At 40.1% G+C, this 144,179-nt stretch overlaps 2 protein-coding genes across 4 annotated transcripts; both read right to left on the minus strand.

Moving 5' to 3' along the window:
- Nucleotides 1–8,244: 8,244 nt before the first annotated feature.
- Nucleotides 8,245–38,412, minus strand: slc9a5 (solute carrier family 9 member A5). The gene is made up of 17 exons (XM_088938984.1): nt 37,952–38,412; nt 31,980–32,282; nt 31,696–31,859; nt 26,490–26,568; nt 25,750–25,927; nt 24,284–24,504; nt 23,669–23,871; nt 23,069–23,158; nt 22,099–22,169; nt 21,687–21,816; nt 18,419–18,507; nt 17,947–18,073; nt 17,456–17,632; nt 16,486–16,558; nt 16,192–16,311; nt 15,520–16,046; nt 8,245–9,001 (listed from the first exon to the last, which is right to left on the minus strand). Exons 1-16 carry the CDS (start codon nt 38,271–38,273, stop codon nt 15,520–15,522), a joined length of 2,874 nt encoding a protein of 957 aa, XP_088795110.1. The 5' UTR covers nt 38,274–38,412; the 3' UTR covers nt 8,245–9,001.
- Nucleotides 38,413–40,225: 1,813 nt separating this feature from the next.
- Nucleotides 40,226–85,287, minus strand: fhod1 (formin homology 2 domain containing 1). Of its 3 annotated transcripts, XM_088938741.1 has the most exons (26): nt 84,957–85,287; nt 81,914–82,020; nt 80,693–80,757; nt 71,470–71,537; nt 69,501–69,606; nt 69,027–69,121; nt 68,342–68,453; nt 63,391–63,485; nt 62,759–62,902; nt 61,434–61,831; nt 55,782–55,889; nt 54,119–54,208; nt 53,549–53,572; nt 52,517–52,570; nt 50,974–51,143; nt 49,695–49,796; nt 47,297–48,201; nt 46,779–46,934; nt 45,577–45,759; nt 43,976–44,095; nt 43,609–43,770; nt 43,217–43,407; nt 42,736–42,928; nt 42,251–42,410; nt 41,762–41,938; nt 40,226–40,738 (listed from the first exon to the last, which is right to left on the minus strand). In XM_088938741.1, the coding sequence occupies exons 1-26, from the start codon at nt 85,119–85,121 to the stop codon at nt 40,659–40,661; spliced, it is 4,230 nt and encodes a 1,409-aa protein (XP_088794867.1). In that variant the 5' UTR covers nt 85,122–85,287; the 3' UTR covers nt 40,226–40,658. The 3 variants fall into 3 exon arrangements, with proteins under 3 accessions (XP_088794867.1, XP_088794869.1, XP_088794868.1); XM_088938743.1 differs by lacking the exon at nt 55,782–55,889; XM_088938742.1 differs by lacking the exons at nt 52,517–52,570; nt 53,549–53,572.
- Nucleotides 85,288–144,179: the final 58,892 nt, after the last annotated feature.

Raw genomic sequence — 144,179 nt, forward strand, 5'->3', positions numbered from 1 at the left:
CCTGAAAAATACTAACCTTACACTCATGTTAATTAAGTCTATACATAAGATAAATGGACTTTTAGAGCTCGGGTTCAGACAGAACAATTAATTTCATAAAAGATAAAGGGATCCTCTGGTTAATTATATAACAGGACCTGGCATTCAAGAGAAACGTACACAAGAGGCTTCTGATGGCAGGAGGCAACTTCAACAATGTTACAACTGCAGTGCTTGGAGGTACAGTACAGCCTTTAAATAAGTATTAAAAATAATTATAATTAATATGTTCAAATAAAGAAACAGAGGCTACGAAAATAAGCTTTACATCTCAAAAACTCCTGCCTTATTTTCAACTGATGTGTTGTTGAGGATAAAAGCAGAAGCACAGAAGGACACAAGAGAAAGCAGTCAATGTTTCCTTGCTTCACTCATGAAAGCAGGGAATATCCAGAACACCAGGTTTCTCTTAACAGTGACTAAATCACAACCTCACAACAGAGGAAAAGAACAAACTGAAAAGAAGGTTACATATAAAAATAGCTTTTTTAGAGCTTAGCAAAGAGTTAGGAAATCATCTTCATATATCTTCCGATTCTCTTTATTGACAGCACATGGATTATCCAAAGTGCCAACTGTAGCATTAAACAAGACATTGCCAAATGAATGAAGCATCATTCTCATACACCTTTTCATGCGTTCTCCTGTTAGGAATAGACAGCAGCAGGAGTTGAAGAGAGTTAACACATAATCAGAGAAGCAAAGACCATTTAATGTTACAGTATGTACTACCATGTCACCTTCATGTTCCTGAACTCCCTCCCAGCAAAAGGAAAGGTACAACTTGTATCTACTGGCAGATCCTCCACAATCACTGCAATGAACTTTATTCACACTCCTTTTCCAATATCAAGAATTAGAAATTTGGTCGCACAAGTAACACTGCTTTAGTCATTGCTGTTGATCTAAATGTGAAAACTATTGCTTGACAGTTTAAACAGTTATATACTCAGGTCTTGGGTATCCTAACATCCTTACCTACATTAATAAGACAAAAGACTACTGGCATGAGTTAGAAGAGAATTAGCACCTACAGATGTTTATTTAAAATGCTTTCTGGAAAAACTTACTTCTTTATGGTTCTATAAAAAAAATACAGATATTTTGTTAAATGTAATATAGCTCTGCAACAATGTTATAATTCATACCAATGAATATCAAAAAGCCAAAAGCCATACTTTCTGAATGCCTATTTCTTACATGATGTGAAATTCAGTAACTAATGGGGGGAAGTCTGGCTCACACTGCTATTTCCAGACATTTAAAACATTTCTTGGCACAGCTCCCCCAATTATCCTCTCAGAAACTGGCACAGGAGGATATCGCTCAAAGGTTTTTTCCAATGCTCTCCAAAGTGCCTTGGATAGAATGTTCACTCAGCGTCTGCAGTAAAAAGAAAGCCACTCCCAAACGGATATGCAGTTTTTGTATTTCTTTCCTGCTGTAATGAGAGGCTTGAAGCGTTCAGAGATGGAATCAGGAGTATAGATGTCTAAACCATCATCAAGACACTTCTCCTCACAGCTGCTCTCTGGGGGAATCTTTTCATTCCCACAATAAATATACAGTGGGAAAGAGCACCTGCTCTCTGACACCAGCTATTCCCTGTTATTAACTCTTCCACAATAATAACCCAAAGATAAAAATCAACTTGCACTGTTCCAGTTCTTTAATACACAAGGAAGAATTCTTTTATATTTTGCAGTACCCTATATATACTTTAATTCAGGTGTTCAGAGAACATTTTGAAGCATTATTTTGGTGATCAAACTAGACGTTCCAACACAATACAAAGTGTATCCACCAAGAATTTATTACTGTTTAATAGTACTCAAAAGTTACATATTCATGCTGCTCATTTAAAGATAAACAAAGAAGAATACAGAGGAGAGATTATAATTAAATATGTGATGACATTTGAGTGAGGAAGTGTTGCTCTGCTAATACTAAAAATTACCAGTCTCTGGTTTGCTATCTCACCCATACCCAAATAGAGCTCTCTAATGTGGAGCCGGTGGCAGCTCTAATCTTCAACTAAGAATGTGAGCTGGCTTTCCACTCCAGGGAGCAATTCCCACTGTTTTGTGGGCACAGCAGCATGCACATGGGTGAGCACCCCCTCTCAATCTAGACTGAGCAGGCTACAGCAAAGGCCAGGGCATTACTACAGAATAAACAGCCGTGCTTTCAACCATTAGAGTGCCAGAAAAGCTACCGTTAAAAAGACCAAACAAATTAAAATGCTTCGCAAAGTATCTCAAAATAAATTACTAATGATAGACACACAGTTTCCAAGACTGAAAAAGACTTTTCAGTGAAGGTTTCTAAAATTGTGTCCGAGTAATGGGAGAGGTGAGCAGCTGGTACACTCTAAGGTCACTCTCCTTCTTGTCTCAGGCAGTGAACAGAAACTGAAGGCATGCCTTCCCCAAGCAGAGCCTGGGGCTGTCACCACCCTCCCCTCTCTCAAAAAGTAAAAATACAGAACCGTAAATTAAAAGAAAATGAAGAAAAAAACAGACATGAGAATGTAACACAACAGGCATATCAGTAGGGAGTCGCATTTAATCAGAATGAGGGCAGCACTTTCCCTTGAGGTACAGTAGATATTGGAAATTACAGACCAGCTCAGGTTAATCAAGAGCTGGTAACTGAGCCTTGTTGAATTATACCAACAGCACATGCAAACAAACTAAATAATGTTCCTATGTTTTTTTGGAGTTATAATTGGATCATTCTGTCATGCTTTTCAAACCCATATCAGGTCCCCCTTTTCCCCGTTACAAAATGTTTTCTGCTTCTCTGTCAGACTCTCAGACCTACAGTATACGTCTGTGAGAGCCTGACACTTTGCATAGCCAAGCCACATTTCTGATTCAGTTGTGCCAAGAAACAGCATCCTAAGGGAAACAAGATAAGTACTTCTAATGACAGAAACTTTGGCCCTGGTTTCGTAAAGCGTTTTCAAACAACAAGTGCTGCCAGACACAATATGTGTGCAATATGACACCAAGATTGTCAATGGTGAGCAAGACTTAGATTGTTTCCATATGATATCTGCTAGTTCTTACTGTGTTTGAACGTAGTCAAATTAATTTACAGAGACTTGAACAGCACCCTTGTAGCCAATGCAATCATTAGTATAACAAGCTTTTAAACAAAGAAATGATCACTGTAAAGAAAACCCTTCTGTCAGACATGAGATGTTTGATCTAAATTATATAAAAAATAACAGAAGGACAAAGATGCAGGAATACAGAGAGCTAGTCTTAACAAGGCACGCTTAACATTTTGCTTAATTCTCTCCTAACTGTTATGATAAAGTATAAAAAAATTAAGCACAGTACTTCAGAACATAAGAACATACTGTAAAAGGGTTCCAAGCAAGAGAAGGCCATTTGGTAGTTAGTAGGTAATTCTTTCAGACTGAGGTGATGTTCCAAAGTATTTTTCCAAATATTTAAATTAGGTTCCTCATGAACTAAACAAGCCCAGCGGCATGAGAAAAATCTGGGCTGTTGAGTTTTACTATTTTGCTGCGACTGTGAGTGGAGTCCAGGATGGCTGGTAGCGGGGCTTAATCTCAGCAGCGTGAAGACCTGGAACATTGCTGCTGAAGGGAGAGTCCTGGCAGGACTGCTGCAGCCTCCCCAAGCAAGGCCTGTGCCCCCCAGCACGAGCGCCTCGTCACCGCTTGGCTAATTAGAGAAACCATTTACATGGGGAAAAAACACACTGCAGACCACATACCAGTTTAAAAACATGTAATAACAGAAACTATGCTAGCTTATACTGTACGACCATACCTCTTTCTAAACACAGCGTTCATGCAGATCTGCAGAAGAGGCATTCTGAGCTCTGCTGGGACAAGCTGCACTGTGCATTCGGCCCATTCAGGGCACACAGTGACAAGGTGTGAAATTTACAGCACAGCTCAGAGACTTGGAGGCACAATATTGACACACACTGATGTCATTACATCAATCTGCTACTCATATTTCCAAGACAAAGAGGCAGTGAAAATAGAAACTAGATCACTGATCACTGGCAATCTGCAAATGCAGCTTCACTCTGGACTACCTCAGCACAAGACTGTCTAGACCATTTTGTAATACAAATCATTTTAAAATACATGTAATAATTCCTACAGTGCCTTAAGTTCCATTGCAATTTACAGCAGAATATCAACACTACCCCTTACAGTGAAATGCACCTGATTACATCTTGAAATAAGAAACATTCAAGACCACAGTGAAATTTAGCCAGAAGACCAAGGTTCATGGCCCATGGCATAATCTGACCAAGCAGTTGGGAACTTGAGTTAACAGCTCCTCTGAAAGAGAACATCCCTAGTCACCACAGAGCACCACCTTCTGGTCAACCAACATCACTTACTGCTGCAACCTGGTTTTCTATCAAAATACTGATCAGACACATTGCAGCACAGCTTCTGCAATCTGTAAAGGTCAGGCTACACGGTGGCAACTGTGCTGTCAATTTGTAATTGCCAATAACTTCTTATAACAGCTCCACAAACTTAGAATCAACAGTTGCATCTGTGCACCTCAGGTCACGCATGACCTCTGTGCCTGCCTGGGGAGAATAAGGAAGTACAGGCTTCAACACCAAAGCAAAAAAAACGTCACAGAAATAACAACAGGAGGTTTAGACATTTAAATTTGAAATGGTTCTAATATAAAAACTTGGCAATCGAGAAGTCAAAAGAAAGTAGGTTGCATGTAGACTTATATTGTTTAAAATGTGCAGTACTACTGAAAATCAACCATTACACACATTAGACTATACACTCTGTTTTGAATACTCTAATTTCATAGCAGATCATCACATAAATTAACTTTTCAACAGCACTGCTTCTAAGTTAACCCAAAAGTTTTTTCAGATTAAAAGATTAAATTTGGTTATTTTGATGGACTTTGAGCAGTGAAGAAATTGAAGATACGTCCTGAACTAGGTAGAGTGTAGTTAGACAAAAGCAATGACAACAATATTGTGACCGAACAGACTGTAAATCTCTCGGTGACCACCTTCTGTTGTACGTGTTGTACAGTACCGACAGACAACATAAAAAAACTCTCTCCTGAACTATCAGAACTTTGAAACTTAGTAGTATTTTTGGTTTCAAAAGAAATAATGGCAATAATGGAGCTGGAGCCTATCTCAATGAGGCGAGATGCACCCCGGACAGAACATCAGTCTACCGCAGGGCATACAGACATGCGCACTCACATTAGGGTGAATTTTCCCAGATACCAGTTGACCCACAGGCATGACTTTGGACTGCGAGAAGAAAACAGAGCACCTGGAGAAAAGAGTACTAACTAGAATTTCACAAATCTTGCTAAACGTGGCTGCATTTTCAATCCTATTTTGAAGAGGATTTTTTAAACCTGGCTCTGGAGCATCAACTTGGGAATGAATGAGACTTGGAAACGTGGCAGCGACACACCCGCTGAGGAAGTAATCCATCATTTAGCACCTTGCAAGCTCTGCAGCGACAGGCAGGAGAGTTACTGCCCAATGGAGAAGCAATGCAACTCCCACATGCTTCACCGCAAACCAGCCAGCAGCTGCCCAATCGGTCGCTGTGCAGGACCTTCAGAGAGCCCATTTTCACCCCAGCTGACTACCTAATCACTAAAGGTTACTGAACCCTTAACTAATGTTTTACTCGTTTGCTTCAATCAAGGAAATGCCCTGCACTCTTACCAGGGTGTCAATTATGAATGCACACATTGTGAACTAGTAAATAGCAAACAAATAGTGCACTATATAACCCAAAATAACAAATTGCATATCTGCCTTTTATTAGAATTGTGCAGAGGGTATTTCCATGTCAAAGATCTTACCATTAAGTCCTTCTAAGCCTCAACTTAATGTCCATGTCCCACAAGAGGTATCACTGTGGTTATTGGCAATACCTTCACACTGAAGGCTTTTTAATCAATTGAATAGTAAAGAAGGTAGACAGTAACAAAGCTGCATATGGAATTCTGAGAACATTTAAGCAACTGTGAAATACAGTAACACCTCTTGTAATATTGAAAGTTAAAGACTGAAAATCAGTGTTTAAATAATAAGCCTTCCACCATTAAGAAAATAGTCTACAGGTGACCTACATTGGCGTTTATATTGAAATATTTTATTTTTGTAAGGGGACAAAAACGGTGGCACATCCATATTCCGTTTCAAAATCACTTAAACAATTATTAGATGACAGCCCTGCGGGCCCCCTCAAACACACAAAAGGTTTGCGTATTGAGCAAATCATCGCTGAGCTTAAAAATCAGTCGTGTCACACCTCAAAGGTCCTCCACTACACAAGACACAGTACAAACACAATCCCACATTATATTAGCAAAATCAGAATCTAGAGGCGGGACTCCCTTGCATTTCGGTTGCTTTGAAATGGAATACGCTTGCTCTAAATCATTTTCTGATTAAGCAATTATGACATAAAAAATAACAGAAGTAAGAAACGGAACGCAATTATTAAATAAAAGGCCAAAAACCAACTGCACAAGTGTACCGCCGCACCGCAGAGGAAAGGGTAGGCACCTGGCCTCCCGTCACTTATCGATTCCCAATCTATTTAATCTGCAAGGAGTCATTCCGATCCGTAATTAGGATATCCAATATTTTCGCTCATGTATTACACAGTTCAAAAAACTAAAAATGATGCAGTTTTAATAATTTTTTTGGCCAACTGGAAACACCAAACGATAAAACACCTTTTTCAAAGTCCGTGCACTCGACGGAGAAACTATAAAATGACTCCGAAAGATAAGTTATCTGAACTGTCCTAAAGACAAACGACTAGTCTTGAGCTTCATTACATTCACAGGGACTAGCCTACCTGTCCTGCTCTACACAGATGGCGCACTTTTACGAATTCAGATGGCGGCGCCTGCTAACGACTCCAGAACACACCTCTTCTCTTTCTTGATTGGTTGGACGCCGGACTCGGGTTCCCAAACCATTGGACCAACCGGCCGTTAATCATATCAGTCAAGGCGCTTGGCGCGGTGCGTGTGGTTATTGATAAAAATTTCAGTCATTTTCAGTCATTTTCTGTAGTCCTTTTAACTACTGGCACTTTTTAAAATTATACTCGGTAAATTTATTTTGCTTTCCATCTGCACTCTGAGTCTCAGATTATCGGATCGTTATATATACCGTTAAATCTGAGCTAACGGCACTTTGTGAATTTCTGTTGAGAAGGTGCCGAGTGTGAAAAATGAACAAGTGGTCTTCAGCTACACTTTAAATAAATACTGAATTGTTACCTTGCAAAGCGATGCTTTAAGGACTTAAAGTGACATTTAGCAGTTTATCTGGTCAACTCCTCAAGTCCACAGATAGACAGAAGCCAGTACATCCGAGGTCTTTTGTTGGAGATTAAAGAGATTCTTTCAGTATGTCACGGTAAAACAATCCCTTAAGACCAGTAATGTATTTGGTTGCTGTACTCTGAACTGATTCCAGATCAGCATTATCTGCTGCTATGCAGGGTCAAATGCATTTAGTATTTATGCAAAATAACATGTTAAAGGGTCTCATCTTGATTTCAGATGTACTAGAATGTCTTGAAGATAAAGATTTTGTTTTGACCAAGGGAAGACAGATAGAAAGAGACTATTTCATAAACTAAACTCAAGTATACTATTTCTGTGATATCCAGTACACAATATAAAAGTTGCTCTTAAGCAATTCAACTGATTTTGCATGAATGTTTGTAGATTTTACAACCTGATCAAATTAGATTGCCCCTCAGCTGTTTTTTAACATGGAGGCCATGACGGTTGGAGACCATTTGGTTAAGATGAGCTGTTAGTCTGTGCTTTAACACTTGGGCACCCTCATATGATGGAAACTGGGTGTGGAGCTTTTGATCATTGCAATGGCTCAGAAATGATATCTTTAGACACTCCTGCTGTTTTAGATTAATGATTCATATTTTACATGGTTATTTGGTATGTTTGTTATAATTGACTAACTTGCATTTCTCCTGTAGCAGGTTTAGTTAAAACAGTCTAAAACATTTGTTGGGTGAAATAAAACCATTGTTGAGTCACGTTTGTGGGCCTCCATCTTGATTCTTGATTCAGGTTAGTAAACTGTAATGGTAGAGTGTCCTGCTTTAAAGGTTCCTGAAAAAACTCCTTGCTAAACAAAAAAGTCAACCATGTATTTAATGTTGTTTTATTTTCAACAAAATAATTTTGAATTCATACCTTTCACAGACAAAATATTATATTTCAAACATTGTAAACAAAACTTTAAAGGGGGAAAATTGGAACTAAGGAAGTGTTTAAATATATGAAAAGACTTTAAATATATGAATATATTTAAATATATGAAAAGACTTACAATAAACAGAAATCACATTATTAAAAAAATACACAACCAGTTACTGATCAAGACCACTTTGAATATCTGAGAATATTTTATCATTTAACTGTTATTTACTTACTGTACCAGCCAAGTTGATTCAATAGTTTATTGCAGAAATTGTGCAAATTACTTGCAAATCAATCAAAACAAGTCAAATGATTAAAAAACAAATGATTAAAATAGATGACATGCATTTTTCTAACCAGATTATTTATGTCTATTTTTAAAGATATAAAAACGTTGGTAGTTACTGAACATTTCAGCTACTTCAAAAAAGTAACTCCCAATGATTAAAAAATACATTCACAGATGCTAACACCACACTTTGGAGAAGACAACCACCTTCCTTGCCTACAAATTTAGACCCATTGCTTCTGCCATGAAACGTTTCTAATGATTTCATAAGCAGCTGCTCGGGGGTTATACTGGCTTGCATTACAGAAGGTAGGTTACTTTGTAGGAAATGGCACATTTGCACATAAATGTTGAGTGTGTCCCCTAGAGATGAAGAGAAAGAGCCCTGTCTGCGCCTGCTGGTCTTTTAGCCCATCTAAGGGAAAGCAAAAGAGATGAAGAGGTGTATTATATCACAGATCCTCAATGGGTTTAATCTGCTGCAGCATGTTTAATTTAAATTAAATAGATCGTACTTACCAATTAGTATGAAGCTACTTCTGAATTACATTTTAACCTCAGAAACAAGGTATACTATTATATGATCATTGCATTTGTTTTTAAGCATCGGTTGTATCTATTGTGGTTCTCAGTTATCAAATGCAAAAAAATTGCAATGCCTTGGAATATTCCAGTTTATCCAGTACATATTTAAACTCTTGATTATAGTGAACATGCCTATTTACTTGTCATTTTAAAAAAGGCACATGAATATCTGTGTGTATTATGGCTAACAGTTTATTTGATGTTGTACTGGGTTTTAAGCTGGAACCTGAGTTGTCAACTTTAAAAAGAACTGATGCCATTACATTTCTGGCTGGTGCAGCTTTTTGATGGGAGCAAGGTAAAAGCATTAAAAGTATAATCTTGTAAATAAAATTGCAAACATTGGTTAGAAGGTCAACATGATTAGGCACTGAAACAATTGAAAAGGCACCTTTTTACAAAATGGTGTTTATTTTTAAAAATAAATAAATGGTGGCTTAAATGTTCTTGCAGGAATTGATATTGACTTTAGTGCAAGATGTACCAGAATGGTGGTCTAAGTTAAGGAAATGCATAGCTGCAGCCATTAATTTATTTTTTAAGTGATTGAATATTTTACTTTTTATTTATCTGTCTCACACAGATGACGCAAATGAGTTTTTTTCTAAATTGTGAAGATTAATTAAGCTGCTAATGTGTTTTTCTTATCTCATGCATATATGTTTCTTATTTGTAAACAGGTTCATATTGTGTTAAATGTATTGTGTAGTCTTGTACCTGCCTGCAATGTAAATTTCCCATCTGGAACACTAAAGGAAGTCAATCATTCATAAGTCAGTTGTCATAAACAGGGAATTTTCATTAAATTGCACTGAAGCTGTAAGTACTTTATCTTTTTTAAAACCAACAAACTCAGCAGCACATCTTATACTTATTGTAATAATTAAAACATGTTGAACTATAACTTTTGTAAATTTTCTTTAGACAGTCCTATATGAGAATAGAGTAGACTCTTCATAAAATTCCATAGCTTTCTACTGTACAATTACATGTATGGCAAATTCATTAAACTTTTCTGAAGTAAGAAAAGAGCATGCTAATTGTATCATTACAGAACCACAGAACAATATATTGTTTATGTAGAATGACTTTGGTTTTTAGAATTATTTTTACTGGATATTAAAGGATACTAAAATCCAGCTTTAGAGCATAAAAACAGGTTCAAGACTATACTGAAAAAATCTGAAACTAGAAAAGTTGTCATTACAATGTACATCTACAGTGTACAATCTTGAAATAAATGCATAAAAATCCCCATTGAATAATAGGAGTACTCCATTAAAGCAAATGTTTCTATTGGCTGCTCCGAAGATGTAGACACCTGAATACGTTTGAGTAACGCTTTTGGGAAAACTACCCCTGAAACAACAGTCTACGGATTGCTTTTGCAGGTAGATAAAAAAAAAACTTCTTGGGTTTAAAGTGCTCTATTCAAGTACATACTGTCACGTAGCACCAGGCAACAGAAGGTAGGATCCAGTGCGTGGTTATTCTGGTAAATGTGGTTCGGTGCCAAATTGAGGGACAAAGACGTGGTCTTGGACGAAAGCTAGGAGGTCAAAAGCCAGGAAGGTTCTGAGAGGGCAAGGTACAAAAGCGGGAGGCGAGGTCGTAGTCGAGGACGTGAGCGAAGAGTCGAAATGCCGGGAGAGTATTAATCTTTAGGGGAAAAAGGCTGGGAATGTACAAGTACTGAGCTCAGGGCGGAAACCTCAATAGTGAGCTAGGAAAAGGAGACATTTGAGGGTTTAAGTAGTGATGTGTTAATTGGTGCGTGGGCGTTTAGGGAGAGTAGAGCTCGTGGAAATGCGGGAGCGCTTGCATGCCTACGTGCGATACGTGACAGTACCCCCCCTTCAGTGGCGGCTCCATACACAGTAGCTAGAGGAGGAGAGCGATGGAAGTCCGCAATGAGGGCCTTGTCAAGGATGTCTTTGGGGGAGACCCAGGATCTCTCTTCAGGTCCATATCCCTCCCAGTTGACCAGATATTGCCGTGAACCCCTATGCCAGCGAGAATCTAGAAGCTTGTTGACAGTAAAGGTAGTGGATCCAGCGATGGAGCGGGGTGGGGGTGGGCAAGGTTGCGATCTGGAGAGGAGTGACCTGTGGTAGGGTTTGAGAAGCGAGACGTGAAATGTAGGGTGGATCCGAAGGGTGGGGGGGAGAGTGAGGTGGTAAGTGACCAGAGTAATTTGTGAAATGACCCTGAAGGGGCCAATAAATTGGGGACCCAGCTTGCGAGAGGGTTGGCGGAGAGGGATGTTCTGGGTGGAGAGCCAGACAAATTGCCTTCTCCGAAGTCTGGGAAAAGGTTTTCTGTGCCGATCCACAAAGTTCTTATAGCGGTGAGTGGCTTTCAGGAGGGCAAGCCAGGCCATCTTCCAGAGCTTCTTGAGGGAAGAAATGTATCGTTGGACAGAGGGTAAGTTGGAGTTATGAGCGTATTTGGCCCATGGGAGTAGCGAGGTCCAGTCATCCTGGGTGGCCAAGACGTATGGCCGCAAGTACGTGATAAGGTCCTGGTTCAGTCTTTCGGTCTGGCCGTTGGCTTCGGGATTGGTAGGCAGAGGTGAGTGAGACAGTAGTGCCAAGGGCCCAGCAAAAGGCCTTCCAGAAGCGGGACACAAATTACGGGTCTCTGTCAGACACAATGTCCTCAGGAATGCCATGGAGCCTAAAGACCTGCTGGACAAACAGATCGGCCATTTCCTGAGTAGAAGGCAAGGAGGGACAGGGAACAAAATGGGCAGATTTAGAAAATCTGTCAACAATGACCATGATCACGGTGTTGCCCTAGCTCCTAGGAAGGTCTGTGAGAAAGTCCAAAGAGGTGTGAGACCATGGCCATCTGGGTACCGGGAGGGGTTGGAGGGGGCCAGCCTTCTGATGACAGGTTGTCTTGATCCAAGCACAAGTGGGGCAAGCTCGAACGTACTCTGAGACATCCGCCCTGGGACCACCAGAAGTCCCCAGAGATTAATTCCAGAGTGCGTCTGATGCCAGGATGGCCCGTGAAGTGGGAGTCATGTCTCCATAATAGGACATCAGAGCAGACCCGATCAGTCCCGAAAAGTTTGTCCGTAGGGCACGTAGGGGGTACGGGGTGGTCCTTGAGTGTGTGTCGGACGAGGTGCTCAATGTCAGATTGGACGGCAGCGATGATCTGGTGAGAGGGAATGATGGGTTTGGGGGGGTGCTTGAGCTCCTGCGGGTCATGGAGACAAAAGAGGGTGTCGGCCTTGACATTCTGTGAACCAGGAATGTAGGTGATGAAGAAGCAGAAACGGGTGAAAAACAGGGACCACCTGGCCTGGCATGATTTAGGCATTGTGCTGACTGGATATAGGACAGGTTCTAGTGATCCGTGAGAATGGTAAATAGATGTTGGGCTCCCTCCAGCCAATGCCTCAACTCCTCAAGAGCGAGCTTGATGGCAAGAAGCTCTCTGTCTCCAACATTGTAGTTAGTCTCTGCTGGCAAGAGTCTCCTTGAGAAGAAGGCAAAGGGGTGGAGGGTACTCCTGTCCCTCCCCATGGCGTTGGGAAAGAACAGCCCCAACCCCATGAGCTGAGGCATCAACTTTCAGGCAAAGAGGGGTCTGGGTGACGGAAAAAAGGGGCCGTGTTGAAAAGGCGTTTCAGGCTCAGGAAAGCACGGTCTGCCTTGTCCGTCCATTTGCCCAGAGTGGGACCCTTATGAGTGAGGGCAGAGATAGGAGCGGCGACCGAGCAGAAGTCCTTTATGAAACGGCGGAAGAAAGTGGAGAACCCCAGAAAGCGTTGGACCTGCTTCAAGTTCCGGGGGGTTGGCCAGTCCCCTATGGCAGCCATCTTAGAGGAGTCCATCTCAATACCAAGATGGGAGATGATATAACCCAAGAATTGAATTGTTTAAACTTGGAAAGTGCATTTCTCCAGCTTGGCATTGAGTTTGTTGCTGATGAGGCGAGTTAGAATCTCCCTGACATGAATGACGTATTCCTGTGGGCTACTGGAATAAATTAAAATATAATCCAAATAGACAAGTGCGTATTTGTGTATAATGTCCCGGAAAATGTCATTCATAAAATTCTGAAAGATCGCCGGAGCGTTAGCAAGATCAAAGTGCATGACCTGGTATTCATAATGGCTGTAACTGGTGATAAAAGCCATCTTCAATTCATCCCCCTCGCGGATGCGGACGAGGTTATATGAGCACCGAAGGTCGAGTTTGGAAAAAATTGTTGTGCCCCGGAGGGACTCCAAAGCCGCAAGAATGAGAGGCAGGGGGTAGCAATTCTTGACCGTGACTTAGTTGACACCACAGTAATCAACGCACAATCTTAAAGAGCCATCCTTCTTGGCGACAAAAAAAAACTGGCACAGGCAGACGAGGAGGAAGGATGGATAAAGCCTGACTTCAGGGAGTCCTGGATGTACATTTCCAAAGCCTTGGATTCATCTAACGAGAGGGGATAAACACCCTCTAGGTGGTAAAGCACCAGGGAGTAAATCGATGGCACAATCGTAAGGACGATGGGGGGGAGAGAAAGGGCCCTACGTTTACTAAAAGCAATGTGAAGGTCGGCGTAAGGGGGGGGGGGGAGGTGACGTGAAAGTTCTGGGCAACAGAAAGTTTCATGGGGAGCTGACAACAGTGGGTTAGGCAGCAGGATCCCCAGGCTGTGAGTTCACTCTGGGTACAGGAAAGGCAGGGATTGTGTAACTGTAACCAGGGGTAACCGAGTATAAGTGGGAGTGACAGAGACTGGAAGAGGAGAAGCTGAATCACTTCCAGATGATTGGCTCCAATGCGTAGAGAGAGGGGATCGTCTGCCTTTCCGCAAATCCTGGGGAGAGAGAGGAGCCGTCAATTGACTGGATGCGGATGGGGAGACAGGCAGCAGGGGAATCTTCAGGGAGGTGGCGAGTCCGGAGTCTAGAAAGTTCCCTGCGGCACCTGAGTGAACGAAAGCCAGAAGAGGCTCCAGAGTCCCGCCCCAGGAAAGGGTCGCAGGGATGGAGAGCCCGGAAGCACAAGGTTTGAGTGAGAGGTTACTGACCTTAGCAGGGGGGTGGGCGGTGCGAGGGGATCGTACTGGACAGGAAACTCTGAGATGGTCGGAAGTCCCGCAATAGAGACAGCGCCCCTCAGAGAGTCAGCGGTTCCGTTTTTCAGGAGTAAGACTAGAGGGGGAAGTAGGTGGAGAAGCCGATAAGGGGACAGGAGAAGTTCGGCTGGAGGCAGGGCAGAGTGGGAGAAGTTCGGTCCTACGTTGTTGTAGGTGAACGTCGATCTCCGTGACCAATGAGACAAAGCTCACCAGTGTTGGCTTGTGGAAGGGGAGTAGAGCCAGGTGGTCTTTCAGCTCCTCGTACAGTCCCCTACAAAATTGGTGAATGAGAGCTTCCTGATTCCAAGCAATCTGGGAGGCCAGGACCCGAAAGTCCGTCACATATTCCTTGTGGGTCGTGCACCTTGCAATAATGCTGAAAGGCGAGAGGCGGCGAAGTATGGAGACTGGACCTGTCCAAAGGTGGCGGTCAGCAGAGACTGGAAATGAGTAAGGTCCGCCGCTTCAGGAGCATTCCTGGCGAGAAGGCCTGCAGCCCATTCCAGTGCCCGGCCAGAGAGGTAGGCGACCATAAAGGCGATCCTTTCCCGGTCGGTGGGAAAACAGTCCGGACGGAGCTTATAGGCCATCCAGCACTGAGTCGGGTAAGCCTGGCACATATTTAGATTGCCGTCGAACCTGTCCGGGGTGGGAGGTGGCAGGGGACTGGGAGAGGAAGCAGAAACTGGAGGCGGCATGGTGGTGGGTGGGAGACGAGAGCCTGGGGAGCGGATCCGGAGACAAAGTTAACCAGTTGCTGAACGGTTGCATTTAGCTGATCCAGTGCTGGGGAATTCTGGGCCAGCAGCGCCGAAGGGTTGTTAGAGCTCTCAGGGTCCATCTTGGCTCACTATTCTTTCATGTAGCACAAGGCAACAGAAGGTAAAGTAGGACCCGGTGCATGGCTATTCTGGTAAATGTGGTTCGGTGCCAAATCGAGGGACAAAGACGTGGTCTTGGACGAAAGCTAGGAGGTCAAAAGCCAGGAAGGTTCCGAGAGAGCAAGGTACAAAAGCGGGAGGCAAGGTCATAGTCAAAGACGAGAGCTTGGGGTCAAAAGCCAGGAAGGTTCCGAGGAGGCGAAGTACCAAAACGGTAGGCGAAGTCGTAGGCGAGGATGTGAGTGAAGAGTCGAAATGCCGGGAAAGTAAGTTAGTAATGTTTTTAGGGGAAAAAGACTGGGAAAGTACAAGTACTGAGCTCAGGGAGGAAACCTCAATAGTGAGCTAGGAAAAGGAGACGTGTGTTACATGCCTACAGCTGGGTGGGCTTTCTGCTGCGTGGCTCGCTGGCTGAGGGGGGGACCGACACCAGGCTCTTCAGCAGGGAGATACGGGAGGGCCACCTGCCCGTCGCACAGCTTGGGGGGGACACAGGCTTGGGTGCTCTCCCCGTTGACATGAGGGGCTGCATCTCCTGCTGCTGCAGGGGCTGACTGCTGTCCTCCTCTCCACTTTGCCCCACTGCCCAGTCTGGGAACTGGAAGAGGAAGCCCTGGCCAAGGGCCCCGCGGGCTGAGGGGGAGCCCCGCTGCTCCTGTCTGCAACGGGGTGCCCGACAGTGGCTCTGAGACTCCGCTGCTACTGGGGGAGAAGCCAGGCTTTCCAGAGAGGAGATGCTCTGGTTCCAGGCCTGCTGCAAATCAATGGGCACGATCTTGGTGGTCTCCAGAGAAACGCACACGGGAAGGCTGCCCTGGTCTCCCTTCCAAGGCAGCTGTCTCTCAGCGCAGGTAGGGGATGGCGGTATGGTGAAGGGACTATGACACACATCCTGGCCACCTGGAGGAAGAACAGGCAAGGGCTGAATTAAAAGAGGAAAAAAAAGATAAAGAAGGCAGAGAAAGGTACTTAGAGGAACCACACAGACATTTTTTTAACACTTAAATATGTAATCACTGGAGGATCCACATCAATGACCATTTACCTGATGACTTTATCTCCTGCAGAACCTCGTCTGCGGTGCGGGCCACAAAGGTGATGCCCTCATCCTCCTTCTCAGTTTCAGATTTGTCATCTTCAGAGTCTACTGTCACAACAACAGGAACTGCAAGCGACAGAAAGTTCTATCTACAGTTCATGTTAATCTGTTTCTGTTTGCAAAGCAAGAAATACTGGAAACAGTTTAAATTATTAAAAGCTGTTTCCATTTGTTAAGTGACAAGTTGCACTACTGGTGCTGCTAAATTCCTGCCCTAACCTGACGATGGTGCTGTCTCACCTGTGTCCTGCCAGCTCACATTTCTTCTTGGTTTACCATTTGGAACCAGCTCACCCACATCAGCGCACTTGGGCTGTAAGCAAAGCACAGATACAGTAATATAACACCACTCTTCTGACGAATGAGGAAGATGCTATTGGTAGAAAAAATTCAGAAACACATTTAGAATTGTAATATCCTCTCTAGTTTGGTAAATGTAATCTTTTGTTAAGAGTTAACTAAGTAAACCCTGAGTTTTCTTTAAAAAAAACATTTTCACCAGCTTTATGTCTGAGACTGTGAGGCAGTGAGACAAAGAGGCGGCGAGGGAGAGAGGGAGTGAGGAATAGAGGTGGCGAGGGAGAGAGGGAGTGAGGAATAGAGGCGGCGAGGGAGAGAGGGAGTGAGGAATAGAGGCGGCGAGGGAGAGAGGGAGTGAGGAATAGAGGCGGCGAGGGAGAGAGGGAGTGAGGAATAGAGGCGGCGGGGGAGAGAGGGAGTGAGGAATAGAGGCTGCGGGGGAGAGAGGGAGTGAGGAATAGAGGCGGCAAGGGAGAGAGGGAGTGAGGAATAGAGGTGGCGAGGGAGAGAGGGAGTGAGGAATAGAGGCGGCGAGGGAGAGAGAGAGTGAGGAATAGAGGCTGCAGGGGAGAGAGAGAGTGAGGAATAGAGGCGGCGAGGGAGAGAGGGAGTGAGGAATAGAGGTGGCGAGGGAGAGAGGGAGTGAAGAATAGAGGCGGCGAGGGAGAGAGAGAGTGAAGAATAGAGGCTGCGGGAGAGAGAGGGAGTGAGGAATAGAGGCGGCGAGGGAGAGAGGGAGTGAGGAATAGAGGCGGCGAGGGAGAGAGGGAGTGAGGAATAGAGGCGGTGGGGGAGAGAAGGAGTGAGGAATAGAGGCGGCGAGGGAGAGAGGGAGTGAGAAATAGAGGTGGTGAAGGAGAGAGGGAGTGAGGAATAGAGGCTGTGAGGGAAAGAGGAATAGAGGCTGTGCCTTTTTCTGGGCGTGGTGCTCCTTCTTGTACCGGGACTTGGCCTTGCCCTGGTAGGAGTGGTGCTTGGTGGACTTGAAGGACTCCAGGCGGCGGCGCATGTTCCTCTGGAACACCTCGTGATCCTGCCGCTCCTGCTCACCCGCACTCATGAAGTGACGGCTGTAGTTCGCCTGGTACTGGGAAACACACACCACATCACACATCAGAGCAGCTATAGACACCAGATCCCACAGGTCCCACAGGATAGCCTCATTATGCAGCTTACGACATCACCTCCCCCACCTCTGAATTGCTTTCTAGAAAAATGAAATCCTGCTTGGCTGGAGGTACTGTACTGTTACTGTAGTACAGTTTCTTGCTTGGCCTGCTTTTATCAGAATGAAAGTTTGTTTGTCCAGCGTTTTTTGTGTCCAGCATTCTGAATGAGTGAAACTGAGCTTTCGGGCGTGGTGTGCTGAGGAACCTGCGTGGGCTGTGGCGGCCGCATTACCCTCCGGCGAGGCTTGTACAGGTTGCCAGTCAGGACATGATGCATCACAGTGTCCTCTCGGTCTCGCACGCTCCTCACTGTGTCGATCACCTGCAGGTCCAGGCACACACCACTGCCATTCTCACGCCTGGGGTGAACACAAGCCCACATGATGCTTTAACACCTTTCTTGCCCAGGAATCCCTCTGAGACAGGAGGAGGTCCTAAAGCACTGTTAATAACTGCACAATAGACTAAGAAATGCATTACAGCCTTAAAATCTTTTCTTTTTCAAGGAAAATTCATCTTTCAATTAATATTTTCAAGAACAGCTACTATAAATGACCCATTCAATATACTTACTAATATCATAAATACTAATATATCACATACTAACAGTTTATACTAATATCATAAGCTCATAAAGCCACCGGCTCCTATTTAAGGAAGCAGTGGCCTGTGCGAAGTGTCCTGGCCTTGAGACGGCAGCTCACAGCAGGTTAGTGACGGAGTTCTCGGAGAAGGAGGTTCTGCTGGGCATGGACGGCAGGACCAGCTTGGCAGATGAGAGAACGTGACCCCCCTGGAAAAAATAGCAGAACTGAACATTAACAAAGCGTCCCACCCAAACTCAGCGAGTGTCGGAGTCTGAGGTACAACTGCGTTTTTTTCATGGAGGTCCTTAACACTGAAAAGACATTTGACAAAAAATCTGTCATAAATCCAATTTATGACATGCAACTGAGAGCTACAGTACAGTATGTGCAGTTTTCTATAAACAAACTCATTAAAACTACTATTGTACATTTATCCATTTTACTGAAAACTACAATTTCCTCTCCAGTTTTAAGTGTGAAAGTTCAAATTAAATTGGCAGTTAATCCTTTATTTATAGAAACATTTTTTACCATTCTTTCATTTGAGAACAATGTAACACCTTGCCATTTCCTTTGTTGAGTTGATGGGTGGCCTCAGGGACTGGTTGGTTTGGAAGATTGAGTCCCTGTACTAATATTAGCTGTCCAGCTCAGCACCAGGAAGTTCTGTGGTGTGGCTCAAGGGCAGAGGAAATTTCACTTTTTCTAGGATTTAGAAACACAACTCTCCTGCATCACAGTGTATGGCAGCAGGATTAAAAACTATCAAATAGAAAAATAAAGAGCTTAGAAGTAGTCAAAACTTTAATTGTGTTCTAGCACCATTCTCTCCATTGTTCAAAGACCAGAAAAATATTCTACTAGGACATCACTAAAGCACAGATTCTTTTTATTAGAAAATAAAAAGCTCAAATGAAACAGTTATCACTAGTATGAATTTGACTAAAAATTACTTAAAGCAAACTGCATATTTTTTCCTCCGGGATTAAGTCTTTATCTTTTTATCTTAAACTTTGATATTGTAATGGCAACCTATTCCTGCCCTGGAGCTAATTAATTCTCTGGGGAATTCTCACCCCTCTGAAATTTGGCATTTTTGTAAGCATCTTTAAAATGTTTCACTAAATCTAATAAGGAGGGAATGGCATCTGTAATTGCCTTAGAAATTGAGTGGGCACAAAGGGTCAAGGAACATGTTTGAAAAAAAGAGCAGTGGAGATTTTTTATGAAGTTATAAAGGGCTTAAAATCTCTAGGTCTACTACTTTAAACCTTGTTTTGTGCAGTGTGTTGCTAATGATTTGGGATGGATGTGGCTGGAAACTGTTTTCTAATCCATTTGAGATTCCTCGTGCCTGGACCTCAGAAGAGCCTCCAGTCAGTGAACAGCCACTGCCAGCTAGGAAAACCCTGTGCTTTGGCTCAGAAGAACATGACGTTTTCAAACAACATGAGGGCATTTGACCAATCCATCTTTTTGGGGTTTGCTTGTAGCTGTTAGATTCCAGTATCTCATTCAGGAATGTCTTGAAAGAAGTCAGCCTTTTAACTTATCCAACACAGCCAAGTATCTTGTCCATACTCCTACAACTCTATGTGTAAAAATGCTCCTGGACTCATTTTAATATCCTTCCTCTTAGGTTGCATTTGTGTGTATTTTTGTATCACATTGATCAAAATTGTATACTACAACATATAAAGTATGTTGTTGTAGTGTTTTGAACAATTTTAATGCAACAATGATTTAAACCCAATGCTTTTACTTACAGATGCTGACATTTTGTTAGCTGCCTTTGCTATTTGTTCCCCACATTATCTAGATAATGGAAATGATGTATCAATGTAAGTCTTTTCATAGACAACTTCATCCAGCCTGTGTCCCATCTTACATTTAGTTTGTTTTCCTAATCTGAATGTGAGAATTCCTGTCCAAGATTTACAGCTTAGAAAAGTATCCATCATTCTCTTACTTGTTGTATTCCAGATAGTTTTCCTTTGTGAGTGTTTTTCATATATGCCTTTCTACTGTATCTGCCTTCACAGAGCAAACAAGCTTTGCATAAGATCTGCAGTCAGAAAGCCCATCAGGCACTTCTGTTTGAGGAGTATTTACATGAAAAAGGCTGGCAGAAGACGGCTAATTATCCCAAAGCAGACATCAACATTTCAGCATCTGTGTAATCTATGCCATATTCTGAATGCACTGCTGTATGCAATTACACCCTGCCTGCTCCAGTAATGACAGTTATCTACAGGGGTGCAATCCAGGTGCAAAGGAAGGGTGGATGAGCTACTCTCCAGAGCTGATAATAACAGCCTGCTGCACAACCCAGGAAAACATATAACAGAGCATGGAATAAATCAGAAGACAAGTTTATCTTTTCAAATTGTTCTGTTCTTCTTATTCTTTTGTATTATAATCACTTATACTGTCACATTGTCATTTATTTATACCATAAAAGTGGCATAAGTCCAAATTGAACTTAGCTTTTTTTTAATCAGCCAATGCAAATATGCGATGTTCAATGTGATGCTACAGTAAAAAGTACTATATATAAAGCTGTGAATAACAGGAGCATTAGCTACTGCATCTCTTGACAGTATCCAGTGCTGCCATGCTGAAACCAGTAGGGTGAACAGTCTTAGATTCTGAAACACACAATCTCTCCTTGTGCAGTGCAATGGCTTACTTAGACAATAACTTGGTCGATTTCACCACCACATGGAAAGAAGCAGAATTACATCTTGTAAAGAAACATAAGAATGGTCACAAATGACCCCATCTAGCCTAGTTAATTGGCAAGTAGCTAACTGATCAATTATCTATGGATCTTATCCAGCTGTTTGTTTGACAGAAGCTAGGACAACATGGCCTGTTCTTATTTTTAAATGCACTTCATTTTAGTTTCCTCTTGTGTCCTGTGGGTCATATTTCACTGTTTATTCTGGGTTGACTTTGTCAATGCATTTCAAGATATGTATACAGTACATGAATTTTGTCCCATTTTACTGGAGAGATTCACTTTCTTTAGCCTGTCAGCTTTGGACATTGCTTTAAGCTTGGGGATGTATCAGGTTACTTTGCACTGGACTGATTTCAGAGTTGTGTTCTTTTAACATGGTGACTCCAGTTTTGCATAACATTCTAAATTGGGTCTTATTAGTGCATTATACAAATTTAACATATTTAACATTAATTTAAATCCTGCATTTGTAACTAGACATTCTGATAGTATGTTTGTAATTTCAGGGACTCAGCAGGTTTTTAGTAATGTGCACCTACCAAATCCACCTTCAGTTTAAGGTCATAAGCAATCTGACAACTTAATGTTTAGGGTGCTATATTAATCCTAAAACACTTCATACATAAAAACAGAAATTCTTACTTGGTCAACAAAGCTGATGGCATCTCTGACGTTCAGTTTCTGATACATATCCCAGATATCATCTTTGATGCGATAGGCAGATTTCCGCATGAGCACCTGGCTCAGGTACTGCTTGTCAAAGTGCTCCCACCTAGATTGAGAATTTGAGGGTAAAAAGAATCAGAAAACAATTTTAAAAATCTGTAAATGTATAATATATTTTGTAGTATTTCACAGACACATACAATTTACCCCTCTCCCAAGAATGAAATTCATTATGCTGTCTTCCTTTTGTACATCCACTTCTCCTGCTAAAAGTTATAGTATAAATTAATTTGATAGAATATTTAAGAAGCTGCCCAGGTGAAGAATGATCAGATCAGTGGGATGCAGTCCACAGTTCCCAGGTGTGTCATCTGTTAGGCAGACTCACTTGTCTCTCCAGTGGTGGTAACCATGGAGACCAGAGATGTCTTCCACAGCTGCCAGAATGTGGTCAAAGGCCTGGAGAGCGAGCAAGCAGAAAGTCTGGTTAACACACTGTCACCACAGGAACATATTTTGGATCTCATTAAAGTATCATGTTCCTTCCTGAAACAAAAGTGATCTTTACATCATTTTCAAAAAGGTTATAGTGTGTAATAAAGTTATACACTGGGATTCCAATCTTCATAGTTTCATATTTTTTTCCCTATTGCCTTTGGAAGAGTGACCATGGCAACAGTCAATTCCAATCTCTGGAGCAGCTGACACAGCACTGCAGGGACTCAGGGAAAAAGCCAAACCCAGAGGGCCAAGCTGAGAGTGGACTGCACAGGAGCCCCTCCAGCAGGCAGGAGAGCAGGTCAGGCTCACCCACTGGGTATCCCTCGCAGCCAAGAATGACAGTCTTCCACCAGCCTGAAGCTGACTAACAAAGCCAACAGGGGATCTGCATACTCTGGGGACGGTTGAGCAGGTGTTGTCTTGGCAGATAAAAGGTTGTGCAGAGTGCAGTCCACTCTCAGATATCACTGAGATCCTTCTCGAAACCACTCTCTGTAACATCACGCCTCTGCAAGTGGGGAGGGACTGTGGTTCTTAGAGTACAGGTGGGTTTGCCTGATGAGTTGATGAAAGATACAATCTTTTCATCTATTCTAGTTGGCGGTTTCTGTTAGAGGAGATGTGAAGGGCAGACAACAAAGAAAAGCACTTGTTTCTCAGGGCATCAAAACAATCCATGTGTCTTTGATGTCAATTTGATTCAACTTGAAAGAACTTGAAACCTGTAGAGGGGATCCAACTAAACCTCAAACAGTTAAATTGTCAGCTACAATATAATCTATAAAAATTATGATCAGAAAAAAAAATCATTTTCATTTTCATTCATTGGCATCTGCTCTGTGGCACAGGTCACCCACCCTGTCGTGAATCTCCTCATTCAGAGTGGGTTTGTGTTGGCTGCTGCGCTTCACTTTCAGCCACTTCACAAGGGGCTTAATGGTCAGGCCCTGGGAAGACAGATCAAAACAACTGCCATTAAAAAACGGATACTTAGATTGAGGAATTGTGGCTTTTAATGTAGAGATGGGTCTTCCCACTATTGGAGTGGTCTCTAGTGCTGAATTGCACTGAGCACCTGGGCAGCACCCCATGGATACAAATGCCTTGGCCTCTGTTTTGACACAGCAGGCTGTGCAATTACAGATCCCATCACTCCTGGCATTCAACACAATAACAGGCTCTTTGTCACTGTGCTGCTGAGAAGCAGCTATAAAAATGGGGTTTAAAAATGTTTTCCTGCAGAATTGCAGGCTTTCTTCATTAAAGACAGCTGAACATTGCCAGACATTCTGCTCTTTGCGGATATTTGATGTTAAAGTCTGTTCTGCTGCTACTACTGGAAAAGGTTTTGTATTTTAACACATTTTAATATGTTACAATACAGAGAATATAAAATTTAGGACAGGACAGTTTTTTGAAAGAGTGCTGTTTTGCTTGTAGAAAAATAGAACACTTACCTGAATAATCACTGTGAAGAAAACTACAATAATGGTTGTTGCCACAAAGTAGTCCTTTGCCTTCACCTTGGTTTCATTGAGTAAAATCACCAGCGCAAAAGCCACTGCACCTCTGAGGCCACCATATGACATCACCACCTGATCGATCTTATCTAGGGGGCAGAGTCTGAACTGATTCAACACCCAGGTCTGAAAAACAACACCTCGGAAGACACACATACGCAAGATTAACAAATGGCAGATGGCTTCCCTCTCAAACTCAAACAATATACGTCACCATTGTTCCTTTGATTCTTGACAGCTAGTTACTAACACCAGTGGCTCTTTGAGTCAACACTGCACTTTGTCTCAGCATGATGGAACAGTACCACTCATTATTTTAATCTTTTGTTAAAACTATCTTAAAATGTGTATTAATTTCATAGTGTCTTATTAAACAGGTCTTCAATATATCCAGTTGTATTTCCCCCTACAAGCATAGTTCATGCAAAAACCAAATCAAGAACTTTATTTCAGGAGTCCTGGGTGGATCTGTGTACACAAACATTACTCTGCTCCTGGGGTAGAAATGTAACCAGCAGCAGGTAGAGTGTGGGCAGGGAGAATGCTGTTCACCTATGGCTCTCAGGACAAAGATGAAGAACAGTGTGGAGAGCACCAGGCCAGTGTCCCACGCCCACATGGAGCTGTCCACAGCCGAGATGCCAAGGAAGATGAAGATGATGGTCTCCGCGATGCTGGCCAGAGTCTTCATGGTGTACTTGACCGTGGTGCGGGACTTCTGCGAAATGTTGGCTTCCACATATTTCTTGCAGCATATCCCACAGAATGTCATCCTGCAAAATTTACAGAGTACCTCAGCAGCAGCATGCAACAGGGTGGGAATGTCTGGGAAAAGCTCATTTGCAGCTGCCTTGTCAGAATTAACCAAGAGGACTCACTCACCCTGTAACGGCATTTTTAAAATGGATAGAAAAAAATAATTGGATTTTTTGTATTCATTTCCTTCTATTAAAAACTCTTAATATTTTAATCCACCGTGAACAGTTTTTTCCAGACTGAAGAGCTATTTTATCTAAAATTAAGCACCAGGTGATTTAGTTCAATTTATACAATTGCTAAACTCCTGATGATCAGAAGAGAGCACTATAGACAACACCAGTCTCATTTGCTCCAGCTGCACTACCCAAACAAAAATATTTAACAATATCCTTTCTAAGAACTGGAATTACCATTTCTGGTATGTTAAAGAACAAAAGCAATATTCAATATTGGCACACCATAAATAAGATGGACAGAACTACGAGGTAGTTACATTAATAATGATAGGAACGTGTGTACAGTTCTATACAAAACAGTTTCTATCCTTGTTTCAGCTGTGTGCATAATGAGAGGCAAGTCCAGTGGAATAAGGAGGATCAATCAGGATGCAGAGAGAAGGGGGAGAGTGTACCAGGCAGGCGGAATGACACACAGCCCTGCGGAGGTGGCTGTGTGGATTTTTAATGGCTGATTTATTCTCACCAGACAACTGTAAAAAATGCAGTAAATCTTTAATGACATTTCTTATCTTAATTTTAGACATATCTTTAAGACAAATTGCCAGTTTCAGGGTAAATTAATGGAATATGAATATTCTTATTTATAAACAGTTTTTTAAAGAAAAAAATATTTTCTTTATGTTCTAACAAGCCAGTATATCTGCTATATCTAATGTGTTTGGCAATGATTCCCAAAACATACAGACGCCTTCTGTATTATTGATAGAATTTACTATATCCTGCTGACAATGTAATATGATCTTTACACCCTCAGTGCTAAACCGAGATGCTATAAATGGTTTTAATGAGTCATGTTTGAAAATCTGCATGTTATGCTGACTCAAGACAGCAACGCCTACTGCTGAAAAGGCTCTAATATAGGAATTCTCCCTCAAATAAGTTGAATAATGTGCACTTGTTTGTTCTTTATTCTGTCCAGTGCTCCCAGAGGTTCAAGTGGATGCAGGATAGAGTCCAGAATGTTAAAATCCATTGTTCCTCAGACTGACAGAGCCATGACCCTCTGGGTCGGACACTCACGCCAGTATAGAGGACAGGGAGACCATCTCGGCCGTTAGGTAGGCCAGGTACACCAGCAGGAAGACAAACAGAGGCTCGATGATGCGCACTCGCTTGGTGAAGCGTGTGATGAGCGCCAGCACAAAGGCAAAGATCAGACCGATCACAGTACCTCCGAGGCTCACCACAAAGAAGGAGGCTGGATGTGAAGAAAGAGAGAGGGATGTGGATTGTATTTCCTCAGGCATTTATAGCAGCAGGTCAACAAACAGGACACCTGAAGATACTGGATAAAAACTAATCACTTTTATTTTATTTTTGAATAGTTTGATTTCAATTGCAGGCATAACAAAAATTTTCAACTCTGCTACACATCAAAGCTACTCAAACAGGGTCACAGATAACACTGTCTTGTACCATTTAGCTTTAAATAAATTACAATTTAAATAATAAACAATTCCTAACAAATTCTGTGAGTATGGAAGCCCTAGTGGGCATGAAATCACATGCTTGTGACTGGCTTTATTGCTGATGCTTTTTATCAACCCAACACTAACTGAGCCTCACAATGAATAAAATAGCTCAGCCCTTTATCCTCTGCTCAAGGCATCTTGCCTTGTGAAAAAATGCGGCCACTCACCTCAGTTCACTTCGGAGATAAAGAGTTACAATTCGTAAGAACGTGCCACTACTTTCAATAATCTATTTGAACATTTAACAATAAAAAGTATTTTAACTCCACAACAAAGATAACTACTTACCAACTCCTTTCACATAATCCACAGGGCGCACACGATCTGTTCCCATCTCAACAAAAGAGTTGAAAACCTTGTATAGTACCTCAGGGAAAAAATACAAAAAGCTTACTATTTAGCTTTAAGCTTACATCAGAAGCTATATCCCCCTGCAACTCAGAAACTGGCAGCCCACTGAAGCTCATCAGGTGTGATACGGGTCAGTACGTGGATGAGAGACCTCCTGGAAGAGGTATCAGTGGGATCAGTAGGGAGCTCTCACCCTGCGGTCTTTGTGGGTCCAAATGAGCCAGTATAGTGAGAGGGACACTACAAAGTAAAAAAGGCGCCGTCCTTCGAATGAGATGTAAAACCGAGGTCCTGACTCTCTGTGGTTATTAAAAATTCCAGGGTGTTTCTTGAAAAGATTAGGGGTGTCACACTCATGTCCTGGCCAAATTTCCCATTGGCCCTTACCAATCATGGCCTACTAATAATCCCCATCTCTGAACTGGCTTTGTCACTCTGTTCCCCTCCACACTGAGATCTGGTGTGTGGTGAGTGTACTGATGTAGTCTGGCTGCTGTTGCATTATCCAGGAGAGGCTGCACACTGTTGGTGATGGAGGGGATCCCCATTACTTGTAAAGCACTTTGAGTGGAGTGCCTAAAAAAAGCACTATATAAGTGTAAGGAATTATTTTTTATTATTATTATTTTTTATTTTTATTTTTGAATAGTTTGATTTCAAGTACTCTTCAAATGATTAAAAACCTAAGTTTAGGTTGTGCTTTTACTCACATACAGCAATGATTTACCATCTCTATAATTGTGACAGCTGAAAAAAATATTGGAAGAGCTGGGACATTCAAAGCTTCAACATAAACCTGAGATATAAATATATAATCCTCTAGATGAAACCAATCGAGCAATGACAAGCTCGCTCAGAAAGAGGTTAAGAAATGTTACAAATTAGAAGAGACCTTTCATACCATTCTTCTAATTTAAAATGTAATATCTTTTTAATCCAAGGATCTCCTCCAGGTGTTTATAGAAGAATGGCACCGCAATCTTGGATAGCCCAATCCTGTCATAACTTTTTATGTCACCTCTTCCCAGTGTTTATAATAATAATAATAAACTTTATTTTATATAGTGCCTTTAAAGGTGGCTTCTCAAAGCGCTTTACAGGATGACAACAACAATAAATAAGAAGAATACACAAGACAAAACACAATTACAATATAAAGAGGAGACCGTGGATGGTGATACTAAGAAAAGCAGAGGGGTGAAGAATGAAACCAGTTAAGTAAAGGCTTTTCTGAAGAAGAGGGTTTTGAGTCTGGATTTGAAGGAGTTTAGAGAAGGTGACTCTCTGATATTCTTGGAGAGAGAGTTCCAGAGCTTGGGGGCATAACAGGAGAAGGCCCTGTCACCCATACAATGTAGATGGGCTTGGAGGACAGTAAGGAGAGCAGAATTAGAACAGCGAAGGTTGCGAGGTGGGGAGTAGGGCGATAATAGTTCAGACAGGTACTGAGGTGCCAAGCCATGCAGAGCCTTATAGGTGAGCATGAGGATTTTAAAGTCTACACGGAATTTGACTGGAAGCCAGTGCTCCAGGATAGGAGTAATGTGAACACTTGCACTAGACCTGGTCAGGATTCTGGCTGCTGAATTTTGGACATACTGCAGTTTGTTCAGAGTAGATTTAGATACCCCAGCGAGTAGAGCATTACAGTAGTCAATTCGAGAGAACACAAATGTGTTGATCAGCTTTTCAGCCACAGTTAGTGATAGCATAGGGCGTAGTCTAGCGATATTTCTGAGGTGAAAAAAAAGATGTTTGCATCTTTTTTATGCTGCACATGTGGGTCGAATGTTAAGCCAGAATCGAATATAACCCCAAGGTTTTTCAATTTTGATTGAAGCTCAAGTACAGAACCATCTACAGATAGGGTTACAGGACTGGCTTTACGAAGTTGATGGGGGGTGCCAATAAGCATGACTTCGGTCTTGTCGCAGTTAAGATGAAGGACGTTTTGAGTCATCCAAATTTTTGTCAGAGATGCAATTAGATAGAATAGAGACAGCCAAATCAGTGTCAGGTTTGGTATGGATGTATATTTGAGTATCGTCAGCATAAAAAATGAAAGCTGAGGCCATGTGATCTTAAAAGCTGACCAAGTGGAAACATGTAAATGCTGAAGAGCAAGGGGCCCAGTATTGAGCCCTGAGGAACACCAGACTTAACAAGACCAATTTCAGATCTGTACCCATTGAGAGAGACAAAGTGACAGCAATCAGTGAGGTAAGATTTGAACCATTTGAGAGCGGTGTCAGAAACTCCAAACACAGTCTCAAGACGAGAAAGTAAGATGTTATGGTCAACAGTGTCAAAAGCGGCACTGAGATCAAGAAGGATGAGTATAGAAAGACAACCAGAATCAGAAGCTGTTAGAAGATCGTTAGTGACTTTGACCAGGGCAGTTTCTGTGCTGTGAAGCTGACGGAAGCCAGTTTGGAGGGGTTCGAAAAGGTAGTCATGAGGTGTTTACGTAACTGAAGTGTGACAGCACGTTCTAGAATTTTAGCGAGAAGGGGTAAGTTGGAGATGGGGCGAAAATTGTTAAGATTGTTGAGAGCCATGTTAGGCTTTTTTGGCACGGGGGTAATGGCAACAGATTTGAGGACCGTTGGTACAATGCCAGTGCTCATGGATTCATGTATAATATTGAGGACAATGGGACAGAGAGAAGAGAAACAGGACTGAAATAAAGTGGTGGGAATGGGATCTAAAATAGATACTGTATGGTGGGTTTCATGCGTGTAACTAGTTTATTGAGGGATGCTGAGTCAAGAAGAGAGAAGCTGGAAAGAAGGGAATCAGAGAAGCTGGATGAGGAGGGAGGAGGTATGGAATTGATATGCGTAGTGGAGAGAATGTGATGCCGGATGTTGTCAAACTAAAGAAATCTAAGAATGTGTTGCAAAGTTGTGATGAGGCAGGTAATGTGGTGGGGCAGTTTGGCTTGAGCAGTCTGTTGATGGTGGAGAAAAGATGTCTGGGGTTGTTTTGGTGATTTTCAATGATGTGAGAGAAGTATAAGTATGTCTCTTATCCTCTTAGTTTTTACATGTGCCTCTGGCCCATGTTTTCTAGTTGATCCTGGAAAAGACCATTGTGTTGATTTTATTTGTTCATAAAAATTAATAATCTCATATTTTCTAGAGTTCTGAGCTCAGAGAGCCACCCCAGCGGTGCAGGAGTCCCAGGCCACCACAGGGGGCTCACACACTATGCAGGCAGAGCTTCAGCCACAAATCTGATTGCACTGATTGATGCATGTATAGTAGATGTGCTGTATACAGTATGCCATTGCAGCAACACCAGGAGCTAACACCAAACAAGCCAGAGCTGCCCCGCGAAACTTGAAACTTGCAATCTAGAAATTATAAAGCCATTACAGACCTCTTAATGCTATGCAGTATTTATCATTCATATTAAGACAGCTGATAATAATGAATGTTTCCATATGAAAGCTCTAGTCCTGTTGATGTATTCTGCACAATCCCACTTGGACTCTGCACAGTTTCCAAGGGGATAAATTGCATATTCCTCACAATGCTCAGCTGAGGCTCAGCTTCTAATAAGTGTAATTGCACCAATTTTATATCTTCCTGTTAATAATGGTCTGAGGTTAGTATCTAGCACTCCAGCTCCTGCCACATCAGTATGTATGAATTCACCTGCTATTCACACTGCCATTTCTCTCTGTTCTGAAGTTAAAAACGCTACATTTCTTTCCCACCTTTGGTCATCATGTTAAAGCTCATCAGCAAAAATTTAGTTTTTATTTACACAACTGCATTTGACTATTAAAGCCTGCATTAGCCAGTCACTTGCACAGATGGTGAAAATGTCTCCCCTTAGGCACTGTGAGGAAGTCTGGAAGCCTGCAGTCAGCTGCTTTCTGGGAACTGCTCCCTGTATTTCTTTTTCCCACTGAAGTAATGAAGAAAACAATTTAAAAAAGCAAAAACAATAAAAAGAGTGATACTATTTTTTTAGATTAATATGATTTTATAATATTCTGAAGTCAAACACTTGCTTAAAATCAAATCAGTAATAACAAAAAATACCACTGTCACCTAGTAACTAATACAACCTCACAACGTGTTATGTTTTAATTATCAGAATTTACACTGTCTGTTTGCTCTAATGTATAACCAACAAAAACAGATTACAGAAGATAATTGAATAAAACTGAAATGCATAAAACATTTTCAGATATTCATGCTGATCCCTCAGATCCCTGCCTCAGGACAGCCTTCCGAGGATCCTCACACAGGAAAAATCTTGCTGACTTGGACACTAGACAGGAGGTGCAGGAGAAGTCCCATCTCTATTACAGTTGAAACAAAAATCAACAAAAAAAGGAAAGACTCCGAAGTAAACATGTAAACCTGCACTAGCATCTACTAACAACCAGTAGGACAGTTGCATCTTACAAAGATCCAACTCCCTGTGGTTATTCAAACATTCTGTACTCTACAAGTGTTGCACTACACAATTATCTGAACCCCCAGACTAATTGTACACATTTGAAAGGGTAGCCCCTACTGCATTGCACCCCTCACAAGCTCTTTTATAGAAGACAGTCCAAGGTTTATTTCAAGTGGTTGGTCAGGCAACTCCAAACCAAGATGTCATCGGGACATCTGTCTGGGTTTCGACTCTATGTTGAGACTTGAAACTCAAGTTTCCAGCCTATTCAGATTGTCTTCAGATCCAGAACCAGAAACACTGTGAATTCAGGAGTACTTTTCTTCACCCATGCCACACATTTCACTTGCGGTGACTCCGACACTGTGTAACTCACGAGGACGGGATAACAAATAAAGAACTATAAGTAAACACATATGTATGCTAACAGTGTATGCATCCACCTTAAGGGGTATAGTGATATAAAAAAACTTAATTAATGGACCTTATTAATGGATAGCAAGCCATTAATTATTTTTATTTTACACCTTAGCCACAAAGGGCATTATCATTCTAAACTGAAACACTAGGCAGAACATACATTTTTTCCCCATCAACCTCAGCTGTCTGTAAACTAAACTGTATATCCAGCGTAGTTTAAATACGAAACCTTAACAATAACAACAAAATATCATGTCTTAAAGGGGGATGGATACTAAAGGTGCAGGGCACCTGCAGGATCTCTTACCACAGTGACGGCATCATTGAGCAGAGATTCCCCAAACACAATGATGAAGAGCGTCTCGTTGACATGGACCTCCTCAAACACAGCCAACACCGCCACAGGGTCCACTGCCGAGATCAGGCTCCCGAACAGCAGGAAGTCCATCAGTCCAGCATTTACATTACAATCTACAAATTTCATCAGAGGAAAAGGGATAAAACATCTAAATAAATGTTTCCTCGTCACACAGACGTACAGGGTATTGAAATGAATGAATTCTGACCAGATGCGAGTGTGACTTGACTCACCCATCAGCCCAGCTCCTTTGACACCCCAAAGGCAGAGGCCTGTGCTGAAGGAGTTCCACAGCGTGCCGATCACTGCATACATTAAGATGGTGCCGATGTTGTCAAAGAAGAGCCTGCTGGGCATGAAGTAGCCGGAGTCGAGCACGATGGGAGGCAACAGGAAGAGAAAGAACAGCTCAGGGTGAAGCTGGTACTCGGGCTTCTTCGTGGCGGCCAGCACAATGCCCCCAAGTCCCAGTCCCAGCAGGATGAGCAGGCAGCTCTCTGGTACAACGCGGGTCACACTGTGGGACAAGTGGAACACTGCAGAGACACAAGACAGGGCGCAGATGAGAGCCCATCTAGCCTGGTAGTTTAGCAGCAAAGTGAATCTGAACTTTCATCCAGCCATTTCTTATAGGAGCCCAGAGTCTGGGTCTCAACCAGCTGCTAGGAAGACTGTTTCAGATATTGGATAGTGTCTCTTATTCCCTCGGCTAAATGAATTTCTCTCGAGTCTCTGATTGTGACCATGTGTCCTTATTTCATTACTAAGTGGGAAACAGTCCCCTGGGAATCTATACCCATTTGGAATTTGTATATTTGGATCAAAAACATCCAGCTCCCTCTCCCTACACAAAAGTCCCCTGAGTCCAGGAATCATTCTTGTTGCTCTTCTTTGAACTCGAAGGCTATAACATCTTTTCTGTGATATGTTGACCATAACTGAACACAACACTTCAAAATGAGGTCTTAACTAGTGCACGGTAATGTTTGAGAATAAAGTCCCTGGATCTACATTCTACATTTTTTGCTCTACACCTGTGCATTGTTTGCTTTTTTATTTCTTCCCCACATTGTATTAAAGAGGATGTAGAAGAATCTACATAAATACCCAGATCTCATCTCTGCGTAACATTCTGCTGCTCAGAAGCACCCATGTGATCTGTTTAGTGCATGTTCCTATAGTACTAACGATATGGATTACTGTGCACTATTCAATGTTGGATTTCATTTGCCAAGTCTCTGTTCAAATGCCACACAGAAAACGAATGACTTTGATAGATTACACATTTTGTGCCTCAATTTATAGATCTTACATAATTTTAAATATATAATAATAATAAAGATAATTTTAAATATGAACGTTTTTCAAACGCAGGTCAAACATCAGCCTGACTAGCTTCTTTATCTCATTCCTTTAAAAAACAAAGCAGCTCTCGCCTCTCATATAATGAAATAAATGCAAAATTAATTTCTGTGAGGCCAAGTTTCAATTTAAAGGTTAATGGAAAAACAAAATATAAAAAATATAAAAAGCTGTTATCATGTTCTAAAGAGGCTGACGTGAGACATATTTTTGGAAACTGTTATCATCAAGTGCCCTGGCTGCCTGCAGACTGCTGCGAGCTTCCCTCAGTCACAGTCTGGGGTCACGCCAAGACAAACTCTGCTCTTTTCCTCCAGCATACAGTACATGATCTGACCACATAAAACTATGAACTAATTCCACTATTAGGGCTCCTAGTAATTCTCAAAATGCATCCGAAAATAAGACTGGGCTATGATTAATACATTACTACAATTTTGATGCACTCCCACATTAAAATAGGTTGTGAAAATATTTTTTCTTCACATTAAGAAATTTCTCAACTATTTTATCATTTTAATAAATGACTGGATTTGGGAGCAGCACACTGACTAACAGTGTCTTCTTCCATTTTGTGTGGTGTTTGCATGTTCTCCCCATGATCGTGTGATCCAGGCTCTCTACTGTAGTTTCTCCTGCCACCAAACCCCACGCAGGTTAGGTTTGACTGGCTATGCTGCTGGACTGTCCCCTGCCGGGCAGGTGGTGTGGTGGGACTGGGAGGCTCATAGCAGGAGGGGAGCTGTTCCCAGTTCTCCTGTAGAACAAAAAAAGCACAAAGGGACCCATAGCCACCTCTCGTCTGTGGCTTTTCTGATGTCATGTTCTATTTTAAATAAATATCTACTACTGCTTGTAAAGACACAGCTTTAGCAATGCTAAAAATAGATATTTCACTGCTAATTAACCAGCAAGAGTGCCAGAAATGCAAATGAGAAACTAAACTGGTAAATATTGCTCTGTGCTAAGTACACAGATGTACTACAAAAACAAAAAAAGGAGAAGTAAGTTATGCATTAAAAGAGATTATCTGCAAAATGACTGTTTTTTAATCTTACGGTTTTGGAAGAGTTCTGATTGAGTGATGGTGTTGAATGTTGGTAGTACTGTAATAATAGTATTGTACTGTTGCTGTGTTGAATTCTTGTCGTATTTGTTATACAGTATGTTAATGAGCTCTTGATGAGGGAAGACAAATTCCCTATGGGGCAAAAAAAGTTAATACAATTAATTTCAAAGGGGACAAAGTGCAGCGTCAGGTGAGAAGAGAAGGTGAGTTGACTCAGATACATACTTTCTTTAACACTTTTATTCATCTGAGAGCTGATTTCAGTGTACCTACAGGGAAGGTTGAAAGCCTTTAGACATATAATACAACAAACCCACTATGCAGTTAAGCATTATTAGTCACCTCTTCAGAAAATCTGTAAAGAAATACAGTATGTCAATTTCTGGACAGACACAGAAAATAAATTACAGCCACCAATTTATCTCAATAAGCTGAAGATTCCAGAATGATACAGACACTGTATTGATTCGAATTCCATTATTCACTACGGTACTTATAAATAGTCTTATACAGTACAGCAGAACTCTTCCACTTTCGTAACAAAGCTGAAATCCAATGCATCTTGTTCAAACACAGAAATGCCAATAATTTCTCTTTAGAAATAAATGAGAAATTAAGTTATTTTTCATTCCCAGCCAAGCTAAGGACTGGAACACATTCTCTTTGACAGACCTGGACATAAGAAGTGCATCAGATACGACATTACCGGAGCTCCTCTCCTCAGGCTGGCATCACTGCAAGCCTGCTGGCACCCAGCAGCTACCAAGAGCCCCAGCTTCACTAGAAGCCAAGAGAACCAACAAAGGTCTCACCAAACCCAGAGGCCAACTGCGTTCTGCTAGACACAGCACAGAACCCAGGCTTGAACCAGAGATATCTGTAGAACAGGGTTTAACCCTTCCTGGCTGAACCGCGTCAGAGCCAAGGCACTTTGCTCTTTTCTTCCCTAGCAGAAGGAAAAACCCTGTGATGCTAGAGCACACCGGATCCTGGTCACAGTAGTAGGCAGGTGGATGAGCCTGTGGTTCTGACCTACTCCCACCTTCACTCAGCAGGGAAACTTGTGAACAGTGAATATTTCATAACGTACTGTGCTAATTCTCATTTCAGGTTTCTGATAGAAGATAATGGCCTACAGGAAAATGTTGTAGGCACCCCTTCTGGTGGTTCAATGGAATATCATTGCATGTCAGATGCCTAAAAACATATTCAAGATAGTTTTTCTTTCATGCACCCAGTTTCTGAAAGGAACATGCCTAAGACAGCAACCCAGTTTTAAGACTTTCTGAGGAGTAGAAATACATGCTGTGAATTTTAAAATAGAAAAGCTATATAGTCCTTTCCTCAAAAGAGAACACTAATAACTTCCCTGCAGCTGAGGTTGCTGATTAGTGATTGGTTGGGTCTGGTGTCAGGTGACCTGGTCTACAGGCAGACAGTGCTGGATAACAGAAGCACCATCAAACCAAGATATAAACAATACAATCCAGTCTCTTTATGAACATCAGATTAGCCTATTTAATTAACAAGAATGGTCTTCATAGGAGGATCATCTGGAATCATTACAAAACCAAACTGAAGTTTTCTAAAGGTGAGAAAAAATATGGAGAAAAATAATTAAAGCCTTCATCAAGCATTTACATGCAAGTGCATTGTTAAAACTTTCATGTTCCCAGATGCGGCCCACAAATCAAAGATAACTGTCAAAGGCAGAGACACAACAGTGGAAAACACAAGAAGATAAAAATACAAAACTTTGAAAATATAATATACAGTACAGTGCAATTTTACAAGTGATTCTTCAGGGAACAAGTGGTTGTCATAGCATAACCACTGTGTTTCTTCCTTGTTTTCCAAAGAACAAATTCCACTCAGTAAACCAGACACCTGATCTTTATATCATTGCCTTTCAAAAGTGAGTGTTATGAAGAACTGCACAGTGTTCTGTGTGCAGTGTGCTTAGCGGAAGAGAGGGTGGAGATTTTGGAGTTCAAGAGCATCTCTATGAGCACCTTCACTGAGTAACACTGGGTTTATCCCTCTGGCCTTATGTGAAGTACTGTAACTGCACACATGATCCTACACCAAGGCCAACACACATGAAGAGACACTATGGAGGGATCCAGAAATACCAGAAGCTACAAACACCAGACTCTACAGACCATCTGCCTTTGACATGTTCTACTTTTTACATTTAGATAAGGACAGGAGTCTGTATGCTTTTCAAGCATACAGGTCTAAGGATGTTCACGACTTAATGCAGCTTCAGGCATTCAATAATTAAATTACCACAGACTCCTCAATGGTTTTCTGACAGTTTGCAGTGACCATTCTTGCCTTTAAAAACAGCCAGGATGTAGTGCTGAGCGCACATCAGACTCTTTCCCTGGAACGGCTGCTGGTTCTCCTCACTCTGCGCACTAGTAGCTTTCCTCCCACAGGCAGTGCTGCAAGCTTCTTCTTGGAAACCAAGTTAACTTTTAAGTAGTATTTCTATACCGTATATCTTTCACTTATTGATTTACTTCTGTGAGAAATCAGAAAGCTGTGCTGCAATATTTCAGCAGAATCTTGTAAATCATACTGTACTCATGTTAACTGCATACACTGTAATAGATATTTTGAACAAGATTTCTAAAACATTCTGTCTATACATAGAGCCAACATGTCTATCCAGTTCCTATGGTTACCAGTTAAGTCTAAAAAAATATTAATCCAATGCAATTCCTAGAAATAGCAACAACTCTCCAACTCCACTTGCAATGTGCTTTTCTGTCTGTTGTGTCCAAGACAGCCCAGATGACTGCTTTTAAAATTCCTCCTTTGAATGTGCTTGTTTCCGGTCTTCAGGGATCTCTCCTTTTTATACAGTTTGGGTTTACAATTGCATGTGGCTGTAAAAAGGAAGACTAAAATCTATTCCTGAAACATGAGAATATTTCACTTAAAAAAAACAAATGGAAAAAATAGTGTCCTGTAAATAACTGGCCTTCATCGACACCAAGAAAAATGCAAATCTGCTGAGACGCACCAGAGTGCAAGGTCAGAGAAATTAATATTTCAATATTCCTCAAACTGTCCTTTCATTATCGCAGAAAGAGCGGAGGAAAAATCGTGATCCTGACAAAACATCCCCATTTCCAAGATGTGAACACAAACATGCTACAGTGCATCATGTACACATCTCAATCTTCCCACTTGGCCGGAGCAGTAACGAATTGTCCCTCACGCCTCTGTGTGGAAAATAATATACAGAGCTGGACCGGATCGCTTATATTAATAATTATGAGCAACAGAAGTGGCGAACCCTGCTAGGATCAATATAGCGGAAACACCTGCGTTTTAATAAAATATTAAGACGAACAAAACTGAGGATGTTCTGAACACTCCTGTGGAAATGAACGAACGTCTTTGCCATTTCTCAGAAAAAGGGGAAAACTTAAACTTATCTAACGGTTTCAAAATTGTTTTAGGCAATTAATATTTTTTTCTACACAACATGTATTGATATTGTTTCTACTCATATTCCATTTTCCATTCGAACTTACACATTTTCTAACACAGTCACAAAGAATATGATCCGCTTATTTAATTTAATTAAGCGGCGCTCAATTACAAATTTGTCTCGATGCTAAAAACGCCTATGTAGTGCACATTTAAATGCTGCTCAGAGACTAAAGACTTTATAGGAACACGACAGAAACCTTAAAAATTATATACATATATAAAACCGTACTGGTATCCCTTTTTAAAAGAAGCAAATTGGCTACTTACGTATTTTTGCAAAACTGGCAATCATAATCCAGATAACTGTAAGGTAGGGTGCCTGGACGTAGCTCCATTCCCATTTGACAATCTCAAACTCGGTCATCGTCGCCGTGTGAGTACCGGCACCTGTGTCACAGGGTTCGACTGTCTTCCCATCTGGCAGCACTGCGGTAGCAACGGTACTGGCAGGGTCCCCAAAGGGAATGGGGGTGGACACAGGAGAAAGACCAGAAGCCGGCTCAGGAATAACCGAAGCCTCAGCCACGTAAAGGTCACCCAGAGTCTCCGTGGCTGCCGTTACAAGCAGGTACGCTGCGCAGCTCAGCATCTTAACCAGCACAGTCACTGGCAGAACACCATCCTGCCTACAGATGCCTGGTAAATGTTAAATGTTAAATGAAACGCTGTCAGCCTGGGAACTAGCTTCCTATTCCAGACCCGGTTGCAGCAGAACCTCCTGCCACAGTACCGAGGAAAACCTCTGGCGTATATTCGCACGTGACTGCCCCCCTCCGCGAAAGCGAGAACAGCTGTTTAAAGGCGCAGTGCAACGGAGTTGTGGCCCTTGGTAACACTGGCGCAACACGTTCTCGTCTCAAGGTGCGAGTGTATTCGAGGTTGTGAATAAGCTGCCCATCGTGCTGTTCGTGTTTCTTACTCTTACACTGTAAAACCATATTAAAAAATGTAAAATAAAGACTGTACACGCATACTCTATTCCAGTCTTTTACAACTAAATATGAACTAAATACAGTTGAATTTACAATCCAAAACTGTAGTTTTACTAAAAAGGACAACCTCAAAAGAGCATCATTTCCGTTGTGGGAGCCATTTCAGCTTACTGTGGGAATGAAAGAGCGAGGATTTGAGGATATGGAAAATAAGATAGTAGAAAAAGGTTGAGGACTTCTCTGATAGCTTCTGTCTACATAGAGGAGGAGTCTTTTAATCTCTGTGAAAGGATCCAGACAGGGGATGGGAGTTGCTGGTGCAGAGTGGCTGCTGTGTGTCTCCCAGGTGGGACTGCTGGTGCAGAATGGATGCTGTGTTTTGCCCAGGTGGGGCTGCTGGTGCAGAATGGCTGCTGTGTCTCCCAGGTTGGGCCGCAGTTGGGGATGGATGAGGTGTGTGCTCTCCTACATGCGCAACACTTGTGGATCCTGTAGAATGAAAAGTACTATAAAACTGTCAACACCAAATACAGTATTTTCAGTGTATCATAAAGCAATCAAGTCCCTGGTCTTGCATTGAGAAATTAAATTGCTTTCAAGGAGAAATGTTAGAAAATAGCATTCAGAAGATAAAACAATTTTTAAATTTGGTTATAGTATTTAATATATACAAAAGACATAGAAAACAAAAACAGCATATTCTGTTAATATGCCACTATGAGTAATTTGGGGATTCTCAAATACACTCATTGTGTGAACAAGTATTAAAAAAGGATGAATTTCATAATTTCGCAACTTTAGAACTACACATAAGATAAGTAAATATCATAAGCAGGTAAATAATTGCTACAAAAACTTCACATTTGCACACCTAAGACTCCCAGTGCCAAAAGTGATATCCATATTATGGATGTATTTCTTCACAATATGTGTACTACTATGATATTCAATCCATGCCATCTCAGCATTTTAAAGCTTTTTGTAACATGTAGAACTTCATGTGTCTAATGGTTTCAGACAATAAATTTAGTCCAGTAAGATTCCAGACTGACTTAATGGATGCCACATAAACTAGATCAGAATAAAGTTTACAGACAATAATTTCATGAGTGTTGGTGCTGATCACAGGAATACGTTTGGCCAGTTCTGACTTGTTAAATACCATTATGGTCCAGTGATGTGCCATTGACATTTTCCCAAAAATGTTGTGATAGTTGATATAAGTGATCTTCACCGCTGAATTGTATGTAACTGAATATTAAGATCCAACTGATAAAAATGGAAGCACAGTGCTAAACTAACCAACAACATAACATGCTGAAAAAAAGTAAAAATGGGCTGCAGATTCAAGATGGTGGGAGAATCCGATTTGAATGTGATGCAGTTTATACTGTATGTCTTCATACATCCTCCATCAAGAGAAGCTTAAGGGTTTAAAGAACTTTCAGAGACAGTTTCTATTTAGGAGTACTACGAAACTAGATGGACTGCTTAAAAGACATTCACTAAATAGCAAAATTATCAGTAACTGAACCAGGTTCCTGAGAACTACTTCTAAACAATACCAAAATTACAAAATAAAATATTCAGGAATCAAATTCAGTACACATACTTTACAAAACCATCTTTTCTTATGTTTACATCATGTTTACAAAATATTCAGCCAACTTATAACTTATACAGCAGCTTAGCATCTGAAAACGTTTTTACAATTAAAACACTTTATCCTATTTATATAGTAAAATATTAAATCTTCAAAGCCTTTTACTGTAGGTTCTGCCTTGTGATGGTTATTTATTGATAACATGTTTAGATTCAATAAGGACATGATGCTGAACAGTTTCAGTATTAAAGACACTATAGTACTTTAGGTCTTCAAGGTTTATTAAATTCACAAAGGTTATTGGTTCTTTGTCCTTCTAGCATGTTTGTTGGGTCTTTTAAGTTGCCTAATGCTCAGAACATTATAAAACATGTTCTCAAACCCTCAGCATTTCAAAGTGAGTTTGTCTTTTCTCCTTTGACCCTGTGCTCTGCTGGTCTCACAGATCCTCGGTGGGCTGGCTCAGCCCAAGAGCCTGGGCCATATCCGGGGACAGTCCACTTTTCAGAGTCCTCCGCACTGGGGACAGAACACAATAATCAGGGCACTGTCACAACCCCCTAGCAGAAAAGCCACAGGTCAGATCATTTTATTAAAAGGTTACAATTCACACCAGTAGGAATTAAATTCAGGTAACTGCACACAGAACAGCTAAAACAGTGTATGCTGTGGAGAAATAAATAAGTCTGCAAACTCAAAGTTGTAAACTGTAGCCCCAATGTATTGTAACTGATGTCAACAGGTACCAGGGGACTTACTGTTTATGTCTTAGCATAATTAATGTTCTGAGTAAAGCTGCGAAGTCAGACTGGCTACTGAAAGCTACTGTTCCTCTCATCTTCCATCCCTTATCTGCTGCACACCACACAGGAAGGAAACACTCCCATAATTACAAAGATTAGAGAATGTGGCAGCTTAAGGGTACACACTTTTCTATATGCTAAAGATCATGTGGATATGAACTGAAGGCAGCAGTGTGGTTAGGGTCTTTAGACTCATAACAGCTAGACTGTAGGTTCAAATCTGTGGGCACTACTGTTCTGACCTTAAGCTATGGACTTTGGCCTTACCGAATAAATTAGACTTTAAAATATAACTGAACTTATGAAAATATAGTGCTCAGAACCAGTAGGATTTTTTAAAAAAAAGTAATAAGCATTAAGAGCTGAAGTCTTTATGAAGTAGTAGTATTGTTCTCTAGTCTGATTCTATGACTAAAGCTTCCCATTATAAGTAATGCTTCCTGTCAGGAACAATAAACAGAAAAGTTTAGATTCACATTCACTAAAGCACATTTTATTATATACCCAATATTTGTTTTCAATATGAATGAGCTTACAGTATAATGTACTACTTACTGTACATGACTTGACAACATGTGATCTGTCCTTTTCCTTAATGGTACCGTTTATAGTATTGTAAGCAGAAGTGTGTTGAGTGTGAGTGAAGTGAAAGGTGTATGTCTTTGAGTGACTGTGTTGCCAGCCTGAGAGATGCAGATGTTTGAGGCTGCTCTGTCAACAAGCAGCATGTCATACTCACAGGATTTCCTGTTGGCACGGGACCTTTTGCGTGTTTTGGGAGTTGATGGCCTCTCACTGGGGTTTTGCGTTACAGACTTCACTAAGCGATCCATAATTTCATCTGTTGCATCATCTTGTGAACCTGGACTGTCCTCTTTTGTTATTGTGATACTCGATGCACTGACCATTCCTAGACCTCATTAAAAACAGAAAAAAACAAATATCTAAACATTTGTTTTCACTGAATCTCAATCTACCTTCAGGGTAATCACATATCTGACGTTTTTAGAATACATTTTAGAATTATAGACTCTTTCAAACAGTCTTAAAAATCTGCAACCCCTGTTATTAAAAGTTAAAATTATTTTGATATTGTCTTTAGTAAGAAGTCACTTAATGATTCTGGTTCTTGGAAGGTAAGTGTTTTAGCTATGAACAACAACAAAGACGTTAGTTTAGGCAAGTCTGGATTAGCATCTCAGTCTCAAGCACCAGATGGCGCTCTTACTCCTTGTTGCCCGGGTCCGGCGCATCCCACTGTCATTGCTAGTGGTCAGCAGGTTCTTCATGTTCTCGTGCTCCTCGCCTGCCTGGTCTGGCTCTGCTGCCTGGCATGCCGGCACTGCGCTGTTCTGCTGGGCACTGGCTGCGCCCGAGAACTTCTCGGTCTGAAACACAGCATCATCACTGCAACCTCTGCAACCAAGACATCACATCACCCAGTCCCCAGGGCCAGCTGTAACAGCTGGCAGCATCTGGGACAGTGCTCATTTTCACATTCTCAGAAATGTTCAACTGGTGATTAAATCAGCAGCAAAGAAATCTTTATTCTCACACATTGTCCTTCAAGTAGATTCAGTAAATAGATTATACTTTTCAGTGTAAAAGTGATATTAATTTAATAAACATGAACTCTTTGCAGAAAGGACCCTGCAAGTGAAGCAGGAATGCCCCAGTTTCTAGAAGCCTGATCTGCTGCAGCCGTGCTCTAACCTCTGTGATCAATTTGCCACGCGTCTTATTCCTCTCACGATACGCTGCTCGTTTCCGTTTCTGCTGCAGCACCCTCTCCCTACTGGTGCGGTACTCCAGGGAAAATTCGCTGATGATCCTGCAGAACTGGGTGACCTTGATGTCCCGAACAGAGTAAGAGGGCTGGCCCAGGTACAGCAAGAAGGAGTGGAACCTGTGGGAATTAGTTCATGCCCACCTTTATACACCAACGGAACACTCAAGTTTAGTAGAACAGTTCTGTACAATTAGCCCAGGAACAAAATATCCTTCTTTGTCATATAGGTAAAGTTTTGACTGTATAGTACTTGTATTTTATCTTCAGAACAAAGAATGACAAAATACCTTAAACTTATGACAATCTCAGTTACCATTTTGTGCCTTGCAGAATAAATTTTGTGCCATTAGCAAACAAAAATCCTGCCATCAGCCTATTTTTTCACAGATGCATGGCAGTTCACACCTGTTAATGATCCGTCTGTGAACAACCTTTAGGATGATGATCCTCTCAGTGCAGTCCTTTAGGAACTCTGTCATCTTGTTCTTCAGCACAGCCTTGGTTTCATGCTTCGCAATCACCTTAAGGTTATCCCATGATGCCTTGCACTTCCTCTCTAGCTGCAACAGGTTCTCCGACAGTTGGTCAAAATCAACCTAGAGAAAAACGTCAAAATCTCAACATCAAGATGTAGCTGCATCAGAAGCTTAGATGGAAACCACAGAACCACAGATGGAAAATCAGTTTAAAAGTATTACAATATTTTTGGCTAATTATACCAAGAAATGTTTACAAAGGGAAAAAAATTGAGTTTCTGTTTTCAGGTTAGTATTTATAATAGTATTTATAATACTCACTTTGGCTGATCGTGTAATGGCTGCGATTTCTGAATACAAGTCAGACGTGTCAGGAAAGTTCTCCACTACAAAATTGCATGTGTGGTGCAGAAGAGACTGTCTGTGCACTGTGTCTTTAACCTCTGACACCTTCTCCAGGTAACTCAGCTCAAAGCCCTTTGCCTTCAAGAAAAATCAAACAGATCAGTATATACCATTTCTGTGAATTTTCTGAAGCACCAAATATGTTCAGGCCTATTTTAAAAACTTTTTTTAGCAGTATAAGATACCCCATCATTACATTTCATAGACCAGTAGTGTCTCAAGCTGAGCTAAGGTTTCAGTCATAAACTGGTGTTAATGTATTCAGTACAGGGACAGATCTTACATTGGAACTGTTCAGAAAGTTTCCAATGGCCAGAAGTGTAGCGAGGATGTGTTTGAAGGTTATGTTCTTTGCCAGCTGCTCCATTCCCAGTTTCAGATCAAACAGGGGCTCTGCAATCTCCTGGAACACAAACCCCAAACAGGAATCAACCATATAGGTACAGAATTAAAAATAATGAAACAGATATGTAGAAAACGTAATTGACATACTAGTTTTTATGACATGACACCAGATTTTATAAAGTGAAAGATCTCACTTCATATATACAGTAAATTAATAATATCTCAACAACTCCATCTGTTGTTGTTGATGTTGATTAGTGAATGATATTACACTTAGGAAAACAGGTTTGAAATAATGCCTTTAAATCTATCAGAGTTTAAAAAAACTCTGAAAATCTAATGGACACTAACAGACATTTACTGTCAATTTATTTTATACAGTAAACTTTACAGCAGAAAGTATCTAGTTGATTGAAAGTATTTTTAAAATTTAACCTAATTTAATCCCATACATTTTATCTGTAATGTCTTATTGTCAATACATACAGCATTGAGATGGAGAATTCGTTAACTTTACTCATTGCACTCATTCTTTACCCAGGATGAAATCAACAACAGGCCCCATGATGAGTAAATAAAGTGTTATTATAAATATACTGTAGCAAATGTAAAGCATACACAAATAAAATAAAACAAATATTACAAGCCCTAGAATCCCTTAAGAAACAAATTTTATCTCAATTGTACTTAAGGAAGAAAAAGATGTTATTTATAGGTTTATAAGAAAATGGATTCACCAGTCAGGAATGGGATAATATCCATTGACTGGATTAATGCTATGTAGTGCCCAGCCATAAAAAGAACAAAACGAAGTGATTATAGACCAACAAAAATTATGTCAACTCTATGTTTTTATTTTCTCAATATTATTAGAACTGAGCTTTATCAAGAATTAAGAGTCAAATGAGTACAGAGTATTACATACATGCAGCAAAAACAACCTAGAAAAATATGATTGTGAACAATGAGCTGAAAGGAGGTACTTATAAAGACTTTGTTTATGTCAACAGTATTTACATCTTTTAGACACTGTTGATAAATAATAAGAAATGAAAAAAAATAGGATATAGTTAAAAGTGCAGAATTTGATTCATGTTATGTTAAAAAGTTTGATGCAGCAGTAAGACCTCCTTCAGACAACTGTCTAATTATTATTATGCTCTGCAAAAATAGTTACTTTGTGCAGAGTGCAGAAAAGAGCAACCAAATACTTTTGTGGGTTAAAAACATTTTGAACACTGACAGGCTGAAACAATTGCATCTTCTCAGTTTCCAACAGAGAACATTACGAGGGAAACCAATCCTTCTTCAAACCAATCCAACCAGCCTTCAAAATCCTAAAAGAATGGCAAAGTCATCTCTATAAATTTGTTCACAATCAACACCGAAACATGTACCAACTACTAGAAGTCAAGTGAGCTAAATGGCCTCCTCTCATTTGTAGCTTTTCTTGTGCTTTTATGAAGACTAGCACAGACGCAGCAGCAAAAATATGTAATGAGGCTCCTTCTCCATCAGAGGGAAAGTCCTATCACTGACCTTTTCCAGGGCTTCATAGTTGAGCTTGAAGGCCCAGAGCTGCAGCCTGGATGTCAGGCCGCTGATGGATGAGAGTGTGAGAAGGAACTGTTCCGCAGTCCCCAGAGGCATGTCCGGATTGGCCAGCTGCGCCTCTTGAATCTTCTGCTTTTCCTCATCCGTAGGAGTCATGGTCAGGATTTTCTATAACAGTCAGTTCAAGAATATTGGGATTATGTGTAATACTGACGTCACTTTGGTATGCCAACATCGTCTCTGATGAGCAACTTAAACGGTCTTTAACACTTCATGGTCTTAATTTTTTTTGTGTAAAACATTAGGGGTTAATTTACTGTGAAAAAGCTTTGATAGGAAAATAAAATAATTTCATTGTTGTACAACAATACTTATGGGCAGTGGGACCTAGAAGTCCAGACAGGTCTTCCAGCAACTGTGTTGAATATTCTGATGTTATTAGGTTATCAAATTATTGTTTTAAACAAGGTGTCCATATATGCTTATTAAATAATCACAATTATCAGTTTTACAGATTTTTCAAATGAGTGAGATAAAGTAATAGAATAATGATTCAGCTACAAGTAAAGACGTAAAGTTTCAATATAAAATAAGAAATTAAAAATAAACAAGCAGCTTTTATGCACAAAAGAGAACTTTTCTGAGTGTGCATGTTGAATGTGGCAAGTTCAAGGCAAACAACTTTTGGGAGAGAACCTCTGTCCAGTGTTCACCTTGGTTCTACAGTCTAGTGTCTGACATGACACTGCAGTCCCGACAGAATTGATTTTTAACCATAAATGGTTAATGAGTTTATTAGTAATCAAAGTTATTAGTGACACTCACAGATTTGAATGTGTTTCTACAACACTACACCATGAAATTAATAATGTTTCACTCAAAAATTTGAAAATTACTCTTAAAAATGAATAAGTAATAAACAATAACAAATGGGAAAGACAACACTGGGTTTAAATCATGAATTGGACATCTTGTTCATTGCCATTTCCAAGCTGCACTCGTTTTTGATGGTAAGTTTCTCAAAATCACCAAGACCAAACTGAACTTTTACTTCAGATATACGCCTGCTTCATCTTAATAAAAAATTAAGGACAGACATCTTATTCAAAGTGGAACCTAGAGAGCAGTATTCAATCACAGAGTAATGACAGGGTTGTAAGCTGATTGCAAAATAGCATTACTCCTACCTCAATGCCTTCCTTGTTAATTGCAAATTCATCAAAGTTCAGAATGGCAGTTTTAATTATGTGTTTTGGGGGTAACACTGTCATTCCAATGTTAATTGCATTGCTTCTCTTGGGGTCAAGCACAAGTATCTCAGTTTTCTTTCCTTCACCTCCTTTCTGAAACCAAAGAAAAGGCACATCTGATGAGTTTCACAACATCAGCACAGATGAACATCAATCTTAACACTTTCCAATTGTACTTTCAACATTACTTAGACATGCACAAAAGATTTAGTTTAATAAATATAAAGATTACTTAAATTTCAATGTGTTCTTTGATTGGACAATAATATGAATTAAAAATAATTAAATAAGCAAGTAAGAATCAAAAGCACTCAGCAGCAGTGTTGGCAGAAGTGTTTTAGATTTTATTGAATAATTATGTTCTATTTCAAGTTACCATTAATTTTTCCTGTTCTCTTATCACACCTTTCCTAGCCAGCTGGCAGGCTGATTTAGGAAGCACTGCTAAGGAATACCTTGACTGTAGGCAGTTCTTTGGCTTTAGACTCGAACAGGTGCTCCAGCTTTGCTGTGTCCACCATCACTTTATCCAGAGAGGCCCACACTGTCCCTCGCCCAAATTTGCACTTCCTGGGGGTGTCCGGCTGCTTGAGCTCCTTCCAGAAGAGCTTCACCGTTTTCCTCTTCTTGGAAAAGGCAGATTCAGAGGGCTGTAAGGGGAGTGCAGGGGGGTGGCCAGGAGGGGGTGGAGGGGGAGGAGGGCAGAGGCCAGGACCACCTGGAGGGAGTGGGGGAGGTGGTGGGGCTCCAGAATTGCTAGATGGAGGCGGGGGTGGAGGAGGTAGTGGAGGCCTAGAGCCCCCACTGGGCAAGCTGCTTTTAAAGTTGTCCATGTCCAGAACATCAATGTCCTCCTCCTCTAGCAGGTCAGAGAAGTCCAAGTCCTTGATCTTCAGCTCTCTGGTGCCTGTCTCCAGTCGGTCCCAAGCTACCTCACCATCCCGAGACAGTGGGGTCATCTGGGTCTTCTCCAGGCTCCTGGAGTGGATCTCTGCATCGATGCTGTACTGCGCACGCAACTTCCTGTGTTGCGGTTCCTCAGCAAAGTGCTCCCTTGCTGCCCTTGCAGCAGCCCCCATCCCCTCCAGTTCAGCCCTGCGCTGGCTGTCTGGCTGGGGCTGAGATTCCTGGCAGGAAAGGCGGTTGACCAGGCTCTCAATGCTAGAGAGCAGCTGGTTCCCCTGAATGCTGCCCTCCTCACCACCTTCCTTCTCCTCTTCTTCATCCACATGGTTCTCTAACTCTTGGGGAACCATTGCATCACCCTTGTTCTTGGAAAACAGCATGTCCAGCATGAACTTCGTGTCACTGGAGAGGGTGCTGTGCTGTTCCAGGCTACTCTGCCGCTGGATAGTTCCTCCTGGGTCAGGAAGGAGAAAAACTAATCAAAGAACATTGCTGTAGTGCCTCATATAAAACAAACTCTTACATTATTTTAAAAGCCTTATTTCATTTTAATGGATTTTGAAGCTCATTTACTTTTGTGGTAAACTTCAACTTCAATCCGACTTTTTTCAGATGCAGGAAACTGACAATTATGAGTTTCTTACAGGTTTAATATATCATGTATGCAGGATTTATACATTAAACAGTGTAATGGCTTTCATATCTCAAGACATTTTTAAACTAACAATGATTAGCATCAAGCCATTCTACAGCTGGAACCAGGTTTGTCAACTCTTCCACATACAGAAACACCTGACAAAAATGACAGAATTAATCAAAATTGAATGTACTTGCCTGTTAAATGTCCAACATGGGGATAAACCTCAGTGTTTCCACAAGCCACCATCTCTTTTAAAAAGATAGCAGCTAGCTACTCGCTTCGCTACAGAGTGAACTAATCTCTAAGCAATTTGAGACTTTTCATTTTTTGACCTCCTACTCTAAACAATTTACATGCTTGCTGTATAATTACTGTAATTTTTCTACCTCCAGGCAAGGGTGTAGTTGGTGACTATATAATCTGGCTGACATCCACAAAAACATGAGATTTTTATCAATCGGACTTGAGCCCCCAAATGAAAACAAATAGAAGACTTGATTAAGATTATTCACTGCATGTAAAATTAGTTTTTAAAAATCAGCATAGAACCTTTTAAAAGATTTTACATTTCTAGGCTTTTGATATTTACGTTTTGGGATTTTGTATAACAAAATGTCTAATTAATCTGAAAGTGAAAAGGTACTGTAATAATGGGTTTTGAGTAAAATGGCTTTTTCTTCATTAAACAGAAATCCTTCCAGATCAGAGGAAGCTGTGTTACAGATTGTAGTGGATCTCTCAAGGCACTTTTTCAGCAACACCTCACCCAAGCGATTTAAGCAAAGCAACTCACTGCTTCTAAACCTGGAGAGTGAGGAGATCCACCAAATTGTTCCACCTTTTCCACGTGTTCAGCACACAGAGGGCTGCATGTCTGATCTGAGATTCATTTTAATACAATGTTTGTGCAGTACATTTCTCATTTTCTAAAACAATACCTCCTTACTATACAACTTCATTTTACCTTCTTCATTATAAAACCAATTACTCAAATATTAGGATGAAAAGTTTAAAACTGGAAGTAAAACTAAAATATAAGAAGCAGTACAAAGACTGTCCATTTACCAAACTTTATTTTAATATTTCATTAAACCAAGTGATATTAAAAAAAATATTTTTTGCTTCAGATAAAATTGTTCAGTCACATATTCCTCTGAAATAAAAGAAAAAGAGGAGCTAATCTTGCTTATCGTGAATAGTTTTGAAAGTTGTCCAGGAAAAACAAAAGGAATGGAATGGTATTTGAGAAACACTGAAATGAAAGGGACAGAACAATGAATAGTAGGGAAGAAGATCAAATCGCTTGCCTTGCTCATTCTGTGCCACCTGTCTATCTCCAGGCTGGTCCAGAGCACCGGAGGAGGAGCTGGGTTCTCTCTGGCTCACCCTCTCGTCCTGCTGTTCACCCCCTACAGCACAAACATGGCACATGAACTCTCTAAGAATACACTAGATCTGCCTGTACTAGCAGCCTTTAACTCAACACTTGATTTTCAGCCACTTTCAGAAAAAAGAGCTTTGCTCTCTGTAGTCTCCACCTGTAATGAACACCTGAATATTTGGTAATGGGGATATATGTGATTTAGCCTCCCTTAAATTTGATGGCCAAAACAGATATATTACAAAGGTGTGGACCTTGGAGTTAAACTGTCACCTGCCTTTCAAAGAGGGTTTCTGATGTGTGAACCACTCGGACAGTTAAGTGAAACCACAAGCATCTATTAAAACAAAAAAGCCATAAAATTTCCGGTTCCATTTCTTCACTTAATATTTCTACTTTTAAATGTTTTTCTAGTTGTAAAATGGAGAGCTACAAAGTTATTCTTTCATATTGCACTAGGAAGAAAATTAATATAGTACCATTATTTCATTAGTCTTCATAAAGCCCACCTACAACTTTTGAGCTCTAAGGAAAACTGTTTTATACTCAGCTAACAGACCCAGTAGTGCATGATGGGATTATTGACAGGACTGCTCATGACCTACACTGTTTTTGTATTCTTGCTTTAAATTGTTTTATAAAAAATTCAGTAGTTATATGGCTTCGGAAGCTGCAGTTTTAGATACAAAATGATCATGATCATCACCTGTTGTATCCATAAGAATATTTTCCATCAATGAGTAAATGTTTTCTGTAACTTCTTGGTTCTCTGCCAAATCTGTTCTTCTATCACAGCTTCATTGCTTCATTCACTAATTTACTCACTTGATTGCAATAATCACTGTTTGGTTTCATGATTCACAAGAACATCAGAAAACCTCTTGAGAAATTCTGATCTCATTGCTAATCTCAGCTCAGAATGTCACTCATTGCTGCTAATGAGCAGGAGTTCAGTTACATAAACCAAACAGGTAGCTGTAGGCAGATAGAAGTTATTTATAAGACTTAAAAGCTACAACATTTTTTTCCCATTTTAAAACTATATTCACTCAAGCAATGTATTTTAATTCATAAACGCAAATCTGTTCTTACTTGTTTGAGAAGGATACAAATCACACTCTAAATTTCTCAAGTGTGCAGCAGAGGATCTTGAGTTAAAATTAATGATAAAAAGGTTGTGTCTGTCAGAGGGGCATGTGCTGTACCTGCAGAGCAAGAGGTTGGGCTAACCCCCAAGCCAGAACCCTTGGGAGACGTGACCACAACATCCGGAGAATGCCACTCTTCCTGGCTCACTGGCTCCTCTTGCCTGGTTTTGAATACTTTTGTCCTCTTTTCCCAGTGAGTCGCAGCCAGGTTTCGCAAGAAATTCCCTCTGCAAAAGTTTGTGACAAAGCACAGATCACTGCACCTGAGCTTTGATGGTACATGGAAACGTAACAGCCCACTCCTCTTCTGTTCAATGCTATTAATGCTCTTTCAAGGATGATTTACAGAGTATCTCTCCAGACAAATTTATAGTACTCAGAATTAAATTGAAACATTTAATTGCATGAAATGTTAAAATACCTGAATCAATATTATTTTTTAAAAAATTGCATTCAAAATATTACTCTAGACTATAACTAGTATAATAACCTTACAATATCTGTTCAGATAGTTAAGACAGCAACATGTCTGGAGCTTGTATCAGCAGGGATGATAACTCCTATAACAGTAGGTATGCAGATGTATCACTTGTTTTAGTGATTGCTCATAAGTAAAGTGCTCGTTTAAGGAGTGATGAGTATTGTATGTGTCTTTATTTTGTACAGAAAGTATGAAAGAGATAAATGAATATTCAGCTAAAGCTAAACTTAGACCAAATGAAAATACACAAGTCCATGTGTAGCACTGTATATACTACTATATATACTGTACTGCATAAAATCACAAATAAAAACCTTTCCAGCCACCACTGAAATTTACATCCACTGCTATTTCTAAGAGTTTTATCATGATCTTTCCATGAGTTCCCTTTAAAAGAGCATTGAAAAGCTTGTGGAACAAAAAATACACCCCACCCATACAAGCAATGAGCCTGACTGACAATTCCAGCATTAGCAAACACTTCACACGCTGCCAGTGTTCGATCCCCACCACCAAAAGCCTTGTTAAACCCTTCAGCCAGATCACTTCAAGCAAACAAGCCAAGGTAACTGAGGCAGGAGGATTCTCTCCAAATCTGCACTGAGAGCAGCTGGGCTGGGACGCTCTGTCCTTGCTGAGGTGTGAGTTCTCTGAATGAAGCCTGTTTTTACCCACATAAGTTTCAAAACACTTCACCATCACTCAGTTAGCCTGTCCACATAATTCCAATGCATTTCTTCAAATACCATAACAGAAATGAAGTGTTTATTTCTGCGAGGGTAAACAATGAGGACAATCTGTAAGCTGCATATACTGTATAGTGTTATACTATACTATGTATATACATATACATACATTAACGATGCAAATTTAGAAATTTATATTCTCTTTTTGAGGTCATTAAAATACAAATTTGAATCTGAGTAATTTTAATTTTTTATTCTTATACACATTTAATTTATACAGAAAAGAACTGATAAATGGCAAATGCTTTTGACTGGGTAAAACCTGATGTTACTCCATATTTTCAAATGCTGAAGCATCACACCCCACTGATCCTGAACGGCTTCATGCAGAGAACAATCCACAACCACCTTTACACTCTAGTTCTGTACTTACTCAAGCTTTCTTAGGACAGGTTTGTCCAAATTTACATTATAAACCTCCTCTGGCCTGGGGAAAAACATGTCATTTTAAACACAAAAGGTCACCAATATTGCTTTCATTAGAGATTATTCAATGTTTCACTGCACTTTAAAAATGCTTCAAAATATTCAAATGTTTTGTGGTATTAATGTCTATTTTATGATCAGCTGAAAGGACTCAGTATTTTGTTTTAACTTGGGTCAATCGTGTTATTTAACGTTCTTAACAACTGTGCAGTACATCGAGTATGCATTGTATCTTTATCCAGTACTTTGCATACAGTTTATCCCCTGGTGAGAAACATTGGGAAAGGAGGCTGAAAAAGGACTGGGAGAAGAACTACAGCACAGCAGTGGGACAGCCTCCGTACAGTCTGGATCAGACCTCCGAGTTTCCTTACTCAAGGTTTCGGATGGCTATCTCTAGAGAAGGTGGTCAAGACCCAAGCAGCACTAAATATTGTAATTATACTAAAATGCTGCTTGGAAAGATAAGGATTTCTGAAAATGAAATAATGTGACTTTATGAAATGAAATAATGTGATAGATCCACATGGGATGAAAGCCTATAAAAAAATTAACCAGTTCAAGAAATCCTTGAACTTATCCTACAATTAAAAAAAAATTCTAACTGTAAATAATACTTTCTGATCCACTCCAATTGTGGCAGACAATCCTGCAATTATCTCTACACTGGCAAAGGACCATTATTCCCATTTACATTTTACTTGTAGACAACTGTATTTAGAACTGGGAAGTATTCTTTATGAAAAACACATCAGAAATAAAAACACAAATGATTTGTTTTAGATGCAATTTAACTGTGATTAAAAAACGCCTTTCATTCCTCCTTTATCTTTATCTTTTACAGCTTTACAAGCTAATTACATTTTAGCACTCTATGAGCAAACTCTTTCATGTCTCTTTCAATTACAAAGTTTCAGATTATTTCAAAGTAATAATACCTTACAAAACTACATTCCTTGGCCGTGCTGTTACTACTTACCAAACAGAGTCAGTTCCATGTAGTCTGTAAAAGGAAAGGGGTTTGAAGCAGACAGGAATGTTGGATTGCAGAACAGCAAGGAAAGAGATTAGGATTTGAGCCAAACATTATAAGGGAAAAGAAAGAAAGAAGAAAATGTAAATAAAACAGATGTCCAGGACATTTGTAAGACAAAGCAAAGATGAGAAGCACCAAAGAACAGACACACATTAAAGGTGTCAGACCAAAATAGAAATTATTTTGTTAATATACAACATCTAATATACAGTATTAGGTGTTAATATACAACCTCGGTTTCACATCAGTGGTGAAACAGAGGTACTAAAATTGGAAACTGCAGGCACTGCTGAAAATCCATTTTCCCTGTAAACCACTTGGCAATTGTTAAGATCAAATCAAATACAGTACATATATCAATGAAACGTCTAATTAAAACAAGTAAAGAAATTAAGATTTTTATTTTAGCCATATATTGAGTGTCAAAATATGTACTACACATTAGTAGAATAAAAAAAACTTAACAATGCAGTAGAATTGCACCTGACAGGCATCAGAGATTCAACTACTTACTTGAAAAATCCTCTGCCTTCACTTCGGTTCTCCTTCTCTGGGATAGCCTGGGACTTGTTCTCAGGGACAGATGAGTTTGCAGGAGCGATGCTGAAAACGGTATAAAACCTCAGCTTGAGCCAACACAGTGACGGAGTACAAGTCTAACAAAAATCTGCGGAAATCTCCATCCAGAGTCCTTAAAAGTCTCCAGACAAAACCGTTTCCTGTCAGCTCTCTCCACCAGCTCTGCTCTCCTCTGACCCATTTGTTGTTACTAAAACACACAGGCTGTCTTTCACTGCCAGTGCCAAACAGCTGCCAGACTCAGCATGGAACACGATTAGCTCAGACAACTTTTTAAAGAAAATAAAAGGACAAATTTCAAATCTGTCATTTACCAATCTCCTTTACAAATGTAAATATATTCAAGCATTTTTATAGAAAAAAATAAAAATTATAGCTTACAAATGCTCCAAATCAAAGCATTCATCTATGCATTCATACAGTATGTATTACATTTCACAGATGTTCTGCCACATGAACATGGAGATAATTACATCAGTTTGATTGCAAATCTATGTACAGATTTGCACAATTAGAAGGATTACATGAGTTCTGACAACAGGAGACTAGGAAGCACTCTGGGACAAGGAAGCGATCAGGCTTTTGCTGAAGTTTTCCTAGCAATTCCTACATGTACAGTGCCAAAACACCCCAGTGCCATCCTGTGCCAGCTCAGCTGTCCAGAATTACAAGTCATTTGCACATACAGTAAGGACTCTTCAGAAAAGAGTGTCTTATCCAAAAGTAATACCATAATTTAGTCTCTTATTGAAGTTTTACAATGGCAATCTGGTTAATTTCCTCTGAGAGGAAACAATGCTTTGGTTTACTGAAACCTGGAAAACCTGAACACAACCATGAATAAAGTATATATCAATACTTATACGACACTGATGACACTTCTAGTCTTCGAAAAGGACCGAAACAGTTCTGCTCATACAGTGAGTATAACTCAATTATAGTTCTTCTTATATGTTAATCTTAAATGTTATTTGTTAATATTATGATAATGTTAAAATAGGTCTTTCACTACAAAATCCAAACAAAATCCTCCTAACGGTCTAAAAGAACCGATCTTACAATCTTATATGTTAAAAAATATATTGTGGTAGCAACATTAATCAGTTTCTCTCTCAAATTGTCTTCTATGCTTCACTATAATCTTTAAATTCTTTGTCCTGATTTACATAATGGAAAATTAGTGTTTTTCCAAACATCTAACATTCAGCAAGGTTATTTCAAACACACTGCTACAATTACAAATGGAAACTGAAGTAAATGCAATAGTTTAAACTTGTCAAATAACAACCTTTACACCAAACTGGGAAGTGTCCAAATGTGTCTGTTCCTATGGTCTGCTTCTGCAACTCCAGTAGCTTGCTCACAAAAGGGACATCTAACATTACATAAGGACCCCATATCCCAAGTCCTCTTTTAGGCATATTTAATTATTTAACAAATGTAAGTCTTCTTGCTAAAGGCCGGGCTTAAGTAAATTTTCTCATTACAAGATTTTATTCATGTACCTTGTTTTACCCTTGTGTACTCCTAATAGAAATGAGAAGCTCACTCAGTTGACATTACAAGGGAATGGAGATGGAAAGACATCCATACACACCTTGAGGATGATGGAGAAGGCTCTTCTGCTATGGACCCACTGCTAGAAAACTTTGACCTTCTAGAAATTCCCACAGGTGACACATAATGACTGACGAAAGAGCGCCCCCTAGTGAAAGGACCAGGAGTGTGAAAAAATGATCTGCATGATAAAGCAGTGATGTCAGTGAAGGGGGATGGCTGTTAGTGAGAGAAAGTTAGCAAATAGGAGAATTCAACACCCTTTAGTCCACGACTGTAAAAATAAGGTTAGAAATACACCCAGACCCAGGAATAAGGAAACCTAAAACAAGAAGTACACAAGGATAGCATTGTTACCAGAAATGGCAGATTATGGAACATAAAACCTTCATTGGTAGATATAAGCATCAGAGCACTTTCCGATAGAACTATAGAGGACCTCAGATCTATAATCTAAGTGAAGATCCAGCACTATTATAAGGTGGCCTGAATAGAACAAGGCATTGAATTCAGTTATAGACTACAACAAGCTATCTTTAATCCATTCCTGAATATTCAGGTGTAAAATCACAAAGCAGAGAACAACAAAAAGCAAGCAAAGCAACAGGCAGAGATTCAAGGCCAAATAAAGAAATTATGCAGTGTTTTTCATTTTTGGTCATTTGAATTTGAATTATTTTATGGTTGCTTTTGTTTTTTGTTGATACTGTTGATGCCAGCCCACACTACAGAAAATGAGCAGAAATATGTTTTGACTGCTGGAGCCCAGATTCTGGACAACTCGGACACATGTGCACAACCGTTTTGGAGACATTTTTGTCAGTTTACATAGAGAATAAAGTGAGGCTTCCAAGAAAAACTTTTCCTAATGGAATACCACAGGTCTGTCAAAAGAATAAAATGTTTTAATTTTCGCAAGCTATTCTTAGAAAGGTATGTACTAGTCCAAGAGGCAAACACACAGATAAATCTGCACTTTCATAATTATGAGTCAGAATTGTTTCAATCTTATAATATATAGAATATCCAGGTTCAAATAATTTGGCATCTCAACTATAAATAATAAGTAAAATAAATTAATATACCAATTTTGAATGAATAAAAAAATACAAAATTTGATGAAAGCACACAAGTATATAAAAAGGGTAAAATATCACACTGACCTAACATGTCAAATAACAGCATTGGTGGGCTTCATATAACAGGCACACTGACAGTCACACTGAAGACATTTGACTTCCTCTGCAAGCGACTGGTCTCCCAAAAACTGGGCCGGAATGTAACTGGAATTGTGTTTTACTCTAAGATTAACTTGAGCCCCTTTTGCCAGTTTAGACATTGATCAAGGGGACATGGAGAAGTTTAACACGATTTATACAAAAATGTGCTACAGTGATATGTAAATTACTTAGGACAAGTGCTACACAGACTCATTTAGCACAGTAATTCATTTTTCAAGGCTTATTTTCCATTAAACAAATTTGAAATAAAACCACTCAGACATATCTTTTAAAGTGCTACAAAGTATTTGAAAAAGAAGTTAGTGGAAAAACACTTTGTAAGTTTCATCCATTTACGTTATATAGTTTATGATACTGTGGGTGGGCTGAAGAACTAAGGATCCAAGAGTTGTATAAGATTTTAACATGACAGTCAGAATGACTGTTTCTGCATAAAAGAAAATCCCCAGAAACGTAGCAAAAACAGTAAAGAAGGGCCCCTGGGCAGAGATACTGTAGAACTCTAATAGCATTTTCCACACTATGCAGAGGAGTATAGAGCAGTGTTGAGTTTATCTCTACATGAAGACACCTATTCTTACCCCTAATGTCATTATAAGCCATAGGAAACATCTGGGAAATTGCACTGTGCATGACACACTGATTTCTAGATGAAGACAGACTCACCACTGAGACTCTAACCTTACACAATGAGGTAGATTATACCTCAACTGTATGCCGCTCATCTCAGCCCAAGGGCAGCACTTGACTTCATATACGACTAAAAGCATTCTAGCTGAGTAAAGCAAACTACGTTAAACAGCAGACACTTTTAGTCATGCAAGACTAAGATCTAAACTAAGCATCAGTAACTTTCCCTGCTGAGTCACTAAAAACAAGCCCTTGGTTTTTGATCCCAACTGAAGCAGAGTCCAAAGGAGCTTCACTAACTTACTCATGGAAACACTAATGCCTCAGGGACCACGGCTTTAAAGTACACAGCGTTACATAGAACATGACTAGTAAGACCCTTATTCACCGTCATTAAGAAGTGGATCACCTAAAATTTGAGGACAATCTACTAAGAGTTACATTTACAAATTGTAGCTCTTTGTAATGCTCAGTTAAATACAACTATGCAACATATGATGCACAAATTTCTTTGTACAAACTGTACAAACAGCGTATACTGTACGTTTATTAAGTAAGAAAATGTTTACTTTTTAAAAAAGCGTTGCAATGAGATTTACTTGAAATATTCCTCCAGAATGTGATGTGAAGTTTAATATACTGTACTACAGTTCTACTTCAGTCTTATAAATTATGTAATAAATAAATTATGCAATGATATTTTAATAGTAAATTAAACATATTTAACAATTTTGTATTGTATTATTGGACTTTATACAGTAATTCACTGACATTAAAACCTTTGGTCCAGCTGTGTACACAGCCGATTTTTATGCAATAAAACAAATGCAACTGTAGACAGATTTTTACCACATATGGAAAATGACATAAAATACCCTTGTCCTTCTTGATTTGTTTCTCTCATACGTGCTCACAGCAGTGGTTCTGCCTGCCCACAGTCTTTGATGTATACTTTTGTGCCTTAGTGAGCATTTTGGGTGTTCAGCAGAATATCAACATTAGTCATATTAGTCACAGGCAGAAATACAAGGGCTTCTGTTGTTCCAGGCATTGAAAACATTACCAAACACTTAGTGAAAGTAGTCTTGTCAATAAACCTAGAGACTGAACTTAGTGACTCCTGTAATGCTACTGCTATGTAAATCAGTAGCAAAAAAATAATTCAGCACACTCCTTTATCAAACCAAAAAAAATATAAATATGACAGAGGCAGAGATACTGATAAAATATTAACATTCTGTCCAAGTGTAATGTGCAGAAAAAGATTTTCAAAGTAAATACTTTTCAGAGCAAAGTGAGGACATATTGTATTAAAAGCTTACACAGCCCAGAACCTTACTCTGATCTCAACAGGAACATGGTTTAGATTACAAACACCTGCAATTATCCTACAGAGGACTTGGCACCCCTTGGTAAATATAAAGAAAAGTTATAATAAAATAAACCACATAGATCATGACATATTTAATACTCATGTGTTAGGGGAATACTTGTCCCTTTTTTCTAAATCTTTTTAATTTCACTGTTCAAACAAGTTACTTGTTGTAAACAAGTAATGCTGTTTTACCTAAAAAAAACATATGTGCCTAAGTTATTGGCACCCTTCAATATCCATTCAAAGACAATCAAACATCTGAAATCATAATATATTTATACTTGTTTGAGTTCAATTTTGTCTTAGGGAACTAATTTGTGTACCTCAACAATTAATAATAATAATAATCGCTTACACTTATATAGTGCTTTTCTGGACACTCCACTCAAAGCGCTTTACAGGTAATGGAGACTCCCCTCCACCACCACCAGTGTGTAGCCCTACCTGGATAATGCAACGGCAGCCATAGTGCGCCAGAACGCTCCCCACACACCAGCTCTCAGTGGGGAGGAGAGCAGAGTGATGGAGCCAATTCATAGATGGGGATTATTAGGAGGCCATGCCTGGTAATGGACAATGGGGATTTTGACTAGGACGCTGGGGTAACACCTCAAATCTTTTCGAGACAGAGCCTTTTTACAGTATAGCATCCCCCGTCACTATACTAGGGCATTAGGACCCACACACACTGCAGGGTGAGCACCCCCAGCTGGCCCCACTAACACCTCTTCCAGCAACAACCTCAGTTTTTCCCAGGAGGTCTCGCATCCAGGTACTGATCAAACTCACACCTGCTTAGCTTCTGTAGGCTACCAGTTGTGAATTGCAGGGAGATATGGGTTCTATTACCTAATTTAGCAACTTCCTGTTTCCCTAGGGTTTAAAAATGATTAAACACAAACAGAAAAACCTTTTGTCATCCATCAGCATGGGGAAGGTCAAAAAACTAACAACAGAAATTAGTCAGACCACTGCTGATCTTTACAAAGCAAATATTGGGTACATGAAATAAGTAAAACCTTAAAAATAACAATATCAGCTGTCAGAGCAATAATTAAAAAATTCAACACCATCTTGTCCCCACGCACAGTGAGAAGGATGGTGAGCATGGCACACAAAATCCACAGGTGCATTGAGGAATGGTCTAGGATCCCTCCCAATGTGTTCAACAACCTGATAAAGCATTACAGGAAAAGACTTACTGCCATTATCCTTGCCAAGGGAGGCTCCACCAAGTACTAAAAACAGGTGTGCCAATAATTGTTTCTTTTAATTTGAGGAAATATAATCTATTATAATGTAATAGATTTTTCCTCTTGGTTTATTCTATTGAATTATTAATTCAGGATAATTCATTCCTTATGTTGGAAATATATTTCATTGCTTAATGAACTCATCATTGGTTTTATACCGCTTTTTTTCTTTATATTTATCAAGAGGTGCCAAAAATTCCGGAGTCCACTGTACTTTCTCACACACTGAGCCAATAAACATCTTACAAAGTGCAAACTTTGTGCAAATATGCTCAACCCTGCAATTCAATGTTAAATTAGTAACGCTTATAATTAAAAAAAAATGTGTGAACCATAATCAGCTACAGTAAATGTTTTTAAGTAGTACACATCGAGGAAATCAATTTTGCCAACTAACTTAAGTGCTCATTCAAAGAGTACTCCTTGAAATCAGACATTACTACACACACTCTTCCTCTCTCTGCTTTTTTTCTGAAAATGCCATCTCAGAGGGTTCAGTTCTATCCTGGGTCATTCTTTAAGCTCAGTATCCCAGTTCAGCAGATTCAGGAAACTGAGAAAGTGTCCTTCATCAAAAATATTTTCCAAAATTAATATATTTAAATAGTTGAAGATAAATCAACTTTCAATTTTAAAAGGGAAGAATATTCCTAGGACTTCTTAGTGCTTTCTTCACATTGTTCTGAAATGTCTTTTTTTCCTGCTCATTGACGAATATCTATATCAACAGTAAAAAACACAGAAGACAAACAGCAGTAGAACAATCAAAGAATGAAGTACCTTAGAGATCTATGAAATAATACACAAAGAGATGTATGTAATATACTCTTTTATAACTTGACTTCATAAGTTTTAATGGCATGAAAGTGGTCTATTTAGTGTTGGAAATTTCAGCTTTAAAATGCCAAAAAATATCTGACAAGAAGTGACAGCTATTCTAGATCTTCATGCCATTGTGTAAAAGTTTGAGGAAGGAAAATGTAATTTGTTCCACTGCTTCAGCTATTAAAATAAAAATGACAAAAGCCTTTTGGAATACTCTGAGAAAACATTTTGCTTAAGTGAAAAAAAGTAAATATATTAATAAAACTATATAACTAAGAATTAAACACCATTGCATACTTTTGGCCTTTCTGTGATTAAAGAAGAGGACTATTCTGCAGTGAATGCAGCGTTGAAGTGCAAGTACTTACGGGCCAGGGTGTGGACTCAGCAGTTCTGTGTCTGGGGAAGATGCTGCAACCCCATTGCCAGACACTGGGCACAGCACAGGGGAAAAGATCTGGGATTCAGAGTCTAATGCACTGTTAGGGCTGTGGGTCCCCTCTGTGGTGGGTGTGTGCTTGAGGTGTTTGAAGGACGGAGGCACAATCAGGACGCCTGTCTGGTCAGGGCTTGGCCTCTTGGTGGCTGGGCTGCAAAAATCAGAGGAGGTGGGGCTGCTGGGAGCTGCCAACAGCTCCGGCAAGTTCTGGCCAGATGCCCTTCGGCTCTTCCGGCCCTCCTCCGCACTTGGGGCCAGTTTCCGCCGGTCCTTGCGTATGTGTGGAGAAGCTTCATCCAGCTCGCCGTCCTCATACCGCAGGGCATTCTGAGCACCCAGAACACACACACGTTCAGACCAGCACATCAGTTTGTAGACACTTTGAATTCAGGAGACTCTGCCTAACAAGTCAGTTGTTCACCAAAAAGAAAATAAACATTAACTACACAAAAAGGATGGCTTAAAATAATGAATCAATGGAAAATAATAATGTCTCTGCAATATTGACACTCTGAGAAAGGACGTTCCTAAAAAAACAGCACTCTTTCATGTATCAGTGTACCACACAGTAATGCGTGCTTCAGTTACTATATGATCACATACATACTGTACAGTGCTCTAAAATGACAAACTAAAATATATTAGACATTATTATAAAGAGCTTATTTGTGTCTGAACAAACTGCTGTGATGCATCACCATGGTGACAAAGCAAACTTTTCCGACTCATCACCATGGTGATGCACAGTACCCTGCTCTGACTCATGGCCATGGTCACACAGCAAACCGCTGACTTACCCATAGTGAATAACCTGACACCAACAACCAAGGAAATCTCTTTTCCATTCATCTAATCATACAAGAGAACAGACTACCATTCCATATACTTCATAAAATTAAAGTATGATAAATAACCTTGAAACAGACATCAACTAGCAGAGGAATTCAGGTGTCTAAACATTATTTGTAAAAAACTGCTGACATCAGTTTTAATGCAAAATCAACAACATTAATGCCAATCAGCCCTCATGAATAAAAGAATGAGATCTGTTACAAAATCTGCCAACTTCATTTACAAAAATATCTTATAGGATTATGGCAAATAGTGTGTATGGAATAGTGCCAATTAAACTGTACATTATCATACACATAATTATGTATGTACACTGTCTAAAACCTCAGTAACTCAGTTGGTTGTAAAAGTATAACAGTCACATTAGAGCAGACACTGATTTCTGAACAAATGAAGTCCTACCTCATATATAGCAAATTGGTTTTTTAAGTCTGGGTCTGTGCCTTTGCTGTTGATGTGCTTCTGCATGATGCTCTCCATGCCCTGCTGTTCCAGACAGTCCGTAACATCATAGAAAGAGTCTTGATCTGGGAGGGCTGCTAAGATCTAAACACAAGACCACAGGAGAGGATAATAAGAGTTGTGTAGAGTCATTTGCGGAGGTAGAACTACGTTGATCATTGTCTAACTTAAAACTATACATGATTTTTGTAAAGCTGGAAAAACTGGTTAAACATTAAAATTTTCAAAAACCTATCCTATAACCACTGATGAAAACGTACATTTATGCATTGTAAGATCAATTACAGTACCATGCTTATAATAAACTGTTTTATTAAAAGTAATAGTAAAAGTGACAGTAAGTGACACTATCCAAACCCTGGTTAAAACATTTAAAAAACAGTGGATGGAAAGTAAGGAGTCAGGCCAATCTGTGGACCAGGAAATCACTGGGAAGAAGCTTACATCACTGCACCGCATTCATCAATACAGTAAACAAGTGTTTTTAATTGCAGGATTTCTTGACAGGAGAAAATGTGTGTTGTTTGCCCTCTTGTAAAGACAACAACAAAAACTAAACACTGAGAGAGTACCTTGTTGATGAGGGACATGGTGAACACAAGAAGCTCGCTGTCTGCTCCATTCTTCTCCTCCAAGATCTCCATCAAGTAGGACCAAGGCTTGGCATCTGGAAAACACATATGATCTTATATCAAGTGAGGTACAGAATAAGATAAGATCACTTTATTAGCCATATACAATTTCTTGCATTAGGAATTCATCTTGTTGTTGTTGTATGTAAAATCACTTTATTAACCCTTTACAATTTCTTGCATTAGGAACTGTCTTTTCGCATACCCCAGCTTGCTCTCCATGAGACACACAGACACACAAATAGGGAGAAAAGCTTGGGGTCAGAGTGCAGGGTCAGCCATTTATACAGTGCCCCTGGAGCAGTTGGGGTTAAGGGCCTTGCTCAGGAGCCCAATGGAGTAGGATTCCTCTGCCAGCTGCGGGATTTGAACCAGCAACCTTCCAGCCACAGGCGCAGATCCTGAACCACAGAGCCACCACTCCGCCCCAAATACCCCAACTTGCTCTTGGATTTCAAGTTCCAGAATAACATGTCTTAAAACACAAAGAGTTTTAAGATTTTAGTGTATATAGATTTTAAAATGGTGATAGAAGCAATCTCAAAAATACAATTCTGTTAAAATAAGCATCAAAACATCATACACTTCATATGCAAGATCTCCAACAAAACAGTTAGGGAAGTGGTATTAACTGTACATACATTTGAGTTAAAATAATCAAGTTGTTCAGATACTTAAAACTGTGCATGCACAAACAGATATTAGATTAAGTGAGGTGTGCAGCTGTTCAACAAGAACAACATTTCTGCCTGGTAGCGGAAATCCATTTTAATTTATTGGAAGGAATTCTCTGTGCTTACTGTATGCATAAAAAAGGAATGCATTATGTGGATATGAACAATGCTAGCTTCATCTCCAGTAATAATGTTCACAAAGTCACACATAACTATAATACAGTGGTCAGACAGGCCGTTGATGAAATTGCCCCATTAAAGACTAAGGTAGTCAAAACCACTAGACACTCTCCATGGTATAAAGATCACACATGATCCCTTAAACAGGAGTGCCGCAAAGTAGAGTGCAAAATGGAGGTCTACTGGTTTGCAAGTATTCAAGTCGGCATGGACTGATAGCCTGCAACAATATAAGAAAGCCCTACAGTATATAGAGCTCATTCAGCTTACTAATCTGAATTTATAGAAAGCAATAAAAATAACCCTCACTACCTATTTAAGACAATAGCTAATCTTACAAATAAGATCACTTCTATAGCACCATCTAACTTCAGTAGTGACAATTTCATGAACGTCTTTAACAATAAAATTAACACCATCAGACTTCAAACACAATCAAATAAGCCGCAGTCTGGTACAGAAACAATATGAGCACCTCTTTAGTGTTTTTCAATTAGTTAATGAACAAGAACTCAAGAAATTAATTATTAAGAAAAAGTCAACCACCTATCCACCAGATCCCATCCCCACTAAGCAAGTCAAAGATTCCCTCAAAGTACTGGCAGGAACTATAATTAGTATGATGAACATGTCCCTTGCATCAGGCATTGTATCTGATCAATTTAAGGTAGCGGTTGTTAGGTTGTTAGAAGAAGCCAAATTTGGATCCACAGGTTCTGAACAACTACAGGCCTGTCTCAAACGTCCCATTTCTATCTAAAATTATTGAGAGAATAGTTGTGGCCCAACTTCAAATTGTATCTGGACTCAAATAATATACTTGAGAAATTCCAGTCTGGTTTCCGCCCAGGCCACAGCACTGAAACTCGTTGTAAATGATATTCTGTTAGCTACTGACGTGGGGAATGCAACAGTGTTTGTGCTTCTAGATCTTAGTGCTGCCTTTGACACGGTTGACCACTCTGTTTTGTTACACAGGCTTGAGTTTGAAGTTGGCTTATGTGGAACCGTCCTTAAGTGGTTTACTTCTATTATATTTAACTAATCGTTTCCATTATGTTCAAATATCTAATAAATGTACTGCTTCGTCAATGTCACCAGTTCAATTTGGGGTACCACAGGGATCAGTGCTGGGACCAATATTGTTCTCTCTACATGCTGCCGCTAGGTAGGATAATACGAAAACATAATATTAACTTTCATTCATATGCTGATGACACTCAAATATACATTGCGTTTACACCTAGTGACAATTCTTCTATTATCACTTTAGTTAATTGCATTAATGATATAAAGACTTGGATGTGTGAAAACTTTTACTCAACTCTGTTGGTTCTGTTGTTTGGAGGCAACAATACTGATAGGATTACTATAACTTCAGCACTTAAAACAGTATTGAAAACATGCTTCCTACAGTTATACAGAAATATTTTAAAACTAAGGCTGTTTCTCTCCATTCAAGACACAGAGAAATGAATACATACTCTTGTATACAGCAGGTTAAACTACTGCAATGCCCTACTATCAGGGAGCACCCACCACTCTTTCAACACCTTACAGAGAATTCAGAATGCAGCAGCTAGAATTGTTACTAGGAGCAGAAAGTACGACCATATACTGTAACACCCATACTTAGCTCTCTTCACTGGCTTCCTGTCAGGTACAGGGCAGACTTCAAAATCATTGTACTTACTAGGCTCTCAGAGGTCAGGCACCTGAACTAATAAAAAACCAGTTGGCAGCAAAGCCTTTAGTTACAGCGCCCCCTAGCTTATGGAACAGTCTCCCACCCCATATTCGGGATGCAGGGTCAATCTCAGTATTCAAATCCCGACTGAAGACCTATTACTTTAGCCTAGCCTACTCACACCTTGGATTATAGCCTGCTGTACCCAGGGCTGCTGGTGCTGCTGTACATGCCATTGTGTGTCTCTATGTTGGCCCGCCAGGTAGATACACCTGTTCTGACCAAACTATCCTATTCTCCTCCCCACATGTCAGTTGGATGCTGCATCACCACCATTGATCCAAGAGGGGCATCGTGGATATAGCTATCATTTAGGAGGATTTTGCTGGTCTACAGAGATCTGCATAGAGTACTGACATGCAGAAGACATGATGGATGGATGGATTAATACCCTCATTCATTATTTCCTTTTTTTTTAAATTCTATAATGTTAGCATGCCCAAAGGGGTTGGGCAGCCAGTTGACCTTGGACCCCTAGAGGTTTTTTTTCTCCTTACTAAGGACTTTTTGGTTCCTCTCCTCCGTTGTCTTCTGTTCTGTATTCACAAAATCTATGGTTACCTGCATTGTTAAGCGCCTTGGGGCAACCTTGTTGTAAAAAGTGCTATTTAAAAATAAATTTAATTGAATTGAAAAGACTAAATGTGTATAGAAAGTCATTATATGAAGTTCTTATAAAATGCACTTTAAATATACTATTAAAATAAAACTCCTTTCTCCTTCACAAACATAATAAAAAATAAACACGATATATAACCCAATCCTAGGCTGAAAATACCTCTTAAATTTACTGAATGTTGTAATTTTTCATCACTCAAGTTCAAGTTTATTGTCATTATACTCATACACAGGCATATGGTATAACGAAATGCTATTTAGCTAGCTCTCAGACGGTAAGTAGTACAAAAAACAACAATACAACTGTATAACCATATCACCGATATTGTGCAGCCATATCACCCTGCAACTCACAACTGGCAACCCACTGAAGCTAAGCAGGTGTGAGCCTGGTCAGTACCTGGATAGGAGACCTCCTGGGAAAAACTAAGGTTGCTGCTGGAAGAGGTGTTAGTGGGGCCAGCAGGGGGTGCTCACCCTGTGGCCCATATGGGTCCTAATGCCCCAGTGTAGTGACGGGGACACTATACTGCAAACAGGCGCCGTCCTTCGGATGAGACGTAAAACCGAGGTCCTGACTCTCTGTGGTCATTAAAAATCCCAGGGTGTTTCTCGAAAAGAGTTTCCCATTGGCCCTTACCAATTATGGCCTCCTAATAATCCCCATATACGAATCGGCTTCATTACTCTGTTCTCCTCCCCACTAATAGCTGATGTGTGGGGAGCGTTCTGGCGCACTCTGGCTGCTGTCGCATCATCCAGGTGGATGCTGCACATTGGTGGTGGTTGAGGGGAGTCCCCATTAGCTGTAGAGCGCTTTGAGTGGAGTGTCCAGAAAAGAGCTATATAAGTGTAAGCAATTATTATTATTATTATTATTATTATAAGAAAGAAAGACAGAGACAACAGGCAATGTGCAAAACAACAACAGGAAACAGGTAATGTGCAAACCAACATCAGTTGTGCAAAATCATTCTGTACATCAACAGATTGAAATAAAGGATTGAAAATTATGGGGAGTGAACTTCTTGACGTGAGGTAGAGGTAGATTTCAATTTGTGTTTGAGTTTTGATAAAGAGAGAAGGCACAGCAAGTGTTCAGATCGTGGATGAGAGAGGCTGGGAGTTTAATAGTTTGATAGTGCGAGGGTAAAAACTATCACCGAGTCTGGCAGTCCGGGCCCAGATGCTCCGGTACCATTTTCCAGATTGTAGAGGGTCAAACAGTCTGTAGCTGGGGTGTGGGAGGTCTTTGATGATGCTTAGAGCTTTCCTCAAGCACCATCTGTCATACTGTAAATGTCCTGGATGGATGGGAGAGCAACCCCAGTAATGGACTGGGCAGTTTTCACCACCCGCTATAGAGTTTTGCAGTCAGCAATACTGCAGTTGCAATACCACACAGTGATGTAACCTGTCAGTATGCTTTCTGTAGTGCATCTGTAAAAGTTAGTGAGGATCTGGGGACATAGCCTTCTTCAACTGCCAGCATAGCATAGCTGTATAGTCCTTATACAGCAACATTTTTTAGGTAACGTCAAAACCATACATTATAGGATTCAGAATATTTTAAATCTAAAGTATTTTCCCAACATGAAAGACCCTAAGAGAAGGATTTCTGTTTGGCTGATCGTCTACCAGCTGGTATCACACAGCATTGAGTGGGGCTTACCTCTACTACTGTCTGCAGTATTGACAGCCTGAATGAAAAGCTGGGCATTGGACTCTTTGTATTCCACAAATACAATCAGAAGCTTGAGAGCAGTTTTCACCACCAGGCGAGACTGATAAAAGAGAGAAATAGAGCAATATCTGAATATTCCAGTGTTTTCAAGACTTCCAGTATAAATGGAAAGACAATAACACTCGCTTTCCAGCAGGGGTCATTAAACACTCAACACAAACCACATCAACTTAGTGCCAAGCTAAAAATAGACAGACTTTGGCAATTTCTAAAACATTATTTGCACAGCCAAGGGACCCCCTCTGTACAAATGAATAGCGTAGTCTTAATAAATGTTGGCACACTGTAGGGTATCAAAGAACAACAAAAATAGTTGTTTTTGTTATCCATCAGATTACTTTCAATCAAAAGCAAAACATAAGTAAAACATGAAACTACATTGCCATCTTCTATGTATCTACCAGGAAATCACAATATATCACAATCATAACATGACCCAGTACAAACCCTCATTCACTGCCACCATTGTCCTAGTTTTTCATTTTTAATATAGGTGTACCCCTGCACAGCTCTAATGTCATTCCACTCGATTCCCTTCTGATTTCAGGGGATGAAACTGTGTATGCAGTCACTTTAGTGCCACTGTGCATGGTCAGTGGTTCAGTATACTCACCACGCTACCCGTAAGTGTGTAAAGCCACTGGACAGTTTCATTATGGTTTATAATTCCATTCATTCCATCAACGAAGAGCATTATCTGACTGAGAGCTGTTGAGACACAAAAGATACTTAAAAATACATAAGATACATAAAAAGGCTTATTTTATTTAGTCTGTTGAAGACTTATTAATCAGCAGCTTTTTTTACTTAATGACCAACAATCTTTTAATCAAGGATTACACTCTATTTATTGTAAATGCTTCAATAAATGTGTGGGATTTGTATGATAAGCAACACATTTCCACTATGGATCAGTTTCCTCTGTAAAGCACATAGAGAAAACAAAGCACAGGCTTTATCTCAAGATGTTCCCTTATTTATACTAACAAGGGCATATTGAAATAATATAACAAAAAAATCAGTTTATTCTCCAGGGACAATGTCCTGGATTGTCCCACACCTGCACAGAGTCCTTGGAAGCCCATACCTCTCAGAATGTAGTTTTGGTAGTTGTGGTCTGCCTCAGTACCAACTTTAATGAAGCAGGTTAAGCCCTCAGAGCTGACAAACTCTGGGACCAAGTCTTTGTCATCCTAGAGAGACAGTCATTAGTGTTTGAAAAACATTTTGTTTTGTTTTGTTTTTCGTATGACATCAGAAAGCATTCCAGACAACAATATCCGCAGACAAGCATAAATGTGTTTCATAGTTTCCAACCAGGGCTCAGCTGAGCACGAGAAGCAGCCCTTCCTGTTGGCACTGTTCTCAAAAGCCCACACCTGCAAGGCTGTACTATTTGCTGCTATTCACCCTCCCTGCCAAGGCTGACAAAACCAGTCTCAATGTTGACTACAGTGAGACATTTGCAGCATAGAATTACTTTTTAATTTATGCCTTCTGTAGCCATCTGAGGTTATTACAACAAAGGTCAAGTCAGTTGAGGCAGCACTACAAAACATTGTTAAATCAAAGGACATTATTCAATAGGAAGAGAAAACACTATTGGCATACGATTGGTAGTTACAGTAGAACTCAACAGTATCTTCATTAACTTATTATCAGTACTTTGATAGAACAAAACAGTATTGAGGATTATTGTGGTACAGTTTAAGATGTTCGAAATCAACACTTTTGTTTGCCTTTAAAGAAGTCCCTTTCTCAAAATCAAACCAAAGATGAAAATTTCGTATTTCGTATCAAAGCTTTCACCTCCACTGAGCAGAGTTGCTTTAGATGTAATAATAATAATAATAATAATAATAATAATAAACTTTATTTTATATAGCGCCTTTAAAGGTGGCTTCTCAAAGCGCTTTACAGGATGACAATAACAATAAATAAGAAGACTACAACAATAAATAAGAAGATTTCACAAGATAGGACACAATTATAATTACAACAATACAACAATAACAATAGAGGAGACCGTGGAAGGTGGTATTAAGAAGAGCAGAGGGGTGAAGAATGGAACCAGTTAAGTAAAGGCTTTTCTGAAGAAGAAGAAGTCTGGATTTGAAGGAGTTTAGAGAAGGTGACTCTCTAATATCCTTAGGCAAAGAGTTCCAGAGCTTGGGGGCATAGCAGGAGAAGGCCCTGTCGCCCATACAATGTAGACGGGCTTGGGGGACAGTAAGGAGGGCAGAATTTGAAGAGCGGAGGTTGCGAGGTGGGGAGTAGGGCGATAAAAGTTCAGACAGGTATTGAGGTGCCAAGCCATGTAAAGCCTTATAGGTGAGCATGAGGATTTTAAAGTCTACGCGGAATTTGACTGGAAGCCAGTGCAAGGACTCCAGGATAGGAGTACCACGGACACAGATTTATCCAAAAGATTACCGCACACAAACACCACAATGCACAGGAACGAGACAGCCCGTCACTAGTACCAACAAGAGGGCCCCAAAATAAAGCGATACATTTATTTTGTTGTGTAGAGCTATTAGAAAGTATTAACTTTAACAAATTATTAGCAAATTATTCATTGCTAAGGATTTTATCCATTAATTTATAATTTTGTACTGAATGTTAAATGTTACATATCCTGAGCATTTTTAAGAGGGGGTATAACTAAAATGTTCAGAATTTGTGAGTGACAAATTTCTCTATCATTAAGGTTTTTCTATTCAGAAGCTGTACCACAACCCACCTCAGATATAACACCCGGCATGATTAAATCATTCTGATAGGTCAGTTTATGAAAAAAGCTAGGGTGCATTAAATGATCAATTAATTGATCATATGTCACTTCACTTCATACTGTAGGTTAATAAAAGAAAATTGAGACATTAAAAAAAAGAGAGAAGCTTATAATTATATATCTTGCATATCTTGGTGGGTATCTAAATCTATGTTATAGAGCTGTATGGAGTGTGAAATGTAGATAACCAAATTCCAGGATGATAGCTTGTTAGAGACATTTTATACAGAAGAGAATGGTTTTATAGAACTCATTTTCTTACCTGAAATAACTGCTTCAGAGAGAAGAGGGACCTCCTCAGCTCTGGTCCTTGAGAGTTGTATAATTTTTCTAAAATAGAGAAGGAAAAATGTTTAATAGCCAGAAAGCCTCACAACCTCATGAACCTTAGATGTACACATGTACATATATACACAAAACTGAATGGAAAAACTTGTTAATTGAAGCTCCAATTTGTTAATGTTGTCAGATGTTTGGAATGGATTAAAACTCTACTGAAAATAGCTGCTGAGTTTTATGAAAATCCCTACAAATGTTAAGCTTGAATGGTTAAATAAAGTAAAATAAATTTAGAATTAAACTGTACTGTTCATAAATAATTTTACTTTTCTCACACACAAAAGTGTTTGCTGTACTTAAAATTTGCATTTCACATGCAAACATTTTTACTTGAAGAGGGTTACAGTGATGTCAGTTATTTCGATGCTGATTTTCTTAGCAATATACAATGTTCCATCAGGGTGGTTGGTATCTGCTTCACTGGAAGTACAGATATTAGTGTTACAGTACTTTTAGAACAGCATACAGTACTGATAAAAGATGTCAATGAATGTGTAGCAGCCCAGAAATACTGGCTGAAGAGTAATCAAGTGCTTTAATTCATTGTCCTATCATGTACAGAACATACCTGGAACAACTCAATGCCACTTCTGGATAGTCTGGGTTTTGTCTTGACCACCTTAATTACAAACAGTACCTGTATTGTGGACCTCTGTCAGTTTTGCATCTACTCCCACTGAAACATGAATTATACTTGACTAGCTGAGACTTGATCTTCATACTTGTCTTAAGATATTACCTTTCCAGTATTTACCACACTAAAGTGGTATCATTGCAGATACTTTCATATTATCTTTATTATATTGTCTATATTATAGTCTTTTCTGGTTTACAGAGCGTTTTGACTGCTTTGCATAACTTTATCAACACACTGTACTAAGATGCATTCCATTTCACACAAAATGGATTTTCATCACATCTACTGTATATTTTTTAATCAACCTTTTAATTCTCAGTTTACATATTTACTTTTTATACAGCATCTATAATGTATAAATTGAAGTTATAAAAATGCATACCACACCCAGCCCTTTATTATATGACAATACGAATTTATCTGAAACATTTTAAAAACTGAATTGCTGAATTGACTGTCTTGAAAAAGCCTCCTTTAAGTGTGACCAGTGTCCCTCTTTTCCTCATGCAAGTCCTGTGCTCCTTCCCCTTTCATCGTGAGCTCTTGCAAGAGGAAGGAAGCCTGTGAGGGTCAGCGACAGCCATGTGGGCGAGTCTGCTGTAGAAGCTGCCTCATGCTGATAGAACAAAGACATTGCTATCTTTGGTTGCTGCCACTGTACAGACTTAATTTATATTTTACATTCAAGTGTATTTCTCACAGTACACACACTGACTTTAGCACAGAGCTTAACTTCCTATATAACAAACAAAAAAAATCTAATTGGATTGATAGTTCAAGTATATCATTGTATATTATACTGTAGTAGTACTGTGTATTTTAAATATCTGTGTGCAGTTTTTATTTTTCTGGCATTACAGGTTAATGGCAGGTGATGGGGAAGAAAGAAACCCTTTAAAGTTCTGAAATCATGTTTAAACATGAGGGTGAGCCAGTGAGCTTGAACATGAAGGGTTATATTGGTGCAACAATTCTCCAGTAAACCCCTCTGTGAAGTCAAGTCAGGTTCTGCCCTCAGCAGTCATGCAGCCTCTGTCCTAAACAGTTAATGGCTGTAATGACTTAGTATTTGCACTTGACTTTATTCTCTTGTTCCAGAGTACACCCCTCTGACCCTAATTTTAAAATTCTATCTGGATTTTATCACAACTCAGCAATACAAGATATTGACATGACACATATTCCCAGAGTGCAAAACAAAATGATGGGACAGCACCATATTCAACTATTTTTTTAAAGTTCTGTAGACTCATCTCCCCAACTTGCCAACTTAAAACATTTTGAATTTGGGTTTCTAAACGAAGAAATAGTACGAAATCCAAAAGTATTAAAAAGAAAATAAAAATTGTAAATGAGTGGAGTCCATTCAGCTTATCTTGCTCATTTAGCAATTTAGTAGCTAAACAAAACTAGAGTTTTGTCCAACTATTTCTTAAAAGTTGCCAGTTATAATCACCATTGTCTAACAAAGCAGATTTTAGGTGGCATAATCTCAAACATTTAACTGTATTATTACTGTACATTAGTCAAAGAATGCAAATAAAGTGTAAATCTACACTCATATCCAACTTTTCTTTGCAGTTCCTTTGAAAACATGGCTTCCCATAACTTCTGAGGTTGTACAATTACTCTATATAGAATAAAGTTACTGATTTTGAAACAGATGATAATTACCATTAGTTACTCCTGAGGTGTTCTAAATACAATCCAAATGATTACCATCATTTGAACTGAAGCTAGAGTTACATGGGTCTCAGAAAGTGTGAGGGTAACACAAAGCCACTTAATTTGCAGAAAGCAACTAAAGGCTTAATTATATCACAGAGCATAGTGCAAAGGTTAAAAGTCAGAAGTAAAATGTTGCTTAAGAGCCTTCTCAAGTGTAAACACAAGAAGCAAAGGATTTACTATTCTTAATCCACATTCTACAAATCCTCCTCATGCACCATAGTAGTGGAGTTGTAGTGATTGATCTGGTTGTGTTTTCAAATAGAGAGCGGTATTGCTGTTGTACCAATGGGCAATGTGCTCCAGTAAAAAACACCCTATTATGTAATGGGCACTTTCCAGATTGTCACTGTAAATGGGAATTTGTCAGTTGATTTTCAGTTTAAAAACAAGTTTGTATTCTAATTTATAAAAAGACTTTATATACACCTCTGACTCGAACCAATTCATAAATGCGGACTAGATTTGTATTGTAACTCTAAAATCTAATGTTGACACAGAAAAGTATGACCAATTATTTTAGACTAGTTTGAGAGAAAGACCTACATGCTAGATAATACTGATTGCTTCAGGCCAGCAATTAAAGATTAAAGTTAATCCCCTGCACTGGCTCAGGACTGGTGATAAGGGGATAGAAGTACAATCAAGAAAGACTGGTTCTAACATTAACATGCTTTTTTTCTAAGCCTCATTTCAGAATACAGAACAAATTTGATTAAATATGAAGACATGTGCCATTGTATAACACGTACTTAAGAAACACACTTTATGTTCTTTATGAAACCCTATAACACCCAGAGCTGGATTGTATTTCTAAAGCAGCACTACTTGTACAGAGGATGAAAGGCTAATACTGAGCAGGACATTATTTCTGAAGTTATTAAAACAATGGGAACCATATTTTCTTAGTTAACAAAAGACTGGATGACTGGAGTTTCCCCAACATTCTTATTAGCTTTCATGTTTAATCACACTTTCGTCACCAATATATTGTGAATATAAATCCTAACTACCACCTAACATCTTAAGTTAACCAATTTTCAATTATCTCTTACAGAGAACATTCACTACAGCTGCTTGTAAAAGTTCAGTGGGTGGGACCCTCAGGCAATGCAACAAACAACCAAACTAAAATAATTCAATTCCCAGGGCAAGACAGGGGGATGGGCTTTCAGGAAGTAGATTACAGGGAAAAGAGTGCAGTACTGAAGGTGATTAAATCAGGTACACTATCCTTCACATGGTCTGCTTTGGAGATTTAGTTAATAACTGCTCTTACCCAGGGAAACCTAAATCTCCAGGTCCATATAAGGTCATCTACAAAATACACTGAATTGCACCATTAACGTAGTTGGTACTGAAGAACACATTCTTGCACATGCTGCCAGCAATCTTAATTACTCCCAGGAGCAGCAGAACAGCTACAGTCTGATCCTAAAAATGTACAGACTCCCTAGGATTATCAGTTCATGACTTTGCTGTATCTTACAGTTCATAGCCCCAGCTTCCCCACCTTGGCTGCTTATTTTGTGGGCAAAAGCATACACAAAACCATTACAGTAAAATAAGAGCATCTGCTTGTGTGTCTTCTTGTGATAAATGTGACTCCTTACACAATTATATAATAATGTCATAAATGAGACAAATGTTTCATAAGATGTCATTGTTAGAAATTCAACACCATGTACTGCTTATTGACTATCACTCCAACGCAACACTGTATACTCAATAATGTAACATTATTAGCTTTGAAAAGATCTTTTAACAATTATTCCTAAAAAGTTCTCATGACCTTTGGTATCTAAAATCCTCTAAACAGGCAAATATTTTCACAAAAAAGAATACTTAACTAGTGTTGTCATGGGTACTATGGATGTTTGCCTGTTATGCCTTCCGGCATGTAGGGGTATCAGTTTTTTACAGGACAGGGTTGTCAGCCTCGTGCCCAACCTCCAGCATGGAGGACCTGGTGCCCGACGTGGGACACGAACCCACTACCCTGAGATTAGAGTCTCATGCTCCACCAACAGAACTAGCTGGGGCCATAGGTACTATACTTGGTATTAATTTGAATTAAGATAGGAAGTCTAGGCCTGTCACTAACTAGAGTCTGTGAAATCACCTATTTTGAGAGCATCAAATTGTATATGCTTGAGTCCAGAATGCTAATAACTTAAACTTGAGGCCTGCTGTTTCTTTCACAGGTAAAAGTCCTAATGATAGGGTGTCTCTATTTATAACCTTTACAGCACTCTAAAAAAATATAAACTATGATGGCAAGTGCAGTATATTCTTTTCACAAGCTATTACAAAGCTTGAACTTCAATAATAACCACTTTTAACCTATGTACTAGACAGACTACAGATTACTTACAGATTTTACTGACAAAAACAGAACTTGGAGAAATGACCGCCAGGCCATGTACAGTAGATGTGGAATCCTGGACACTGTGAGAAACCAAAAGGCTGCGACATGGGGGGCACAGCTGTGCACAGAGGGTGTGGAGAAGGTCTGAGAAGGCTGTCTAGATACCAGTATTTACAGCTCTCAGAAGGCAAGCAACTGACAGTAATTTTCATTCCAAACCCTTGTGATGAGCTCAACTTTAACATCCAATGCCCACTCTATAATTAATCTGAAAACTCCTATATAACAATCTTGAATGTCCAGAGTGAAACCACTAAACCCCATGTGCTGAGGGCTGTGAGTCATTGCCCACAGATAGATGAAGTACTGCTGCACACGCGGTCAGGAATGAAGATCAGTTTCACAGGGCTAAGCTTGGATTGTGACTTTCAGCAGAGAGATATCGCATGACATTAGGAGTGTGCTTTCAAAATGTATACCATGGGGTTAAAATGAGAGGATATGAAAAGCAGGACTATTAATGGAGTACAATAAGAATGTACCTGGCACACAAGGTTAAACAACAGCCAACTGTCATAAACCACAGAATGGAAAGTCATCAGATGTGGATAATCTATACAGTACTCACAAGTACTTACAGTAGATTTTGAAACGTACTATTTTAATCATTACTGTTCTAGAAATATTATGCAACACCAGTGCAGGACACCAGAAATTCAACACAACAGCAGTGATGTCTGAGGATGTGAAACTGCCCATTAGCCCTCTGCTGTAATGCTGAGAGGTGACACAGCTACTGTAATATTAAAACGTCCATCAGGACAGGAGAAAATGTCACTTTTTTAAAAACATGGTGAATGTTTCTATGCTCAAAAATGTATTTTATATTTACATAAACACTGAAGAAATAATATAGATTCTAAAGGTTTCCAGGACAATTGTTGTTCTGTGGAAATGTAGAAGATTCAAGACTGCTGCTTCCACCTGCAAAGGCTGCTATAAAGACAAGACTGTCTCATTAGTATGTAGAGCTAAACTGGAAGGGATGTAGCTAATGGATGATGGCTTGCCTGCTATTTTTAGTTTTCCTTTGTTCCCAAAATCTAAGAATATTTAAACATTTGTCCCCTTTTGTTCTGTACTGAGTAATTTTTGAACTTGCACTGTAATTGTCATGAAATGACAAATTTTCCTGATGAGTGGTTTCTAAATATACTTTTACAATTTATAAAAACATTAAATAAACATGTATAATAAATAAAAATATTAAATAGTATATATATATGGTATAAAAATTATCATTTTAATATGTTCTTCTCAATTTAAAAATGTAGGTAAAAGCGAACATAAAAAAAGTTATGTAATAGTCACACTTCACCATTGGTTAAACTTTATGTATAAAAAAAGCCATTAATGAAAGCCTGCCATCACTTGCTAAGAGGTCTTCTACTTAATACTGGGAACAGAAATACTGACGGCTGTGAAAATTAAAAAATATATACTGAATAACTTTTAGATGTGTCAGATTCCTATAACTCGCTCTAGATCTTGTTTGTACTCTATGGTACACTTGTATGCAGGTCTCTGTTTGGGTGTAGTTTCAAGTATGTAATGATCCCATACTCACAAGCAATTCATGTGTCCTTTTAAGACAGCTTATATCATGAAACATTTTTTCCAACATTGTAGAAAGAAAATGGAAAGACTGCATTATGCTGGTGAAAAAGAAGCTATTTTCCATAACCGCTCCACTCCTGAAATAACAGTGGCAAATCTAATGAGCAGGCAAGAGCAGCAGAGGGGATGTTTTCCATGTTGGCTGACTGCAAAGATCTTCAATAAAGGACTTGAAATGTGTGATTACAAAAAAAAATGAGAGGAGACTGTTCTGCAAATAATTAATAGGTTACCACTGGGTTTTCACTATTGAGACAGAAAATTAGATAACAGCACACCAAGATACTTCATAGAAACAAACATCCATATTACATTTCTTGGGAAGAGAAACGTGGCTCCTGAACAACTGGATTACAAGAGCAATGCGCTGAGAGAAGCAAGGAATATTTTTACTCCAAGATGGATTATTAACAGCAGTAGTGCTCAGTACAAACAAAATAAAATGAAAAAGTGAAATTATTTTGTGATAAACATTAAAGTCTGTGACAGGAACCCTTCAGCTCTCATGAACCTGAGCTTATGTTGGAAGAGTAATAGAAAGCTTATAAACATGATACAATACTGCAAACGAGAACAAAAAAACCCCAGAATTACTACTACTGTTAGAAATGGTATACTGTAAGCATGATTAAAAAAACTCTAGATTTCTGCTTAAATGTTTGTAAACAGCAGGTATGCTAAGAGAATACATGACTATATGATTAATGTAAAAGTCACAAATTAGAGTTAATACTCAAACTCAGTCCTCACAAAGTGCTTCCTAAACCCTTGATGACCAAAGTAAATGTCTTTCTCTCATTTATAACATTTTTGACTTTTCACATTTTCAGATCTAGCTTGGCTTGGTTGCTCACTGAGAAAGGTCTCATCCAAATGTTTCCTGAAGTAAAAACAGCTTTAACAAAACTTTGTATAAAACTCCCAGAACTCAGGTGACTGAGGGACTCTAAAGGTAATGCGGAGAATGCAAATTAAAGAACACATACACAGACTGGTCACATCTTAACTGTGGCAACAGTTAAAAAAACACTGATTTAAAAAAGGTCTTTTAAACTAATCGGTTGGTATACTAAGTAATAAAACAAAACCAAATAAACCTGGGTATAAAAGGCATTTAAAACAGATATGAGATATTTTCCAAAGTCAAACAAGAAACACAAATTTTCTACTTGGTACAGTAACGTGCAGCTGTAGATAAAGTAGATTCCAAAATGGAAGTTTATCAAATTCCAAAAAGCAGATCCTGACATAGCACTTTTGTAAGCAAAAGAAAAACAGGATACTGTGTCACTAATCAAGATGTTAAAAGAACAAAGTAATGCAGCCCTGCCTCCTGCAAGTCAGAAAGCACTACATCTGAATCATCTCCTTCCTGCAACTCCTTCTCCAAGTCTACTCAGGCAGTAGCACGTGCCCTGGAAGTTTGCCACTAGTGCGAGTCTGTTTACATCTTCAGAAAAAACTGGTGTTATGGGAAAAACTCAAGCTAGTCTGAAAATTAACCAGAAATCTGAAAGTTATACTGTAAATGTTACATACTGTAACTGTTTTGCACAGGAACTGATTTCAAATATAACAAATGGACAAAACAAATATATTATGAGCTTTGTTTGCTTGGAGTAAGTACTCTAGAATTGATTGAGGTGTCTTAATACAAAGTGTAGATTATCTATGCTAACAGTGCTTTCAGATGGGAATTTGCCATGTGAAATATCTTAATATTTTCACAGCTTGTTACTCCCACATTGTACACTGCACTGTAAGTAAACTGGACAGTACTGTGGTGAACTGATATTTTTGCAAGTCTAACTGCAGCCAATATCTGTTTCCTGACTTTGGATGGAGACTGCAAAATTCTTTCTCCACACTGAGCTGTTGCATTCATTTACCAAAACAGTTCCTTATCACTGCTAGATCACATTTCCCTAGTACAAAAACTGTGACAGGATTTGCCCTAGGTTTCCTTTTTTTGTGAGTTTCTATTTTTTATATATCCGCTTTTATAAAATCTAAGATATAAACAAAAAGTAAACATTAGAATGAGTTGTACAATAGCCATGTATTTTAATCATTTCAATTGCATTGTTGACTTAAAGCTTAAGCTTTTTGTATTATAAACATAAAAAAACATATGGTGACATTCATATGTTATTTAATAGAGGTTGCTAATTACCAATGTTGGTAAGACCAATCAGAGCTTTAAACAGGAACTGACGTAATGTTTCTTTCTGGAACACATTCCTGACATTCAGGTGATAAGTGAGCTCTATTCTTACTGCTGTTGGACTTTGCTTTATTGTAGTTGATGTCAATCTGTTTTTTTTTCCCGAAAGGAGACAATACAACCCTTGGATAACAAACATGACACATTTCATTATCTTCACCTTAATGACATTTGAATATCACAAATGAATAATAAAAGCATGATTACAACACTGAAATTTCAGCATTTCATTTCACAGTTCTTATATATATAATTCAACAAACTTAATGCTTATTGCCCACACTAAAAAAGGAGCTTTCTTTTACATGATTGATTGAAATAAAAAAAATAGAGCTATTATTAAATCAGGCTTAATCTGCATAGGACAGATATTTTTCCTGTTAATGCTGTAACAGATAGTTAAAACATAAAAAACAAACTCATTGCATTTTGGAAGGCTTAAGATTATATTATATTAATTGATTCTGTAATTAATTATTCTGTATAAAGAAGCTAATATTCAAAGCATTTACCTAGTATGGAGTGAACCCGAACAGACAACTGGGTCCTCAGAATAAGAATTGGCTTTTTCCCTTTGCTGTAAAAACAGAGAAAAATACCATTCATTTGAAAAAAGAAATTACTTGCAGATCAGAAATAAGTCTGATTTTATTTGGAAACATACAAATATGTTATTAAAAACTAAAAATTCACAAGTCAATAATTTAATTTTTTTAACCATGATGATGTGCTCATCTCATCTGATAACATCAGTATAAAACATCAACCATGCTATTAAATATAATTCTAATAAATCAGTAATTCAGCAATTGTGAATTTTGCTTAAGAAAAAGTCTGTTTAATTTATTGGGTTCTAGAGGTCTGGAAAAATAGCAACATTGCAAGCACTACCAGAACCGAAAACTCAATATGACCTGACAGTTAGTGAGTGATTTTCTTTCTCCTCTAAGCAATGAGCACAGTGTTAACAGAACTTTATCCCAACTGTAAGAACTCATCTTCAGAAAGGCACTCAAAATTACGTGGAAGTTACAGTATGTAATGCAGCCAAGCTGTTGCTGCCCTTTCCAGATTGGAAGTGTTAATTCTATGTTGCCAAAAAACTGATCGATTCATATGGAAACTGCCTGCTTTGCATATGATTTGCTAAGCAAGATAGAAATGCTGTATGCTATGGAAATGTACAGAGAAAACATACATGGTGAAAAAAGCCTTAGTTGTTCAGTAGATCTTTGTAGATCATAATAGAATCATTCACATTTACAAGGACTGGCATTGTTGGACCAAGTAAAAGACCACAGGCATCTTTCCTCTCATTATTCATCAAACAATCTAGAAATGTTTCAGAAAGGCTCTTTACATATGCATTTGACGCTCACTATATCAGCAAACTCATGCAATTTTAAAAGTCAATACGTTGACAGAGAAATTCGGTGCATCTGAATCACTGCTGTTCCATAGGGTGCTATAGCTAGAAGTGATAAAACATCAGTGCTTGTATAGAACACTATAAGGTAATTTTTTTGTGTGCTAAAATGTCGCAAAGATTGGGAGGAAAACCCAGCAGAGTGGAAATGCCATATTCCAGAATCCAATTTGTTTGAGATAAAGCAAGACAATAAGAAATTTTCTGCAAGCTTTTTGTCCAACTTAAAATATTTTTAAATGTTATTTTAGTTCACTATCCACTTACAGAACACAAATCAAAAGCGTCAGTCGCCTTAGCAACTTACCTGACGTCTTCATAAAACTGCTGCAGATCATCACGCTGCTCTGCCAGGGATAACTCCAGGTCCAGATAGTTCCCACTTGGAGCCAGCTGCAGGGCGCAGTCTTCCAACTGAGGTAAAAACCAAACATCAATTAATATTAAACAATGTGTTTTCAACAATTTAACTCCAACACTCTTGACATGTTACTGTGAGGAATAATGTGTGGTTCACCAATTTAGCAAACAAAACAAGAAAATGAAATATACAGAATAAAAACTGACCAAAAATAAAATTGTGTAATATGCAATAAACAGAATACTTGTCAGAGTCAAATTTATTTTGGCACTTGGTAAAAGATCACAGTGCAACATCACTCACAAAACACTACCTCTCCAGCATCTCATTAAAACAAATACACTCTACAACACATTTGTATTTATTGTATGTACAATCAATTGGATTATTGTTTATAATAATATGCTGAAGTAGTTCGAGTAGGGAGCTGTGTAAGCATGCATAGGCTGCAAAGGAACAAGTAAAGGTTTTAATTACATGCTGAAAAGAGAAGAAAAGAATCAACATTTCGGCTGTGTAGCCTTCTTCAGGTGTGACCTGTGTGAAGAACACGTTGAATGAAGAAGACGAAGAAAAGCAACACAGCCGAAACGTTGTGTTGCTTTTCTTCACTTTTTAGCGTGGAATAAACCTTTACTTGCTCATTTGCATAATAATATATTATTGAAAAGTACTGTACAAAACTGTTCTGTGGAGACTTACACAATGTAATGAGTCATTCCAATTGTTACACATTCACCTGCCTTGAGCACAAAAAAAACAATACGATGCATGTCCTGCCTGCATATAAAAATCCAGAGGTTATTAACAATTTGGGGTGCTACTGAAAAGTTCTATTTGTGAACATGATGAATTCCTTTATGAGCCGAAAGAATGCTGTGCTGTATGTATTAACTCATTGAATTAAGTCTCTGTCTTTACCACATAAATATTAGGACCTATTTTAAAAATGTCACTATTCTCCTCCTCCCCAGTGAAGAGTTGTAGAACCAGCCAAGATCCTTATCTAGTGTTTACACCACCCACCTTAAATCAAAATGAAACTTGATCTAATAACAATAGTGACTTATGCTATATTTGTAACATTTCTTAAAAACATGATGTCTGAACTAAATCAATTATCTAACAGTTATCTAACTGCTGCCCAAATCTCAGATAAACCTCAGTGCTATCCATTTACCATATCACGTAACCTACAATCTTAATAAAATGATCACCCTTAACATTTTTAATATTTCATTATTAATATTTTCCCCCCTTAACCTAATGTGCAAATTTCGATCACCAGTAGATCAAATTATAAATCTTACGAGTTCTTGCTCTCCAGCTCTAAAGTACCTGTCAGGTGGCACAGATTATTAATATTCACAATTTGATGGCCTCAGAATTTCACCATCTTACAATTAGCAATACTGATGCACAAAATACATTCTGGTGTATTTTTACCACATCAGGGATTTGTCCGTTAAATGCCAGCAGCTCTGAATCATTTGAAGGGCTTTAAATGTCCCATTGCGTAAGCAGCCATAGCTATTAAAGTGTGAAAGCAACAGGTGGTCCCCAACTACTCATTACACTAAAGTGAGTTTTAATTGGTAATGCAAACTGACAGTTAATCTGGAAATGGTAAGAGAAGGCTAGACTGATGGACTGAATATTTGAACAACCCTACATTATGACAAGGTTTGAGCTGGGAGCTGCTTCAGATTGTGGGCTGTGAAAGAACAGGTAATGATTTATATCAGGCTGAAAAGTAAAAAGAAACAACACATTTTGCTGTTGAGCTGTCAGGTGTGAGGGACAGAGAAAGTGTGGGGATATAAAGCCTGGAATTTACCTCTTCCTGTTCCTTTACATTATGACATTGTTATAACATTCTTACAACATGTCCCCTCTGGTTTTCGTTGAGCAGATGCATCATTAAATGTCATTAAAGCCAGAAAAAACTACTGTGCCTTTCATGTGCTGAAACATTCTTTGCAAAGTGCATCATGCACCACAGTTCTTACCACCTTCATTTACATTGTTTCCTTCGCGGGAGAAAACAAATGACTAAAAGAAATAAAAAGCAATGGACACTTTAATTAGGTTTGTACTAGGAGAGGGTTGGGAACTACTGCTGTCAGGTAATTTAACACAGCTGATTACAACATAGTTGAACTGGGAGGGACCGACTGCATACAGTATATGCAGGACAACCCCAACACTTAATATTTCTTCTTCAGGAATCGTCACTTTTTTTAGTATTTGAATGGAAAAATGCGATAATGTGTAACAAAACATAAAAAAGCGTTTAAAGTGAAAAATGTAAGGTTACAGTAAATCCTATAGCAGCGGTTCCAAACCCTGATCCTGGTACACACCTCCCAGTGTCTTATTTAATAGACAAATGTTTAATCACGTGCCGACAGATTTCTGTTTTCTATTTAAAGTCTATTTTCAAATTTGAGGTCAGCTCTAAAAAGGTCAAATAAGTTTTGCAATTGCTATCAAATCTTTGCCAATTCCTGAGTTTCAGAACTGCCTTGTCTTAGCTGAAATCTAACCGGTAGGCCACTCCAAAACTAAAAAAAAAGACTTCTAGTAGGAGTGTTTGGTACAGTCATTCTCACATATCTTTCACAAATTGGTGATTTATTAAATCAATAAAAACATACGTGTACGCATTTAGGAAATGCTGCTTAAAGTTCGGTACACTGACATTATCGGAAACGGTATTCTTAAACAAGGATACAGTATTTCTAAAATTCAAGACCTGAGCACTGAAATAATTAAAACAAAAGCACAACAATTTTCGTTTAGCAATGGAGATTTAGAGCTCAACTCCAAATGACATGGACTGAGGTTGGGCACAAGGAGCCGGTCTACTTTCTCATAGAAAAAAATAACTTTTACTAAACTGCGTCTTACATTCTTATATGCAAAAACAGTAATTCAGGATATAGAACAACATGCTGCAAAAGACATTCAAAATAAAGAAAAAACTTACTTTTTGAGGAGCTTCTAACAGTTTATGCACCCCGGCAACTTGCTCAATCAAAGAGATATTTTCGTAAAAAGTGTAAGGCGGTGGTCTCCTTGGCTCAGGGAAGTTTGTGCTAACGAAGGGGTCTATATCGTCCAGGTACTGGACTCTGCATATTACTGTCGCCATAGTTTGGTCCAAATCAGTTGAAACTGAGTGTAAATGCTTCTGCGGTAATATACTGTATTACACATCCATTGGTAATGCAGGAGAGACTGCCCAAGCAGCGATCAGGCAGGACAAGAATCCCCGGGCGAGAGTGACACAGCTGGAAAGGCAGCTCCCACCCATGTGTGACGTTCCAGGAAACTGCACCGAGAGCAGAGCAGCAACTGCTTCCTCGCAGCCGGCGGCGCCACCTCCTAAGCAATTGGTGATCTCCTTCAGGTTGTGATTTTTTCACTGTAGAAAAGAAAATTGAATATGTGAGATAACCTCATTATAAGAGGACCCTGTTATCGATCTTCCAAGGGGTGCTTAATTTACACGTACTGTAACATTAATCGTCCATGACCATAGACAGTAATCCTTCGGGTTTTCCCAAGAAAGAAAGTACCTCGTGCTTTTCTAGCATTTCGAGAGACTGCCGAAGGTGTTTCGTTAATTACCAATAAATGTGATCTCGTTTCCTGAAATGCAATTGGTAGAATACCATCAGGGCGCGGAAAGGTGTTTAAATTTCTAGCGTGTTAAATACCTTTCACTCTCTCGAGGTCTGTTATCCTTTTTAAAGTATGTTTGTAGTTTATTGCAAGTCCTTTACGTGAATTGAAGTAGATGTTTTCTGTTTCTTTCACTCTAACCTGATTGCTCGAAAATATTTTATTAATATAAACATTACCAGTCAAGTGGGTGTTGTAACAAACGGAGTAAAAAGTTTGCCAAATTTAACTTTGAGGAAAGTTAAAATCTACTTCACACATACATTACTAATTTAATGGTATAAGACTGCATTAAAATTGGAAATCTGAATAATTCTGATGGACTGCTAACACTATGCACTTTGATCATTTAAGGTGAGCACTATAGATTGAGACCTGATTTATCCAGATTAAGTTCTTGACCAGAATGCTACTTACTGTAGGTGTAGGATTTCTTTCCCCTGACTTTCCTGTAAATGAAATGGGGGTTTCAGGGGAAGGGAGATGCTGGCTTATTTCACAGGTTTGTCTGCAATTCTATTGATCTGGTCTTTATCTTTTTGTATTCTTTCCCTGTCCGCATTCCATGACTCTCTAAATAGATAGATATTTTATTGATCCCGTGAGGGAAATTGCAGTGCAACAGCAGCTTAGCACAGTCAACACAGCACAGTGTAACGAAATAATACAAAAATATTATACATACAATACTGTCAGTACAGTCAGTGAGAAGTGCACTAAAAAACGTTGCTCACAGTACAGAACATACAAAAAACAGAACAGTACACAAAAAGTCGTATTGCACATTATAAATATAAAAATATATTGCACAAGTCCCTAGCATATATTGCACAAAAAACAGTTGTAAACAGAAAAAAACAGATGTAAGCAGAGAGTTTAATGTTTAGTCCAAAAACAGGTCAATGTCAATGTTGCCTCTGCCCAGACACACAATGGGTGAGTTGTACAGTCTTATGGTAGAAGGCAAGAATGACCTGTAGCGATCCTGTGATTCAGAGAGGTGACGGATTCTGTTTAAAACAATGAGCTGCTATTAAAAAGACTAGGATAAACACTAAATTATATTTTAAAATCTTGAATGAACAAGTTATTAGAACAGTAAATTGATTGTCATTATTCATAAACCCAATAATTATTTTACAGGACAAGCAGCCATATCACCCTGCAACTCACAACTGGCAACCCACTAAAGCTAAGCAGGTGTGAGCCTCGTCAGTACCTGGATAGGAGACCTGGGAAAAACTAAGGTTGCTGCTGGAAGAAGTGTTAGTGGGGCCAGCAGGGGGTGCCCAGCCTGCGGCCCATGTGGGTCCTACTGCCCCAGTATAGTGATGGGGACACTATACTGTAAACAGGCGCCGTCCTTCGGATGAGACGTAAAACCAAGGTCCTGACTCTCTGCGGTCATTAAAAAATCCAACGGCGTTTCTCGAAAAGAGTAGGGGTGTAACTCTGGCGTCCTGGCCAAATTTCCCATTGGCCCTTATCAATCATGGCCTCCTAATAATCCCCATCTATGAATTGGCTTCATCACTCTGCTCTCCTCCCCACTAATAGCTGATGTGTGGTGAGCGTTCTGGCACACTATGGCTGCTGTAGCATCATCCAGGTGGATGCTGCACATTGGTGGTGGTAGAGGGGATTCCCCGTTACCTGTAAAGCGCTTTGAGTGGAGTGTCCAGAAAAGCGCTATATAAGTGTAAGCAATTATAATAATAATTATTATTATATAGCGTGTTTCAGTGCTCTTCCTGCTCATTTTATCCTGCACTGCCACCTAGTGTTCACTTATCGTAAATGTGCTTAGAAAACAGACCTTCTCAGATGATATTCTGTGCAAAACAGAAACATTTCCAGTATAGGCCCGTGTAAGAATATAACGAGCAGTTGTTGTAATACCACAGTTATGTTAGGGGCTTAATTTCCTCCTGTTTTCTCTATAATGGGTGGGTCTGCAGGGAAGTGAAGGTGCACTGGTCTTCTTGCTACAAGTGATATTTCTTGAAAAACTGGGAAACTGGAGCTCCTATTTCAGCTTACTACACAGAAGTCCAAACGTTTCAGTCCTGTTTGGAGTTTTAAAATCCATTTCTTTCCTCTTCCTGTCTTTCCAGTGTTGATTTCTCTGCACTCCCAAGAAGCTCAAGTCTTGTAGCCCACAGTGAAGTTCTACATTTCTTCAGGTCTGGAGGGTTCCTGTATGCTAAGAGTAGTACTTGTATGGTTAGTTTGTGTGTGATGATTGTGTTTGCTACTGAAATTGTAATCAATAAAGTTGAAATTGTTTTTAATTTCATTATTTCTACTACTCTCTTTTATACCATATAATGAGTTTAGGTTTTTGATTTTTGTTTAATTTTGGTGCGTTTTGTTTTTGCTGGTGTTATTAGGTTTAGAATAAGTTTATATGTACTTTTTCTTAATTAGAGTTAGGTTTAATAGGATTGTTAGGATTACTTTATTTTAACTCCAAGTGATTCCCATCAAATGAATGAACTCCCAGGGAGAAAAATGCAGTAAATACTCTTAAGTATATTGATTTTCTGCAATAGGAATTTGCAGGGTATACAGTACTTGCTATTAGCTGAATGCCCATAGCATACCAGGTGGAGGTGTGTGTTATTGTGGAGTAGGTCTGTGAGTCAGCTTCTTCTCTCTGAGATGCCTTGTTCCGTCAGTAGTGATCATTTTAGGATGTGTAACTGGGTCCTTTAGTTTGGGCTATTTCTAAATATTCAGCTATCCTCACTTATTACTTTTTAGCCAGAGCTCCACCAGAGAATAAAGGCCTCATCTGCTTCTATTATTCTGTCTCATTTTCTTAATGCCTATTTCTAAAATAATTTAATAAAATGACCACAATCAACAATACACACACTTCTTACTATCCTTACAACAAAAATGCTTGTTATGCGAGTGTTACTGTATATCCTTACAACAAAAATGTGGTGTGATTGAGAAGAAATTTTAATTTAAATAATTTTTCAAAGTGTAGATGCATAAATTCAAGACATAGTGAGGATATAATTACCACCCAGTGTTCCACTTAATATGCTACTAAAGTTTCTGAAAACCATGTGAAGAGGTGGTTTCAGTTAGTCCCACACTTTATTCACCTCAAGACAGCAGCTGCTGTTAGTTTGGGTTCATTGCCATTGAGAACAGGTTTATTATGGTCCTGCAGACTAATTTCAGTGGCCATGTTTGAAGCAATTTTTAAAATAGTTTGTTGAAGGTTTGAATACATATGAAAGTGTGAAAAATCGTTAGTGTATGATAAGTGTTGGTAATAATCACACGTTAAGAAAGAATGTGCTGTGAAGTGACTGCTAAAATGTCTTAGTTATGGGAATGATATAGTTTTTCTCAGGTGTTTCCTGAGAAGGGTGCGTTGGTGGTGCAGTGTTAGCATTGCTGCCTCATGGCACTGGACCCCTGGGTTGTGTCACGAATCGCACACGGGCATGTAAGCGCTCCCACATTCCCACAAGCTCTTCTCTCCCTAAACATCCACACACCAATCTACTCAGCACTATTTAAACCCTCACTAGTCTTCCCTTCCTCACTCACGATTGAGGTCTCCTCCCTGAGCTGCGTATTCGTACATTTCCTACCCTGCTTTACTAGTTGTTAGACCACCGGTATTCCGACTCAACGCCTCCCTTCGACTATGTCTTTGCCTCCCGATTTGGTACTTACAAACTCTCGACTCCTTCCCGGATTTTGGACCCCAGCACTTGTACTTGACCACGCCTTCGCCTACCGACTCAACTCCTAACCTTCGCCATTGGAAGCGCCTCGCATGGCTCATGTTTGGAAGATGGACATCTGGAAGCCCGCCTACCAGTGGGTCCAGGAGAGACCTGACAGCATCGGCTTCACCACGGCGTCCTGACCATCTGGGTCCGGGGCTCGGAGCGCCTGGTCCCGTCAAGTTTTTAGTTCCCGTTCCTGTTCCTGTGCCAGTTCCGACCCGGTTCCCATTTTTAATTCCCTTTGTCTTCGTTTCGCCCGGCTCTGGACTTTTGCCTTGTCTTGGATTTCCCTTTGGACTCACCCAGTTTTGGACTGTTTGCCTCGGCCACACCTCCCCCAAACACCAGTGCACCATGGACATGCCCCCTATTTTCATTCCTGACCCCTGCATGCTTTTTTCCCCGTGTTTTCCTCACTCTACCCCGGATTGTGTTGTCTGCCTAGGGTCCTGAAAGAACGCTTCGTTACAAGTTGTTCTGTGTGTGGAATTTGTTTGTTCTCTCCATGGGTCTCCTCCCACAGTCCAAAGATAGGTTAATTGGCTTCTGCGACAATGTGCGTGTCTGTGTTTCCTATGAAGGGCTGACATTCCTACCCTGTAGGCAATTAGTTAGAAGTTGAATAGGAGGGATTGGCATTCAATAACTTCTGTTTCAAAGTGTGCTGTTTATGGAAAGATCTGTCAACGAAACTAGTTGGATATGAGTGTAGATGTATTTATACTTATTTTCCATTCTTTGTCAGAGGCAATAATAATAAAAAGTTTGAGATCTTGCCATCTAAATTGTTTAGTGCCATAAGTTTATCTTATGACAATGGTGATTATAACTGTCAACTTTTGGAAAACATCTGGACAAAATTCTGGTTTTGTTTAGGTATTGAACTGGTAAATGAGCAAGATGGGCTGAATGGACTCCTTGTTAGCAACATTTCGGAATTCATTTAATAATACTGTATTTTTGAATCGTTTACCATTTAGCTTTAGTTTAGAAACCCAGTTTTAAAAATGTTAAAGTTGGCCTTTGGGGAGATAATAATAATAATATAAATTAGCTTACACTTATATAGTGCTTTTCTGGACACTCCACTCAAAGCGCTTTATAGGTAATGGGGACTCCCCTCCATCACCATCAGTGTGCAGCCCCACCTGGATGATGTGATGGCAGACATAGTGCATCAGTATGCTCCCCACACACAAGCTCCTCAGAGAAGAGGAGAACAGTGATGAAGCCAATTCAATGATGGGTATTATAAGGAGGACATGATTGGTAAAGGCCAATTGGAAATTTGGCCAGGACACCAGGGTAACACCCCTACTCATTTCAAGAAACGCACTGGGATTTTTAATAACCACAGTCAGGACCTCGGTTTTACATCTCATCTGAAGAACAGTGCCTTTTTTTACAGCATAGTGTCCCTGTTACTATACTGGGACATTAGGACCCACACAGACCGCAGGGTGAGCGCCCTCTACTGGCCCCACTAACACCTCTTCCAGCAGCAACCTTTGCTTTCCCAGGAGGTCTCCCATGCAGGTACTGACCAGGCTCACAGCTGCTGAGCTTCAGTGGGCTGCCAGTTGTGAGTTGCAGGGTGATATGGCTGCTGGCCATATGAGATGAGAATGAAACTTTTAAAGAATATTTGAAGATAATGCCATCGCTTCTCATCACTTTTTTTACACTTTTTTTTAGAATATTTGTTAGGACCCTTTTTATCATACAGTGGTTTTTCCATACAAACTTCCTGATGTTTTATGGTCTTGGGAGTTTGCTTCTTGCCAAAATGTCTTGTTGGTTTCTGTTCTCTCTGTAAGCAGAGATCAAAGTAGTCTTGGAGATAACAAGGCTCCTCCAGCAGCACAAGGAGAAGTTGTTTTTGATTGATTTAAAGTTGATTTTTCCACTTGCTGTTCTCCTTAAGCATGAGAAAGTGGGGATGAACAGGATTGGACTATGGTTATCCCTGTCTTTCTGCTTTCTGTTTTTGTTGCCTTCTGTAATTGTTTTAGTCCTCTGTGAGCTACTGCAAAAACAGAGCTTCCATCCAAAGACCATGATATTTTTGCTTTTGTAGGTGGTGGTACAGTATCTAAAAAAATATGATGTAATATTAGTTATGTATGGTGTATTTAACCTTAATTGACTGTGGTGTGTGTTAGTAAGATCTTTGAATTGGTCTATGTCCATGTTCCCCATATATAATCTAGGTATCTAAAGTAGTGTGAAGGTTTGTAAGTACATTTGAGGAAGACAGATTATTCTCAGTCTGTCATGTAAATGTATGCATATCCTGGTGCAAAGCACTTACCCATTGCTGTACCCTTTACCTGTAAATAGAATATGTTGTCAAAGAAAAAGTCATTCTTGATTAGACTGATTTCCAGGAGTTGTAGACGTTGTTTGTCTGGCCTGACCCTGTGTGGATATTTGTCCAGCAATTTTTGAATTGCTTGTATACCCTGTTGTGTATCTATGTTGGTGTTTAGGGTGTTGATTGTCTATTGTCTAGAGTGGTTGTTGGTGGTATAGTGATGGATTTGATTTTCTCCACAAAGTCATACAGTACTTATCCTTGATGTAGCTGCTGTCCTTTGTGGAATTTGAATTAAGGTATAAGTCAATGAATTCCGCTATCCTGTAAGACTCACTGTTGCAGTCTGAAACAATGGGTCGTCCACTCAGGACTTCATGTGGTATTGTCTAGCTCTCTGGGTTCTTTTGTATTTTTGGCAGGATGTAGAAGATGTGATCTCAGATTGTCTGCTCCCGCAAGGTAGTTGCTTTTGTTTATCTGTGATTTGCTTGTTGACCGTCATTGTTTGTGATTTTCTGTAAGACCCTTCATTCCAGTGCTCTCAGGTTGACTTATTTTTCTACCTGGTCTGCGTGGAGGTTTTGTATCGTGGAGATTATCCGTTTGTATGAGCTCGTGTATTTTGTCTGGGATTTGCCACTTTCTTGGTTCCCAGCTGGATTTCACAAGGAGAGGAATAAAGGATTCCTTTTCCTAATGGTGTTCAAAAGGCTGCAAGCTTCACCCTCCTGTGGTATACTTGTATGTCTGCCAGCAGGTTGGCATTACGGTTTTGTTGGTGTCTGGCTGTTGGGATGATGGAGAGCACTCTGTTTAATAGGCTGTCTGCTTATGCTCTGGGAATTACTGGTTTTGACAGGTTTACTATACTTGATTTCCCGTCAGTGGTTCGTTGTCTAGGGCTGTTGGTGCTCAGAAGTTTAAACACTGCTATTCAGGGTGTGTTTTATTTGATAAAATGTGTTGATCTGATGTAGATTGTCCTTTCTGACTGCAATGAGGTTGGAGTTGAGTGGGATATGAATCCTTACCTCTGGGAAGGTTCTCCTGTCTTCCCTGTATGTGGCCTATGGTTGCTTGATGGCTGTTTCCTTGACCTTCTGGGCCATGTTGTTCATGCCGAACGACAAGATGACCTATTGCACCTCCTTATTCTGCTAATCTATTCTTTCTAGGAGCACTGCTGCATTGCTGAATGTTGCTCCTGGGTAGCTGTAAATCTGGATGTTGTGCTACATGTGCTCTTGGTTTCTACTTCGGTTTGAGTCTCCCAGGATGAGGTAGGTAGGTCCCTTTTCAGGCCATGGAGGCCCATGGGGAATAATGGCGGAGGCCACCACTTTCTTGACCATCCAACACTGGATGTGGTCAGTATTACACTCCTGGGTACTAGTTTGGAAAGCAGGTTGCCCCTACCTGGGATTGAACCCGGGACCTTCCAGTCAGGAGATAGACGCCCTTGCCGTCTAAACTACCACGGCTTCCCAGGATGAGGATCTTCTTTTTTATGGCCAGTATCCAGTCCATGTTTTTCCTAGATGTGTTTGTGGTGCTGCAGGCTGAAGATCTGTGCTGGTAAGTTCTGTCCTTGTCCGTGTGTGCTCTCTGTTGGTGTTGAAGGTGGACTGTGATAGGTAGTGGACCCTGGACTGCATTTAAGGTTAGGATTAGAGTTAAGATAAGACTCCGGATAAGTGGTAGGGTTAGGGGTAGGATCAGGGTTCAGAGTGTGTCTATTGCTGTGCTCCCTCTGTGGGCAGATCCTACAATTTCCTGTTTCTCTTGCGAAAAAGATCTAACTCCCTAAACATCTTGGGTTATGGTTCTCTCTGTAACCTCACACACCCAGTGGTAGCTTGTTGCTTCTTCTGTCCTTTTTCACATCTCCCCTGGGAAAGATTCAGACTGATTGCATGTCTTGTGCTATTGTGTGCCTTCTAGTACTGCTCTCTGTGGCAGTCTGATCTTTCTTCCCTTCTCCTGTCTGTGCTTGCACCTGCCTCCGCTTTTTGGTGGTTTCCTTCTGTCCCTTCCCCTTCGCAAGGACCATGTCTGGTGGAACTGAGCTGAGATTTGTTTTTCTCCTTCCTTCCTCCCTGACCGTTGTTGTTTTTGGGGTTCTATTTTGACGGTCCCCGCTTCTGACACCCCTTTCCTCTTCCTCTTGTTGGGGTGCATAACACAGAATTTCACTGTTCTTGTTCCGGTATTGTGCTCAAACTGTACAACTTGACAAACACCAGCCAATTTGTTCTTAGAATCATTGCGTATCAGGCTGGATCTTCAGAAACCAGATACCAGAGCAGTTTGGAAGAAGCAATACCAACACAAATACTACTATGATGTACGATCTGGAAACATCTTTTGAAATCGATGCTGCTTTGTACTTCAGAAACATCTCAGGGTTCACAATAGGGTGGATTCCAAGGCCTGTGAGTAAGTACACTGGACCTGGATCTTACAAGGTCAGGAGTGAAATGACACCAACATATACTGAAGACTGTGATCAGCTGTGCTCCACAGTTCCCGTTAACATTCCTACAGTGGACCTGCTTGACAAACTGCCAAAATCCTTACTTGACAGCTCATCTAAAAGTAGCTTCTGAAGAATTAGGCATGCTAGCCAGTCAAATCAGTTCCAAAACATAAAGCTCAGGTTTCTACATCACTGCGGAGGTCAAAGACAAATCATGAAAACTTCCCAAGAATTAGAAATATTAGTTCTAAAACAAATAGAGACTGTTAAAAAGAGTTAGTGTCACGAACCGCATTCCTACGAGCACCTCTCATTGCCAACACCCGCGCACTAATTAATCAATTGTCATTCCTCACGCTCTTCCCTATTTATGCCCTCTCACTCCACTCACTCCCCACTCACTATTGAGAATAACCTTTGGCTTTCTCTTGTGCGCGTTTACGATTATCAACCTGATTTCTGGCTAACCAACCTTGTTTTTTCTCCGGCTTTGACTTTCTCTTGCGTTTTGGATTTGGATACTCACGACCTGACTCTTTTGATACCTGACCTAGCTTTCCTACCTCGCCTTTTGCCCTTGGGATTTGGATACCAAATACTAGCTGCCTACCGTCTCAGTGCTGCATAGGGTCCAACCAGGTACTCTTAACGTCACCCTTGACAGGTAGATGTTCCAGTTTTGGAAAAAGAAAAGGCCTAGATTTTACTTTGGTCCTGCTGGGTTCCCGTAGTCAGTGAAAGATTTTCAGTAATATGGCCAATGAAAAACACTTACCCCTGGACTGGCCCTTCAGTTCTGTCTGTCGACATTTTGGTGCAGTTCCTTTAATAAAGTAAGTAAAACATTTTTCACTTAGAAAAAAAAATCTAAAGTTTGCTGATTTCCAATGTTGTACTAACTCATGTTAGGTCCATTTACAAAAAATGGAAAAAACTGCTTCCAGTTGTCCTGCCTTCAGCAACCTCCACCAACACAGTGCAGGCCTAATATTAAAGTGTATTTTTTGACTAAGTGAACCCATATTCTAGTGTTTTTTTTTTAAGCAAAGCAACAAAAGTCATTCTAAGTGTTACGGATGTCGGAAGGCAGCAGAGCGGGAAAAGACCCATATGCGTAGCGGCGGAATGGGGGATTAGCCCGGGATCAGCAGTTCAGGAGTCGTATAGAAACCAATGACCTCAGGCAGCGGACGTGGGGCGACCTGCTGATAAGTGGGTCTCAGGACATCCGAACATCAATGGTCAGCGAAGGAGAATCAGTGACCCAGAAATATATAGCCCCAGAGAGAGAGACACCGGAAGGACAGCAAAGCACCGGAAACTAGGGACAGGACAGAGTAGGAGCACCCTCTGGCTGCAGAGGGCGTGACACTAAAGGATATACATTAATTCTGTAGGCTGTCATTTTAAATGCAAGCAACAGTATTAAAATTAATTGAAGCAGATATTATCCTTGGCTAGTTCATTGATTTATTTCAGATGAAGCATTCGGCGTCTCCCTGCAAAACAAACTACAAAACCAGATGACTAACCACCTGGCTTAGGCAGGTTAAGGACAATCTCCGACAGTACATCTTACAAAGGGTGAGTGGTGATTATGTCTCTCACCAACAGCACTCCTATGTTTTGTGAGTCCTGCAGCATGTACAGTGTAGACTGTTCCACCAACAATATCGATAATTTTAAATGCCAGAAATGTTTAATTATAGTACAGTTGGAGGACAGAATTCGAGTTTTGGAGGGGCGCATTACCACACTATTAGATATTAAACAGATTGAGGGATGGATAGATTCAGCCCAGTTGGAGCAATTCAGAATTGGCTGCAGTCCCTCCCAGCCCAGCTGTCTCCATCTCAGCGCCACAACAGCAGCGACCACACGCGAGCCCTGGGTCACAGTCAGATGGAGGTCTAAGAGCTCAAAGACTAGACCCTCTGCACACCAGTCACCAATCTGACTAAGCAACAGGTTCTCTGCTTTAGGCAGCGCGGATAATGTGCTCATAATTGGCGACTCGAAAATCAGGAATGTTAGAATTCCTAACCATCACAAAGCAGCAGTCTCTGTAAAATGTCTCCCTGGGGCCAGAGTGTCTGACATTGAGGTGAAACTAGACAAATTTTCCAGTAATGAAGTCTCCACCTTGGTTGTTCACACTGGAACTAATGATATAAAGTACCAACAATCCGAGGTCTTAAAGATCAACTTCATTTCTATCTGCAAAAGAGCACAAAGAAAATGTCGGAATTTAATTGTGTCTGGTCCCTTACCAATCCTATACAGAGGGGACATACCCTATACTAGGCTATACTCCCTAAATCGCTGGTTAGAGAGTTAGTGTGCATCTAATAGAATAACCTTTATTAATAATTGGGACATTTTTTGGGAATGGTCTGGCTTTTATAAATGGTATGGTCTCCACCTTGACCAGAGGGGATCATTAATTCTATCCCAAAATATAGCAGATAAATTGCTTGCTTGACTGCTAAGAGCACCACCCAGGCCTCAGCCATGTGATCTTAAATTGCGTGCCGTCTGTACTCCCACCTCTATTTCACCTCCTGTACCGACCCAGGTTCTCTACCACAAGACCTCCCATCAATCACATTCAGAACCAGATTTGAGTGTGAATAGAAAGAGTATTGCAACTATCACTAGACCTAGATTAGAATTCAGACGTTCCTTTAGGGGCTCTTGTGTTGACAATTTAATCTCCATTCCACTGGTAAACCTAAATCAGTTAAAACATGAAACTACCATAAAATACTCACTGTTAAATATTCGCTCACTAGGCAAAAAATCAGTTCTGGTTAATGATATGGTGCTTGACACCAACTCTGACCTGTGCCTTCTAACAGAAACCTGGCTTAGACCCACAGATACTATTCCTTTAGTTGAAGCCTCACCTAATGGCTGTGCTTTTTTACAGAAAGCTCGTTGCTCAGGGTGTGGATGTGGCCTAGCAACCATCATCAGTGAGTCTCTGAGAAGTGAATTAAAAATTAGCAATACTTCTTAAAATAGCACCTGAATCATCTACATACATTTTTTTAGTGTGAAGACCCCAGGACCATATGCATTGTTTCTTGCCGAATTTGGTGAACTGCTCTCTGATTTAGTTATTAATTTAGACAAAGTTGCAATATTAGGCGACATACATACATACGGATATACAGACAGACACCTTCAGTAAAAATGTATTGTCTATTCTTGATTCTGTAGGTTGTAATCAGCATATAACAGGACCAACACACAAACACTAGACTTAGTTATCACTCATAGAGCTGATATTCATCATGCACTAGTCCATCCCATCAATTACTCTTTTTCCTACCACTCTTTATTTACTTTTGAGATTTGACTGTCCTTGATAGCTGCCAATGAGAAGACTATTACAACACGACACATCAACGTGGGTTCTCCATAATAATGTTGCTGAAATGACACATAACTATAATACAGTGGTCAGACAGGCCCTTGATGAAATTGCCCCATTAAAGACTAAGGTAGTCAAAACCACTAGACACTCTCCATGGTATAATGATCACACACGATCCCTTAAACAGGAGTGCCACAAACTAGAGCGCAAATAGAGGTCTACTGGTCTACAAGTATTCAAGTCGGCATGGACTGATAGCCTGCAACAATATAAGAAAGCCCTATATAGAGCTCATTCAGCTTACTACTCTGAACTTATAGAAAGCAATAAAAATAACCCTCGCTACCTATTTAAGACAATAGCTAATCTTACAAATAAGACCAATTCTATAGCACCCTCTAACTTCAGTAGTGACAATTTCATGAACGTCTTTAACGATAAAATGAACACCATCAGACTTCAAACACAATCAAATAAGCCGCAGTCTGGTACAGAAACAATATGAGCACCTCTTTAGTGTTTTTCAATTATTTAATGAACAAGAACTCAAGAAATTACTTATTAAGAAAAAGTCAACCACCTGTCCACTAGATCCCATCCCCACTCAGCAAGTCAGAGATTCCCTCAAAGTACTGGCAGGAACTATAATTAGTATAATGAACACATCCCTTGCATCAGGCATTGTATCTGATCAATTTAAGGTAGCGGTTGTTAGACCGCACCTTAAGAAGCCAAATTTGGATCCACATGTTCTGAACAACTACAGGCCTGTCTCAAATGTCCCATTTCTATCTATCTTGAGAGAATAGTTGTGGCCCAACTTCAATCGTATCTGGATTCAAATAATATACTTGAGAAATTCCAGTCTGGTTTCTGCCCAGGCCACAGCACTGAAACTACATAGACAAGAGTCGTAAACGATGTTAGCTACTGACGTGGGGAATGCAACAGTGTTTGTGCTTCTAGATCTTAGTGCTGCCTTTGACACGGTTGACCACTCTGTTTTGTTACACAGGCTTGAGTTTGAGGTTGGCTTATGTGGAACCGTCCTTAAGTGGTTTACTTCTACTATATTTAACTAATCGTTTTCATTATGTTCAAATATCTAATAACTGTACTGCTTCGTGAATGTCACCAGTTCAATTTGGGGTACCACAGGGATCAGTGCTGGGACCAATATTGTTCTCTCTACATGCTGCCGCTAGGTAGGATAATACGAAAACATAATATTAACTTTCATTCATATGCTGATTACACTCAAATATACATTGCGTTTACACCTAGTGACAACTCTTCTATTATCACTTTAGTTAATTGCATTAATGATGAAAAGACTTGGATGTGTGAAAATTTTTACTCAACTCTGTTGGTTCTGTTGTTTGGAGGCAACAATACTGATAGGACTACTATAACTTCAGCACTTAACACAGAGGATTTAAAAATTAGCCTCAAAGACTCAGCATGTAACCTAGGCATCATATTAGACACAAGGCTCTCATTTAACTCTCATGTTAAAACAGTACCAAAAACATGCTTCCTACACTTAAGAAATATTGTAAAACTAAGGCAGTTTGTCTCCACTCAAGACACAGAGAAATTAATACATGCTCTTGTATACAGCAGGTTAGACTACTGCAATGCCCTACTATCAGGGAGCACCCACCACTCTTTCAACACCTTACAGTGAATTCAGAATGCAGTAGCTAGAACTGTTGATAGGAGCAGAAAGTATGACCATATAACCCCCATACTTAGTTCTCTTCATTAGCTTCCTGTCAGGTACAGGGTGGACTTCAAAATCAAATGCTCTAAGAGGTCAGGCACCTGTCTCTCTAAGGGAGCTTATTAATTTATACCATCCATTTCGCCCGCTTAGATTACAGAATGCAGGTCTTCTTCATATTCCATGCATTAATAAAAAAACAGTTGACAGTAAAGCCTTTAGTTACAGGGCCTCTAGCTTACGGAACACTCCCCCACCCCATGTTTGGGATGCCAAGTCTCAGTATTAAAATCCAGATTGAAAACCTATTACTTCACATCTTACATTATAGTCTGCTGTACCCAGGGCTGCTGGTGCTGCTGTACATGCCATTGTGTGTCTCTGTGTTGGCCCACCAGGTAGATACATCTGTTCTGACCAAACTATCCTATTCTCCTCCCCATATGTCTGGATGGTGCCCAGGCTGGGCACTATCTGAGTTGGATGCTGAATCACTGCCATGGATCCAAGAGGGACATTGTGGATATAGCTATCTTTTAGGAGGATTTTGCTGGTCTACAGAGATCTGCATGGAGTACTGACATACAGAAGACATGATGGATGGATTAATACCCTCATTCATTTAATTATTTTTTAATTGTGCAATGTTAGCATGCCCACAGGGTTTGGGCAGCCAGTTGACCTTGGACCCCTAGGGGTTTTCTTTCTCCTTACTAAGGAGTTTTTGGTTCCTCTCCTCCATTCTCTTCTGGTCTTTTCTGTTCTGTATTCACACCATGTATGGTCACTTGCATTGTTAAGTGCCTTGGATAAACCTTGTTGTGAAAGGCGCTATATAAAAATAAATTGAATTGAATTGAGATTAATAGTTTAACTTTGTCATGAAGAAGGAGTCTTAGTTAAGTATTTCTTAGTTGATGGAGCTTCAATCTATGAATTTTCAAACTTGTACTCTTACACACTCACTAGCTCACCACTTTTATATTGAACAGAAAGGGAACTACAGCCTCTCTTGACAGATCACAATATAGTAATAAACAAATAATAATTCCTTTCACTTATATAGGTAATGGGGACTCCCCTCCACCAATGTGCAGCATCCGCCTGAAAGATGCGATGGCAGCCACAGTGTGCCAGAATGCTCCCCATACACCAGCTATCAGTGGGGAGGACAGAGTGATAAAGCCCATTCATAGATGGGGACTATTAAGAGGCCAAGATTGGTAAAGGTCAATGGGAAGTTTGGCCAGGGTAACAACCTACTCTTTTCAAGCAACGCCCTGAGATTTTTAAAGACTACAGAGAGTCAGGACCTCGGTTTTATGTCTCATCCGATTGATCACTATAGTGAGGCATTAGGACCCACACAGGCTTCAGGGTGAGCACCCCCTGCTGGCCCCACTAACAGCTCTTCTAGCAGTAACCTTAATTTTTCCTAGGAGGTCTGATATCCAGGTACTGAACAGGCTCACACCTGCTTAGCTTCAGTGGGTTGCCAGCTGTGAGTTTCAGGGTGACATGGCTGCTGGCAAGTTGAGTTACCAACTATCATTTGAAAACCCTAAAATAGAACTAACATGAGAAGCGAATATAATTTAAGTAAATGCCTGCTAGTAATTGAAAGTAATTGATACAAAGAAGACCAACATGTTTCCTTGTCTGACATAATCAGCTGTGTGGATTTCTGGTCTTGGCCCTCAATAAGACACACTTAATCTAGGTGTTCTCATGAAAAATGATCATCTAGGACAGATGACATCTCAGCAACCTGTTATTCACCAAGCATCTGTTCCCTGGCAAGTCTTTGAGCACCTTGCTACAGTATGTTTGACATTAACTAAAGGGATCATGGAGTTTAAAAGGAAAGAGTGATGACGGGTCCAGTTGAAATATTGACTGAATCTCAAGTGTGGAGCTTTAATTTCATAGTCTTTCATAGTGCTCACATTTCAGGAGGATTTGATTCTTATGAAACAGAGACTGTATACTTCAGTAGGTTTAAATGATCTCAGAACTGACACATATTACATGTATTTTTAAAACGCTTTTCTATTTTTTCTATTTTCCGATTATTTTTTTCTATTTTTGTTTCACTCAGATTCAAATTCTTTTTAGGATCTGCTTCCTTTTCTAATCTTATGCCAATCAGTGCAATATCTGACAGAAATGTTTAAAATCCTTGAACAGCAAGGATTACAAAGATTTTTATGATAAGAGAATAGGCTGGGGAGGAAGGTTTGTACGGCTTACCTCTTTAACATGATGCTCAAAGTTAAGGGAATTTTTAAAATTGTTTTTAAATCTAAAAGATTGTTCTGGGTATTGTTTTTTCTTTCTTAGATCACACTTTCAGGAACTAAGATTCAATTTTTATGTGAACCTCTTGATTTTTACATTATAAACAAACAAAACATGTAGTATAACGTACTGTACACTGTATAATCTGCTTTTACTGTTTTCCTGTTTCCATCTTGTGGTTTATACAAGCATTGCAGATACACTACAGTAGGTGATGTAGATGTGGAGAAGAGTAAAGTAAAGCATGAGTTTCCCTTGGGAGCTCTGGTTTCTTCCCACAGTCCCAAGACCTACTGGTAGATTAATTGGTTTCTGGGAAAACTGCACATGTATGTTTGTGTCTGTGTGTGCTCTGTGACGAACTGGAATGCCGGCCAGTAATCCTGTATTGATCCTGTTGCTTGCCAGGACAGGTTTCAGCTCCCCCATGACCCTATATTGGATAAAGTGGTTAGAAAATAGATGGATGCACAGGCGTTACATTTATTCATAATTCTAAATAAAATAAATACATGTATTCATACTTCTAAATATTCATTTAAACAATGTCCAACAAAAGAAAATCTACAATACCATTCGGGTATCTGGACATTCAATGGTAGCCTTAAAGACTATATAGAGGTCTACAAAGTTTTTGTTGTTCCCCTGGGGTATAGAAGGAAGTACCACATGGAAAACATTTAGTAGCAGTATGCATACAGTAACTTCACCAATATCCACCCATCTCTACAATTTCCTGTCAGTGTATTCTCCACTGCTCTTCCTTTTCTGGACATACTGTAAGCCCATCATCTACCCAGGATGAAAACGTCTGTTTATTACAAACCATTCTATTCTATTCATTTATCATTCCTTTACATCTCCTTCTATTCCAAACACTAAGAATGTTAATTTCTTCCATAATTAAGGCATTAAAATGATCTTTTTTAATTGACAGGACGCTCACCTCTGCCAAAAGCTCTCAGAACATCGCCCACAAAAGGAATTTCTGAACCCAGAACCCAGGTGTAGAAAGTATTCAAATGTGTTAGTTGAGCCGCACTTCTATTTGAAAAATATGTTTTTAAGTAAAAGTTTCCTTCTAGAAAACTATTTGAATAAAAGTATAAAAGTAAAGTATAAACAACCACCCTTCTCCATGGATGAAATCTGTTATTCCCATCCTAAAAACTGTCAGGCCAAATGAGCTTAACAAATATGGGCCAGTTGCTCTCGCAGTGAAAAGTCTAAAGATAATCGTGAAGCAACACATCACAAAGAACACAGGGTCCTTACTTGCATACTGTACATAGAGCATATGATAATACTAACTTTGTTAAACATGGTCTGTCAGCACCTTGATCAAGTAAAATATTTCTAAGAATCTTATTTGTTGCATTTTTATCTGCTTTACATACAATACAACTACTCTTGCTAGCACATGAACTTACAGAACTTCAAATTAAACAGTAACTTTAGAAAATGCATTCTAGACTTTTAACATGCAGGTCTCAACTGGTCAAAATAGGAAATGGTTACATTTTTTCCTTTTTGTACACTTTTCTACATATCTACTGAAAATGTTTTGACATTTTAACATCTGACCTGATAGCTCTTGTCCAAGTTAGCTTAAAGCAAAATAGGCTTTTGGGGTAGGTCGGTTTATGAATTACATTCTTGAGTTAGTTCATTTCCTATCCTTTATTTAATTCTGTTGATGTATGTTTTTGCACATCTGATGTTGTTTTGCACATTACCTGTTACCTTTCGTTGTTTTGCACACTGCCTGTTGTCTCTGTCTTTCTTTTATTATACAATTGTATTGTTGTTTTTTTGTACTATTTATCATCTGAGAGCTAGCTAAATAGCATTTCGTTATACCATATACCTGTATATGAGTATAATGACAATAAACTTGAACTTGAACTAGTTGACTTGGAAGAAAGGTAAACAGGCATAGAGTAATGAACAGATAATTTATTTCCACTGCTGTTCTTAGACAATCATACATACTGCAAACGCCATCAATAACATAAGATGTGTTATTACAATCATTACAAATATATAAAAAAAACTATATATATAATACAGTATATATATAAAAACAATTTGCCCATATCAAACACAAGGTGCAGGTGTTCCTTAATTGTCTCCTTTTCCTGGTTCAAAATAGAAAGGAGTACGTTTGAAAAGCAAGAGATGCACTTTTTCCTTCCAGGATGATGTTGTTGGTCTCAAATCCTTAGTATTACATATTCTCAGTTAGTTGATCAAAATAACACTGTCCTCCTTCATGGCTAGTCCTCTCAAATATCCATTGTGACACATATCCAAAATAAAGAAACTGCTTAAAAAGAGACTTTTTGAAGAATCAGGGTTTTTAGGGTGTAGGTTTTTTCTTGTGTCAAAACACAAGAGACCTGGATGGGAGACTTCTTGGGAAAGCTAAGGTTGTTGCTAGATGAAGTGTTAGGGAGGCCAGTAGGGGGCGCTTATCCTGCAATCTGTGTGGGTCCTAATATCCCAGTATAGTGACAGGGACACTATACTCTAAAAAGGCGTTGTCCTTGGGTGAGACATAAAACCGAGGTCCTGACTCTCTGTAGTCATTAAAAATCCCAGGGCATTTCTCGAAAAGAGTAGGGGTGTTACTCTGGAGCTGTGACCAAATTTCCCCCTGGTCTTTACCAATAATGTCCTCTTAATAATCCCCATCTATGAACTGGCTTCATCACTGTTCTGCTCCCCACTGAGAGCTGGTTTGTGGTGAACGTAGTGACGAACTATGGCTGCTGTCGCATCATCCAGGTGGGGGCTACACACTGGTGGTAGTGGAGGGGAGTCGCCATTACCTGTAAAGTGCTTTGTGTGGAGTGTCCAGAAAAGCGCTATATAAATGTAAAGAATTACAGAATATCAGAATGATTGATGTCATTAGGAAAAATTTTGACATGAACAAGAAAATGCTTTATATTTAATTATGGGTAACTGGGCAACAATCCTTTCAGACATGGTAATAGACATGGTACAGAGCATATTTAGCTCTTTTATTGATCTTGATAATCATTTCATGTCATGAGTTTTAATTATTAGAAGTCTGAAATCTGTAATGATATTACAGATATAATATTATAGAGAAGGCAATATAAAAGTCTTCATTTGCACTTCCACGACATAGCACCCAATAGCACACAGTGTCTGTAAAAAAGACACTGTCATGGAATCTTTATCAAAGATGAGCCAGGAAAGGTGTTCTCATTCACTCAGTAAGGCATTTATTCATATTGCGTAATAGGGAAAAACAGCAACCACCAGTCTGTGCAGCAAGTGGGAGCTAATTTCCAAAGTAAAATAGGAAAAGGTCCCTTATTTTATACACTTAGCTGATGCAACACCTTAACTTGTTTACTTCATTATGGTTGGTTAGTAATACAAAGACAGACAAGACAGTAATATTCCAGTCCTTATAGGTCTTAGCCTTGAAGGACAGAGAAGACAGCTGCGTGCAGTTTTGTATCTGACTTTTTTGCTGGGGCAGAGATAAACATATTAAAACATCCCGTGCCCTTGACTCGCTGGGTACAATCACACTTTGTTCATAGAATCCAGCTGCTTCTGATTCCGGTTAGGATGCGGACGGGAAAGGCAGCATAATACGGATCACTGCCCAACAACTTTGTAATAAAGCCCTGAAAAAGTTTTTTTTTCTACATTACGTTTGATAATAACTATGGCTGATGGGCCTGTCAGGAGAAGCAGGAGAAAACTACCGACCGTGGAAAATGTTGAAATTGCAACTTCGGACCGCAGTCGGAGTAGGTCAACGAGCTCTGAACAAGATGGCGCAGACGTCAGTCTTCAAAAAATCTTACACGAACTTAGAGACTTCAGACGGGACAATAAAGAGCAGATTACGGATATTAAACAGGAGCTGAGCAAGGTTAATAAGAGACTGGATAAGGCAGAGGGATGGATCGAAGAAGTGGAAACAAGGGTCTTAACAACAGAAACTGTGATAAAGAAACTCTTGCAACGACAAATTACTTTGGAAACTAAATTAACAGACCAGGAAGGAAGATCGCGCAGAGAAAACATTCGGATTTACGGAATCCCCAAAGAATCGGAGGGTCGCTGCATGGTCACCTTCCTTGAAAATCTGCTAAATCTGCTTGATTTACCGAAGGACGTGGAACTGGGAATTGAAAGGGCGCATAGAGTGCTAGCGCCGAGACCTAAAGGCCCGGACGCCAAACCGCGCTCCGTTGTCGCCAAGTTTTTAAGCTACAAGATGAAAGAGGAAATGTTGCGTAAAGCTTGGCAAAAGAAATAACTTTTCTACAATAACAAACGATTTTATGTGGATTATGATTACCCACCGACAGTACTAAAAAACGTATGGAATATTCTGAAGTAAAAAAGGTGCTGAAATCGCAGAAAATAAAATTTCAGACTCCATTTCCAGTGAGGCTGCGGGTGTTTTACGAAGACGGCACCTGACATGGCAGAGCGGGGACTTAAAGTACAAGTAATACAGCCAGCGCCTACACTTGAAGAAGAAATCGAGCGACTGTTTACTTGGCAGAAGGCTGGAAGACAGGGTGGTCCTGGGAAAGACCAGTCCTCGAAACAGCAATATAAGGAGAAATTACAGAGTTTCAGAAGACTCCCCTCGCAAGATTGAAGAAAATGGATACAGTGAGTTATTAAAAGTTGGTCGGGATTTAATAGTTTAGGGTTTTTTTTTAGTAAGTTTCCTGCGATGTTTTAAGAGAAATTGTAAATGTCGGGATAGATACCTGGTGATTACGACTACAGTGACTTTTTCTTTTTCTGGTTACTCTTTTTTTCTTCTTTTTATAATATAAGTTTTGATTTGCCATCACGCCGCCTGCTTAAGGGCCCTCCTTCAGAGGAGAAGGAGGACTTCCCAAACGGACTTTCCTTTTTTTTTAAAGAAAAAAAGAGATGCCCACACAGGGTTCGTTTGAAAAGAACCCCACAGTTGGAAGAAAGTACTTTGAACGAGATGGAGATGGATACAGTTTTGTTTAAGATTGTTTGGTTAATGTTTTTGTTTACTGTGTTTTTTGATTGTGGTACATTATTAGGAAAAAATGATGGGAAGAGGATGTTTAACAATATGAAGCATATGTTGTATGGGAGAGATTTTGAAAGTTTTACCATTTACATAAAATATGTCCAAGCAAGACCTTAAAATAGTTACATTTAATGTTAATGGAGTACTTAACCCGATTAAGAGAAGTAAGATTTTGTCTAAAATGAAGAAAGAAGGGGGTCATATTGCTTTTTTACAAGAAACACATTTGAGTGTACTGGAACATGAGAAATTAAGGAGAATGGGTTTCTCAAAAATCTATTTCTCCTCATATAAATCTGGCCATAGGAGAGGAGTGGCTATACTGATATCTCAATAGGTTCAATTTCAGTTGCTTACAGAAGTTAAAGATAAGGAGGGGAGATATGTATTAGTATTGGGGAAAAAATTGAAGGGGAATTACTAACATTACTTAATGTATATGCTCCACCTGGTAGTGATTTTAATTTTTATTAAAAAATGGTCGATTTGATGGTTAATGCACAAGGGATACTGATTTGTGGAGGTGATTGGAATGTGCATCTTAACCCCAGGCTTGATTCTACAAATATATCTTCTCAGAGAGATAAGTCACTGTATAAAAAGATTAATGTGCTGATGGGGGAAATGGGAATAATAGATCTTTGGAGAGATTTCTATCCAAGTGGGCGGGATTACACTCACTATTCCTTCCCTCATTCAGTATATTCAAGGACTGATTATTTTTTTATACACAAGAGAGATAGACATAGGATTCAAGAGTGCGATATTGGTAGAATTGATTTTTCAGACCAACCTCCTATGTCATTCTTCTCTCCTACCATCCGGTAAACGGTACCGAAGCATTCGGTCCAAGTCCAGCAGACTACGGAACAGCTTCTACCTCCAGGCAATAAGACTGCTAAATAACCAAGCTGCAGCTCCTTTAGAAAATCACCTGTAATGGCTACATGGACACACAGTTTTCACTGTATTCAGCATAACTGCACTACTTGTATATATTGCATACACCATGGACAGATAGCACATAGACACATAGCAGCTCTACTCATATTGAGTTTTATTCAATTTAAAAAAACGTAACCTCAATTTTGTGAATTTTGTGATTTGTGATTTTTGTGATTCTTGTGATTTTTGTGAGTTTGCAAAAAAGACATTTCATTGCCAGCAACTACTGCTGCACGCCGTATTGTTGTGCATTTGATAAATAAACTTTGATTTGATTTGATTTTGATTTTTTTTACCAATATATTAAAAACGACGATAACACCAGAAGAATTGAATTCAGTGATTATGAGCCTCAGAGTTAATAAATCACCTGGAACTGATGGTTTTAATTCGGAATGGTATAAAACCTTCTGAGCTGATTTAATACCAAATCTTCTTTCTGCTTGTAACTCGGCATTAATTGATGGAAAAATGCCCCCGTCATGGAGAGAGGCTATCATCTCAGTTATCCCTAAGGAGGGGAAAGATAGATTACATTGTGGATCGTTCAGACCAATCTCAGTCCTTAATGTGGATTATAAAATTTATACAGCAATACTGGCTAAAAGAATTGAAAAGATTCTCCCTCATTTGATACACTATGATCAAACAGGGTTTATTCAAAATAGACAAATCCATGATAACATTCGACGCACATTGCATATCATGAACCATATTCAGCAGGATAATTTAGAAGCTCCTTTGATGAGCCTAGATGCTGAGAAAGCTTTTGACTCTGTTAGTTGGAAATACCTCTATAAGGTTTTAGATAGGTTTGGTTTTTGTGAAAATATTATTAAAGGTATTCAAACTTTATATGATAGACCAACAGCACGAATTAAAATAAATGGTTATTTATCTGATAGAATTGTAACAAGCAGTTATTTCTGGACCCTATGCGGACGACACAATCCAGAATTGTGAAGAAACACTGGGGAAAACGTCATGCAGGAATACGGGGATGAAAACAGGGGGTGTGTCCATGCAGTGCTGGTGATCCGGGGAGGTGTGGCCGAGGCAAACAATCCAAAGAATAAGTCCAAGGGAGAATCCAAAAAACAAGCAAAAGTCCATGACCGGGTAATCCATCCATTAAAAACAGGTGCCGGTTCGGGACCGGTGGGGGGGAACAGGAGCAGGAGCAGGAGCAGGAAGCTAAAAGCATAACGGAGCCAGGCGCAACCAGGTCCCGGGCTCGCACGATGTGGAAATCAGATGCAGAGCCACGATTGGCGACTGCGTCTGTCTTTTAAAGGGAAACAGGAAGGAGAGTGGAACAAGGGGCAGGTGCGGGGAATAGGGCAAACAAGGAAGAGCCAGAGCAACCTTAAGGAGGAGGGCCTACAATCGTGACAAGAATAACTTTAGAACGAGGGACTAGACAAGGCTGCCCTTTATCTCCATTGCTTTTTGCTCTATATATAGAGCCACTAGCCCAGTGGATATGACAAAATAACAAAATAAAAGGTATTTCTATACAAGGGAATGAGCACTGTACGCAGATGACGTTTTATTATATCTGGAGGATCCCACTAGTTCATTTCTAGAAGTAATGAAACTCTTAGATAGCTTTGGCTTGCTGGCAGGCTATAAGTTAAATGTTCAAAAAACACAAATTCTAACTTTTAATTACAGCCCTCCCGATTTATTAAAAGGCAAATACCACCTTAAGTGGGACCAAGGTTCAATGAGATATCTAGGAGTCTGTTTACCAAAAGATATTTCGGTATTAGCAACAATTAATTATGGACCCCTTATAACTAAAATTAAAGCAGATATATTGAAATGGAACCTAATCCCCTTTATGAGTTTCAGTTCTAAAATTCAATCTGTAAAAATGAATCTACTGCCTCGATTACTCTTCCTATTTCAAGCTCTCCCTGTAGAAGTCTCTGCAAAACAATTTTCAGAATGGGATGATTTCTAGGTTTATTTGGCAGGGGAGAAAACCTAGAATTAGATTCAAAACATTGCAGCTTTCAAAAGATAAAGGGGGTATGGCTTTACCAAACTTGAAAGATTATTATTATGCATCTCAAGTTAAACCTCTCAATAATTCCTGTAATCCAGAATATCAAGACAGATGGAAAGATATTGAATTATCCCTTGTAAATAGCCCCCCAATTCAGGCACTATTAGGTAATAGGAATTTAGACAAAATTACTGGAAAAATATTCAATCCATGGATAAAGTTTCAATTAAGGACATGGAATATGATCACAAAAGAGTATAATTTAGGTGAGGCAGTAAAGATACTCAGATGGTGCACCCATGATACAGAGTTTAAACCAACTAAATTGGATAATAGATTTAAAATTTGGATTACAAAAGGAATAACTGCATTTTGTAATATAATGGATAAGAATCAACTACAAAGTTTTCAGTATTTGAAAGAGACACATAATTTGGAGAATTCAGATTTTTATAGATACAGTATTTTAATAAGGAGATTATAAGGGGAGATTTAGATATTGTTAATGATGGGGTAGTGAAAATAGTTACAGAAGCCTACAAATCAGAATTAGGTAAAGGTATTATATCTAGATTATATAAAAGTTTTATGGAAAAGAAATCATATTCTACATAGTATATAAAAGATAAATGGGTGAAAGAAAGTGAAGTTAGAATTTCGAATGAAGAGTATCTTAAAATTTGTGAATTTCAATGGAGATGTACTAACTCACATTTCTGGAGAGAGTTTTGCTGAAAAAACATTGTTCGATTTTTCATTACTCCGGGACAGAAGGTGCACCATATTGAGGAAAACTGTGTTGGAGACAGTGTGGAAACAAGGTGATCTTTGGCATATATTCTGGAACTGCCCTAAAATAAGACTTTTCTGGAAGGAATTACGTGAGGCCCTGTAAACTATATTTGAAAGGAATGTACCCTTTATATTTGAGGCTTTATATTTTGGTAAACTGGATTTTTTTTGGAGGGGAAGTGACGAATATTGGTTTGGAATCCTTATATCAGCAGGGAAGAAAGCTACAGTATAACAAGAAAGTGGCTTCTCACAGATCTACCAACAATGAATGACTGGATTGAATTAAGAAAGGAAATATATATAATGGAAAAAATAACATTTTCACTAAAATTACAAATGAAATAATTTGTCAAATATTGGTCTAGATGGGTTCAGTACATTAAACCTTTAAGGTCAGATTTTGTTGAGATACAAAATAACTGAAATTTAATACGATACGTTTATATAGTCTCCTCCCTTTTCATATTCATAAATCATCTTCCTTCTTTTGAATGTATATAGTTTTGTTAAAAAGTTATATAATTGTAAAAAACTAGGGGAACAAACAGGAATTTGTGCCTGTGATGTAAGGCTGAATAATGGTTGTTCATATGTAAAATGGTTTTGTTTTGTTCTCTAAAATTAAAAATAAAAAAAAGAATCAAACTCCTTCTGCAACACAGCTCTGCCCATAAACAACACTTTTAGGATAAAACGCTTTTCTTCAGTAACTTTCCATTACAACACATATTTATTTGTAACTGGGGAAGATGTACCTTTCATCCCATTGCATATGACAAGTTCTAGAAATATAGCAGCATTTAGCTATTTTGTTCTGTTAGCATACTCTTCTAAAAAAAGGGTATTTCTCTTGATTGTATTTTGCCTGGATAACTGCAGAAACTGCAGCCATAATAACTGTTACATTATTGCGTATTATGCATGACAGTTCATGCTAAAGAATCAACGTAACAACTGTCAACACCTATTTCATTTTGGTCTCTTTAGCCAATTGATCTAGGAAGATACTGTATCAATTTTGTGGTGTCCCTTTCAAAACCACAAGCGTGTTATCATCATGTTTCCTATACTAATTTGGAGGAAATGCATTCCAATGAATCACAACAGAAGCTATGCAAAGGAAATGGATTCAATTATTACAATGTAGGTGTTGCAATTGTCTCTTATAAATCTTATCTATAAGATTTATCTTAAGGACAAGACAAACTCACTAAAAGAAAAGAAAAGGAATTATGAACAATAATACAAATCAAAATATATTAAACAAATATAACAATTTATGTTTCCCATCAGTCCCTAAAGTTATACTTTACCTGACCATCATGTTCTTAAGTATGAATATACATTTGCAGATTTACACAGTTTAAACTTGAAGAGCAGCTACAACAACTATTTTTATTTGGTTTAACAAATAAAACAGTACAAACAGTGGGATCTGGCAGTCAATTTATTACTCAAACTAAGTTATGTCAAAATGAATACAGACGGTTATACAATTAAAGAATTCTGTGAAGTAATATCCACAAATATCCATAAATCAATCACTACAACCATTCTTACAGACTACCTTCATCTAAATGCAGTTATTTCTACTTAATATGAATATTTCCCCATTGTAGGCAGTAGTTATTAGTTCACTTTGCCTGCCAGGGCATATGGTATAACATCAATTGGAGGGAAAGAACAGACTATAATGGCTCATGGACACTGTATGAGCTTAGGAACTCCAATTCCCCCAAAAACCCACTGGGCAACTTCTTGGTGTCTGCATCACAAGTCCCTGTGCTGCCTGGCTGTGTTGATATCCTGCAAGTCCCTTCCAGTGCTGGTGCTAAATATTTAAAAGCAAATTCACAAAGTAAAAACATCGCCTGTGATTTTTGTTTAAGGGCATCTTTAAATTCCCTTACTCTCTGGCTGTCAAAAGACTGGTAAAACTAGTTTTAATTCAGTTCCAGGGTGATATCTATGTGGCACTCCAGGAACTGTGTGTTCCTCCTATGTTTGTGTTGCTTTCCTCCGGGTGCTCCCACAGTCCAAAGAAATACTGGTAGGTTAATTGGTTTCTGGTGTTAATTGGTTCTGGTGTGAGTGTCTGTGTGCCCTGAGAAGGACTGGCATCCCATCCAGGGTGTACCCCGCCTTGCGCCCATTGCTTGCCGCCATAACCACTATACTGGATAAAGTGGTTAGAAAATGTATGGGTGGATGTACAATTGTAAAAATGTTAAAAAACAATAAAAAATGTATAGCATTCTTTATTTAAATGTGTTTAGTAAACAAACATATTTCCAAATATCACTAAAGTCTGTGTTGAAACCATAGCATTTTCAGTTTTGTTCTGCAGATTTCTTATTAACTACTTACTGTAGGTGAACTTATTACAAGTCACTACATTTGCAAGAAAAAGATTGTGAACCATTTGGAATTACCTGGATTTCTGCATTAATTACTCATAAAAATGTGGTCTGATCTTCAACTACGTCCCCATAATAGACAAACACAATCTGCTTAAACTAATACAAACAATTGTACTTCTTGTCAATATTGAACACATCGTTTAAACATTCACGGTCCACGCTGGAAAAAGTATGAGTACTTAGTACCCATAACAAAACATACTGTATAATGCAATTTCCTTTTTTTCCCCCAATGTTTATGTATTAACTTTGCATACAACAATGGTCTTTTGCTCATTTTAACATTTTTAAATGTTGCTCGATACAACGAGAAACCTCTTTGACTACTTCTTTAGTTTTTAAAAAGTATTGACACAGTTACAAAGTATTATAACATGCTAGTTAGTTTTTTCTTGTTTCTTGTTGTTTCAAGGTAAAACGGCAACAGCATTTACATTAAGATATGGAGACATATTTAATTTTACTCTTTGCACAAAAACACAAAAATGAAAAATATTCATCCCCACTTCTGGACAGACTAACCAGTCACTCTAATAAGTTGTGACTTTTAATTATAAAAAAAATATCTGTTGTGATCACCCCGCCATTCTAAAGTGGTGTGTAGCTCAATGATGGTGGCCGTGCCTTCACTCTGCTTTGATCACAATTGAAACAGTGATCCAGAGCACCTGGGATTAGTGAGTTCCAGTTTCTGGTTTCCAGTTTCTTTGGATTCCATCTAGGCTGTGCTGCTAGATTTCCATTTGCTGAGAGGGAACAAGAGGTCGAGTCTGAAGTGGGGACCCGACCTTAGCAGATGTCTCCACCGGCCCAATCCAGATAGCACCTGGGAACTGGTGCTGTCCACTTCCAGGTGCTTCCTTACAGGACTGCTTGCCAGGTAGCTCCGCTGACAGCGCACTGGTCTGGTCTGATGTTTGGAGGAGACCCTGCTTAAGGGCATGCACCTTGGAATGGCCACACTGCCTGGTTTGGCGTTTCATGCCCGACCTTGGAAGGTCAGACATCTCCACCCTATGAAGCTCTGGATTCATCACAGCCCTGAATCTTGGTAACTCATTCCTCCCCTCACCAGCCTTCCCTGCACTACCCATCCTGCAATACAGTCTTCCAGTCCACCTGCCTGCACCCCAGACAACTCCAGCATTCTGTTTGCCACCTCCATGTGGACACCTTTTCCTGGGAGCCTGACAGGAATCTGCTCCTGGGTGGAAGAGAGTGACACCCCACCGGCCTCTGCTGCAAGTTCCTGATCGGCAGATTTAAGTGGACAGTTCGACCCGGTCTTGCGCAGTGCTATGCCAGCCCCCCTTCTGAGCCTGAGGGTCAGTGAGCTGGCAACTCCCTGTGGACTGTCACACCCATGGTCTTGGGTCTGTAATGAAGGGGCAGTGCTGACTGTAAGAATATCAGGATATTTTTTTCCCTGAATTTAAAAATGATCTCATAGTATTTCACAAGACGTGCTAATCTTCCTTCATTTGTATCAGAATTAACAGCTTTATAGTTTATAGTGAGAACATGTTGTAAGATATTTGTTCTGTTTTAAAATCATTGTTAGAATTCTTTGGTTCTTTGTAAACCCCTCTGTGTTAGCTCATCACCAAATTAGAACATTGGGAAAACAGAATCTCAGTGTAATCGTATACTGTATCTCATGTTTGTTTTTCAGTTTTGTAAAATAAACCATTAAAATTAGAGGTTCTGTTTGTACTGGACATCTCTTTATCGATGCTCCTGCAATTTTGTTTTCTTTCAAACCAATGATGTTTAAAATACCACTATTTGTGATTTTTCACAAATATTTTTTAAATACAGTAACATCTTTGACCCAATTGCATTTTTAGAAAGCTTAACTTTTTGTTTTAGCACAATCATCACTTCATGCTGCAAGACTTACTGTTCAGTAGGTATTTATACAAAATATCTGCAAAATACCACAAACTCAAAATAGGTTATAATTAATCACATTGTGTGTGAGTATTGGATTTAACATTTCTTTGATTAAAGAAACATGCTGACATGCTTATAAAGTCTGCCAACTCTTGCAGATCTTTCCACAAATCAAAAAAGACATGCCAATTTGTGGTATCAAAACAGTCCCTTAGCTCCTCCTTGCCTATATGCAGGGAGTGAAAAATGACATGATGCCTTGAATGTGTCTTCAATATTTCCATAACAATAATTGGATCATATTGGAGACAGATTATTCTCTCTTATTTTTACTTTTGACACAAAAGCTTTTTTTCACTTACTAGTCTGCAGGGAGTCCCAGCCTCCACAGCCTCAAAGAGGGGAAGGGGAAATACTAAATGATTAGTATTTAAAAGGAAGTATACATGTAAAATCCTTAATGGCAATTTCTGTTTAGGGGATTTTTTAGATTTCCTCTCTGAACACTCTGAATATGATGGAGATTGTTGGTCTGAGTGGTTTTACCCCCATTGACATGTTTGCTATTTCTACACTACTGTGGTTCATTCATGTTGTTTGTTTATTATTAATATTATTTTAATATTTAACATACTGTGATATTTAAAAATAATAAAATGACAATATATTATCCGTTTTAATTATTACATTTTATTATTACAGTTTATATTTATTAAAAGTACAGCTTGTGCATTAGCTGGGAATCAAACCTGACCTTCCAGGTGGCAGGCAAGACTTGACCAATAAACCAAAGTATCGCTCTTGCTTAAGGAATGCTTACTTGTTAAACTGTACCCAGTAACATTAGAGAAAGAAAAACACATGCACAAATGACAAACAGACATGGACAATAAATTCAGACAATAGACATTATAATACAGCCAAGACAGGACATAGTGCAAACAGTGCAGTACCTTAAAGTGCAGGTGCTATTTTGAGCTCTTTAAATTGTGGACTGCTTGGGGAAAGAAACTGTTTTTGAATCTATTGGTCAGTGTTCTGATACTGCGATACCTCCTACTAGAGCCCAGGGGTGTAAACAGATCGTGGCCAGGGTGAATCGGGTCCTGAAGTATAGCTCGAGCCTAGTTGTGGCAGTGGTCGAGATATATCTGGTCGATGGAGGGTAGCTTGGTCCCAGTGATTTTCTGCATGGACCTCACAACCCTCTGTATGGCTTTTCTGTCCTGTACTGTGGTTCCACCATACCACACCGTAATACCACCGGTCGGGACACTTTCAATGGTATTATGGTAAAAATTGGTGAGTGTTGTCTTGCTCATCACCCACTTCCTTAACTGTCTCAGGAACTGAAGGCACTGGTGGGATTTAGTGAGGATGGCAGCAGTGTTCTCTGACCAGCTCAGCCTCTCAGTGATCTGGAGGCTGAGGAAGCTGAAGTCCACTATAATCTCTTTTGTTTTGCCAATGTTAAGTGTGAGGTTGTTGTTGTGGTACCACTCCACTAGCTCTGCTACTTTGCTCCTGTAGGCAGTTTCATCATTGTTGCTGATAAGACCAATTACTGTGGTGTGTAAATAGAGAATACAGAGAATACAGCTGTGGGCTCAGGCAGCAGCCCTGGGGGGCCCCTGTGTTGAGGACCAGAGGGGATGAGGTTTTGTTACTAATCCTCACCACTTGGGGTCTGCCTGTCAGGAATTCCAGGACCCAGTTGCAGATGGAGTTGCTGAGGCCCAGACCCCTGAGTTTGACCTGGCACAAGGCTTAGCTGAAGTCAATAAATAACATCCTGGCATAGGTGTTCCTCTTGTGCTCTAGAGTGGTGTGAAGGGCCAGTGAGACAGGATCATCCACTGACCTATTATTCCTATAAGCAAACTGCATGGGGTGCAGGGGGTCTGGGACAATACTGTTGATGTGTCCCATCACCAGTTTCTCCATACACTTCATGACTACTGAGGTGAGTGCCACCGGGCAGTAGTCATTCCGGACATGACACCTTGGTTGCTTTAGGCAGTGGCACAATAGTAGTCCTCTTGAAGCACAGTGGAACAGTAGACAAGGATAGTGACGTTAAATATTACAGTGAAGACTGGGGCCAGCTGTGCTCTGCATGGAGCACATATATGAATATATTTATATTCATAAATTAATATTGTTAATGATGTTCAGAACTTAGTTTTAGCTACCAAAATTTCCTTTAGTTACATGATTCCATATTAAGTGGATTCAAAGATAGTGTTTTCACTAACATCTAATGCACAACAAGTGTTACCTATCTTCTTCGGCCAGTGAAAATTCTTGGGGCAGTGTGACAAATGACACTGTGAGGTGTGAGGATCAAAGATCTCAGCAAACTTGTAGTTCTCCACTTCACCTGCAATGGCTATGAACTGTGTCCTCACACGGGGGTTTCAGAACATCTATTGTAGGAAGACACCTGAAAACAATATTATCCTTAAAATTTGATCACACATTTTCCCTTCAATCAGTGACAGACTCATCTCCTGTTGAGCTTCCACACCTCTCCTCCAGTTCTCCCTTAGTTTGGACACTGCTTTATGCCCATGGCCTAGTCAAAGTCTGGACCTAGCGTGCTTGGAATGGAGTAGTAACATTTTCCAGGCTACATTATGTTATTGCTACAGTTACTATTTTTTATTAGAGATGGTAACTTGGCATATTTTCCTTATTTAACATTGAAAAGTGGAATTAAACAATTTCAAAGCCAAAAACCATAGCAAAAAAGTTGTCAGAGATGGAGAAACAGATGCAGATGCTTGTGGTCACAATCTTGAAAGAAAGTTTGTGTGAGGCAGGGAAGTAAAGCAAAACAATCTACAAAAGTGCATGCAAGGAACAATAAAGCCGAAGTCTTGTTTCCCGCAAGAAACAACAAAACCGAAGTATTGTTCAAGGTGCCGGTACAAACTTTAGGTTTATATAGTCCTTCCTTGCTGCTTCTGATGTCATTCGTTATTATGGTAAAGGGGGGAGGTCACGTGTTTGGCCAGTTTACAGCTTTTTGGCAAAATGGTCAGGGATTAAGTCCCCAGGGGGTTTCTTAGCTCTCCTAGCTTGCATCTGGAATCCTTATCAGTTCTCCCTTTCCTGCCATAAACTCCTGTTGCTTAGAAGTCTAATCTTCAAGCAGAAAGGACTTAATTTAACTCCCATCTTTACTTTTACTTCATTCCCCCCTTATAAAATATGGCATACTGTACATCAGTACTGCCTAGTTTTACACATACAATGTCAGGGCAGATTTTTCCTTTCTAGGTGAACAGGCATGCATTGCCATGACATTGTGTGTTCCACGGTTACAACAAGATGTGATTGATGTTTTTGTACAAGTGATAGTTACAATTATACATATAAAACAATCCTAATCCTACAAATAAATAAAGTCCTACCCCAGGACCCAAACGCAGACCTCAGCCATTTGGAGATCTATCGTCAGGATCTTGGAATAGCAATATTGACCCAACTCTGATTATCATCTTTTGGCTGATACAGATGCAGCCATTCAAAGTGCGCGTTACAGACACGTACCGCAGGTGGCGTCGCTCAGTGTGACGCAAGATGACGTGTGGCACCGCAGTACATGATTGGTTGACCAACAGGGGCACTCGTGGTCCGTTGGTCTGTCGTAGAAAGACTTACAGTAAACGTCTTTGCTGTGCCCGTTGTAGATATTGAATTTTACCACTGAAGGGAAATCTTAGTAGCTGAGCATAAAAAGAATAGGAGCATACTGTAACGTGTGTGAAGGCCATAAACGATATTAATTTTGGAACATAAACATACAGTATATAGCTGGTCTTGGTACTTTAAAGAAAAAAATACACACCAGTATTCCATTTCTCCCTAAACATTATAAGCTTTGAAGTCTTTAACTAACGTGATACCGGAGACAACAAGCATACTTTTAGAATTTGATTAAAAGGGAATATAATATTCCAGCTGGTGCTGGACTTTTCTTTTAACAAACATTTCTTCGAAAAAATAGAATAGCGATATTATGGACAATCAATTGACTTTTATATTTCAAAATATCGCAACATGATCGATATTTGCGATATTTTGAACATATCTTCCCTTCTGACAGCGGTTCCTGCTTCTATTGTGTGTGTGTGTGCAACAGAGTAAATTTTTATAGAGAAATGGAGGCTGGACAGTATGCGTTACAATATAAACATTTATATTGATTTAAATCGTGTTCTGATTTAAATCGCAAACGCGTGTTTAATTATATGTGTTTTTTAATCATAATCAGGCTAATGCAACATAAATTGATACAGTATCTTTGTCTTCTAAGTATCTTAATAAACTTTCAGCATAGCTTTCTACCCGTCAAGATTTATATTTCTTGGGATTTTGGGATCAAACGTGGAAGGATTAGATTATAATCGTTTTTATTTGTCAAATACGTGATTGTATTTCTGAATGTTATGTGACACCTACAGTAGTTCACTGCTTTAAATACATCGAATTAAGAAAGTTATGTGTAGCACTTTAGATCTTTTTTCTGAACCAGGGAAAATCTGATCATGTTTCTCTATAACAATAATAAAAAAACTTTATTTTACATATCGCCTTTAAAAGTGGCATCTCAAAGCAATACAGTAGATCGAAAAACAGTTAAAAGGGACCAAATTAAATACCAGACAATCGCAAACGCGTTTTCAATAAAATTATTTTATTCATTCAGCAGTTTGTGAGAGGGACATCCAGCAGGGAGAGACACACACACCGGTTTTCATTGACAAAATTGTTTTTTTTCAATTCCTCTTGTCTAACAGGAATGTTTTGTTTGTGGACAGACTGTTAGACAAGAGGAAAAGACCGCCTCCTCCTACGAAGCATTAATCGCGTATCTAAGGAAAATTGCAGTATACCTTTGTTCATGCACATCATTATACAGTACAGTATCTCAATTTGTATTTCGATAAAAAAAATCGTTTGCCCAGCCACTACTGTTGTTATTGTTTTTATCCTGTAAAGCGTTTCCTTTTTCTGCGTTTTCCATTTCCTTTTTCTGATCACTCGCTTTCTGGATACACATCTCACCTGTCCTGTTCTTTGTTTTCCTGGTTTGCTGATTATGCCTGCTGCGGTCCACTCCTACCCTCACACCTAAAGAATACTATTTTAAATTTCTTGGCGCAGTTCATTAACCCTTGTATGTGCTGTCCGCGCCGAAAATGCAATTAAAAAAAAGTCAAAAAACGCGCTCAAAATACAGTTTATAGCTTAATAAGATACACTCCACAGGCAAAATTAAAGACAAAATTAAAGACGATTAAAATCTGTAATCTTTCCACTTGTACTGTGAGTCATCGGACAGTTTCTGCTTTGTGTAAGGATGGTGAGAAAGCTGTGCTCAATGTATTTAAGGGACTTAAAAGTTAAAGGAGATGCTTCATATTGCTTGACTAATTTTAAAAACCAAGTTATAAATGCAGACGCTCCCTCGGTGCCGCGCCGGGTGTAAATATCAAAGTATACATTTGATTATGTGTGTTTTTTAATCATAATCAGGCTAATGCATTTCTACATTTTCTGTATGAACCAGCTTAGAGGTTCATACAGAAAGACAGCTTGTGTTTAAATTGAGTGTAAGGTAATTTATGCTTCTAAAGTCATGGTCAGCATTTATTATTGTACTGTGCTGTAAACTTTTTCTGTGTCTAGTCACATTATTTTATAGCGTTTTTATTGCGTTATTAAATCCGGTGGCGCTGTGTGTTAGTTTCCTGACTCCCATTATTTAAACTGCGACACTGATCATTCATCTCTAAATAAACTTTATTTTATATAGCGTTTTAAGCGAATAGGTAATTAGATTGCTCATAAACCTAATCGCTTTTTCTACATAAACACAGCGTGATTGCTCTCTGAAAATGCTTTTCCTTTATTTTTAAAGTAGGCTCAGATTTCAACTATAGATCGTATTATTATAAACTTTCTTGGAAAAATGTATTTTATGTAAACCATGTTTGCTATTAATTAATTTAGGGCTAAAATACGTTCATTGTCTTCCAATCGAGTCGAGTTGACATTGGAAGCCTGCCACACCCGGACTGTTAAACCAACGCATTAGCACGTCAAAGCCCGTATTGGTATTGAGCCAGTATTGTCTTTAGTATTCCCCCCCTCTCCCCTCAATTCAATTCAATTCAAGGTGTTTTATTTGCATGACAGATGGGTACAAGCAGTGTTGGGTATGTATATTGTAACGCTTACAGCAGACAGGCACTGTGTAAGAGCCGGCGCACCAGAGCAGCGCACCGAGGGAGCGTCTGCATTTATAACTTAGTTTTTAAAATTAGTCAAGCAATATGAAGCATCTCCTTTTACGTTTAAGTCCCTTAAATACATTGAGCACAGCTTTCTCACCACTTAAGATTGCTCTTACACACACACACATACGTACATGCCAGCACACAAATTCATAAAACACACATACAGATCAAGAATATATTTTTCTCTTCGTACTATAATGCGCTGTATTTGGTTTCACTTCTACATGTATCTTTTCATTCCTGAAGCGCACTCCAGGTTTGCTGCATTCCTAATTTCAGATGTGGTACTTCTTTAGCCCTCCTTTGATCGTATGGGGGAGTCGGGGAAGGTAGGTGCGAGTGTGGACCCCCTCGACGGGGTGCGAGACGGAGTTAGAGTAGCGCTGTCATCAACAGCGCCAGCCCCTGCTACATCAAGTCCTTTCCCACTTCGGGTGAGTGTACAGATCTGTGGGCGCCCCCTATCAGGGGAGTCCCTGATCCGTCTTTATCCCACTCTTACCAAGTGTCATCCCAATCAGATTCCCCATCCATATAAATATGTATTTATAATGTGCACGCAAGGCGGGCTGAGAACAGCGCCTGGGGGCAGGACTATGGGACTGTATAGAGTGGGACGGAGGCTGGGAGAGTCTCTTCGTGTGTGTGTTAGTACAGGTGCAGCGCTGTAACCCCTGTCCCTGTGTGTGTACCTTTCCCCATTTCTGGTTATTAAATGTGTTGTTCAACCCCATTCCCTGAGTCCCACGCCTGCTCCATTCCGTACCAAAACCCGCAGTCGATACAATATTTAAAGTTTGATTACTGTTTTATGCTCTGTCGTAATTGTTAGACCTACTTGTTTTTAAATTTGATTATAGGTCCTGTATTTGTTGAGTGACACATACTAAGCTAAGTAGTTAATTTTTCCAGATGTCATGTTAATAAGACCAATTAAAATGGAGTTCTAATACACCCAATAACTATAAATAACAACAATATTTTCTCATGAAACACTGTGATTCTTAACAATGACAGCGCGCAAAAAAAATACTACTTTAAATCAAAAACATCGTGCAGGACGCATACACTGTCCACGCAGTCAATCTTGGTTTTCTTTCATGGCATGTCAGTCATTTATTTTATTTTCTCTTAAAAGCAATAAGTGTCCCATTTTGTGCCTATCTATGCACTTTCACTTAAATGGTTATTAAAGTATGATGTCATGTTTACTTCATATTCCTTTTCACAACTTTATTTCATTCCACTGAACGACCAAAACCGACACCATATAATGAAAGTATTGTCAATCGATTGGTTTTCAATCGACTTGTGATGCTTTTTGCTAAGCGACTTCAGGGGCGGGGTTAACAAAGAAGTCCTTTATACTTGCTCATAAAATGACCGATTAAGAGGGGTTTGGGGAAACACACGAAAAAGTAGCACGTACATTACGTACGTTTATCGGAAAGTTGCTCGTTAGATTCATCATTTTAGGGAAACTCACCCAAGACTGTGTTCGGAGTGTACAACAAGAAGCTGCGGGAAAGATTACTGAGAGAAACAGTTCTAACGCTAGATGAGACAATTCATATTTGCAAAGTGAGTGAACAGACAGACAAACATGTCCGAAGTTTTGAGAAGGGTCTGTTAGAAACTGTGTCATGGCTGGCTGAGGCGTTAGTAGGCCATGTGTGTCAAGAAAAAAAGACACAGAGTAGAAATGCGGGAAAGAATTTCGAGAAACAAATTAGTTGTAAATGGTGTGGAAAGAAACATCCAGTTAAACTGTGTCCAGCATATGGAAATATTTGTTCAAAATGCAAAAGAAAAAATCATTTTTTGAAAGTGTGTTTCTCCAAAATAGAAACTTCACAGAAGGCACGCGTACACACAGCGGCAGTCATAGAGGATTAAGTTAAAGAAATGTTCATGGGAACAGTGGACAGCAGTGAGGATGGTAGAATCCAGAACGCACTAACCGATAAGTGGCTCTTTCATCTGCAAGTTAATGACTCAGTGTGCTCTTCTGGCATCAGAAGTTACATTGGGATGCCCAAGGGTGCAAAAACGCTATCTCAGCTGAATATCCAGTTTTGACAACTTCTGCAAAATGGGGCTAAGAGTTGACTCAGTTTGCTCTTCTAGCACCACAGTTACACTGGGATGATCAAGACTGCAAAAACGCATTTATCACAGAAGAAAAACACTTTTTGACTACTTCTAAACAGTGAGGCTAAGTGCTGACTCAGACTGCTCTTCTGGACCCAGTAGTTACATTGGGATGCCCAAGATGGCAAGAACACGTTTATCTCGGCTGAAAACCACGTTTTGACAACTTCTGCACAATGGGGCTAACAGCTGACTCAGTGTGCTCTTCTGAGCCCAGCAGTTAAATTGGGATGCTTCAGATTGAAAAACGCGTTTATCTCGGGCTGAAAAACACAATTTGACAACATCTGCACAGTGGGGCTAAGAGCTGACTCAGTGTGCTCTTCTGAGCCCAGCAGTTACATTGGGATGCAACAGTCTGACAAAACGCGTTTATTTCGGGCTGAAAAACACGTTTTGAAAAGTCTGCTGTTCCTGCCCAATAAGTTACATGGGGGTGACCAAAGTGCAGAAACATGTTTATTTCTGCTGCAAAACACGTTTTGACACTTTCTGCACACTGGGGTGAAGAGCTGAGTTAGTGAGCACTTCTGAGCCTGGCAGGTACATTGGGATTCAACAGTCTGACAAAACGCGTTTATTTCGGGCTGAAAAACACCTTTTGAAAAGTCTGCTGTTCCTTCCCTATAAGTTACATGGGGGTGACCAAAGTTGCTGAAACATGTTTATTTGTGCTGCAAAACACGTTTTGACACTTTCTGCACACTGGGGTGAAGAGCTGAGTCAGTGAGCACTTCTGAGCCTGGCAGGTACATTGGGATTCAACAGTCTGACAAAACGCGTTTATTTCGGGCTGAAAAACACGTTTTGAAAAGTCTGCTGTTCCTTCCCTATAAGTTACATGGGGGTGACCAAAGTTGCTGAAACATGTTTATTTGTGCTGCAAAACACGTTTTGACACTTTCTGCACACTGGGGTGAAGAGCCGAGTCAGTGAGCACTTCTGAGCCTGGCAGGTACATTGGGATTCAACAGTCTGTCAAAACGCGTATATTTCGAGCTGAAAAACACGTTTTGAAAAGTCTGCTGCTCCTTCCCTATAAGTTACATGGGGGTGACCAAAGTTGCTGAAACATGTTTATTTGTGCTGCAAAACACGTATTGACACTTTCTGCACACTGGGGTGAAGAGCCGAGTCAGTGAGCACTTCTGAGCCTGGCAGGTACATTGGGATTCAACAGTCTGTCAAAACGCGTATATTTCGAGCTGAAAAACACGTCTTGAAAAGTCTGCTGCTCCTTCCCTATAAGTTACATGGGGGTGACCAAAGTTGCTGAAACATGTTTATTTGTGCTGCAAAACACGTTTTGACACTTTCTGCACACTGGGGTGAAGAGCCGAGTCAGTGAGCACTTCTGAGCCTGGCAGGTACATTGGGATTCAACAGTCTGACAAAACGCGTTTATTTCGGGCTGAAAAACACGTTTTGAAAAGTCTGCTGTTCCTTCCCTATAAGTTACATGGGGGTGACCAAAGTTGCTGAAACATGTTTATTTGTGCTGCAAAACACGTTTTGACACTTTCTGCACACTGGGGTGAAGAGCTGAGTTAGTGAGCACTTCTGAGCCTGGCAGGTACATTGGGATTCAACAGTCTGACAAAACGCGTTTATTTCGGGCTGAAAAACACGTTTTGAAAAGTCTGCTGTTCCTTCCTTATAAGTTACATGGTGGTGACCAAGGTTGCTGAAACATGTTTATTTGTGCTGCAAAACACGTTTTGACACTTTCTGCACACTGGGGTGAAGAGCTGAGTCAGTGAGCACTTCTGAGCCTGGCAGGTACATTGGGATTCAACAGTCTGACAAAACGCGTTTATTTCGGGCTGAAAAACACGTTTTGAAAAGTCTGCTGTTCCTTCCCTATAAGTTACATGGGGGTGACCAAAGTTGCTGAAACATGTTTATTTGTGCTGCAAAACACGTTTTGACACTTTCTGCACACTGGGGTGAAGAGCCGAGTCAGTGAGCACTTCTGAGCTTAGCAGGTACATTGGGATTCAACAGTCTGACAAAACGCGTTTATTTCGGGCTGAAAAACACGTTTTGAAAAGTCTGCTGTTCCTTCCCTATAAGTTACATGGGGGTGACCAAAGTTGCTGAAACATGTTTATTTGTGCTGCAAAACACGTCTTGACACTTTCTGCACACTGGGGTGAAGAGCTGAGTCAGTGAGCACTTCTGAGCCTGGCAGGTACATTGGGATTCAACAGTCTGACAAAACGCGTTTATTTCGGGCTGAAAAACACGTTTTGAAAAGTCTGCTGTTCCTTCCATATAAGTTACATGGGGGTGACCAAAGTTGCTGAAACATGTTTATTTGTGCTGCAAAACACGTTTTGACACTTTCTGCACACTGGGGTGAAGAGCCGAGTCAGTGAGCACTTCTGAGCCTGGCAGGTACATTGGGATTCAACAGTCTGTCAAAACGCGTTTATTTCGGGCTGAAAAACACGTTTTGAAAAGTCTTCTGTTCCTTCCCTATAAGTTACATGGGGGTGACCAAAGTTGCTGAAACATGTTTATTTGTGCTGCAAAACACGTTTTGACACTTTCTGCACACTGGGGTGAAGAGCTGAGTCAGTGAGCACTTCTGAGCCAGGCAGGTACATTGGGATTCAACAGTCTGACAAAACGCGTTTATTTCGGGCTGAAAAACACGTTTTGAAAAGTCTGCTGTTCCTTCCCTATAAGTTACATGGGGGTGACCAAAGTTGCTGAAACATGTTTATTTGTGCTGCAAAACACGTTTTGACACTTTCTGCACACTGGGGTGAAGAGCCGAGTCAGTGAGCACTTCTGAGCTTGGCAGGTACATTGGGATTCAACAGTCTGACAAAACGCGTTTATTTCGGGCTGAAAAACACGTTTTGAAAAGTCTGCTGTTCCTTCCCTATAAGTTACATGGGGGTGACCAAAGTTGCTGAAACATGTTTATTTGTGCTGCAAAACACGTTTTGACACTTTCTGCACACTGGGGTGAAGAGCTGAGTCAGTGAGCACTTCTGAGCCTGGCAGGTACATTGGGATTCAACAGTCTGACAAAACGCGTTTATTTCGGGCTGAAAAACACGTTTTGAAAAGTCTGCTGTTCCTTCCCTATAAGTTACATGGGGGTGACCAAAGTTGCTGAAACATGTTTATTTGTGCTGCAAAACACGTTTTGACACTTTCTGCACACTGGGGTGAAGAGCCGAGTCAGTGAGCACTTCAAAGCCTGGCAGGTACATTGGCATTCAACAGTGTGACAAAACGCGTTTATTTCGGGCTGAAAAACACGTTTTGAAAAGTCTGCTGTTCCTTCCCTATAAGTTACATGGGGGTGACCAAAGTTGCTGAAACATGTTTATTTGTGCTGCAAAACACGTTTTGACACTTTCTGCACACTGGGGTGAAGAGCCGAGTCAGTGAGCACTTCTGAGCCTGGCAGGTACATTGGGATTCAACAGTCTGACAAAACGCGTTTATTTCGGGCTGAAAAACACGTTTTGAAAAGTCTGCTGTTCCTTCCCTATAAGTTACATGGGGGTGACCAAAGTTGCTGAAACATGTTTATTTGTGCTGCAAAACAGGTTTTGACACTTTCTGCACACTGGGGTGAAGAGCCGAGTCAGTGAGCACTTCTGAGCCTGGCAGGTACATTGGGATTCAACAGTCTGACAAAACGCGTTTATTTCGGGCTGAAAAACACGTTTTGAAAAGTCTGCTGTTCCTTCCCTATAAGTTACATGGGGGTGACCAAAGTTGCTGAAACATGTTTATTTGTGCTGCAAAACAGGTTTTGACACTTTCTGCACACTGGGGTGAAGAGCCGAGTCAGTGAGCACTTCTGAGCCTGGCAGGTACATTGGGATTCAACAGTCTGACAAAACGCGTTTATTTCGGGCTGAAAAACACGTTTTGAAAAGTCTGCTGTTCCTTCCATATAAGTTACATGGGGGTGACCAAAGTTGCTGAAACATGTTTATTTGTGCTGCAAAACACGTTTTGACACTTTCTGCACACTGGGGTGAAGAGCCGAGTCAGTGAGCACTTCTGAGCCTGGCAGGTACATTGGGATTCAACAGTCTGTCAAAACGCGTTTATTTCGGGCTGAAAAACACGTTTTGAAAAGTCTGCTGTTCCTTCCCTATAAGTTACATGGGGGTGACCAAAGATGCTGAAACGTTTATTTGTGCTGCAAAACACGTTTTGACACTTTCTGCACACTGGGGTGAAGAGCTGAGTCAGTGAGCACTTCTGAGCCTGGCAGGTATATTGGGATTCAACAGTCTGACAAAACGCGTTTATTTCGGGCTGAAAAACATGTTTTGAAAAGTCTGCTGTTCCTTCCCTATAAGTTACATGGGGGTGACTAAAGTTGCTGAAACATGTTTATTTGTGCTGCAAAACACGTTTTGACACTTTCTGCACACTGGGATTAAGAGCTGAGTCAGTGAGCACTTCTGAGCCTGGCAGGTACATTGGGATTTAACAGTCTGACAAAACGCGTTCATTTCGGGCTGAAAAACACGTTTTGAAAAGTCTGCTGTTCCTGCCACATCAGTTACATGGGGGTGACCAAAGTTGCAGAAACATGTTTATTTCTGCTGAAAAACACGTTTTGATACTTTCTGCACATTTGGGTTAAGATCTGAGTCATGGGTTCTTCTGAGCCTAGCAGGTACATTGGCATTCAACAGTATGAAAAAACGCGTTGATTTCGGGATGAAAAACACGTTTTGAAAAGTCTGCTGTTCCTGCCCCATAAGTTAATGGGTGTGAACAAAGTTGCAGAAACATGTTTATTTCTGCTGAAAAACACGTTTTGACACTTTCTGCACACTGGGGTGAAGAGCTGAGCCAGTGAGCACTTCTGAGCCTGGCAGGTACATTGGGATTCAACAGTCTGACAAAACGCGTTTATTTCGGGATGAAAAACACGTTTTGAAAAGTCTGCTGTTCCTGCCCCATCAGTTACATGTGGGTGACTAAAGTTGCAGAAACATGTTTATTTCTGCTGAAAAACATGTTTTGACACTTTCTGCAAACTGGGGTTAAGAGCTGAGTCAGTGGGCTCTTCAGAGTCTTGCAGTTACATTGGGATTCAACAATCTGAAAAAACGCGTTTATTTCGTGCAGAAAAACACGTTTTGAAAAGTCTGCTGTTCCTGCCCCATAAGTTACATGGGGGTGAACAAAGTTGCAGAAACATGTTAATTTCTGCTGAAAAACACGTTTTGACACTTTCTGCACATTGGGGTTAAGATCTGAGTCAGTGGGCTCTTCTGAGCCTAGGAGGTACATTGGGATTCAACAGTCTGAAAAAACGCGTTTATTTCGGGATGAAAAACACGTTTTGAAACGTCTGCTGTTCCTTCCCTATAAGTTACATGGGGGTGACCAAAGCTGCTGAAACATGTTTATTTGTGCTGCAAAACACGTTTTGACACTTTCTGCACACTGGGGTGAAGAGCCGAGTCAGTGAGCACTTCTGAGCTTGGCAGGTACATTGGGATTCAACAGTCTGACAAAACGCGTTTATTTCGGGCTGAAAAACACGTTTTGAAAAGTCTTCTGTTCCTTCCCTATAAGTTACATGGGGGTGAACAAAGTTGCAGAAACATGTTTATTTGTGCTGCAAAACACGTTTTGACACTTTCTGCACACTGGGGTGAAGAGCCGAGTCAGTGAGCACTTCTGTGACTGGCAGGTACATTGCGATTTAACAGTCTGACAAAACGCGTTTATTTCGGGCTGAAAAACACGTTTTGAAAAGTCTGCTGTTCCTTCCCTAAAAGTTACATGGGGGTGACCAAAGTTGCTGAAACATGTTTATTTGTGCTGCAAAACACGTTTTGACACTTTCTGCACACTGGGGTGAAGAGCTGAGTCAGTGAGCACTTCTGAGCCTGGCAGGTACATTGGCATTCAACAGTGTGACAAAACGCGTTTATTTTGGGCTGAAAAACACGTTTTGAAAAGTCTGCTGTTCCTTCCCTATAAGTTACATGGGGGTGACCAAAGTTGCTGAAACATGTTTATTTGTGCTGCAAAACACGTTTTGACACTTTCTGCACACTGGGGTGAAGAGCCGAGTCAGTGAGCACTTCTGAGCCTGGCAGGTACATTGGGATTCAACAGTCTGTCAAAACGCGTTTATTTCGGGCTGAAAAACACGTTTTGAAAAGTCTGCTGTTCCTTCCCTATAAGTTACATGGGGGTGACCAAAGATGCTGAAACATGTTTATTTGTGCTGCAAAACACGTTTTGACACTTTCTGCACACTGGGGTGAAGAGCCGAGTCAGTGAGCACTTCTGAGCCTGGCAGGTACATTGGGATTCAACAGTCTAACAAAACGCGTTTATTTCGGGCTGAAAAACACGTTTTGAAAAGTCTGCTGTTCCTTCCCTATAAGTTACGTGGGGGTGACCAAAGTTGCTGAAACATGTTTATTTGTGCTGCAAAACACGTTTTGACACTTTCTGCACACTGGGGTGAAGAGCCGAGTCAGTGAGCACTTCTGAGCCTGGCAGGTACATTGGGATTCAACAGTCTGACAAAACGCGTTTATTTCGGGCTGAAAAACACGTTTTGAAAAGTCTGCTGTTCCTTCCCTATAAGTTACATGGGGGTGACCAAAGTTGCTGAAACATGTTTATTTGTGCTGCAAAACACGTTTTGACACTTTCTGCACACTGGGGTGAAGAGCCGAGTCAGTGAGCACTTCTGAGCCTGGCAGGTACATTGGGATTCAACAGTCTGACAAAACGCGTTTATTTCGGGCTGAAAAACACGTTTTGAAAAGTCTGCTGTTCCTTCCCTATAAGTTACGTGGGGGTGACCAAAATTGCTGAAACATGTTTATTTGTGCTGCAAAACACGTTTTGACACTTTCTGCACACTGGGGTGAAGAGCCGAGTCAGTGAGCACTTCTGAGCCTGGCAGGTACATGGGGATTCAACAGTCTGACAAAACGCGTTTATTTCGGGCTGAAAAACACGTTTTGAAAAGTCTGCTGTTCCTTCCCCATAAGTTACATGGGGGTGACCAAAGTTGCTGAAACATGTTTATTTGTGCTGCAAAACACGTTTTGACACTTTCTGCACACTGGGGTGAAGAGCCGAGTCAGTGAGCACTTCAGAGCCTGGCAGGTACATTGGGATTCAACAGTCTGACAAAACGCGTTTATTTCGGGCTGAAAAACACGTTTTGAAAAGTCTGCTGTTCCTTCCCTATAAGTTACATGGGGGTGACCAAAGTTGCTGAAACATGTTTATTTGTGCTGCAAAACACGTTTTGACACTTTCTGCACACTGGGGTGAAGAGCCGAGTCAGTGAGCACTTCTGAGCCTGGCAGGTACATTGGGATTCAACTCTGACAAAACACGTTTATTTCGGGCTGAAAAACACGTTTTGAAAAGTCTGCTGTTCCTTCCCTATAAGTTACATGGGGGTGACCAAAGTTGCTGAAACATGTTTATTTGTGCTGCAAAACACGTTTTGACACTTTCTGCACACTGGGGTGAAGAGCCGAGTCAGTGAGCACTTCTGAGCCTGGCAGGTAAATTGGGATTCAACAGTCTGACAAAACGCGTTTATTTCGGGCTGAAAAACACGTTTTGAAAAGTCTGCTGTTCCTTCCCTATAAGTTACATGGGGGTGACCAAAGTTGCTGAAACATGTTTATTTGTGCTGCAAAACAGGTTTTGACACTTTCTGCACACTGGGGTGAAGAGCCGAGTCAGTGAGCACTTCTGAGCCTGGCAGGTACATTGGGATTCAACAGTCTGACAAAACGCGTTTATTTCGGGCTGAAAAACACGTTTTGAAAAGTCTGCTGTTCCTTCCATATAAGTTACATGGGGGTGACCAAAGTTGCTGAAACATGTTTATTTGTGCTGCAAAACACGTTTTGACACTTTCTGCACACTGGGGTGAAGAGCCGAGTCAGTGAGCACTTCTGAGCCTGGCAGGTACATTGGGATTCAACAGTCTGACAAAACGCGTTTATTTCGGGCTGAAAAACACGTTTTGAAAAGTCTGCTGTTCCTTCCCTATAAGTTACGTGGGGGTGACCAAAATTGCTGAAACATGTTTATTTGTGCTGCAAAACACGTTTTGACACTTTCTGCACACTGGGGTGAAGAGCCGAGTCAGTGAGCACTTCTGAGCCTGGCAGGTACATTGGGATTCAACAGTCTGACAAAACGCGTTTATTTCGGGCTGAAAAACACGTTTTGAAAAGTCTGCTGTTCCTTCCCTATAAGTTACATGGGGGTGACCAAAGTTGCTGAAACATGTTTATTTGTGCTGCAAAACACGTTTTGACACTTTCTGCACACTGGGGTGAAGAGCCGAGTCAGTGAGCACTTCAGAGCCTGGCAGGTACATTGGGATTCAACAGTCTGACAAAACGCGTTTATTTCGGGCTGAAAAACACGTTTTGAAAAGTCTGCTGTTCCTTCCCTATAAGTTACATGGGGGTGACCAAAGTTGCTGAAACATGTTTATTTGTGCTGCAAAACACGTTTTGACACTTTCTGCACACTGGGGTGAAGAGCCGAGTCAGTGAGCACTTCTGAGCCTGGCAGGTACATTGGGATTCAACTCTGACAAAACACGTTTATTTCGGGCTGAAAAACACGTTTTGAAAAGTCTGCTGTTCCTTCCCTATAAGTTACATGGGGGTGACCAAAGTTGCTGAAACATGTTTATTTGTGCTGCAAAACACGTTTTGACACTTTCTGCACACTGGGGTGAAGAGCCGAGTCAGTGAGCACTTCTGAGCCTGGCAGGTAAATTGGGATTCAACAGTCTGACAAAACGCGTTTATTTCGGGCTGAAAAACACGTTTTGAAAAGTCTGCTGTTCCTTCCCTATAAGTTACATGGGGGTGACCAAAGTTGCTGAAACATGTTTACTTGTGCTGCAAAACACGTTTTGACACTTTCTGCACACTGGGGTGAAGAGCTGAGTCAGTGAGCACTTCTGAGCCTGGCAGGTACATTGGGATTCAACAGTCTGACAAAACGCGTTTATTTCGGGCTGAAAAACACGTTTTGAAAAGTCTGCTGTTCCTTCCCTATAAGTTACATGGGGGAGACCAAAGTTGCTGAAACATGTTTATTTGTGCTGCAAGACACGTTTTGACACTTTCTGCACACTGGGGTGAAGAGCCGAGTCAGTGAGCACTTCTGAGCCTGGCAGGTACATTGGGATTCAACAGTCTGACAAAACGCGTTTATTTCGGGCTGAAAAACACGTTTTGAAAAGTCTGCTGTTCCTTCCCTATAAGTTACGTGGGGGTGACCAAAGTTGCTGAAACATGTTTATTTGTGCTGCAAAACACGTTTTGACACTTTCTGCACACTGGGGTGAAGAGCCGAGTCAGTGAGCACTTCTGAGCCTGGCAGGTACATTGGGATTCCACAGTCTGACAAAACGCGTTTATTTCGGGCTGAAAAACACGTTTTGAAAAGTCTGCTGTTCCTTCCCTATAAGTTACATGGGGGTGACCAAAGTTGCTGAAACATGTTTATTTGTGCTGCAAAACACGTTTTGACACTTTCTGCACACTGGGGTGAAGAGCTGAGTCAGTGAGCACTTCTGAGCCTGGCAGGTATATTGGGATTCAACAGTCTGACAAAACGCGTTTATTTCGGGCTGAAAAACATGTTTTGAAAAGTCTGCTGTTCCTTCCCTATAAGTTACATGGGGGTGACTAAAGTTGCTGAAACATGTTTATTTGTGCTGCAAAACACGTTTTGACACTTTCTGCACACTGGGATTAAGAGCTGAGTCAGTGAGCACTTCTGAGCCTGGCAGGTACATTGGGATTTAACAGTCTGACAAAACGCGTTCATTTCGGGCTGAAAAACACGTTTTGAAAAGTCTGCTGTTCCTGCCACATCAGTTACATGGGTGTGAACAAAGTTGCAGAAACATGTTTATTTCTGCTGAAAAACACGTTTTGACACTTTCTGCACACTGGGGTGAATTGCTGAGCCAGTGAGCACTTCTGAGCCTGGCAGTTACATTGGGATTCAACAGTCTGACAAAACGCGTTTATTTCGGGATGAAAAACACGTTTTGAAAAGTCTGCTGTTCCTGCCCCATAAGTTACATGGGGGTGAACAAAGTTGCAGAAACATGTTAATTTCTGCTGAAAAACACGTTTTGACACTTTGTGCACATTGGGGTTAAGATCTGAGTCAGTGGGCTCTTCTGAGCCTAGGAGGTACATTGGGATTCAACAGTCTGAAAAAACGCGTTTATTTCGGGATGAAAAACACGTTTTGAAACGTCTGCTGTTCCTTCCCTATAAGTTACATGGGGGTGACCAAAGTTGCTGAAACATGTTTATTTGTGCTGCAAAACACGTTTTGACACTTTCTGCACACTGGGGTGAAGAGCTGAGTCAGTGAGCACTTCTGAGCCTGGCAGGTACATTGGGATTCAACAGTCTGACAAAACGCGTTTATTTCGGGCTGAAAAACACGTTTTGAAAAGTCTGCTGTTCCTTCCCTATAAGTTACATGGGGGTGACCAAAGTTGCTGAAACATGTTTATTTGTGCTGCAAAACACGTTTTGACACTTTCTGCACACTGGGGTGAAGAGCCGAGTCAGTGAGCACTTCTGAGCCTGGCAGGTACATTGGTATTCAACAGTCTGACAAAACGCGTTTATTTCGGGCTGAAAAACACGTTTTGAAAAGTCTTCTATTCCTTCCCTATAAGTTACATGGGGGTGACCAAAGTTGCTGAAACATATTTATTTGTGCTGTAAAACACGTTTTGACACTTTCTGCACACTGGGGTGAAGAGCCGAGTCAGTGAGCACTTCTGAGCCTGGCAGGTACATTGGGATTCAACAGTCTGTCAAAACGCGTTTATTTCGGGCTGAAAAACACGTTTTGAAAAGTCTGCTGTTCCTTCCCTATAAGTTACATGGGGGTGACCAAAGTTGCTGAAACATGTTTATTTGTGCTGCAAAACACGTTTTGACACTTTCTGCACACTGGGGTGAAGAGCCGAGTCAGTGAGCACTTCTGAGCCTGGCAGGTACATTGGGATTCAACAGTCTGACAAAACGCGTTTATTTCGGGCTGAAAAACACGTTTTGAAAAGTCTGCTGTTCCTTCCCTATAAGTTACATGGGGGTGACCAAAGTTGCTGAAACATGTTTATTTGTGCTGCAAAACACGTTTTGACACTTTCTGCACACTGGGGTGAAGAGCCGAGTCAGTGAGCACTTCTGAGCCTGGCAGGTACTTTGGGATTCAACAGTCTGACAAAACGCGTTTATTTCGGGCTGAAAAACACGTTTTGAAAAGTCTGCTGTTCCTTCCCTATAAGTTACATGGGGGTGACCAAAGTTGCTGAAACATGTTTATTTGTGGTGCAAAACACGTTTTGACACTTTCTGCACACTTTGGTGAAGAGCTGAGTCAGTGAGCACTTCTGAGCCTGGCAGGTACATTGGGATTCAACAGTCTGACAAAACGCGTTTATTTGGGGCTGAAAAACACGTTTTGAAAAGTCTGCTGTTCCTTCCCTATAAGTTACATGGGGGTGACCAAAGTTGCTGAAACATGTTTATTTGTGCTGCAAAACACGTTTTGACACTTTCTGCACACTGGGGTGAAGAGCCGAGTCAGTGAGCACTTCTGAGCCTGGCAGGTACATTGGGATTCAACAGTCTGACAAAACGCGTTCATTTCGGGCTGAAAAACACGTTTTGAAAAGTCTGCTGTTCCTTCCCTATAAGTTACATGGGGGTGACCAAAGTTGCTGAAACATGTTTATTTGTGCTGCAAAACACGTTTTGACACTTTCTGCACACTGGGGTGAAGAGCCGAGTCAGTGAGCACTTCTGAGCCTGGCAGGTACATTGGGATTCAACAGTCTGACAAAACGCGTTTATTTCGGGCTGAAAAACACGTTTTGAAAAGTCTGCTGTTCCTTCCCTATAAGTTACATGGGGGTGACCAAAGTTGCTGAAACATGTTTATTTGTGCTGCAAAACACGTTTTGACACTTTCTGCACACTGGGGTGAAGAGCCGAGTCAGTGAGCACTTCTGAGCCTGGCAGGTACTTTGGGATTCAACAGTCTGACAAAACGCGTTCATTTCGGGCTGAAAAACACGTTTTGAAAAGTCTGCTGTTCCTTCCCTATAAGTTACATGGGGGTGACCAAAGTTGCTGAAACATGTTTATTTGTGCTGCAAAACACGTTTTGACACTTTCTGCACACTGGGGTGAAGAGCCGAGTCAGTGAGCACTTCTGAGCCTGGCAGGTACATTGGGATTCAACAGTCTGTCAAAACGCGTTTATTTCGGGCTGAAAAACACGTTTTGAAAAGTCTGCTGTTCCTTCCCTATAAGTTACATGGGGGTGACCAAAGTTGCTGAAACATGTTTATTTGTGCTGCAAAACACGTTTTGACACTTTCTGCACACTGGGGTGAAGAGCCGAGTCAGTGAGCACTTCTGAGCCTGGCAGGTACATTGGGATTCAACAGTCTGACAAAACGCGTTTATTTCGGGCTGAAAAACACGTTTTGAAAAGTCTGCTGTTCCTTCCCTATAAGTTACATGGGGGTGACCAAAGTTGCTGAAACATGTTTATTTGTGCTGCAAAACACGTTTTGACACTTTCTGCACACTGGGGTGAAGAGCCGAGTCAGTGAGCACTTCTGAGCCTGGCAGGTACATTGGGATTCAACAGTCTGTCAAAACGCGTTTATTTCGGGCTGAAAAACACGTTTTGAAAAGTCTGCTGTTCCTGCCACATCAGTTACATGGGTGTGAACAAAGTTGCAGAAACATGTTTATTTCTGCTGAAAAACACGTTTTGACACTTTCTGCACACTGGGGTGAAGAGCTGAGCCAGTGAGCACTTCTGAGCCTGGCAGTTACATTGGGATTCAACAGTCTGACAAAACGCGTTTATTTCGGGATGAAAAACACGTTTTGAAAAGTCTGCTGTTCCTGCCCCATAAGTTACATGGGGGTGAACAAAGTTGCAGAAACATGTTAATTTCTGCTGAAAAACACGTTTTGACACTTTCTGCACATTGGGGTGAAGAGCTGAGTCAGTGAGCACTTCTGAGCCTGGCAGGTACATTGGGATTCAACAGTCTGACAAAACGCGTTTATTTCGGGCTGAAAAACACGTTTTGAAAAGTCTGCTGTTCCTTCCCTATAAGATACATGGGGGTGACCAAAGTTGCTGAAACATGTTTATTTGTGCTGCAAAACACGTTTTGACACTTTCTGCACACTGGGGTGAAGAGCCGAGTCAGTGAGCACTTCTGAGCCTGGCAGGTACATTGGGATTCAACAGTCTGACAAAACGCGTTTATTTCGGGCTGAAAAACACGTTTTGAAAAGTCTGCTGTTCCTTCCCTATAAGTTACATGGGGGTGACCAAAGTTGCTGAAACATATTTATTTGTGCTGCAAAACACGTTTTGACACTTTCTGCACACTGGGGTGAAGGGCCGAGTCAGTGAGCACTTCTGAGCCTGGCAGGTACATTGGGATTCAACAGTCTGTCAAAACGCGTTTATTTCGGGCTGAAAAACACGTTTTGAAAAGTCTGCTGTTCCTTCCCTATAAGTTACATGGGGGTGACCAAAGTTGCTGAAACATGTTTATTTGTGCTGCAAAACACGTTTTGACACTTTCTGCACACTGGGGTGAAGAGCCGAGTCAGTGAGCACTTCTGAGCCTGGCAGGTACTTTGGGATTCAACAGTCTGACAAAACGCGTTTATTTCGGGCTGAAAAACACGTTTTGAAAAGTCTGCTGTTCCTTCCCTATGAGTTACATGGGGGTGACCAAAGTTGCTGAAACATGTTTATTTGTGCTGCAAAACACGTTTTGACACTTTCAGCACACTGGGGTGAAGAGCCGAGTCAGTGAGCACTTCTGAGCCTGGCAGGTACATTGGGATTCAACAGTCTGACAAAACGCGTTTATTTCGGGCTGAAAAACACGTTTTGAAACGTCTGCTGTTCCTTCCCTATAAGTTACATGGGGGTGACCAAAGTTGCTGAAACATGTTTATTTGTGCTGCAAAACACGTTTTGACACTTTCTGCACACTGGGGTGAAGAGCCGAGTCAGTGAGCACTTCTGAGCCTGGCAGGTACATTGGGATTCAACAGTCTGACAAAACGCGTTTATTTCGGGCTGAAAAACACGTTTTGAAAAGTCTGCTGTTCCTTCCCTATAAGTTACATGGGGGTGACCAAAGTTGCTGAAACATGTTTATTTGTGCTGCAAAACACGTTTTGACACTTTCTGCACACTGGGGTGAAGAGCTGAGTCAGTGAGCACTTCTGAGCCTGGCAGGTATATTGGGATTCAACAGTCTGACAAAACGCGTTTATTTCGGGCTGAAAAACATGTTTTGAAAAGTCTGCTGTTCCTTCCCTATAAGTTACATGGGGGTGACTAAAGTTGCTGAAACATGTTTATTTGTGCTGCAAAACACGTTTTGACACTTTCTGCACACTGGGATTAAGAGCTGAGTCAGTGAGCACTTCTGAGCCTGGCAGGTACATTGGGATTTAACAGTCTGACAAAACGCGTTCATTTCGGGCTGAAAAACACGTTTTGAAAAGTCTGCTGTTCCTGCCACATCAGTTACATGGGTGTGAACAAAGTTGCAGAAACATGTTTATTTCTGCTGAAAAACACGTTTTGACACTTTCTGCACACTGGGGTGAAGAGCTGAGCCAGTGAGCACTTCTGAGCCTGGCAGTTACATTGGGATTGAACAGTCTGACAAAACGCGTTTATTTCGGGATGAAAAACACGTTTTGAAAAGTCTGCTGTTCCTGCCCCATAAGTTACATGGGGGTGAACAAAGTTGCAGAAACATGTTAATTTCTGCTGAAAAACACGTTTTGACACTTTCTGCACATTGGGGTTAAGATCTGAGTCAGTGGGCTCTTCTGAGCCTAGGAGGTACATTGGGATTCAACAGTCTGAAAAAACGCGTTTATTTCGGGATGAAAAACACGTTTTGAAACGTCTGCTGTTCCTTCCCTATAAGTTACATGGGGGTGACCAAAGTTGCTGAAACATGTTTATTTGTGCTGCAAAACACGTTTTGACACTTTCTGCACACTGGGGTGAAGAGCTGAGTCAGTGAGCACTTCTGAGCCTGGCAGGTACATTGGGATTCAACAGTCTGACAAAACGCGTTTATTTCGGGCTGAAAAACACGTTTTGAAAAGTCTGCTGTTCCTTCCCTATAAGTTACATGGGGGTGACCAAAGTTGCTGAAACATGTTTATTTGTGCTGCAAAACACGTTTTGACACTTTCTGCACACTGGGGTGAAGAGCCGAGTCAGTGAGCACTTCTGAGCCTGGCAGGTACATTGGTATTCAACAGTCTGACAAAACGCGTTTATTTCGGGCTGAAAAACACGTTTTGAAAAGTCTTCTATTCCTTCCCTATAAGTTACATGGGGGTGACCAAAGTTGCTGAAACATATTTATTTGTGCTGCAAAACACGTTTTGACACTTTCTGCACACTGGGGTGAAGAGCCGAGTCAGTGAGCACTTCTGAGCCTGGCAGGTACATTGGGATTCAACAGTCTGTCAAAACGCGTTTATTTCGGGCTGAAAAACACGTTTTGAAAAGTCTGCTGTTCCTTCCCTATAAGTTACATGGGGGTGACCAAAGTTGCTGAAACATGTTTATTTGTGCTGCAAAACACGTTTTGACACTTTCTGCACACTGGGGTGAAGAGCCGAGTCAGTGAGCACTTCTGAGCCTGGCAGGTACATTGGGATTCAACAGTCTGACAAAACGCGTTTATTTCGGGCTGAAAAACACGTTTTGAAAAGTCTGCTGTTCCTTCCCTATAAGTTACATGGGGGTGACCAAAGTTGCTGAAACATGTTTATTTGTGCTGCAAAACACGTTTTGACACTTTCTGCACACTGGGGTGAAGAGCCGAGTCAGTGAGCACTTCTGAGCCTGGCAGGTACTTTGGGATTCAACAGTCTGACAAAACGCGTTTATTTCGGGCTGAAAAACACGTTTTGAAAAGTCTGCTGTTCCTTCCCTATAAGTTACATGGGGGTGACCAAAGTTGCTGAAACATGTTTATTTGTGCTGCAAAACACGTTTTGACACTTTCTGCACACTTTGGTGAAGAGCTGAGTCAGTGAGCACTTCTGAGCCTGGCAGGTACATTGGGATTCAACAGTCTGACAAAACGCGTTTATTTGGGGCTGAAAAACACGTTTTGAAAAGTCTGCTGTTCCTTCCCTATAAGTTACATGGGGGTGACCAAAGTTGCTGAAACATGTTTATTTGTGCTGCAAAACACGTTTTGACACTTTCTGCACACTGGGGTGAAGAGCCGAGTCAGTGAGCACTTCTGAGCCTGGCAGGTACTTTGGGATTCAACAGTCTGACAAAACGCGTTCATTTCGGGCTGAAAAACACGTTTTGAAAAGTCTGCTGTTCCTTCCCTATAAGTTACATGGGGGTGACCAAAGTTGCTGAAACATGTTTATTTGTGCTGCAAAACACGTTTTGACACTTTCTGCACACTGGGGTGAAGAGCCGAGTCAGTGAGCACTTCTGAGCCTGGCAGGTACATTGGGATTCAACAGTCTGTCAAAACGCGTTTATTTCGCGCTGAAAAACACGTTTTGAAAAGTCTGCTGTTCCTTCCCTATAAGTTACATGGGGGTGACCAAAGTTGCTGAAACATGTTTATTTGTGCTGCAAAACACGTTTTGACACTTTCTGCACACTGGGGTGAAGAGCCGAGTCAGTGAGCACTTCTGAGCCTGGCAGGTACATTGGGATTCAACAGTCTGACAAAACGCGTTTATTTCGGGCTGAAAAACACGTTTTGAAAAGTCTGCTGTTCCTTCCCTATAAGTTACATGGGGGTGACCAAAGTTGCTGAAACATATTTATTTGTGCTGCAAAACACGTTTTGACACTTTCTGCACACTGGGGTGAAGAGCCGAGTCAGTGAGCACTTCTGAGCCTGGCAGGTACATTGGGATTCAACAGTCTGTCAAAACGCGTTTATTTCGGGCTGAAAAACACGTTTTGAAAAGTCTGCTGTTCCTTCCCTATAAGTTACATGGGGGTGACCAAAGTTGCTGAAACATGTTTATTTGTGCTGCAAAACACGTTTTGACACTTTCTGCACACTGGGGTGAAGAGCCGAGTCAGTGAGCACTTCTGAGCCTGGCAGGTACTTTGGGATTCAACAGTCTGACAAAACGCGTTTATTTCGGGCTGAAAAACACGTTTTGAAAAGTCTGCTGTTCCTTCCCTATGAGTTACATGGGGGTGACCAAAGTTGCTGAAACATGTTTATTTGTGCTGCAAAACACGTTTTGACACTTTCAGCACACTGGGGTGAAGAGCCGAGTCAGTGAGCACTTCTGAGCCTGGCAGGTACATTGGGATTCAACAGTCTGACAAAACGCGTTTATTTCGGGCTGAAAAACACGTTTTGAAACGTCTGCTGTTTCTTCCCTATAAGTTACATGGGGGTGACCAAAGTTGCTGAAACATGTTTATTTGTGCTGCAAAACACGTTTTGACACTTTCTGCACACTGGGGTGAAGAGCCGAGTCAGTGAGCACTTCTGAGCCTGGCAGGTACATTGGGATTCAACAGTCTGACAAAACGCGTTTATTTCGGGCTGAAAAACACGTTTTGAAAAGTCTGCTGTTCCTTCCCTATAAGTTACATGGGGGTGACCAAAGTTGCTGAAACATGTTTATTTGTGCTGCAAAACACGTTTTGACACTTTCTGCACACTGGGGTGAAGAGCTGAGTCAGTGAGCACTTCTGAGCCTGGCAGGTATATTGGGATTCAACAGTCTGACAAAACGCGTTTATTTCGGGCTGAAAAACATGTTTTGAAAAGTCTGCTGTTCCTTCCCTATAAGTTACATGGGGGTGACTAAAGTTGCTGAAACATGTTTATTTGTGCTGCAAAACACGTTTTGACACTTTCTGCACACTGGGATTAAGAGCTGAGTCAGTGAGCACTTCTGAGCCTGGCAGGTACATTGGGATTTAACAGTCTGACAAAACGCGTTCATTTCGGGCTGAAAAACACGTTTTGAAAAGTCTGCTGTTCCTGCCACATCAGTTACATGGGTGTGAACAAAGTTGCAGAAACATGTTTATTTCTGCTGAAAAACACGTTTTGACACTTTCTGCACACTGGGGTGAAGAGCTGAGCCAGTGAGCACTTCTGAGCCTGGCAGTTACATTGGGATTCAACAGTCTGACAAAACGCGTTTATTTCGGGATGAAAAACACGTTTTGAAAAGTCTGCTGTTCCTGCCCCATAAGTTACATGGGGGTGAACAAAGTTGCAGAAACATGTTAATTTCTGCTGAAAAACACGTTTTGACACTTTCTGCACATTGGGGTTAAGATCTGAGTCAGTGGGCTCTTCTGAGCCTAGGAGGTACATTGGGATTCAACAGTCTGAAAAAACGCGTTTATTTCGGGATGAAAAACACGTTTTGAAACGTCTGCTGTTCCTTCCCTATAAGTTACATGGGGGTGACCAAAGTTGCTGAAACATGTTTATTTGTGCTGCAAAACACGTTTTGACACTTTCTGCACACTGGGGTGAAGAGCTGAGTCAGTGAGCACTTCTGAGCCTGGCAGGTACATTGGGATTCAACAGTCTGACAAAACGCGTTTATTTCGGGCTGAAAAACACGTTTTGAAAAGTCTGCTGTTCCTTCCCTATAAGTTACATGGGGGTGACCAAAGTTGCTGAAACATGTTTATTTGTGCTGCAAAACACGTTTTGACACTTTCTGCACACTGGGGTGAAGAGCCGAGTCAGTGAGCACTTCTGAGCCTGGCAGGTACATTGGTATTCAACAGTCTGACAAAACGCGTTTATTTCGGGCTGAAAAACACGTTTTGAAAAGTCTTCTATTCCTTCCCTATAAGTTACATGGGGGTGACCAAAGTTGCTGAAACATATTTATTTGTGCTGCAAAACACGTTTTGACACTTTCTGCACACTGGGGTGAAGAGCCGAGTCAGTGAGCACTTCTGAGCCTGGCAGGTACATTGGGATTCAACAGTCTGTCAAAACGCGTTTATTTCGGGCTGAAAAACACGTTTTGAAAAGTCTGCTGTTCCTTCCCTATAAGTTACATGGGGGTGACCAAAGTTGCTGAAACATGTTTATTTGTGCTGCAAAACACGTTTTGACACTTTCTGCACACTGGGGTGAAGAGCCGAGTCAGTGAGCACTTCTGAGCCTGGCAGGTACATTGGGATTCAACAGTCTGACAAAACGCGTTTATTTCGGGCTGAAAAACACGTTTTGAAAAGTCTGCTGTTCCTTCCCTATAAGTTACATGGGGGTGACCAAAGTTGCTGAAACATGTTTATTTGTGCTGCAAAACACGTTTTGACACTTTCTGCACACTGGGGTGAAGAGCCGAGTCAGTGAGCACTTCTGAGCCTGGCAGGTACTTTGGGATTCAACAGTCTGACAAAACGCGTTTATTTCGGGCTGAAAAACACGTTTTGAAAAGTCTGCTGTTCCTTCCCTATAAGTTACATGGGGGTGACCAAAGTTGCTGAAACATGTTTATTTGTGCTGCAAAACACGTTTTGACACTTTCTGCACACTGGGGTGAAGAGCCGAGTCAGTGAGCACTTCTGAGCCTGGCAGGTACATTGGGATTCAACAGTCTGACAAAACGCGTTTATTTGGGGCTGAAAAACACGTTTTGAAAAGTCTGCTGTTCCTTCCCTATAAGTTACATGGGGGTGACCAAAGTTGCTGAAACATATTTATTTGTGCTGCAAAACACGTTTTGACACTTTCTGCACACTGGGGTGAAGAGCCGAGTCAGTGAGCACTTCTGAGCCTGGCAGGTACATTGGGATTCAACAGTCTGTCAAAACGCGTTTATTTCGGGCTGAAAAACACGTTTTGAAAAGTCTGCTGTTCCTTCCCTATAAGTTACATGGGGGTGACCAAAGTTGCTGAAACATGTTTATTTGTGCTGCAAAACACGTCTTGACACTTTCTGCACACTGGGGTGAAGAGCCGAGTCAGTGAGCACTTCTGAGCCTGGCAGGTACTTTGGGATTCAACAGTCTGACAAAACGCGTTTATTTCGGGCTGAAAAACACGTTTTGAAAAGTCTGCTGTTCCTTCCCTATGAGTTACATGGGGGTGACCAAAGTTGCTGAAACATGTTTATTTGTGCTGCAAAACACGTTTTGACACTTTCAGCACACTGGGGTGAAGAGCCGAGTCAGTGAGCACTTCTGAGCCTGGCAGGTACATTGGGATTCAACAGTCTGACAAAACGCGTTTATTTCGGGCTGAAAAACACGTTTTGAAACGTCTGCTGTTCCTTCCCTATAAGTTACATGGGAGTGACCAAAGTTGCTGAAACATGTTTATTTGTGCTGCAAAACACGTTTTGACACTTTCTGCACACTGGGGTGAAGAGCCGAGTCAGTGAGCACTTCTGAGCCTGGCAGGTACATTGGGATTCAACAGTCTGACAAAACGCGTTTATTTCGGGCTGAAAAACACGTTTTGAAAAGTCTGCTGTTCCTTCCCTATAAGTTACATGGGGGTGACCAAAGTTGCTGAAACATGTTTATTTGTGCTGCAAAACACGTTTTGACACTTTCTGCACACTGGGGTGAAGAGCCGAGTCAGTGAGCACTTCTGAGCCTGGCAGGTACTTTGGGATTCAACAGTCTGACAAAACGCGTTCATTTCGGGCTGAAAAACACGTTTTGAAAAGTCTGCTGTTCCTTCCCTATAAGTTACATGGGGGTGACCAAAGTTGCTGAAACATGTTTATTTGTGCTGCAAAACACGTTTTGACACTTTCTGCACACTGGGGTGAAGAGCCGAGTCAGTGAGCACTTCTGAGCCTGGCAGGTACATTGGGATTCAACAGTCTGTCAAAACGCGTTTATTTCGCGCTGA

Source organism: Atractosteus spatula, chromosome 21 (assembly GCF_055471065.1).
Source record: "Atractosteus spatula isolate fAtrSpa1 chromosome 21, fAtrSpa1.hap1, whole genome shotgun sequence".
NCBI lineage: Eukaryota > Metazoa > Chordata > Actinopteri > Semionotiformes > Lepisosteidae > Atractosteus > Atractosteus spatula.

Bases quoted from the DNA above. Each gene is read 5' to 3' on its own strand.
- slc9a5 (XM_088938984.1), bottom strand. From the start codon at position 38,273: ATGCTGAGCTGCGCAGCGTACCTGCTTGTAACGGCAGCCACGGAGACT. The intron at 25,928-26,489 runs GTAAGTAGTTAT...CTTCACATCCAG, and splicing joins GGATTATGTGAAAGGAGTTG to CCTCCTTCTTTGTGGTGAGC. The intron at 18,508-21,686 runs GTAAGAATTTCT...TATTTTTTCCAG, and splicing joins CCATCAGCTTTGTTGACCAA to GGGGGTCACGTTCTCTCATC.
- fhod1 (XM_088938741.1), bottom strand. From the start codon at position 85,121: ATGGCGACAGTAATATGCAGAGTCCAGTACCTGGACGATATAGACCCC. The intron at 49,797-50,973 runs GTACAGCACATG...TTTGTGCTGTAG, and splicing joins CCCAACCTCTTGCTCTGCAG to GGGGTGAACAGCAGGACGAG. The intron at 42,929-43,216 runs GTGTGAACTGCC...TAATTCCCACAG, and splicing joins CACAGACGGATCATTAACAG to GTTCCACTCCTTCTTGCTGT.